Genomic DNA, 141,894 nt, shown 5'->3' on the forward strand with positions numbered 1-141,894 from the left:
CTTAATCCCTCCCAAAGAGTTCTGCTACCTGGGGACTGAGAGGTCCCTGCAGGTATCCAACAGAGAAGCAAACCCCCAGAAGAGATAAGAATGAAAACCCTGTGCAGACTGACTTCATCGACCTGGATCAGATGCAGGGAGTCTATTGCCAGGCAATTCCCTGTCAGCAGATCAAGACACAGTACAATCTGGGGAAAGGTTTCCAGGCAACAATCAGTCCAATCGGTCCACTCCCAGGTGCACAATGAAGAGTAAGTGTCGCTACACCATGAGGATGGGTTCTAGCTAAAAGGCCTGGAATCTAGTGTGGTCTCTAACCTATTTGGGTGAGGTCTGTCTCTTCAGATAGCAAAAATGTCACCAGAACATTAATAACCTCCATTCTCAACTTTCTGGATGGAATGCAGGTGTTGTTTGATTTTTATCTCCTCCACTGAGGAGACGCCCCTGCATGATTAACATTCTTGGTTAATTAGTGCTCCTCTGTGAGCACAAGGACCTTTGCGCTCCCAACATGGGGACCGAGCATTCAAGCATAAGAGCTTATGGGGCCCATTCGCATCGAAACCACCACAATTGCCAAACCCAAATGGCCAAGTCATTCTACTGTAGCTCCTCCATTTTTTCTCTCCTGGCGGTACAACGTGTCATTGGCTGCCCTTGGCATTCTTCAGTTTTCTAGCTCAGGGAAGTAAATAGAGCTGGGATTCAATGGCAGATCAGACTGATTCCAAATCATATTTTATATGTATATATATATTTATAAAAAGAAAACAAACTATAATTTTTCATTATACATACCAATTATCTACACCCCACCCCCTTCCAAATCACATTCTATAACTAATACTCCACTCTACTTCCCAATGTAGATAAAAAGTCTAAATGTGTGCTCTCTACAATGTACTGATCTGCCATATGTAGCAATGGAAGTTTTTAAGAATCTTGCTGGGTACCACTCTACTTTTTTTTTTTTTTAATAAGGCCTTATGTAGTTCAGGCTGCCCTTAAACTCATTGTCTTCCTGCCTTCAGCTCTGGCATGCTGGGATTGCAGTTGTGTACCACAGTCTGGGCTAAATTGAAATTTAATTAGGCTTGCCTGTCAACTTGACGACATTTGGAATTAAAGCCCCAGTAGCTGGGCACACCTGCAAGTGATTTGTTCTGGAATGGGTCATTTGAGGTTGGAAGACACACCCTAAATCTGGGCCACATTTGGTGGCAGCCTATATAAAAGATGTGGAAGAAGAGAGTGCTTGCTTGCTCTTTGCCTGCTTGCCCTCATTCATGCTGACAAGTTAATTTCCTCACTGGCATTAGAGCCTATTTCTTTGGGATTCCAGTGTATACCAAAGACCAGCTGAGACATCCAGCCTCATGGACTGAACAGCTACTAGATTCTTGGACTTTCCGAGGGAGAAAGCTATTGTTGGACAGGCTGTAAGCCGTTCTAATAAACCATCTTTCTCTATATATCTATATATGTATGTAATATAGATGTGCATATAATGTATATATCTAACTCCAAAACCAATATTTACATTATGATTCATAACAATAGAGAAATTAGTTATGCAGTAGCAATGATAATTTTATGGTTGGGGTCACCACGACATGATGTGTTAAAGGATTATAGCATTAGGAAGGTTGAGAACCACTGATCTAGAGAACCCTGACTAAAAGATGGTCTTGAACTCATGGCAATCCTTCCGCCCTAGCCTTTTGAACATTGAGATTACATGTACAGCCACCATAATTGACTCTGTCGGTATGTTTTTATTTGCATGCTTTTGCTTGGTAGTATTGATGATCAAATCTAGGACCTCATATACACGCTGAGCAAATGCTTTATCACTGATCTATAGACCTGGCCTGAAGTTCAATTTTCTGAACTTGTAGCAGGCGTTCTCCCGAATCATGACACAGAGACTTCTTATTGGTTATGAATGTTCGGCTTTGTCATATCCTTGTCCCACTAGCTCATAACTTAAATATACCTGTTTCTTTCCATCCACTTTTTTTTTTTTTTTTTTTTTTTTTTTGGTTTTTCGAGACAGGGTTTCCCTGTAGTTTCTAAAGCCTGTCCTGGAACTAGCTCTTGTAGACCAGGCTGGCCTCGAACTCAGAGATCCGCCTGCCTCTGCCTCCCAAGTGCTGGGATTAAAGGCGTGCGCCACCACCGCCTGGCTTCCATCCACTTTTTGCCTCGGGGTTTTTTAACCTTTCTTTTGTTCGGTATGTCCTACTCCATGTCTGGCTGGCTGGCAGCTGCCTGGCTGGCTAGCCACGGATGTCTGTCTCCCTCTCTTTCTCCCTCATTCTCTTCTTCCTTCTCTATTTATTCTCTGCCCTTCAGCCCTGCCTATCCCTCCTCTGCCTAGCTATTGGCTGTTTTATCTTTTTATTAGACTACTCAGGTGCCTTAGGCAAGCAAGGTGAGACAGAACATGTCTTTACATAATTAAACAAATGCAGCATAAACAAAAACAACACCCTTTATACAGTTAAAGTAATATTCCTCAACATGAGCTCTTTGCAAGCTCTCTGCTATTTACTGTCAGGAAGTGGACAGCTGGGGTCTGATCTCTTCGACTCCCACTTTTCTGAGAAGTGTCCCTCTATCTCTGACTCTCTGGAGTGGCACACTGCCTTCTCTTTTCACACAATATTGACTAATTAGTGGGTGGGCACTTTGCCAAAGCTAGCCCATGCAGGATCTCTACCTCCCAGGAATTGGAGGTTGGTCCTAAGAATCCAGTCACCTGTACAGTTTGTTGTTGTTGTTTTTGGTTCAAGTTCTAACTATAAGCCCATGATAACAACAACCACAAAAATAACTCAAAAAAAAAAAAAACTGTAGAAGGGACCTCTAGTACTGGAATTATAGGCATACATTACTACTCCAAGATCCTGGATGATGATGATGATGATGATGATGATGATGTTTACTCTGTTTTTTTTCGAGACAGGATTTCTCTGTGAAACAGTAAACAGTCCTGGCCGTCCTAGAACTTGCTTTGTAGATCAGGCATAGGCAGGAGGATGGAGAGGTTCAAGACCAGCCTGGACCACATAACAAACCCCAGCCTGCCTTGTATGCTAGGAGAGAGAGAGAGAGAGAGAGAGAGAGAGAGAGAGAGAGGAGAGGGAGGGAGGGAGGGAGGGAGGGAGGGAGGGAGGGAGGGAGGGAGGGAGGGAGGGAGGGGGGGAGGGAGAGAGGGAGGGAGGGAGGGAGGGAGGGAGGGGAGGGGAGGAGGAGGGAGAGAGAGGGAGAGAGAGAGGGAGAGTCAGGGGTTTGTCTCACCCTCTTTTTCAGATGCCTTCATGTTCTGGAGGCTCCGAGGCAGGAATGACTGTAGTCCAAGGCCTCTAGAAGAGAAATCCTCTCTACTACATTTTATTTCAAATCTTTGGGAAGGCTTTGCTTTTCTTAACCTTTGGGTCACGTGCTCATTCATCTGTTAAAGAATGGTGACCTGTTTTATCAAAATTTTCTTGAAGAAAAGATTATGTACTAAAGTTCCATGTATGGGGCACAGTACTGGATCTCAAGACAACAGAAGGGACAGCAAGAGATGAAACAGCAGGAGAGGGAGGGCACGCAAGAAAATGTTTGCACTGAAGAAACAGCCATTCTCCTGGCATGTGCCTACAGGGACCATAATTAAAAGTCTCTAAGCAGGTTGGAAGAGATAGTCCATCAGAGGCAGGAATGAAGAGTGGATTGGCCCAGCCTCTTCCTGCCTGGTTCATTTCCCATGGACCAGTTTGTCTCAAGGGTACCTGAGTCCCTTGTAGCAGGCAGCTTTCACTCGTTGGTCTTGCAGCTGCTCTGGAAGTCACATTCCATGTTCGGTGAGGTAATGTGCTACCAGGCTATAGAGGTTTCAGAAGGTATAGACTCTTATGTTTTTTCCAAGGTGACTTCAGGCAGCAAGCACTGGTAACTCTGCTCACTTTGTCAGCCATGCCTTCGGTGGATCAAGTAGCTAGTGGTTTGGAAACCAAATGATGCTGAGATTCTGAAGAAGCAGGGCACCAAGATGTAGGTCTCCATCCCTCTATCTGCCCAGGGTTATGACTTGGCCTGCCCCAACATTCACCTCATCTATGATTTGCTGGAGCACAGGACTGGACCTGACCCACAGACCCAAAGCGGCAAGCTCTCCACAACACAGGGCACAGTGGATGCCCAGAAAGAGTCCTAGTGGAGACCCAGCATTGAACTGTAATGAGGACCAGGAGCCTTGAACCAGACCAATGACTCTTTACAATGAACACTTATAAGTAGAGTTGTATGGACCAAGGACTATTTGGTGTGACTTGTTGGGTAGCATGGAAGCTTCCATGATGAGATTTTTAATTCCTCCCCACCCACACTTTTCAAAAATTTACCTCATTTTACTTTCTTTACTCTTCTTCCTTGAATTTTGTTTTATTTGGGGAAGGGGGGGTGCAGGGGTGGAGGGCAGAAGTGAAGGGATAGGGAATGAAAGTGATCAAGAAATATGATGTGAAAAACACATGGAATAAATGCATTTTGTTAATAAAATAGAATGTAGGTCTCAATCAATGATTGGTCAGATGAAGCCATGTGACTGCTCTTGTTTGGGAAAAGCCATAGGAGAATGAAGATGGACGCTTAAAAGAAATCCCACACTAGCTCAGAATTGAGTATAATAAAGGGTTATTTATTTAGGGGTAGATTCACAGATCACCTTCCTCTGCACGAATGGGGAATAGGAACCAAATCCAGCAGCCAGAAGAGAGAGAGGGAGTGTGCACTTTACCTCAGCATTTATAGTATAACACACAAAAGTGGGCTAATATCTTAAAGGCCATTGGCTGAAGAAGCTTGCATAGCACCTCCCCCTTTTGTTTATTTTTTTAAAGATTTATTTATTTATTAAGCATACAATGTACTGCTGGCAAGGAAGACACCAGGTCTCATTACAGATGGTTGTGAGCCACCATGTGGTTGCTGGGAATTGAACTTGGGACCTCTGGAAGAGCAGCCAGTGCTCTTACCCTCTGAGCCATCTCTCCAGCCCTCCCCCTTTTGTTTAAATAAGAGTTCCAAACCCAATACAAAACTATATACACTAGGAACAGATATCAAGTATAAAATTAGAATTACAACCAGCATAAACAATATTAAGCAAGGAACATATGCTAAATGTTATAATAAACATTCTATCCTAAGGAGTCTAAGTCTTGTATTGGAAATGGCTTGGCTAGATCATCAGAGGAAAGTATCTACGACTATCTAATTTTCAACCCAATTGAAGGCCCAAATATTACTTGAGTAGGCAGGAAGTGCAATCAAGCAGCTTTCAAAATGTGTAGTGGATGACAGAGACAACTGGCTACCTAAGCAGTCTCTACCAAAGTCTCATCCACAATGTTGAAGCAACCAACTTTGGATAAGGCCTCGAGTAGCTGACAGACCAGTTTTAGAGGCAGGAAAATTTTCAGAACCATCTTACTCTGTCTTGGCAAGGTTTGGCAGTCTTTTTTCTTGTATCCTGCTTGTCCAATCTGGACACCATGCACTTTGTCAGTGGTCAAGGCATGGGCAGTTCCTTGCCCAAAGACCAGTTGTGCCAAGAAAAAAATCCAAGCTCCCAGTGGAGTGTCTTCGGTGCCCAACATTCTCTTGGGAATAGATTGGTGCTGCCAGGAACAATTGTGTCTAAGTCAACATAACCCTAAGTTATTTAAATGCCATGTTCTACAGATCTTTTAAGTGGCTGAATATTACCTATCTATGCAGAATACAATCTCTACATATCTAATTAGTCTGACTATAACAAACATGACTATTGACCTATAATACTACCTATATAACTTAAAGACTAAGACTTGGCCTGGAGAGATGGCTCAGTGGTTAAGAGCACTGGCTGCTCTTCCAGAGGTCCAGAGTTCAATTCCCAGCAACCACATGGTGGCTCACAACCATCTGTAATGAGATCTGGCACCCTCCTCTGGCATGCAGGCATACATAGAGGTAGAATGTTATATATCTAATAAATAAATCTTAAAAAAACTAAGACTTTATATCAGAATATTAATGATCTTTAAACAACTGTACAGTAAACAAGGACAATGACCTCAAAATGCAAACAATGTATAAGTATCTTGATCAGAGGTAGAAATATATAATGCAATATGATGAATATATCCTAAGTTATATAAATATACAAAATGTCTTAAACAGAGGTAAAAACATGCATGAACACAATCTGACAAAATAACTTTGCATAGGTATGCAAATATTGTAAACAGGAATAATAGCATATTCAATATAATTTAAATTTGTATCAATATACAAAATTCTATACCAATGTAAATTGTCTATAAATAATAGCTTGCAAGTATTCACTCTATTACTCACTATACACTAATCTATCTATTATCCCATTCAATTTTACTTTTTTTTTTTTTTTTTTTTTGGAGATCACTGGGCCTACATAATTTCCACCCCAACCCTATGAGTAATAATCAACCCCTAAATGGTGTCCCTAACCCTGAGGACAAACTTTGTTGGGCGAGGGGACGCTGTCTTCTAGAACTGCTTCTAGCTGACATGAGAGTGATGTTCTTTCTATGGGATCCTGTAAAAGTAAAATGATGGTTAAGTTTCACAATTACTGTCTGGTATAATTGCAAATAGTCTCTGAGCAGTCGATAGGGTTTTTCTGAAGTTCTTATTTGGAGTTCTGGCCAAAACACTGTAAGAAGGTGTACCATTGCAGCAGCTGGTACCTAAACCCAGTCTCATAGCAGCGCTATCAGCATATCGTGACGTCATATTGACCATGTGGAGTGTGGAGTTGTTGCAGGGCCCCATCTTCTTCCTGGGAAGCTTCAAAGATTACTGCAGGAAAAGCTACTGTTCATTGTGGAAAAGTTAAACATTATTCATATGGACATATATTCAATGAAAGATATGATATAGATAAACTGGGCATGGAGAAACATAAAGTATTTCCTTACAATCTATCTTCTTTCTGTCACATACCAGATGACTCCTGACATGCAACAGAAACTCTGAATTTTTCTTTTAACAATATGCTTGGATTTAGAGGATAGCTCCAAAGCCAGATATATCTATATTAATGAAATTCTTTTTTTTTAACCCCTAGATGACCTGTCCTCATAAGCCATATTCCGTTTTGCTTGATGATCCTTTCTGGATAGTTATTTTTTCCTCTTAGGCATCCAAATATCCAGGATCTCTTGACTTTTTGAAGATCTGTTTTTTTCCTGTAAAGACAAGAACAAAACCCTGCCCCAACCTTTATGAGGTTTTCTTACCACCTGTATGGTTGTCACCACTATGGATGAGCTGTCATTTCTCTTTCTCAAGAGATTTTTCTTTTTCAAAACGAATCTTTATTAATTTTGATGGTATCCATAGCTTTTCTTCTGTGGAAACAAGAGCAAAACCCCTTCCCAACACAGCACACCTCCTGGTTTCCATTGTAAGGTCAACACATCCTTAAAATACACTAGCTGATTTAATTCAAAAGTTTTTTTTTTTCTATTATCCATTGTCTCCCTGCTGCTGTTGTTCCTTTCTCGTTAACATTAAGAAAATCCAAGTTTTCCGGGCGGTGGTGGTCTGTTAGTACTTCTGAAGGTTTGCTAGCTGCTTTGTGTTCTTGTACAGCTGAATGGCTGGGGTCCTTTGTCTATACCTTATATCCTTTCCAGAAAAATTAGTCTTTGGGACCGCAGGAATGTTAATATGGGCATTCCATTGCTGCAATAGGTCACGACCCCATAAATTCACTGCAATATTAGCCACAAATGGCCTCAGTCTTCCTCTCTGTCCTTCTGGCCCTATGCATTCAACCCATCTAGTGCTTTGTTTCACTTGAGAGAGGGTTCCAATTCCTAGAAATTGAACATTTGCCCTTTGAAGAGGCCAATTTGGATGCCAAGATTCTGGGGTAATGATACTCACATCTGCACCTGTGTCTATCATCCCCTCAATTACAATATCATTTATACACACTCTTAGATTTGGTCTTTGATCATTTATAGAAGTCTGCCAAAACATACGTTTCCTATTTCCTACTAGAGTTTTTGATTCATCCTCCATCTCTATTCCATCATCCAGAAGAGTATGATTTTTCACAGTAGGCACTGGATTTAATTTTCCTGGTGAGACATGTTTTTCACAGTGATCGGGAATGTGTACTGATGAGGCTAAATCCTGTCCTTGGACGTTCTGTCCCTGTTCATCAGTTTTGATAAATTCCTCAATCTTTTCTAATCGTTTTTCTACTGACTTTCGTAAAGTCTGAATCTCCTGTCCAGTTTTCTGTTCTAATGACCTCACTGAGGATTCCAAGGTATGAAGTTTGTCCAGTAAAGGTAACATCTTATCCGTGAACATAATTTTGATGCCATACATATTATCTTCCTGGAGAGATACCTTATCCATTAATCTATCATAAATTTTCAACACATTCCGATTATTAATTTCAGAAGCATGAATTCTTTCAGATAATGTCTCAATATCCTCTGGCATTGACTGAATTTTGTGTGTCAAGTTAATGGTATCTCTCTCCAAAGTGTTGATTTTTCCAACTAGCTGTTCATTACTAGTCTGTAAAGACTGTATCATTTCTAAAGATGTCTCATTCTTGGCTCTGTTATTAAACCATTTTCTTAATGAGATAATATGAAAAACAAGACTAATTCCTAGAATCAAATAGAGGGATGTATAAGGAAAATCACATAAGCCTTGCAGAATACCATACATGACATAAGCAAAATAATTATTGAACTCCTGGATAATTATGCTACTAGTCATTTTTGTAGTTTTTCAGATCTTACTTGTCATAAGGCAATTACAGTGAATTGGAGTAGGTGTAATATCGTTATCGGCCAGCAGGTGTCTCAGTTGCAGTCGAGTGGCCGAGAGATGCAAGCGGCGCTGGACAATCCCGGTTTGCTTTATGGCGTGTTAGATACTGAAAAATATGCTTTGTTTAACAAATTATGAGAAGCTATTAAAGACAATCAAAGCTATTCTGAGAATTGGTGGCCAGAAAAGCGGAAGCCCAAGGCTTTCCGTCAGTCGCTAGTTGCGAATGCACCACATGGATAGCAGACAGCGGTGTGTGGATCACGAGTAGGGGTGAGCAGCCACGCGCTATGTCTGAGTGCCAGCTGGAGCCAGGGCGGGAAGATTCCGCGCCCAATGAACCATGCAGCTGGTAAACCGGGCGCGCCGTGAGGGGGGGGGGTGTCTCAAAAAAAAAGGTGAACTGGTCCTCACAATGGGTCACCAGATGAAGATGGACACTAAAAAGAAATCCTACACTAGCTCAGATTTGAGGGTTATTTATTTAGGGGTAGACTCACAGATCGCAGTCCTCTGAACGAACGAGGAACAGGAACCAAATCCAGCAGCGGAAAGAAAGAGTGAGCTTTACCTCGGTGTTTATAGTATAAGAGACCACGCCCAAGTGGGTTGGTATCTTAAAGGTTATTGGCTGAAGGAGCTCCCGTAGCAGGAGAACAATTACAGAAGGAAGCTTCCCAGTCTGCCTCCCCTCAGGTCATTTACATTCTCAGAAAGCGGGAGACCAGACAACACAAGGAAAGAAACCCATCAAAACAAAACAAAACAAAAAACGCCTGTGGGAGGAAAGGGGGCGTGAACTGGGGAAGGCGAGGGAGCTGGGGTAGGTTGACTCTGAGTGAAGGACAGAGGGAAGGAAGATGTTTTGAGGGAACCGTGTAGATGGCAATGTGGTTGTTGAAAAAGGTTGGTGAGGGTACTGAGGAGTCCTTGAGTCAAAGTAATCCATCAGAAAAGCACTGCTTATTCTGAGAACAGCAGCCTGTGGGGAGGAAGGCCTCCGAGTAAGGGACAATGGATTTCAGGGCACTGTAGTTTCCTGTTGAAAATCACAATTCCCGCTGGGCTGTGGTGGAGGCAGAGGCAGGGGCAGGGGCAGGGGCAGGGGCAGAGGCAGGCAGATCTCTGTGAGTTCGAGGCCAGCCTGGTCTACAAGAGCTAGTTCCAGGACAGGCTCCAAAGCTACAGAGAAACCCTATCTCGAAAAACCAGAAAAAGAAAAAAAGAAATTTACAATTCCTGTCGCCAGAGATGTGAGAGTTACGTTCATGTGGCTTTATAACCTCAGAGACTGGGATTGACAGAGGTGCAGGATGACTCTACAACCTAAAAAGGGTGGACGTAGGGGCTTGAGTGTGTTAGCCATGTGAAGATGCTCATAGCAAGTTCTAGGTTAGCCTGGGCTACATGCGACCCTGTCCTTTTTTTTTTGTTTTGTTTTTTTTTTTTTTTTTGTTTTTTTTTTTTTTTTTTGTTTTTCGAGACAGGGTTTCTCTGTGGCTTTGGAGCCTGTCCTGGAACTAGCTCTGTAGACCAGGCTGGTCTTGAACTCACAGAGATCCGCCTGCCTCCGCCTCCTGAGTGCTGGGATTAAAGGCGTGCGCCACCATGGCCAGGCTATGCGACCCTGTCTTTAAAAAGAAAGAAAAAGCAAGCCGGTAGTGGTGCTGCGTGCACTCTGGAGACAGAGGAAGGTGGATTTCTGTGAGTTCAAGGCCAGCCTGGTCTGCAAGGACTAGTTCCAGGACAGGCTCCAATGCTACAGGGAAACCCTGTCTCGAAAAACCAAAAAAAAAGAAAGAAAGAAAGAAAGAAAGAAGGAAGGAAGGAAAGAAAGAAGGAAAGAGGAGAGAGAGGGGGGGAAGAAGGAAGGAAGGAAGGGGTTGTTATCAGTTTAAAGGGCAAAGGGATATCAGTTGTGTGTTGCAACAACAGGTGTCTGTTCCGCAGCTTACAATCTGCTTGTAATGAAATGCCACATGCCCAGGCTTAAACTTTACAGACTCATCCTTCATCTGGAGATTATCTACCATTGTTCCAGGTATGAAATATGAGAGTTGTACCAACACCCTGATTTATTTTCTGTCCCTTGTCCCCTCAATAGTCATCAATAGTCAATCCCTTTAATCCCACCGCAGTAATAGCCCCTTCTGCGTCCCCCTCTGCATCCATATGCTTTCCCTGTATTCTCAGTGCTATTAGTGGATTCGGATCCTCATCACATCTTGCCCCAACTGATCACGCTAGTCCATTGACTCTGGCTTCTGGATTGTCTTTAAACACAGTTTTGACTAGATTATATTCACCTTTAGAAAAGCTTATATTTGGAATGTTAAATGGTCTAGACACTGAAAAATAGTAAAATACTTATTCAAAACAATTAAACATGGGCTTGTCATATAATTCAGTAAGATCACTTGTAGATATACACCCCAAAAGAGATTAAAGGACTCCAGCACTCACTATAATACGTTTTGTGGTGGTTGTCTTGAAACAGGGTCTCAATCTGTAGCCCAAACTGGACTTGAAGTCGCAGAAATCCTCCAGTCTCAGCTTCCCCAGTGTGAGCTACCATACAGCGTGTACACTGGTATTCAAAGCAGTATTATTCATAACATCCCAACAGTGGAAATAAATAACTGGATGAACTAAAAAACAAAGTGTACTATATTCACACATTAAATAAAATGTTTAATATAAAAGAGAAACATGGTCACCAAGAGTGGTGGCACACACTTTTAATGCCAAGATTCTGGAAGTAGAGAGGATCTCTGTGAATGAGACCAGCCTGGTCTACATGTGAAGTTCCAGTCCAGTCAGAGTTACATGGTGAGAGTCTGAGAAGAATTAGAAGAAGGAGGAGGAGGAGGAGGGGAAGGGGGAGGGAAAGGGGAGGGGAAGGGAGGGGGAGGGGAGGGGAAGGGGAGGGGAGGGGGAGGAGGAGAAGGAGAAGAAGACAACCAGAGATGGTGACACAATCCTGTAATCCCAGGCAGAGGGACTGAGAGCTTGAAGTGAGCCTAAATCACAATCACATAGTGGGCTGGGAGACAAATCAGTGGATAAAACCCTGGCTAACACACTGTGCAAACATAGGGACCAGAGTTCAAACCCCAGTACCTTTATAGCTATGGAAGCATACCTCTAATTCCAACACTTGGAATGCAGAGAGGGAATCCCTGAAACAAGCTGGCTAGACTTAATAGTAGTTTTTCTTTTGAGACAGGATTTCTCTGTGTGGCTCTGGATGTCATGGAACTCACTCTGACTTCAGACTCACAGAAATCCATCTGCCTCTGCCTTCCGAGTGCTGGGATTAAAGGTGTGTTAAAGGCACGTGCCACCACTGCCGGGAGATTTACAAGTCTTATCAGTGAGCTCTGGGTCCAAGTGAGGGGCCCTAGATCAACGAACAATATGGAAAGTGAATGAAGACCTTGCCTAGTGTCAGTCTTAGGCCTCCACATGCATACACAGCCAAATACACACACACACGCACGCACGCACGCACGCACACGTTCAAACATATATTTCACATATAGACACACCAGAAAAACAGAAGAAGAAATCCCTACATCAAAACAAAACCAACCAACCAAATAATAGAATTTGTCAAAAACAAGGAAAAAAACCTCAAAATAACTTACAACAAAAACCCAACCAACAAAAATCCACGACTAAGTCTCCCTGGCAGGGAATTAAACCTCAGTTTGACTATAATATATCTTTACATGTGATTACTTCCCTCAGTGGAGCCCTCAGTTCCTATAATTTATAATTGCTTATAGCCAGCCAGATATACATGGTGGGCTGTCCAGCAATTCTTTTCATTTTTCAAGACCTAGTTCAGTCACAGCCTTGCTAGTCTTACGTGAGTTCCCTCCACTATTTCATATCAAGTGACTGTAATTTCTCTCTCTTTTTAAAACCCCAACAGCCCATCACTTTATCCCTCTGTTTTCCTCTCAGATCAAAGGCAGCGCACCATGAGAGGCAGCGGTTTTAGAGTCCATCTGGCCGTCTTCCAGACAGGCCTCTCTGGAGTGCTTAGAACCTTAAGGAAGTTTCCAGGGACCCAGAGTTGATCTTTAACTTTTTCAGACTCAAAAGCCTGGTGTTTACACTGATCAGAGAGTGGAACAGTCTCCATATTGGGTAACTTTGGTAGTCACACACTCACAGAAACTGTTATTTATATAAATCAGAATCTGATTTGTAAAGCAAAATACAAGGTATTTTTGTTTGTTTTGGTTTTGGTGGCACACACCTGTAGTTTTAGCTACTCGGGAGGCAGAGGTGGAGGATGGCCTTGAGCCCAGGCATTTGAAGACCGTCTTGCTAGGCCAGCATGCAATCACATCAGGAAAGCATGTATGATGACTGTTCTTGGTTGTCAACGTGACTACATCTGGAATTAACTAAAACCCAAGTGGCTCGGTGTAACATACCTGGAAAGGGTTTTTACTGATTGAATCTTTTGAGGTGGGAAGATCCACCTTAAATCTGGGCTACACTTTCTGGTGGCAGCCTATGTAAGGGAAGCTTTTGCTCTCTGCCTGATTGCCCTCTTGTTGGCCCTTTACTTGAAGCCTACCTATTTGGGATTCAGATATATACTGAAAACCAGCTGAGACAACCAGTTTTTTTTTTTTTTTTTTGAGATAGGGTTTCTCTGTAGCTGTTCTGGAACTAGCTCTTGTAGACCAGGCTGGCCTCAAACTCACAGAGTTCTGCCTGCCTCTGCCTCCCGAGTGCTGGGATTAAAGGTGTGCATCACCACCGCCTGGCTGACAACCATTTTTTTTTTTGTTTTTTCGAGACAGGGTTTCTCTGCAGCTTTAGAGCCTGTCCTGGAGCTAGCTCTTGTAGACCAGGCTAGTCTCGAACTCACAGAGATCTGCCTGCTTCTGCCTCCCAAGTGCTGGGATTAAAGGCGTGCACCACCACCGCCCGGCTCCACAGCAACTCTTATAAAGAAAACATTTAATTGTGGTGGTTTGCTTACAGTTTCAGAGGTTTAGTCCATTATCATAATGGCAGGGAGCATGGCTACATCCAGGCAAACATGGTGCTGGAGGAGTAGCTGAGAGTCCTACATCTTGTAGGCAACAGGATATTAACTTATTGGGCAATATCCTGAGCAAGGAAACCTCAAAGTCTGCCCCCACAGTGATACCTTTCTCTAACAAGGCCATATAAATTCCAATGAAGCCACACCTCCTAATAATGCCATTCCCTGTGAGATTATGGGGCTCAATTACATTCAAACCACCACAGTTACCTTCTGGGACTACTTTGGTTTGGGATACCACTGTTGATCAAGTCCTTTGGCTCAAAAAAAAATCTCTCCAAATGGTATAATCGGATCACTGGACAAAACCGATTAAGCCTCCGTTTCTTAAATTGTATTATTCACACTCGCCTTCCTTGAAAATCTTCCCACATGACTTGATCAGAGTTTGTTTTGTTTTATGATCATATCTGCAGATGAGCTCTTGGCTTACTCCCAGAGAGAGCTGTGGCAGCAATGAAAGGAATCACAGTGGCTTATAAGAAGGAAGATTTATTTCTTGTTCAAATGACGTTATATATCATATACATTAGCTGTGACTCTACTCATTTTCATTCTTGGAGAAGCAGGTTTATTTGTGATGTGCTTCAGGGGAAAACTAATAAGACAGGAGCATGTACACTTCATAAATTTCCGCTTGGAAGGGTTTCATGCCAGCACTTGGGAGGTAGAAGTAGGAAGGTCAGAAGTTCAAGATTATCTTTGACAATATTGCAAGTTGAAGGCTAATCTGTGTTACGTGAAGCCCTATCTCCCCTCACACTTCCAGTATTGGGCCAAAGGCCCTGTGCAGACTAGGTAAGAACTAGGCAAAAACTCTGCTACTTAGTTACATCTCCAACCTTCTGTTCATATTTCCTTGATCAAAACAAGGCTAAGTTGGTGTCATATGCCTGGTACTAGAGAGGTGGAGACGAAAGAGTTCTGGCCTCGTGTCAAACAAAACCAAGCTGGGCTTCATAGTTCAGGCACATAATCTAAGCACTTGGGAGGTAAAAACAGGATGATCAGCAGCTTAAGGTTATCCTCAACCAGACAGCAAGTTATATAGTAGCCTGGGATACTTGAGACCCTATCTAAAACCAAGCAAATAAAAACCAAGACAAAAATCCAGGCTGGGTAGATGGTTCCGTGGGTAAAGTACTTGCCTTGCGATCATGAAGACATGAGCTTGAATTCTCAGCACCCGTGTAAAAGCCAGATGTCATGGTGCACATCTGTAATCCAGCATAGGTGGAACAGAAATAGATCTTCTGTGCTTTCTAACCAGTCACTCTAGCTCAATTGATGGACCTCAGGACCAAGGAGAGAACCAAGGTGGAAAGCCATGGAGGAAGGCACACTCTGACTTCTGCATGCATGTGAGTATGCATGTTTACATGAACACGGATGTACATGTCACAAATATACAAATTAAAAATTTTTAAATTAAAAACAAACAACAAACACATCTAACAATCTAGCCATCCAAACTTCGAAACAAAGTCATACTTACTGATTAAGGTTTGAAGTGCAGTTCCCTAGGAACTTGCCACACTAGAAGGACTTTAGAAAGGGAGGCACAAAGACTGTGGATAACAACCCAATCCAGAGCAAGGACTCATATTCATTCTGTGTTCCTACTGTATTGTTATCAGTTATACTACTGACCATGAAAATACCGAAATACTTTAGTGCTGGCAAATACCTTCTGTTCCCTGCTAACTCCCCTTCCCTGTAATCCCCTGCAACATAATCTTCAAAAACCAGCAAGTGAAGTAGCACAGGATATCTTTAGGATCCTAAATGGACTCTTCCTTTTCCTCTCTTCTACCATTTATGTGCTATTGCTCTAACCCCGGGCGCTGTGCACAGTGAATACATGCTCTATCATGGAACAACAAGCTCACTTTAAGTGGACTTCTTTTTATTGTTGTTGTTATTGTTGTTATTATTATTCTTGGTTTTTTGAGACAGGATTTCTCTGTAGCTTTGGTGCCTGTCCTGGAACTAGCTCTTGTAGACCAGGCTGGCCTAGCACTCACAGAGATCTGCCTGCCTCTGTCTCCCAAGTGCTGGGAATAAAGGCGTGTGCCACCACCGCCTGGATACTTTTATTTTTAATTAATTTTTATGTGTCTATGTGTGGGTATGTGCAGGCTACCCAAGAAGTCCAGAGGAAGGCATTGGATCCCCTGGAGCTGGAGTTACAGGTGGTTGTGAACTCCCCCATGGAAGCTGGGAACTGAACTCAAGCCCTCTACAAGAGACCAGTTTACAGTCTTTTTTTTCTTTTTTCCAAGACAGGGTTTCTCTGTGTATCTCTGGTTGTCCTGGAACTTGCTTTTGTAGACCAGGCCTGCCTCTGCCTCCCAAATGCTGGGGTTAAAGGTGTGCTCCACCACAGGCCCGGCCAGTACACAGTCTTAACCACCGAACCAGCTCATCAGCCCCTGTAAGTGGACTTTGCTGTTTGGCCAGTGCTCCAGCATTATTTCTTTTTTTTTTTCCTTTCCTTTCCTTTTCCTTTCCTTCTTTTCCTTTCCTTTTCTTTCTTTTCTTTTTGCCTTTCTTTCTTTGCTCTTTTCTTCTTTCTTTTTCTTTTCTTATCCTTTCTTTCCTTCCTTTCTTTCTTTCTTTCTTTAAGAGACAAGGTTTTTCTATGTAATAACCCTAGCTGCCTTGGAACTCCTCTGTAGACCAGGCTGGCTATGAACTCACAAGAGATCCACCTGCTTCTGCCTCCTGAGTGCTGGGATTAGAGGTGTGCACCAGCACCGCCCTGCTGTATTATTTCTTAAGGAGGTAGGAGAAGTAGCTAACTTCCTCTCCTACATAGACTTGGATTTACTGTAATTCTAGGAGCAATTGTCAGGCTCTGAAGGGACGCGATCTGCAGCCCTACACACTATCCATACTTGATTACAGTACAATAAATGTTCTCTAATTATTTGGACTATTTCATGCACAGTTTTCACAAACATAACTTTCTAATAAATACTGGCAAACCTATCAAGTTTTTCTTTGTTTAGCTAAGTTTATTTCTTTACATCTGCCTTCTCGCCCTTTAAACATAGCAGAGGATTACCTTGAACAACATATTTTTTTCTCGTGTGTGTGTGTGTGTGTGTGTGTGTGTGTGTGTGTTTGTGGGGGGTATGCCTGTAACACAGTACACTAATAGAGTTGATAGAAAAACTGCCAGAGTCTGTTCTCCCACCACATGGGCCTCAAGACACTGATTTCTGGTTATCTGGCTTGAAGGCAAAGTGCCTTTCTTTTTTTTTTTTTTTGTTTTGTTTTGTTTTGTTTTTCGAGACAGGGTTTCCCTGTAGTTTCTAGAGCCTGTCCTGGAACTAGCTCTTGTAGACCAGGCTGGCCTCGAACTCAGAGATCCGCCTGCCTCTGCCTCCCGAGTGCTGGGATTAAAGGCGTGTGCCACCACTGACCGGCGCAAAGTGCCTTTCTTGGCTGAACCATTTAGTTTACTTGATTTTGAACTTCTGATTGAATAAAAAAAAAAGAAACAGAAAGGAAAGGAAGGGTCACAACTGCTTCTAGGCTTGGTGGAGGAGAAAGGTTATTGTAGATGAAAGGAAGAGGGTAGGTAGAAGCAGGGGCATCTGGGAGAGTCCCAGAGTGGACAGACGTGCTGAGGCTGATCTGGGCCCTGTGTGTGTGTGTGTGTGTTTGCATGGGTACGAATGTGCCACAGAAGGCAACATCTGGACATCTTCAATGGCAACTGCACCGTATTTTTTAAAATAGGGTGTCCCAGTGTAGATCTGGCAGGCCTGGAACTCGGTTTCTAGGCAAGGCTGGCCTCAAACTCAAGAGATCCTCTTGCTTCTGCCTCCCAGGTGCTGGGATTAAAGGTATGTACCACCATGCCTGACTCTAACCCATTTTTTTTTAAAAGATTTATTTATTTATTATGTATACAACATTCTGCCTCTATGTATGCCCGCACGCCAGAGGAGAGCACCAGATCTCAGTACAGATGGTTGTGAGCCTCCATGTGGTTGCTGGGAATTGAACTCAGGACCTCCGGAAGAGCAGCCAGTGCTCTTAACCTCTGAGCCATCTCTCCAGCCCTCTAACCCATTTTTATAGAAAGGGCCTCTCACTGAATTTGGAGCTTGCTGATTCAGCTAGGCAGGCTGATTTTCTTTCTAGCCCTGCAATTATGGGAGGACCCCTTTGCTAGCTTTTTACATGGGTGTTGGGGATCTAACTCTGGTCTTCATGAGTGTGGCAAGCACTAATTGAACCACCTCCCAACCATCTTTATTCTTTTATGCCAATTCCTAACACTCGGATTTGAAAATATATCTTCAATCCCAGGACTCGGGAGACAGAGGCAGGTGGATCTTTGTGAGTTCGAGGCCAGCCTGGTCTACAAGAGCTAGTTCCAGGACAGGCTCCAAAGCTACAGAGAAACCCTGTCAACAAAATGAAAAATAAGATAAATTAAAAAAAAAAATCTTTAAGTTACATTCATTAGTGTGTGTGTGTGTGAGCGCCTCTGCGGGCGCACATAAGATCAGAGAACAGTTTTCAGGAGTCTACTTTCTGGCCCATCCCGCATTCTTCGGATCGAATTCAGCTCGTCAGGTTTGCGGAGCCATCTCACCGGCCCGGCGACTTTTTAAACTTGGAATACTGGCGAAGTCCTTCTACCCCCCCCCCCCCCACCATTCATTTCCTTTCAAAACAAAACACGGAAAACTATTTGCTAAAATTCAGAAGCAGGCACATCAAAGCTGAGATCTTCAGAAAAACAAAGTCCTTGGAGGTCACCAGGAAACGCCTCCAGAGCCCCGCTGAGAGGGCGGGGTCAGAAAAGTCTTAGATCTCACTATTCCGTTTTGCCCGGCAGTCGGACCTTCTCAATTCTCGCGAGACCTCAGGCGACTCAGCCGCTGCGCACTACGCAGTGCTAGGAGTCAAGGCGCGGAGGGGGAGGGGCGGGGGGGGGAGAGAGACGGTACAACGGCGCGGCCGCCATCTTGTTTGCGCCCCCGTTCCGCGCGCGCTCCGTTTTCCGTGACGCACGCTTCCCCCTCCCCTCCACCGCGCCCGGGCCTCTGCATTGCCCGACGGCGCAGCGGCGCGGGGGCGGCTGCTTTCTTTGCTGGACTCCGGAGCAGAGGCCTGTGAGTGTATGGGAGCTGGGACGAGGAGGGTGGAGAGGGCGGCGGCGGCCGGCAGTGGGGGCGGCGCTTCCCGCCTGTGGCGGAGAGCTCACTTTCCTCTGCGGCCGCCGCAGCACTTCGGTCGGGCCTGCCGCCGCCATGTTGTGTCTTCGCCGGGCCCGCCGCTCTCGCCGCGGCTGCGCTCGCGGGGTCCGTGCGCCTGGGCCCGCGGGCTTTCTCCCATTGGCGGAAGGCGACTGCGGGGGGGGCTCGCTCGTGATTGGTCGGCGGCGGGGCGGCCGCGGACCTGGCACCTTATTGGTCACACCGGCTCCGGCCTGGGGGGTGATGAAGGAATTGGCGGCTGTCGGGATGCCAGCTAACTGCTCAGGCTCGGGCGGTCGGGGCGACCATCCCTCTAATGCCAGCGTGGCGATGAGACTCCGGGGCGAAGCCGAAGGGCCTTAAGGAGAGAGAAAGAATGGTAGCCTGGCTAAGGGCTGCAAAAGGGGGCACTCCTAATTCCAGAGGCACTCAGCTAGCTACGCAATGGGGGCGTGTAGGTCCTTGGTTTGTAAACACCGGAACGGGAGTTACCGAAGAAAGGTCTTCGAGATCTAGGGGTGCTAGACGTGGAGCGTGAACCAGCTTGGGAATGACCCTGCCTAGAAGTCTGAGTGCATGGTATGGGAGTAGAGAGCCCGAGAACCAAAAACACAGAGTCAGACTAAGGATTCTGTAGAATTCAGGTTGTGAAACTCGGAGGATATGAGTGGAGCCCCAGAGTCCATTCTGGGTCCTTGGCATGGGGGTGTGAGAAACAGGTAAACGGAAAGGGATTCCATTGGGCAGTTGTGTCATGTTTTAAGGCACTGAATGCCAAGTTTAGCATCGCATTAAGTAAGCTCTAGAAGGTCTTTGCATAATTGGGAAGTTAGGAGTTACAGGGGCTGGGATCATGCTAGTTTTGAGATGTTTCATATGAAAGTTTCCTGCTCTTAGAAGAAAGGGTCAGGGCTCTGTGCATGATAGGCAAACACTACCGGCAGAGCCACACCCCCATCCCTAAAATTGGTCTTTTTACTTTCAGTTCAGAGGTACTGAATCACTAATGGTCCGTGGATCAAACTCAGGAATAATAGAGCTATTGCTACTTTGTATTGAATGCTTGCTTTCTACTAGTTGGGGTACATGTGCGTTTTATGTCACACACATGATGGCAGTGCTATTCATTCTCTGAGGAAACAGTTAAGTCTTTTGCTGTAGCCAGGTGCCCTGCGCCTGGTGCAGTGTTGCTGAGTAAGGTGGGGCGCTTGCTTGAGCCCAGGAACTTGAGGTCAACCTATACCATGTGAGACTCTCTAAAAGCAAAACAAAACCACTAGGAATTAAGTTCACAGCTAGTAAGTGCCTGAGTCCAGTTCTAGACCCAGGTCTGTAATTCTCAATTCCTACACTATTTACAGAGTTCCTCTTCTTACAGCTTTATATCTTCTCCCTTCCCCTCCTACATTTTCTTATGTCTCCCCCCCCTTTTTTTTTTTGAGATAAGGTTTCATGTAGTCCAGGCTACTCTTGAACTCACTGTGTAACTGATTCTCTACCCTTCTTCTGACTCTGCCTTCTAACTGATGAGATTACCCAGAGAGCCCTGCAATGCTTGTATCTTGGAGCTCTTATTTTTTTTATTTTGAAATTTTTAATTTATTGTGTATATTTGTCTGTGTGAGCCATAGCATGCTTCAGGTCAGAGATCAGCTTGTAGGTGCATTTTCTCTCCTTCCAGCGTGTGAAATCCATGTGTTGCATTCCAGTCTTCAGGCTTTGTGGTAAGAGCCCTTATTCGGTTAGCGATTTTGCCAACCTTGAGCTTTTTATATTTAATTTTTGAGATAGGGTTTCACTATGCAGATCAGGCTGGCCTAGAACTCATAGAGATCCATCTCTTTCTCCCAAATGCTGGGATTAAAGGTGGGTGCCACCATGACCAGCTGGAGCCCTTATTTATTTATTTATTTATTTATTTATTTATTTATTATCTATCCATCCATCTATCTATCATCTATCTATCTATCTATCTATCTATCTATCTATCTATCTATCTATCTGTCTATCTCTATCTATCATCTATCTATCTATCTATCTATCTATCTATCTATCTATCTATCTATCTATCTATCTATCTATCTATTTGAGGGTTTATGTAACCCTGGCAGTCCTGGAACTCAGAGATCCACCTGCTCATGCCTCCCAAGTGTTGGGATTAAAGGTATGTGCTGTGCCACCACCACCTGGCCATTCTTTATTTTTAAAGTCTATATTACCTTGGTACCATAGATACCTTGTTGTGGAAAAGAAAAACATTAGCATTTTAGTTCAGAAAGCTATCTGCAGCTGTTTTAAAGCATATTCTTGTGTGTTGAGGTTCTAAAACGTGAGAGAAACTTGTCAAGGTCACTTAGCTTTGCAAAAACAAGCCATAAGCTACGTCTATCCTCAGTTATTGGATAGGTGACTTCATTCCACTGGACAGCATTGCCTCACTTGTGGAAGAGATGACCCTTTAAAGCCAGCTGTTGGGCTGGGGATGCAACTCAAGATGGTAGCGCATGAGCCTAGCGTGTAATGAGCTAGTGGATTTGACCACTAGCATCAAATAAACTGGACCTGGTAATGCATAGTTGTAATCCTAGCACCCAGGAGGTAGAGAAGGAAGGCTCAGGAGTTTGAGGCCAGACTTTGATATATGAGACTTTAATTAAAATGAAATAAAAATTGCTGAACATTAGTGGCACATGCCTTTAATCCCATCTCATGGGAGGCAGAGACAGGCAGATCTCTGAGTTTGAGACCAGCCTGGTCTACAAGAGCTAGTTGTAGGACAGCAGCGCGGACTTTTGCACAGAGAAACCAAACCCTGTCTTGAAAAACAAAACAAAGAAGCAAACAAAAAATGAGATGAAATAAAGGCAGGATTTTCCTATGCAGCTCAAGCTAGCCTCTAACTTGGGATCCTCTTGTCCCAGCCTCTTGAATATTTAGTCTACAGGGTATATTTTGACTTTTTATTTAGCCCCTTTGATATAATGCCCAGAGTTACATGCAGGGAAAGTGCACTACCACATGATTCCAGTGATGACTTCAAGTCATAAGTTCAAGCTCACCTCATTCATTGGAAGGAAAATGGCAGAGGACATGCTTAGGGTCACAAATAACTTTGAATTTTATTCCAGATATTGCAATTTGAGAACACTACTGCTGGGTAGTGGTGGTGTACACCTTTAATCCCAGCACTTAGGAGGCAGAGGCAGGCGGATCTTGCCTTTGAGTTTGAGGCCAGCCTGGTCTACAGAGCGAGTTCCAGGACAGGCTCCAAAGCTGCAGAGAAACCCTGTCTTGAAAAACCAAAAATTCCAAACCCGCCCCCCACACCCAAAAGGACTTTCCTTAACTTGCAAGTTGTTTTTTCCTTTCTACGTGTTTTAGAGGGAACTGATTGTGAGTTACCTAATGTCTTATAGCGTTTTTGCTTACTCAGTTTCTCATGCATGGACTGGGACAAGTTAGGAAGGTTAGCATACAGCTCATTTCAGACTGAAAGCACCCTCTTATTTTCAGTGGATTATCTGCAGGAGGAAATGGATTCCATCTTTGATCACAAAGTGCCTGTGGAAAAGGTTGGGATAGCAGCTGATTTGTGTCCCTGCTATTTCTGCAGTCTCAACTCTGTGTGCTGTGGTATTGTCTGAGTTTTAGTAGTAATTACAAAAAATGAGTATAATAGCATATGAGAAGATAACATTGTGGACCTTAATAAGTGAGAGAACTCATTATTTTCTTTTTAGAACAGCATAGAATGTGCCATTCTAACTGACACCCAGTTAGAGCTTTCTTGACAAGAAGGTCTTTTGTAGTTCTCTCCTCCTTTGTGTGCACCAGGATTCCACATGGGGGAGCAACCACTGATAGAAAGGAGAGACCTCAATCATTTGGGCTGTTGTGGTCTAGAGGCTGATTTTCCATGGGCCAATGTGAGGTCACTTTTAAACTTCTACATGCTCAAAGTGGTTGGGTAATTTGTTTCAGGGAAAAGTTGTTTTATGATAGCCTCTGTTAGCTCCCAGTTGCAGCCAGGTATAGATGGTAGTGGAATGAAAAGCTTTTCACATTTGCTAGAAGCAATTATTAAAGTTAGACCAACCAGTATTATTCTGTTCAGAGAATTTAGATTCTCTAATGCAGAAAATTTTACTGGAAGTTGGATTTTGGTTTGTGTGTTTTATAGTCACTGGTTGAACTTTTTTTTTTTTTTAAGTAAGCAGAAGATAACTTTCTGTTTAAAAAAAAATCTGCCTGCCTGCAAAACCTTTTGTCAGGTTGCAAGATTTGTTTACACCCTTCCACCTTTTATTTTTCTCAGCAGTGATGTGTGGTCTTTGAGAAGCACTTGTGGTCACCTACATTATTATTATTATTATTATTGACAGGGTTTCTCTGTAGCTTTGGAGCCTGTCCTGGCACTCGCTCTGTAGACCAGGCTGGCCATGAACTCACAGAGATCCACCTGCCTCTGCCTCCCGAGTGCTGGGATTAAAGGTGTGCGCCACCACCACCAGCCTCAGTATTGGGTTTATGCTCCCAGTCTGCAGAGAGAACTTTCTAATGGATAACCTTCAGGTGTAGTTTAGAGAGATGAACTACAGTCTGCCTTTTCTGCACTTTAAGACTTCTAGAATAGCTTTAAACTAAAGGTTTAAATTTTCAATGTCTAAGGTACATAAAGGTGTCTTACTTAAGCTATCCTGCCCATTTAAGCTATCCTGCCCATTTAAAGTCAGTAGTGTGTAAGATTCAAGGGTTGCTCTGAGATTAGAACCAGAAATAGTGATCTTGAGCAGTGTTTCAATAAGAGAAGAAATGAGATAGATGACTCAGGAAATGATACTACAAATGGAGTGGTTTTGTTTGTTTGTTTTGGTTTTTCAGACATGGTTTCTCTGTGAAACAGTCCTGGCAGTCCTGGAACTTGCTCTGAAGATCAGGCTGGCCTTGTAATCAGAGATCCACCTGCCTCTGCCTCCCAGGTGCTGGGATTAAAGGCATGTGCCACCACTGCCCGGTGGTTTTTGGTATTTGAAGACAGGATTTCTTAGTGTAACAGCTCTGACTGTCCTGGAACTCACTGTGTACACCGAACTGGCCTTGAACTCAGAGACCCGCCTGCCTGTGCCTCCTGAGTGCTGGAATTAAAGATGAGCACCACCATCAGCTGGCTATATAGAGTGTTTCCTATCATGTCACTGGTGGAAAGCTATAAGTTTCTAAAGCTGTTCATGGTACTTAATTGCCCCAATTCCTAGACTCAGAAGCTGCAAAGTGTCAGGTAACTGTATGAAATGAGATTCTTTGCTTATTTGCTTGCTTATTTATTTATTTATTTATTTATTTATTTAGTTTTTGTTTTTGAGACAGGGGTTCTCTGTAGCCTTAGAGCCTGTCCTAGAACCAGCTCTTGTAGACCAGGCTGGCCTTGAACTCACAGAGATCTACCTGCCTCTGCCTCCCAAATGCTGGGATTAACGGGATGCTTCACCACAGCCCAGCAAAGTGAGATTCTTTGCTCAGTGTTAAGAATGTGTATGATGTCCATTTTTAAAGAATGAGGGCTTAAGAGGTATATACTATCTTCACAGTTGAATGCTTTGTCACTTCTGTCTTAAAAAGTACTACTCTCCCAAGGGGGCTCACTACCATAGAACTTATTCCTTATGAAATGGACAGTTTAGGAAACTGTGTGCTTGGTTGGCAGTAATCTGGAAGGCAGAATATTTTGTTAATGATGATATTTAATGTTTTCAGTAATACTAAATTTAGAAAGGAAAATGTGCAGCAAACTTTCTCTTTCCCTGTCTCTTTCTTCCTTCCTTTCTTTCTTTAAGGTAGGATCTCTCTGCATAGCCCTGGCTGTCCTGGAACTCATTATGTAGATCAGGCTGGCCTCTTACAGAGATCCTGCCTCCGCCTCTCTAGTGCTGGGACTAAAGTAATGAACTACCACACCCAGCTAGTGTATTAAACTCTTTAACTGTTTTGGAAGGCTAGCCCAAAAGAGCTGCCTGGAATCTTTCCTTCTACAAAAATGTGTTACTGAATAGTAAACAAGTGAAATCTAGTTCCTTATTTTACAGTTATCAGTCAAGCCTATGTACGTGTGTTATGACCATTGTATAGTGGAGCTCGGGTGAGAGCTCTAGAGCAGTCTATGCAGGACAGCTGGGCCTATACTGGGAAAGGACTTTTCTGAGAGTGAGATATATCTCAAAAGTGACACAGTTAGAGATTATTATTTTAAAGGTTATCCAATTAATAATAAATTATAATTAATAGTATCTCTTTTTGAGCATGTAACAGGCATATTATTATTATACATGTGTCATTAACTACTGAGTTCTGTGCCATCAAAATGACTCAGTGGGTAAAAGTGTTAACCTTGCAAGCCTAATGACCTAAGTTTGATCCTTAGACCCTCAGGCGGAAAGAGCCCTACTTTCAGAAGTCGTCCTCTGAGCTCTGCAGCCCATACATGGAGTAGTAATAAAATAACATCATAACCACTGAGTCTTACTGGTTCAAAAAAAAGAGTTCCCTTTTCTTCCATCGTCCTCCATTCCCTCTCCTCTCCTTACTGTTTCCCCTTTTCTCACCCCCCCCCCTTTTTTTAAAAACAGGCTTTTCCTATTTAGTCCTAACTATCCTGGAACTCAATGTATGGATCAGGTCTGGCACAGAACATACAGAGATCCTCCTGTCTCTGCCTACCAAATGCTGGCATTAAAGGTTTGTATCACCATACCTGACCCCTTCTTTCTTTTGAGGCAGGGTCTAGTACACTAACCCAGGCTGACCTCAGCCTTGTGAGTGAAGAGGTCACTCATGTATACACCAGCATGCTTGGCTTTCCATTTGTATTTTTCACCGCTGCCTGCTGTCATACCAAAGGCTCTTATTCTATGAGATCTTAACTCCCCCAGGAAGCTCTCTGAGCAGCCTGGCATTTAATAGGCCCACGGTGAGGTTCTCTGCGTATCCTCCTGTAGCACTGTGTGTATGTCCTTGTAACTAACATGGCATCATGATCCCTGGGTTAAATTTCTTACAATAGAGTTTAACCCCATTGAGGACAGACATTGTGTCTGGTTTAAGACTCAGGGCTTAGTACTGTCTGTGCCTGTAAGTATTTGTTGAAGAAACAAAATGATTTTAATCTTCCAACTGTGTGAGCTGTTGCAGTACAGGAGCCTGCTGCAGTGGAGCTTTAGTAACTAGCTTGAGGCATCAGCTACACAGTCGTGATGATGAGGAATTGGAGTCTAAATCTGCTAGGTGCAAAGTCTGGGCTTTTTTGTGTGCTGCTCTACATTGCTGTTCTTTTTCTTTTCCTGTCTTTACATATCCTTGTCAAGTGTAGGGACAGCCTGTGACTAACAGTCCCATTCATTTCCAGGCAGCTTGTCCCCATGTTTGGACAGCTGAGAGCTGAAGTAAGTTCCTCCAGAGTAATTTTTCATCCATTGGTCTCAATTTATGCTTTGGTTTATCTGTACTGCACCTCTCCCTTGTGTGTTTTAATTTTAGCAGAGTCTCCCTATGTATCCTGGCTGGCCTCCTGCAGTTTAGACTGGGCTTGAAGACTGTGGGTTTTTTTTTAATAGAATAATTTAGAATTTATCATCTATCACAGGTCCTTCCCTCCCATTCATTCATTGAATAACCATTTTCTTTCTTTTTTTTTCCCAAACAGATTTTCTTTGTGTAGCCCAAGTAACCATTTCCTAAGCACCAGTGCTACATGTTTTTATGAAGATAATTCATTGCTCTGACTGTTCCTGGGCTGCCTTTAGGGAGTATCTTGTTAGGGTGGTTGTTACTGTTTTGTAGTTAGGACTGTGTGTGTTTGTAGTAAGTGCCGTACCACTGAACTACTGGTCAGCTCTTTTTTTTTTTTTTTTTTTTAATTTTTTTATTTCTGGTTTTTCAAGATAGGGTTTCTCTGTAGCTTTGGAGTCTGTCCTGGAACTCAGACCAGACTGGCCTCAAATTCACAGAGATCCACCTACCTCTGCCTCCCGAGTGCTGGGAATAAAGGCGTGTGCCACCACCGCCTGGCTTCTCTTACTTTTTTAGGAGTATCCTATCATACTCCTGCCTTAGCCTGTAGCTAGGATTACAGGCTTTTTTTTTTTTATTATTAAAAATTTCTGCCTCCTCCAATTACCCTCCCCTTCCCCCTTCCCTTCCCCCTCCCTCTCCAGTCCAAAGAGCAGTAAGGGTTCCCTGCCCTGTGGGAAGTCCAAGGTCCTTGACCCTCCATCCAGGTCTAGGAAGGTGAACATCCAAACAGTACATGCTGTAGGATCAAAACCCAAGGATTACAGGCTTATATCATCAGGTTTAACTATTTCTGTTCTCTTCTGGAAATATGTTGACACTTAAAAAAACAAAACACAAACAAGCCTTGAGATGGTGTTTTTTTTTGGGGGGGAAGTAGTTAATAGTTTAGAACTAAGTCGGGAGAGATTTGTGTCAGAAGCTGTAACGTAGTAAAAAGCTTCAGGTTTTCTTTCCTTTGCTTATTTTTTTTTTTTTTTTTTTTTTTTTTTTTTTGAGATTGGCTATCTGTGTAGTCTTGGCTGTCCTGGAACTCACTGTGGAGACCAAACTGGCCTTGAATTTGAAGAGATCTGCCTGCCTCTGCCTCCTAGGGCTGAGATTAAAGGTGTGGGCCATCATGCCCGACTGATTTGCTTATAACTTTTTTAAAAAATTTTTGCTTATAACTTTTTAAACGATATGAAACACACACCAAAATCCAAAGGTTTGACATTAAAATAATCTGACTTTTGTGTCTTTAAAAAATCTGGAGCTCACTTTGCACTAGACCAGTATTCCTACATGACCATTGTTATTAGAGCTGATAGCATTTGCCCCTTTAGATAGGACATTCACTCTGCAGTTTTCCCCAGTTCTCACTATCCCGTTATTGCTATTGTGGCTAAAGTCAAGACTGGTTTTCAGGAGGTAGGAGGGACTTGATTTTTTGAAGACAGGATTTTGTTGTGTAGCTGTGGTTGGCCTGGTAGCTACTATGTGCAGCCAGGATGTCCTTTAACTCATGGAAATCTTCCTGTTTCTGCCTCCAGAGTACTAGGATCACAAGTGCACTTGATTTATATATTAATGCTGAGCATCAGGAATACATGTAGAAAGACACAGTTGCTGTTTTGAAGAATCTTCTGTAATAATAAGATGTTTTTAAAAATAAATTATAGTATGTATAAAGCACTATAGTAAAATGTATGTTTAGATATTTATTGAGTACCAAATTCCAGATTTGCTTAGTGCTTGCGTTTATCTCAGCTCTCCTGGAAATAAATACTGTTTTATCACTTTCAGCATGAAGAAATGAGCTCAGGAATGACTAAGTAACTTGGCTAAGATCAAACAGCTATTAAGGAGGTAGCTACAATTCAGAAATTAGTGTTTTGGCCAAGAGCATGAGTTCTCACCCTTCTGTGAGAGCACTGAAGCTTGAACTGAGTAACCTGAGTTACTGGTCTTCTTAGTGATGAGAGTGTTTTTAGGGCGAATAGATGCAATTGTGTGGTGTAGAGGACTGCTAAGATGCGGGGTCAGGGAAGAATGGAGTCCCAGATATCCCATGAGGCACTTAGGCTGAGGTAGTATCAGCTAGGGAATCAGGCTAAGGTAGAATCAGCTAGAGAAAGTGAATGGGTCAGGTTGCCAAATGGAAATTCAAGGATAATTTCTGTTCTCTTCCCACTGTGGTTTGAATTCTACTGTGGTGACTGCTGATGAGAAATAGGAGTTGAAATGTTTTCTTGTAAACTGCCAAGAACTAATAAAAACTATGCCCAAGACCTTCACAGAGTAGCAAGGGACTTGATTGGTTTAATCTGGTACATCAAAAACAGAGTTGAAAGGCAGACTTTTAGAACAATAACCAGATCTCAGCTGTGACTGGTGGTGAAAGGCCTGAATTTCCGGCCTAAAAACCAAGGTCTTTTTTTTTTTTTTTTTTTTTTGACCAGCTGGGAGTCCTCTTACACAGTTCTTTACAGCTGAGGATTGCTTGCTGCAGGAATACAGGGCATAGAAGAGAAGTTACCACAGAATAGTTCTAGGGCCTTGACACAAGTCTTTTTTTTTTGTGCATGGTATCCTCTGTAAGAAACAAGAAGGTAGAGTTAGATGGCAGTTAGCACTAAATTTTTTCAATGGGTATTCAAGCACAGCATAGTGTACTTTATATATATTAACACATTTAGTCCCTACAGTGTATATAGAGTGTATTACAGATGACCAAACTGGGACTCAAGCTTAGTCTGTGTTGTAATTAAAAGCTAGGTTGTAAACTGGGCGGTGGTGGCGCACACCTTTAATCCCAGCACTTGGGAGGCAGAGGCAGGCGGATCTCTGTGAGTGCTAGGCTAGTCTGATCTACAAGAGCTAGTTCCAGGACAGGCTCCAAAACTACAGAGAAACCCTGTATCAAAAAACAAACAAACAAACAAAAACAAACAAAAAACCTCAAAACAACAACAAAAAATACAAAGAAATAAAAGCTAGGCTGTAGAACCCAAAATCTGTAGGTAACTCTGTGGTTACCCCTGGTGACCTTCAGTACCCTAGCATGTTTCCAGAAACAACAGTGAGCCAAGTAAAGCTATTAATCTCTCCTGAGATCACTCCTGCTGCTTATTTAAGAAACAAACAACCAGGGTCTTGTTATGTAGACCACACTGGAATTCAGAATTCTTTTGCACTATCCTCTCTGCTGGTTAACTGGGGTTACAGGTGTGTGCTTGCATGCCTGCTTTAGAGTTTTGATGTTATAGAAGGCAAATCCCCTCTCCATAACATTTTCAGTAAGTTGAAATGGAGCATTGTAGTGGGCTGTTTTGAAATGCTACTGTCTCTGCCACCAACTTCATACATTACCCCCAATCTTCCTGTTTTGATTTGTTAGTATTTTAAAATAAAATGCATCACCTTGGTAGTAATCTGTGCTTTTAAAATTACCATGAATACAAAGAAAGGCACCTTTTAGAAATCTGGAAGACTATTGGATGGGCACAGCTTCACTTTGATTTATTGAGAAGGCTGAGTTTTTTCTTGATTAACCCTGCCCGGTTTTATTCTTCTGATAATGATCAGTAGAAACCTGGAGGTAGATTGTCACAACTTTCCAACCTTGTGCCCATTGCTTCTCTGGTTTACTGCTATAGACTACTGTAGCAATATCTTACAGACACTATTCATGGCCAATCAGAAACAGTGAAATTACCTTCAGTTTTTTAAATGGAACTCTGTAGCCAATAGGAAATCCTTTGGGTGGGAAATGTGGCGACCTTTTCCTTTGGTTTTTAAGAACAATTCTAAATTTACCCTCCTCCGTTTTTGAAGCGCATAAGACCATATGTGTCTGCTGTGTACATTTGCTGAATATTTTCATTCCTTAAGTTCTTGGGTTTGAAGTGAAGAATCTGACCCCTGTTCTGCTTCTCAAGGTAACTTTAAAACAGGAAGTGTACAAAGGAGGTAACTGATGACGTGAACAGCCAATCACAGCTTTGTAGTCTTAGCTGATAAAACGGCTCAGCCAATGGGACTGCTTTGGAGGCAAGGTTTGGTGTCAAATAGCAGGCTAGATTGAATGCCTTTGACTGTTAAAGTGGAAGGAGGCTGCAGGCTTCATTGGAGCCTCAGAGTTTTTCACTGAGGCAGGGGTCAGCTGAAAGACAAAGAAAAATGGCGAATAGTTTGCTGGGGGGTGGGAGGACAGCTGTTCGGGTTTTCACTGGAGTGGACATTCCAGACTCAGGTTTCTGCATCTTCTGCTGCCTTTTGTCCTCCGTTCCTTTTTTAGGGGGAAGGATAGGAGTGACTTAAATTCCTCCTGTCCGAGGAGATATAAATAACTCCATGTAAAATTAATGCAGTTCTCGGTAAGTTTAATTCTTTGTTTTGTGTTGAGATGATAGAGACTGTTAGCTTCAGAGAGTATAGGCAAGTTGCACTGTTTCAGAAAATGGCCACTTTACATTCCATGCATACCTTCCCGGTGCACCTAGATTACCTTGCTCTGTTTAGATTTTGCATGTCCTTCAACTATGGTTTTCCTACTTTAATCGACAAGACAGATGCAGAAGGACTAATCATTTTTCATGGGCATACAGAAGCAAAGCACTGTCTTTGCATTGGATAAACTTAACTGTTTTCCAAATAATTTTCCTTTGTTCAAGTGCACTGAAGCTTTTCTCCAGAATAAGCTGAGTTGTTTTTAAGAGTTTTTCTATTTCCATGCACTTTGTTGACACACATGTTTTTAGATAGAAGCAACATTAATGCTCTTTCATTTGTTTGAAAATATGATTTGCAACTGATGCAGGTTCTAATGGGGAAGGCCCCCATGCCAGCCTGAAATTCTATAACTTTCTTGATCTACCTGCCTGCCTCTCTATTCTAATAGGAATCAATTGAGTAAGTCTTTGATGTAAAATGTTCATGCTAGTTTAATGTACTGATTAGTTTGGAGGCCAGTTAAAATTTGAAGTGACAAGCTTATCATATTTTTGTCAGCTGTTGCTTTGGTTCTTTAAAATGATTAAAGCAAAATGCTTTTGTTTTCAGTATTAGATATTTAAGGGACTTACCTACAGTTTGTGATTAGAAAAATGAAGAGTGTAGGTAGCCTTTTGCCCTTGATTATCCCCTTCTTTAATGATACGAAGCTAATGGAGGTTGCTAATCAGTAACAAGTCAGTTCTTGTGAATAGTGGAATCATTAGTTCTGTGTGCTAAGATTCGTTGTACGCCTGGTTTTTAAAAAGCAGTTCTTTGTTTTTCTCTTTATTTGAAAATACTGAATGAAGGTCATTGGAACATTCCTGCTGCAGATTGAGTGTAGAGCAGTTAGGCAGCAGCTGCTCTGGACAGGGAAGGGAGCAGGCCTGGCTAGAGGAGAAGTTTGGAAGGTGTTGATCTGCCTTCCCTTGCTTCCTCTTGAGGAAAGGATTTACCTGAGAGGATCCTTTGGGGTTTAGGTTTAGGCACTTCCAACTGGAGTGGGATAAACAGCCCAAGTTCCCAAATGCAGGCCTCTGTTGCTGCTCTGCAAAGTGACCTTGAAAAACTGCCGTGGAGTTGAAAGATTGAAGGACAAAGTTTGTTTATGCAGATTTGAACTGAAAAGCTCTCTTAAGATGAAAGACTGTACTTCTGGGTGTTCTAGTCCAGTGGGTCCTAGGAATCTGGTAGAGTTTAGAGTCAGAGTTCATAAGTAACAGGCCTGCATTCGTTCTCTTCTTCCCTTGCCATTTCTTTCTCACCCTCCACCCACAGGAAACATTTACTAAATCCTTCTAATAGGATGGTTGAGTGAATTACCTAACAGATTGAGAATTCCTCGCCTGCTCCTCTGTTCCCCGTGTGATCTAGAGAGTTCTCAGTGAGGAGAATGGTGTTCCGGGAGCTCAAGTGTGTAGTTGAAACTCCTGGAGGACTGGAATGCTGGTGCTAAGAAAATGCTCAGTTTGGGGGAATTTTAAGTCCTAAGAGAAAGGAGGGTGTGTTATATTTTAAGTGCTGTTTAAATATATTTCGTGTAGGATGTTGGTGTATATTAGCTGTTTCAAGTTGTATGTTGTTTTACAAAAACAGGTAAAGGTATCAATGACCTTATTGGCTCTGAGAGAGGCCTGGAGCAGAGGGATAAAACTGAAGGTGCGGGAATAGGAGGCTGAGACAAAACTCTATATGTTTGGAACTTCGTGGAGGAGTTAGTTGCTTAGAACATCTAGCCACGTTTTCCATCTTTTTGAGGTCACCCCGTACCTGTGAAAACACACAGGAACCTTTGTGAACCTTGAAGCAGCTGGGGTGTTTCCTGGATGTTGAATGACATTTTTGGACCCTTCATTTGGTACTTCGTTGAATGGCACTTAACAAATCTCATTTAACACATTAGACTTGAGAACATTTTTTAGACAAAGCAGGAAAACTTTATATCTAGAAAGAGCAAAAATCCTTTTGGAATTAACCCTAACTCAGACTGGAAGTGGCAGGAGGGATGAGGGCCAGGGAGGCTTGGATAGGGCTAGTTTGTTCACTCAGGTAGCAGACAATTTTTTGAGGCACTAGAATATAAACTATTTAAAATAAGACTCCTGTGTTCAGATCCCACAGGCAAGGCACCTGTTTAGAGTCAGCTTATTAAGAACATGGGACCTAACAGGCTGCAGCTATCACTCAATTGGTAGAGTGCTTGTCTAGCATACAGAACACCCAGGATTTCATGTCTAGTGCTTCAAAAACCAGGCGTGCTGATGCATCCCAGGCCTGCTGACGCACGCGTACCTGTACTCTCAGTATTTGGGTGTGGGGAACCAAGAGGATTCAGAAGTGCAAGGTTATTCAAGACCAGCCAATGTCTCAAAAAAGAGACCTAAAAGTAGCAGTTTGCAGGGTAGGACTGTAAATGTTTATGGGTTGTGTGCAGGTGCTTTCACGTGTATGGAACAGGACTTGACCTTGAGTGATTTCCATTATCATCCACTATTTTTCTTTTGAGACAGGATTTCTCAGTTTACCTGGAGCTTACATTGGCTAGAGTGGTTAGCCATTGAGCTCCCAGTATCCTTTTTTCTCTGCCTCCCAGTTACAGGGTTACAAACAGGCCTGTAACACCATGTCTGACATTTTGACAAGGATATTGGGTATCCAAACTCAGGTCTCTAGGCCTGTCGTACTTGCTCACTGAGCCATTTCCCCCCACTTTTTTTCCCTTTCTTGAAATTTTTTATTAGATTTCATTTATTTTGTGTGTGGGGTCATGATCATGCCATGGTGTGTATTAGAGGTTAGAAGACAGTTTCAGCAGTGGATTCTCTCATTTCACCTTGTGGTAATTTGTGGGCCCAACTTAGGTTAAAGTCTTGGAGGAGGGTCTTTTTATCTGCTGCCACCACCCCCACCCTCCCACCTTATTTTTATTTTGCGATAGAACCTTGTGTAGTCCAGCCAGGTCTAGGATTCTCTGTGGAGTCAAGGATGACTTTGAACTCTTGACCTTTCTTCACTTCCTGGGTGCTGAGATTACGGGTGTACACCACTTGGCCTCAGGACTGAGGATGGAAAGTAGGACTTTGTGTCTGCAAGGCAAATGCTCTACTGAGCTAACTCTCCTGCAGCATGTTACTCAGTGGTGAATCTTGAATGAGGTCCTGTATGTTAAATTCTCTGCACATTATGAATTAATGAATAAATATTGCCTGTTACTGATGAAGGCTAATTGAGGGACTTAAATGTTTATGGAGATTGGTATAACATCAAAGAAATAAATGTTGGTGTTGTGATAGATTTATAAAATAATGTTTGATTCCTTCACTTACATATTCCTGCTTGTGCTAACAGGATTCTATTTTTAATTTTTATTTTGCGTATGTGTGTTTAAGTGTGGGCATGCATATAAAATGGCATATGTATGGGAATTAGAAGACCACTTTCAGGAGTCAGTTCTTTACAACTGTCATGGTTTCAGAGATTAAACTCAGATCTCAACAAGTATCTCACCAAGACATCTCACCAGCTGTATCCTATTTATTTAATACATGTGTTAATCTCAATTATTGAGCCATCATAGATTTTCAAGATTTCTCATGAAGGAATTTAACCCCTTTGTCAAAAATTAAGGGTCTCATCCAGAGAATTCAGGAGGTCATTATCTTTGTCAAATAGGGAGTTCAAGGCTAACCTAAGCTACATGAGGGTAGCCTCAAAAAAAAAAAAAAACAAAACAAATTAAGGACTTCAGAATAGGACGAAGTGATAAGACTGCATTTTGTTTTGTTTTATTTTTAAAATGTGTGTGCATGTATGTAAGCACATGTGTATCTGCAAGCTACTGCATACATGAAAATCATAGATAGCCACTAATACATGGATTTCTGGATCACACTCAGGTCCTCAGGCTTTACCCACTGAGCCATCTGGCCTTTTAAAAAATTTGGATACTTTTAAAAACATCTTTAAACTTAGGAGATTCTCAGAATAAAGACTGAGAACCTATTCTGATTGGATACTGAGATGTACATTTTCTTTTAATATGGGTAAGTTGTAATTATTGCTGATTACTTAGCAGAGGTTACAGATTTTAGTTTGTGTGCCAAATATTTATAAAGTACACAAAGCCTTTTTGTTTTTTGCTGTGAAGTTATAGGATCTTTCTGTCTACGATTATTTGGGAGCTTGAGAAGTAGTTACAGCTTGTAGAATAGTAGTGAGCAAGTAAATGTTGAAATGAGGATTTTAAAAAGATAGGACCTGTTAGAATCTAAGCATGAATGTAAATTGACACAGTTGTTACTGTGTGAAGCTTCTCAGCATAAGTGATAGGTCTTTCACACCTATTTTATATGTCTAGTGTTACCTATTTTTAGGATTGTTCCTCCTTCTCCATTGATACTTGGTGATTTTTGATTTCTTGTTGTATTGTTACTTCTTCTCAGGCATGGTCAGTCAGTGTTGATGTTGGCCTCTTTTTGGTTTTTCGAGAAAGGTTTCCTGGCTGCCCTGGAACTTGCTCTGTAGATCAGGCTGGCGTCTGCCTCCTGAATGCTGGGTTTAAAGGTGTGTGCTGCCACCACCTGGCTGTTGGCTTCTTTTTTGTGTGTGCATTGGCAAACTTAATTCAGACAGTAAGATTTAGCTAAGTAATATCTCAGTTCCCTGGCAGTGTATGCTTGAAAGCAGCAGCTTTAGTGACTGGGCTTTTTGTTCCTAAAATATGATTATGCCACTGTTTCAGGAAGCTATACACTGGGGCTGGATGAGACATGGCTCAGTGGTTAAGAGCACTTGCTGTTATAGAGGACCTCGGTGCAGTTCCCAGCAATTACATGGTGGCTCAAAACCACCTGTATCCCCAGAATGGGCCTCTCTGGCCTCTACAGACACTTGCCATGTATGTGGTGTTTATTACTTAAGTGCAGGCAAAATATGCATACACACAAGATAAAAAATAAGTAAACCTAAAAAGGAGTAAAAACAAAGAAACCAAAAACCCAAGTTGTATTCTTTTGTGGGGGATTCAGGAATTTAAAAGGCATTATTTTTGCTTCATTCCCCCTCTCCCCCTTTTTTCTTTTCTTTTTTGCAGTACTAAGTATCAAACCCAGGGTCTTATTAGGCTAGGTTAGTCCTCTACTACTGAGCTACATTCTGAAGCCCCTAGAAAGCATTCTTAAAGCAGATCATGGTCATCTTTGTGAATCAGATTATTTTGCCCATACTTACTCCCAGAGTTTGATTAAAGCTAAATTAGGCTGATGGAATAATTTAGGCAAGCACTGTAGAACATCTGCTGCTCCCTGCAGTCATGGGATCTAAGTCTAGTTTTTCTTGGAACAACTGAGGACAGAGAGAGTTGGGGCTCTATTAAGAGCTCAGCTTTTTAGGGACTGGCCCGTGTAAGATCAAGAGCTTTTACTCCCACTCAATTCAGTGCTTTTTTTTTTTTTTTAATTTCTTTGGGTGGTTTTTCTCTTTCATGTTTCTTTATCTTTTGGTGCTCCTGTACAGAACACAGAACAGAGAAGTAGGCCATGGAGGAGGATCAGTAGTCTACACATGGAGTCTGTTGGTTAGAACATTTGCTGTGGCAGCAGGCTTGGTATCCCTCTTGGAATTGAAAACCTCTTGCCTCAGCCAGTTGCTTGTTCTGAAAACTGAGATTCAGCTAGGAAGCTAATGGTGCCCACCTGGCTGAGGTGACTTTTGTGCATTGCAAAGAAGTCAAACAAGGCAACAGCATAACACCTGCATGCCAGTGCAAGCTTTTCATTATTTGTTATTAATACATTTTAATTTTAAGAACAAGCTGTTGTCGCATATGTTTGGGCCTAGTTCATCAAATGAGTCCTTAATGTGACATTTTAATGAAGTAAAGATTTTAACATTTGACAAGATTAAAGTAGGAACCCTTGTCTGTGTCTGCCCAGAATAACATTTTAACTGTGCCAAATTCCTCCACCCCAGCAAAATGGTGTCGTTGTGTACTCATGGGTAGTTGTGAATTTTTCTTTATTCTTTGGTGGGCTGTTTCTTGAAATTTTTAGTTTTTCTAACCATTGCCATATATTTGAATAAAAATTAGTTTATTGAAAAAGAGTGATGAATTGAATTGTATAACTTACATAATATTAAGTCCTGAAGTGTACTGTGATTGGAATTGGTGGTAGACACAGCTGGATAGTATGTACTTCATGCTTGCATTATGCAGACTTTAGTTTTCTTTTCATCTGTTCTTGGTATTGGGCCAGCTCTTTAGACCTTGGTCAGTTTCATCTTGTTTATTACTCTCATCTCCTATCTCTCTATTCAGTGTTTGACACAAAGTTTTTCTCTACTCAAAGTATTATAAATTACAGTTCAACATCCTGTAGTATAAAAAGGGCACCTGAAAGATAAATAGCAGATAAATTGCTGTATAAAAGAACTAAAGGGAAAAGAAACCTGTATAAGTAACTTTAAAGTTGCATATAACATAGTTTGTGACCTTGTGTTCCTTTGTTCAAGGGAAGAAAGATGACATAAAGAACCACAGCAGCTACAGCCAGCTGCACAGTGCTAATTTACTTGGTGATCTTCATGTTGTTGTTGACAGTACTGTCATTTGACTCCATTTCCATGGTGTTAATTACATGGGAAACTAAATGGAAGACTGCATGACTAGAAATATTCAGATAAAACTAGGTTTTCCTTTCTCTACCTATACTTTGTAATTCTTCTCTCAGAGGAGATCCTGAAGTCAGATGGCTTTACACATTCCTTTTCACCAGTCATTGTGTCTGCATATGTTTTTGCGTATTTTTGCACAAGTTTTACTCCAGATCTAACAGTCTGGTAGGGAGACATGATGTTTATCAACTATTAGGAAGTGATGTGGAAAGTGCAAAGAATGTATCTCAGTTGGTAGAGTACCTGTCTGGCACTCATAAAACTTACCCCCAAAGGTATCATGACTCTGTAATCCTAGCTTGGGGGGCGGCGGGAAGGGCAGGTACTGGAGGATCAGAAGTGCAAGGTCATTTTCAGCTATATGGAGTATTCGAAGCTAGCCTAGGTTTAAAACAGTTCAAGAGAGGATTCCTCAGTTTAGGAAGGCAGGCAAGGCAAGCAGTTGAAGTGGCTCTATCAGACATCAGGAGGCATGAACATGACTGAGGCATAGGGAGCAGCAGGAACAAGATCAAGATTCACAGAGTGCAACTTTCGCACTGAGGAGAGCAATAAATAGGTCACTCTGCTCAGAGCATAATGAGATGAGTGAATGACAGGAAGGAGTGGTCAAAGAAAGACATCTAGGGAAATAGGGAACAGTTGTTGGAAAGGCCTTGACATTGAGATCAATTTCTGCTTGACGTTAGCAACTGTTGAAGATCCAGGACAGTAGATTGTTGTGGCTTTATCAGAAATGAGCTTTCACTAAATGTGTGCTTATCCTTTGTAAAATGAAGATGGTACTAGAAATTTTGTGATTTTTATTTTAACTTGATTTTTCCTTTCTTGAACATAAACTTTGTAGATGACAGTGTCACATGTCACAATCAATGTCAAATGGTTGGACATGTCTGACATGCTGGAGGTTTGTGAGGAGGTTAGAATCGTTCGCAATGTAAGTAGCTTACAGTTGTTCTTGGCTCACAGTGATAGCTAAATGGGTATTAGCTACTGTCATTGTAATCATCATTTTTATTATTGCATGGAGGTGATGGAGGCCCAAATAAAATGATGACAGCACGAAGAAAGGTCAGGTGAGGACACTATTGTTTTTTGTTTTTTTTTTTTTTTTTTCTTTTTTTTCTTTTTTTGGTTTTCCGAGACAGGGTTTCTCTGTAGCTTTTTAGAGCCTGTCCTGGAACTAGCTCTTGTAGACCAGGCTGGCCTCGAACTCACAGAGATCCGCCTGCCTCTGCCTCCTCAGTGCTGGGATTAAAGGCGTGCGCCACCACCGCCCGGCTAGGACACTATTGTTGAACACTGTCAGTACTTAGTTTATGGAACTTGAGGGATAGCCTGAATAACTAGCAGAAGAGAAGCTGAAGGGGGAATGGAGCAAGTATTGAGAAAAATAAACAAGTTTGGACATGGGGAGTTTCAGTTCTATTTAGCTTAGCATTCTGGTAGGAAATGTTCAGTAGGTAGATTGTAATTTAGGATAGGACATTGGGGGAAGTATCAGAATTGGTAGTATATTTGGATATCCTTATCGTCCTCTCCCTCCCTCTTTTGTGACAATACTGGGGCCTTGTGCCTGGTAGACAAGTACACCACTATTGAGCTATATCCCTAGCCAATAATTATTAGAGTTTAAACTCATAATAATTATGTCTAATCTGGGTGACAGATAAGAGAATCAAGAAAGAAAATGGTCAGAATTTGCCAAGTTTCATATCATAGATAGAAACAAAGTGTTGGACCCCTGGGATATGGTGGCACATGCTTTTTTAATCTTTCTCTCAGGAGCAAAAGGCAGGTGGATCTCTGAGTTCCAAGTCTTCTCTCAAGAAACAAACTAGAGAATGTCTGTAACTAGGCATCTATAACAAGATGTTACTTAGTGCTCGTCTTCTTCAGAATGTTTTGAGTACTATGTGTTCATGATACATGATCTTGAATGAGGGCATCTTATTCAGCTCATAGGTGAATATGCAGTAAGCTAGTATTGACATTTCTTTGGGTCTTGACTGACAGGAGAAATACAGCTCTAGAACCTGGTGGTCTTCACTTTCTCTAGAGACGTGTAGCTATTTTCTTGAGGTCTTACTAGGTAGTTCCTTGAGATGTGTGTACAGAAATGCCCGTCTCCATCCAGGGTAAATGTTAGATTTTGGGGTTGCACTTGATTTAGTGTTACTGGTATTAACTTTGAGAAGTCTGAAGTGGAAAGCCAATGAAAAATGCATATGTAGGAGTTTGACCGTGCTTCTTTAGCAAATAATTTACATTCCAAAGGGGTAGAGAACCATTGATCTATAGGCTCTAGCAGAATTTTCACTATAAACCACCTGTATTTAGTTTCTAGACTAAATATCTCATAATTATCTTCAATCAAAAAGACAGTAAGAAACTTGTTACTAGAGAAATAATTGTAAATTTCCAGCTGTCTTGGTTATTTTTATCCTGAACTCTTGTGAATTTTTTTTTCCTTCCTGGTAATTAACTGGCCAGATGCCCATGCAACTACTCCTCTCAGCAATAGCTAAACTTGTAACATTGTGCAGTATTTATGTGATTCAGTACTTCACAGTTAAGTAACTTTGTACTCTTATTTGATATTTACTAATGTGGGTAGGACAGAAAAAGATCTCCATTTTGAGAGTGAGGAAGCGGGAGGCAGAGCCTGATGAGCCCAGCGCTCTTTACACTGCACTTCCTTACTGTATATAGAAGACAATCTGTTCTGTGAGGTACAGTCTTGTTTCCCCTTTCCTGTGTTGGGTCTCCTTCCCAAAGACACAGGTTTTTTGTTTTTGTTTTTTTTAAAGCAGGCATGGCTCATGTCCACATGCTCCCACTTGGGAAGTTGATGTAGGAGAATTACCAGAATTTTAAGACCATCGTGTTCTTATAGAATGAGACCCTGTCTCAAAACAGTAGGGAGGGGTATGGATGGATGGACGGGACGGGACAAGACATGGTGGACGGGACAAAAAACTGGGTGGTGGTTGCACATGCCTTTAATCCCAGCACCGGGGATCTCTTGAGTTCAGGGCTAGCCTGTTCTACAGGGTGAGTTCCAAGGACATCCAGGGTTACATAGAGAAACCCTGTCTTCCATGGTGGGGGGTGAGGTGGGGAGAGAGAGAGGAAAAAAAACCCAACCAAATGAAAGGCACACAAGAAAATTTCTCAGAGTTCTCAGTCTTTTTTTTTTTTTTTTTTTTTTTTTTTTTTTCCGAGACAGGGTTTCCCTGTAGTTTCTAGAGCCTGTCCTGGAGCTAGCTCTTGTAGACCAGGCTGGCCTCGAACTCAACGATCCGCCTGCCTCTGCCTCCCGAGTGCTGGTATTAAAGGCGTGCGCCACCACCGCCCGGCCTTGTTCTCAGTCTTATATTATGTATATGATCACTTGAGTTGGTTTCAAATGGAATAAATGCTTAGTAAAATTGAATTACTTTGAAAGCTTTTATTGAAAAAGGTGGCCTTAGCCACTTTTCAGAACAAATTACAAGTAGATATTGTGGGCAGTAATAAATATTTGGAGAATTGTCTTCTGTGAATCTTAAGTTCACTACAGTTATACGAATAGATGCTTTTCAAAATAGATACTTGGTTAGATCAGAGTTAGGATTCTTGCGGTATTTTTCAGTCATGCAGGTGCACAATTTGTGCTATGTATTGGGTTTGTCACTTGAACTACAGAGGTCAGTATTTTTAGATGAGTCATGGCTGGATAGCCTGCTTTAGACATCCTAGCTGTGGTTTATAGTTCCTGCTTTACCCCAGTGAAGTAATTAAAACAAAGGGAATCTGTGTAGCTAGCTATTGGAGCTGCTGTGATGAAGGGCTGATGAAGGCTGGTGGGTACTATATATAGTAAAATCTCACCAGGCCCCAGAAAGTGAACTGAGTCTACAGTCTTTCCATTTCCACTACTGGCTGGTAACTTAGTAGTTTAGTCCCACTCCTTGAAGGATCCTGTTGCTTACCAAACTTGGAAACTTTAAACTTAAACTATCAGTTTCCGCTTTGAAGTGTGTAGCAATCTGGTGACTTTGCATTTTAGATCCCTGTTTTGCAGAACAATTAGGAACAATAAGGGCATAAACAAAAGTATAAAGGATAGGACTGGAGAAATGACTCAGTCATTAGTGTTTTTTTTTTTTGCACAAGCATTAAGATATGAGTATAGATCCCCAGCACTCATGTAAAAATCTAGTTGTGGCTTTTTGTACCTGTAAACCCAGCGGGGCCGCCGGGCGGGGGAGGCAGTGAGTAGGATTTATGAACTTGTTGTATATAGCCAGTTCAAACAAACAGGTCTTAAAAAGAGTGAGGAAGACACCCAGTGTCAACTTCTGGCCCTCATATACATGAGCACACCCATGGCACATGCTTAAACCGTGTAAAAGATGCACAGTTGTTGGAGATTAATGTAACCATTTATTGCTTTACACAGTAGTGGGAGATTTGGGCTTTGGTTGTCTTGGAGGATTAGTTCCTCCCACTCTCAATAATCATTGTAACCAACCCTGTATTGACACTCTTGTAAAACTTTCTAGGAAGGTCTGGACAGATGGCTTAGTGATTAAGAGCACTGGTTGCTCTTCTGGAACACCCAGGTTCAATTCCCTTCTCTTTTGAGGGGGTAGTTTTGAGACAGGGTTTCTTTATGTAGCCTTGGCTGTCCTGAAACTAGCAGCTCTGTAGACCACTTTGGCCTTGATTTCACAGAGTTCTGCCTTTCTTTGCCTTCCAAGTGCTGGAACTAAAGGAATGTGCCACCACCACCTGGCTTTAAAAAAAATTATTCTCAAAAAAGAAAGCCCTTCAGGTCTTTAATTGAGAATTGCTGTCTCCTTGCTGTTTTTAGACCTATTAATTTACCAACACAGTCTCCATTGTCCAAAGAAACGTGTGATTAGCTATTGTGCTGTATTTCTAAAGAGCAGTTTTCTCCATTTCTACCCTTTGCATCTTCCTGTCACTATTTTTATTCTTCTATTGGATTATTGCACAGAAGTTTCTATATAGATGAGTATTTAAGTACTTAAGAAGGAATCTCTCTATATGCAAATTTCAAAGACCCGAGGCCAAGGGTTCTTGAGATCTTAGAGTAGTTCTTGAGGAGCCTGTGTTTGATCATTAGGTTCATGGCTCCTTCCCTACGTGCAAGGTATGTTTGTCTTGGGTGTGTGCCAGAAACAGATGGTTATGTAAGAACCAAGAAGAAAATAGGAGTGTAGACATTTGGGGCTTAAAAATAATATGCTAAAATAATTATAAGCCTCATTAATAAGTCTGAAAATGCTACTTGTAGAAGTAGATTTGATTGTACACTAAGGATGTTTTGAGAGGAAGGAAAAAATATTGAGACTAATTAGTAAACATTGCATTTCCTTATAGTTATAAAGGGAAATAATTTTTTTTTTTTTTTTTTTTTTTTTACTGATGCTATACCCTAAATCTTTAAATAGTAGTTATTGGTCTTCAGAATTCTTGCTTTGTAGATTGCTTCTGTATCTGGGAGTTTAAATAGAGCTGGACCCAGAAGGAGCTTTCTTTACTTTCTCTTTAACTTTTATGGTTGGTTTGCCTGCTTGTGTGCATACTTGTGCATGCAATGCCAGAGGAGGGCTTATGGACCCCTTGGAGCTGGAGTTGCAGACAGTTATGAGCTGCCATGTGGGTGCTGGGAATTGAACCTGGGCCCTTTGGAAGAGTGGTCACTGTTCTTAACCATTGAGCTATCTCTCCAGGGCTCCCTCACTTTGTAGACCAGGATGGCCTCAAATTAAAAAATCTGCCTGCCTCTGGCTCCCATGTGCTGGAATGAAAGGTGTTTCCATCCAGAACTTGCTTCAGAGTTCAAAACAGACTTTTTTGTGATAGGGCTAAGTGGGGTCTGATAATGTGATAGTTGCCCTATACTCTATATTCTGATTGCTTCTACAAGGTGAAGTAGCCTTACCCTCCCAGTTTATACAATCTACTGTGTAGAAAGAGATGTTTCCTCAAGATTACATGTTTCTAGATTAGTCTGGGGGGAAAAGCCTGCGTCTATCCTGATCACTGGCATTCCCAGTTTTTAAGTTTGAAGCATCCCTCGTCACTTCCAGCTTTAATGTTTGCTTTTCTTCTTCTTTTTTTAAAAAGATTTATTTATTATGTATTCAGCATTCTGTCTGCATGTATGCCTGCACACTAGAAGAGGGCACCAGATTTCATCATAGATGGTTATGAGCCACCATGTGGTTGGTTGCTGGGAACTGAACTCAGGACCTCTGGAAGAGCAGCCAGTGCTCTTAACCTCTGAGCCATCTCTCCAGCCCCCTGCTTTTTTTTTTTAAAATAGAACATTTTGTTCTAAATTGAGTAGTTTAAAAGTGTCTTAACTATTTGATATTTATTTATTTATTTATTTATTTATTTATTTATTTATTTATTTTGGTTTTTTGAGACAGGGTTTCTCTGCAGCTTTTTTAGAGCCTGTCCTGGACCTAGCTCTTGTAGACCAGGCTGGCCTCGAACTCACAGAGATCCGCCTGCCTCTGCCTCCCGAGTGCTGGGATTCTATTTGATATTTATGAAAAGATGGAAGGTCTTTTTATTTTTATTTATATCTCCATGCATTTGAAACAGGGCTTTTTAAGAAAAAAGTGAAGCAAGTAAAGAGAGGGAAGAGCTCTAATGCCTGGTGGAGTTGTTGGTCTAGAACTGTTGGGGGCAGGAGGAGGTGTCGTCCTTGAGTCAACAATAGTGGCTCTAAGGAGTTGGGTGGTTTACCCAAGATCATAAACATACAGGACCCCCAGGTCCAATGTATTTTCTTTTTACTTGTACTTTACTGCCCCCCACTGTTCACAGCTGAGTACTTACAGATGTCGATAAATTTGGGAAGGGAAAGGATCAAAGAAAGGCAACCTGGAAAGAAGGCCAAGGGGAGCAGGTATGATGCGGCGTGTGTGTGTTCCAGCACTCAGGAAACAGATAGGAGAATGACTTGAGACTGGGTACTCAGTACTACCCTGGCCAACATAGCAAGACCCCATGGAGAGAGAGAGAGAGAGAGAGAGAGAGAGAGAGAGAGAGAGAGAGAGAGAAATGAAAGCTACAGGGATGTTGGCCAGAGCAAGTGGATGTTTGGTCTGAGGATTCAAGTCAATAATCCCTTGTTGAGACGATTCATCTTTGAATATTCTGAAAGTTCATTCACCTGAAGACAACAGAGGTGGGGGAGGGAGGAAGGGGGAGAGACTGAGAGACCAACAGGCTTAACATGTTATACTGTAACAGAGCCTTGGAGCTTTTACATTCTAGTGCTCCTATTCAGTGTATTGGGAACTTAACTTAAATTGCCTAGTTTTGTAAAATGGAAATGATACTGATAAGATTATCACCAAGTTAAATGAAGTTCAATTAAAGATAATGTTTATGGCAAGTCATTTGTAAATTCCAAATCTCCAAAGTTGTCATCTTTGAAATACTATTCAGAATTATACTTCTTATTTCTGAACACAGAAATCTTGCCAGAAATTGGGGAAAAGTTTGTAAATCTCAGATGGTCCATGAAGCAAAATGACCCAGCCTTACTGCACAGGCCTTTCTAGCTCTAGCTGATGTCAGAATTTCCTTTAGTTTCAGGGCCTGAAAAACCAGTTGCTCTCCGTTCTTTTGCAAGTATGTATTTCTCCCTTTAGGCTGGAGAGTCAAAGACAGTACAGTTATTATTTCTGTGGGGCTGAAGGAGCAGGCCCAGTCTACTTTTAACGGAGGCTGAATAGGTTAGGAGTCAGGGAAGCCACAGAAGAGCTGTGTGGTCCAGGAATGGTCAAACTTTCATCTGGTGTTCCTTGACAGAAAGAGGATGGGTAGAGCACCTGGCATGACTCTCTAGTACCCCTTTACTTTAAGGAGCCACATTTTATTTTAGGATTTGCAGGTTCTATGGTTTCTTTTGAAAGCATAGACAACATAAGTAAATAAGGATTGCTGTCTTCAAGGAAACTTCATTTACCAAACCAGACCACGTGTCATATTTGTTCGTGGGCAGTAGTTATTGGGCTCATGCTTAGCATTTTAAACACAATATTTGGTCCTTTTACACCATCCTACAAACAATTGATGATAGTATTTTATTACTGGTCACACATTTGGGTATGATTAAAGTGTGAGCACTCACATGGGTGAGGAAAGTTGGGAATTATCTATTCTGCAGCATCAAAGTTTAAAATATCCTCTCCAGGGCTGGAGAGATGGCTCAGAGGTTAAGAGCACTGTCTGATCTTCAGGAGGTCCTGAGTTCAATTCCCAGCAACCACATGGTGGCTCACAACCATCTGTAATGAGATCTGGTGCCCTCTTCTGGCCTGCAGACATACAAGGAGGCTGAACACTGTGTACACAATAAATAAATAAATCTTTTTTAAAAAGATCTTTAAAATACCCTCTCCATACCATGTTGCTTCTTTGTATGTGCCACTTATTTTTTGTTTTTGTTGTTTGTTTGTTTTGCTTTTTTCTCTTATATCTAAGCTCTATTATCTGGCCCTTGTTTCAGAGACCATATTGTAGCAGATAGTAAACAGAAACAGATTTTGAAGGAGAAAAAGAGACTCTGTTGTCAGTTTTAAAATATGTCCTTGCGAGCAGATCTTTAAGGAGAATGTGTATAGCTAGATCCAACCCTAGAGGTAGACAAAGCCTAGGCTATTGAACTCTACAGAATCAGTTGGGGAAAGTAAGGTTCCATTCATCTTTCTCTCTCCCCCCCAAAAAACTATTTATTTATTTATTTATTTATTTATTTATTTATTTATGCTGTATCCTCCCTGTAGGCCAGAAGAGGGCACCAGATCGCATTATAGGTGGTTGTGAGCCACCACGTGGTTGCTGGTTTTAACAGCTGAGCCATCTCTCCAGCCCCAAGGCTCCATTCATTTTTGTAGTAGTGACCATGTTATAGACTGCTAATAATTATGGCCTAATAGCATCAGCTATGTAAGAATTTAGAAAATAAGCAGCAAGACTTCTGACATTTTTGTCTAAGTAGAAGATTTACATTATGAGTGTAGATAAAGACTGTTGTCATCAGCCAGGTGGTGATGGCACACACCTTTAATCCTACCACTCAGGAGGCAGAGACAGGTGGATCTCTGAGTTCGAGGCCAGCCTGGTCTACAGAGCGAGATAGTTCTAGGACAGGCTCCAAAGCTCCAAAAATCCCTGTCTTGAAAAACAGATAGGCAAACAAGTCACATAGCTTCCTTTGGTTTCATTGAGGTATCACATCCTTAAGTCATGAGGTCTATAGGATTTTACCGCATAACCATCGGAGACCTCTCTGACAGGTGTTCAAGTTGGAGGAGATTACTGGAGTGACTGCCCTTGGACCCAAGGCCACAAGCTAGTTACCAGCATACTAACAAGTCTGTTTCTGCCCCCGTCAACTTCTTAGATTCTTAAATTGTATTTTGTGTATATGAGTGTTTGCCTGCTTGTATGCATGTGCACCGTGTGCTTACCTGAACATTGTTTTAGTTAAAACATGATGGCTATAGGGTTGGTCGTCTTTTAAGTAAACAACATTGGTCAAGATTGGCCTTTTTGTTTGTTCTTGTTTTTAGATAGGTTCTTACTGTACAGCCCAAGTTGATCTCAAGCTCTTGTTAGTTTTAATCTGAAACAATCCTTTGCCTCTGCCTCCCAAGTGGTGAGATTATGCCACTATGGCAGGTAATAATTAGTCTTGGAGGGAATTTCCTGTGTTTTATGTTTTCCTTGAACAGTTCTGTTGTGACATTAGAGATATTTTTTGTTTATTGAGACAGGGCCTGTGTGGTCCAGACTGGTATTGATATCTTAAATTCTTGCCTCCACCTCCCTGAGATAAAGTGGATAAAGAATGAAGTACATGCCAAGGAATAGAGAATTAAAACCTAAAAGGTACAGTTTTAGAAGAAGCTATATCAAATATTTCAATAAAGCTTACATTTCATTAATTTAATTTTACTTTATAATTTGGTTTCTTTTAGAGACAGGGTTTCTCTATGTAGTTCTGGCTGTCCTGAAACTCATTCTGTAGACCAGGCTGGCCTCCGATTCACAGAGATCTGCCTGCCTCTGCCTTTCAAGTGCTGGGATTAAATGTGCATTCCATCATGCCTAACTAAAATTTATTTGAAATTACATTTGCTTGTTTTTGTATATGTGGGGGGCTCATATGCCATAGCATGTGTGGTGGAGGTCAAGGAGTTGGTTGTCTCCTTTACTTATGTGGGCTCTGCTGATCAACTTCAGCCTCACAGCAAGCTCCTCAGTCTGTTGAACAGTCTTGTCACCCAAGCCTCAAGTTTCTTGGTATCTTTTCTTACTTATTGGAGCTCAGTATAGCCTCCAATTTGCAGTGATGCTCCTGCCAGTAGACTCTTGTGCTGGACAACACTTATTTTCCTTATTTTGATTTTGTTTTTTTGAGAGATGGTTTTTTTGTGTAGTCACTGTGTAGTCCAGGCTAGCCTCAAACTTGGAGATCTACCTGCCTCTCCCTTGCAACAAGTGCTGAGATTAAAAGGCTTATACCACCACCACCTGATTTATTTTGATTTTTGAGGCAGAGTCTTGCTCTGTAGCCAGGTGTCCTGGCTTTATTATGTTTTATGAGGCTGGTGTTTGGCTGCCTCTGCTTCCCACCACACCACCCAGACATTGAATTCAGGTTTTGCATCTTAAGGCAAACACTTTTCCCTGGTGAATCATCTTACCAGCCTGAGAAAACCCTTTTTTCTGAGATTCCTGTATAACCACTTCTTTGGTTGTGCAGGCGATCCTAGTAAGTCTCCTTCAGGCTGCTCTTTTCCTAGAGAGGCCATGCTGAGTGATTCTCTTGGCCATCATGGTAGTCACCATACCATGTGACTGTGAGAGAACCAGAGATGACTCAGACTTGGGTCAGATTCAAGGGAATACTAGGTGAGGCTAGTTAGAGAAGTCTTTGGGGAGATGTTGAGTTGAGCACTAGAGAAAAAACATTTTCATGATGGACTTTGAGTCTTCCCTCTTTAGCTTTGGAAAGGAAACCATTTATAAAATCAGTTAATTTAAAATCAGATAAATTAATAGATACTGGGAGTTAAAAAATACTTTCAGCAGCAGCATTGAATACTTCAGCTCATTAAACAGGAAGTTTTATTCAAGAACTTATAAAGTAATTAATGAACATGAATAATAAATTGAATATCAATAATGAATTCAATCTGAGAAATTCTATACTGCATTTTTGATAAGAGTGATGTAAGTTAATGTGCTTGGTCTAAAGACAGTTTTATCTTTGTCAGCGTTATATAAATGGCTTTATCCAGTGGTAGATAATGACTTAACATAGAAAAGAATCCTGAAGCTCCTGATTTCCTCAACCTCCTACATGGTCTCACTGTGTAGCCCAGGCTGTTCTCAAAATCGCCCATTCCCCTGCTTCTGCCTCCCAAGTGCTGCTATTAGGAATAATTCATCTAATTTAAATATGTGTTTCATCATTCAGATGACGATGCATGTTTTTCCATGGTATATAAAGATTATAAATGAGCTAATTCTGTAGCAAGATTAATTGTTGCCATTTATGTGTTAATTACTATAGTAGGTAACTCAGGTTGCTCTCCTTCCACCCCTTTTTTTGAGAATTTAGTCAGCAGAATTAGTTTGTATTTATACTTAGGCTGTGTTACTTTAATAATTTTGTTTTTTATGAACTATATTGCTTGAGATATAGTGTAAATTTGAAAGCCCGTCCAGGTGGCTCATACATATAGGTAGGTAAAGGAAGAATATGCACTGTTCAATTTAAGACAAACTGCACGATGATTGCAAAAGTGCTTCTTGAATTGTGTACCCTTATATTTGTGTGCTTAGACGGGAGATTAGAAAACAGTTAAAGCTTACCAAATGTTACATCTCACAGGTGCCCATGCTCCAACTAAACGTAGTCATCAGTGGGTGAAGGAAAGGTATCACTAACACTGGTGCAGATTTTCCCTTTTTGCATAGCAGAGTGCTAAGTTCACACCTGTCCATTGTTCCCTGCAACAAAGTTAGATTATTTCTGGACTTTGTTTTTGTTTTCAGATATGGTCTCACTAAGTAGCCTGGGCTGCCCTCCAACTAAAGATAATCTTTTCTCAGCCCCTGCCCCTAATGCTGAGATTAAATGTGTGAGCCACCATACTCATTATTAAATATATTATTTTTGTGTGTGATCCTAGGGAACTCAGGAGACTTTGTAAATACTAGGCAACTGCCCTCCCACTGAGCTACATGCCCATTTCCTCATCACTACTACTCTGTTTTGAGACAGGGTCCCACTGTGTAGCCTGAGCTAGCTTTGAACTCTCAGTCCTCTACCTCAGCCTCCTGAAGACTGCATTACAGGTGTGTACTACCACATCTGGCTAGAAAAGTTTTTATTAAAAAATTTGCCTACTTAGTAAAAGGTTAATTTTTCACTCTTGTCATGAATATTTCATAAGAAATTATTAATATGATTAAATTAAAATTTTCTTCAAGGAGCTGGAGATGTAGCTCAGTAGAATATTTGTTTAGTAAGCACCAAGCCTGAGTTTAGTCCCCAACACCACGTAAACTAGACGTGGTGACATATGTCTATAATGGAAGTAGAGGCAAGGGGATCAAAAATTCAAGGTCATCCTTGGATATGTAGAGAGTTCTTGGCTAGCCTGGACGTGTGCAATGCTGTCTTTTTCCTAATGATTTCTGTGTTCTGGGTACATCTGAAGTACAATATAGGCACTGTGGTATTAAGGACTATGGAGGGAGCTGTGTTTTGAAATCTCTGTGGGTATTTAGGATGAGATTTTTATCTGGTCACTTCCTGCTGTGACTCAACACTTCTCTTTAACTCTTTCCAAACAGTTAAGATCACATTGCTTCCCAGGCACTTACAGGGTTCCTATTGATGTATAGAGCTGTTTATAGCCTCCCCCCCCCCATCAGAAAATCACTTTTCCCATTAAATCTGCTTTGAAGTTTTAACTGTTGTGTCCCCACAACACACACTCATTTATTTAAAAGGAAAATGAGAAAAGTAAAAAAAACCAGACTGGTCAGGCATGTTTTAAACAAACATTTAGCAGTAACTTGAACATCCTAGGTTTACCAGCCATCCCACTGTGCTAGTGGAGAAGACCTGCCCAGGTGTGAACACATGAAGCCTAGAAAGTTACACATTTGAAGCCAGGTACTGTGTCACATGTCTTTAATCCTAACACACTTTTAATTCTAGGTGCAGGTGGGTCTGAGGACAACCTAGTCTGCACAGAGTGTCAGGACAGCCAAAACTATATAGTAATACCCTCCTGGAAACAAAAATAAAACAAAAAGCTAACAAAAAGCTACATGTTTGGTTATGTGATCCCTGGCTCTGGTACTTTTATTTTAGCCCTGCAGAATTAGTTCTAAATAGTTTACATAGTGGAACTGGAGAGATGACTCAGTGGTTAAGAGCTCTTTCTTCCAAAGGACCTGGATTCAACTCGCAGCACCCACATGGCAGCTCACAGCTGTCTGTAACTCCAGTTCCAGGGGACCTGACACCTATGACAAAACACCAGTGCACATGAAATAAAACTAAATAAGCTTGCATAGCTTTTTACCAGTGACCTATCTGTGGCATGTTAGACTTCTTCAAGTAATTCTTTCTCTTCAGTAGAAATTCCCTTTAAAAAATATTTTATTGTTGTTTTAGCGTTTATGTATATCTGTGTGAGGGTGCTGGATCCTGGAGTTATAGACAGTTGTAAACTGCCATGTGGGTGCTGGGAATTGAACCTGAGTCCTCTAGAAAAGCCAGTCAGTGCTCTTAACCACTGAGCCATTTCTCCAGTCCCTAGAAATTCTTTAGGAGATGAAAAATATCTTGTTCTTAAGTTGTTGAACTGTTTCTGGTGTTAAGCACTTACCAGGTAAACATTTGAATTTGATTTTAAAAACACATTGTTTCTGTTAGTCTTTCAAGGCAGTATAGTATTACAGTGATGACTTCTGCGGGAATGTTTCATTTTCCCTACTGTATCATAAAGCAGTTGGACAAGTGGAGGTCCTAACCTTCCTCTCTTCATTCTGATTTTAACCTTCCACTTCTTTTACCAATCTTTTTTTTATACTCCCAACATTTTGTGTGTGTGTGTGTGTGTGTGTGTGCGCGCGCGCGCGCGCGCGCGCGTGAGCGGTAGCACCCCTTGTGGACGTCAAAGGACAACTGGAAGGTGGTCCTTTTCCCATGTGGGTACCCACTGAGCCATCTCTCCCCCTCCCCCTTTTTCTTTCTTGCTTGCAGTAAACGTATACCTTAACACATAGAAACAGTTAAACCAGTGAGAACACCCAAAGAAAGATAACAAACTAACCTGGGGAGCAAGTATAACTTTATTAGTTCTAATCTGTTTCTTGTCTGTGTGTGTTTTCAGTTTTGAAAATGTCCACAGAAGGAGGGTTTGGCGGTACCAGCAGCAGTGATGCCCAGCAAAGCCTCCAGTCCTTCTGGCCCAGAGTCATGGAAGAAATCCGGAACTTAACAGTGGTAAGGAAGAGCAGTGAGCTCCAAAGCAGACAGCAGAAACAAGTCACAAACACTTTCGTTTTCAAGTGTGCTCACAAAGGCACAGGGCTTTTCTGACCTATATGTTGGGAAAGGAAAGTAAACGAGGCAATGCCAGGGTGTTGTTTGTGACTAAGTGACTCTACTTTGATACTCGGAGGCAGGCTGCTGAAACTGGTGCTTTAGGAAGTACAGAGAAGCAAAGGTTGCTCTTCCTGTAGTAGTTAGCCTGTTTCTTTAGCTTAATTCATTGGCTGTACCATCTTTCTGTAATTGTATGAGAACTGTTGGTTCCTTATTCAGGAGATGTGCTTGTAAGCCAGCACTCTTTCCAGGTGTTAAAAGATACACTTAAGCCAGGTGGTGGTGGCGCACACCTTTAATCCCAACACTCCAGAGGCAGAGGCAGATGGATTTCTCTGAGTTTGAGGCCAGTGTGGTCTACAGAGTGAGTTCCAGGACTGGCTCCATAGCTACTGAGAAACCCTGTCTCAAAAATCCAAAAGAAAAAAGAAAGAAAGGGGAAAACAGATCAATTTAGTTCGGGCTTTCTCAATGGCAGCATTATCACATCTCTGTTCTTGGGCTGTCCAATGGATTGCAGGTTGTTTAGCAGCATCCTGGCCTCTACCCACTGTCAGTAACACTCTTGTTCCCCTACTTGTGACAATAACAACAACAACAACAACAAAAAAACCTTCATAGACTGGCAGATGTCCCTTTGAACTAAAATCATCTCCTGTTGATACTGTGGACTTAGAAAAGTCACAGTGCAACCCCAACTTTGAGAAGCTTACAGTCTTTTAATTACAACTAGAGTAATTAGTCAGTAGATACTTAATATTTATGGATACAATCACAGTGGTGAGTCCAGAAGCAGTAAATAAAAATGTGCTGAGAGAGCCCCGAAGGCACATTTTTCTGTCTGGTTGCGCTAGAGAAGACTTTAAATGACAGCATATAGAGGTGCTGAGATGGCTCAGGCTATCCTGAGCTCACGCTGTAGACCCGGCTAGCTTCGAACTCACAGAGATCCGCCTGCCTCTGTCTCCTGAATGCTGGGGTTAAAGACGTGCGCCACCACCGCCCAGCTAGTCAGGGTTTTCTGAAAGAACACGCACTCCAACACAGTTGGCTCACCAACAATGAGTGTCTTATGCTGGAGAAGCCAAGAATTTGGCAGATGCTTAGCTGGGCCCAATCTGGTGCTGAAGGCCAAGAGGATTCTTAAAGGGCTCCTGGTCTCCAGTCTTTGTTGGAATCCTCAAGAAATTGGTTCTGATACCAGCAAGGAATGCTATAGCAAGACATGTGAACCTGCCATTGACAGTGAGGGCAAACAGACAAAAAGCAAAGGACTCTTTTCTCCTTATCGTTTTGTGTAGGCTGTCACCAGGTGCTACCCAGATTTAGGGTGGGTCTTCCTTCACAGGAGTGCCCCAGCAGTTTGTGTTTTAGTTGATTTCAGCTACAGTAAAGTTGGCTTTTTGTTTGTTTTGTTTTTCGAGACAGGGTTTCTTTGTAGCTTTGGAGCCTGTCCTGGAACTAGCTCTTATAGCCCAGGCTGGCCTCAAACTCACAGAGATCCGCCTGCCTCTGCCTCCTGAGTGCTGGGATTAAAGGCGTGCGCCACCACCGCCCGGCTCTCTTTAAATTTTTTTAAGATTTGTTTTTTTATGTATATGAGTGTTTTTATTTTGCCTGTGTGTATGTATGTGTACTATATATGTGTCTGGTACCTACGGGTGTCAGAAGAAGGTTTCAGGTCTCCTGGAACTGGAGTTACAAGTGCTTGTGAGCTGTCATGTGGTCCTGGGAGCCAAACCTGAATATTCTGCAAGAGCAGCAAGTGCTCTTAACCACTGAGCCATCTTTCCAGCCCCCACATACTGCCTCTTAGAGAGTTCAAGGCTTGGGGATCATGAAATCTTCCAAAATAAAAAGGTTGGATAGGTTAGCTTTAGGGAATTTGATACCCTCTTCTATCCTCTATAGACATTTATACACACATGATGTAACACATATACAGATACACGAGTACATACAAAAGAAATCTTACATTCTTTTACAGCCCGGTGGTGCTGGTGGCACACGCCTTTAATCCCAGCACTCGGGAGGTAGAGGCAGGCGTGTCTCTGAGTTGGAGGCCAGCTTGGTCTACAGAGAGAGTTCCAGGACAGACTCTAAAGCTATAGAGAAATCCTGTCTCGAAAAACCAAACCAAATAAACAAATAAAAAAAAAAAAACCAAAAAACATTTCATACATGTTTACAGTGCATCTTGATCATATCCACCTTAGATCCCCCCCTCCAGGCCTTAAATGTTACCCTGCCACCTTCATTCCCTTTTTAAAAAGAAATTAACTCACTGTTTCCAGTTAGTTCTATTTGCATGGGCATGTATATGGAGTCATTCTTGGAAACTTGGGAAATGACTCTTCTTCCTGCACCAGCCCTCAGTTAGGGGTACATCCTCATGAGCCCCTCTCATCCTTGGTGGAATATTGACTGGCTTGATCTTAAAGGTTTGTACAGTAACCATAGTTGCTGTGAGTTCATGAGTTTAACAGCCATGGCTTATCTAGAAGGCTTCACAGTATTCCTCCCAGTCTCCCAACTCTTAAATTCTTCTTACCCTTTTACCACAATTTCCCCTGAGTCTTTGAGGTATTGATATAAATGTTTCATTGAGGGCTAAGTGCTTGACAGTCAATGTTAAGAATTACCCACTGTCAAAAGACGTTTCTATGACCAAGGTTGAAAACAGCATTAATCTATGGGTATAAACATAGTTATTTAGAAAGTAGTTTTACATTTAGAAAAAAAAAACCAACAGCAATACGGTCCTTTTCTAGGTGTCTCCCCACTTCCCCAGATCTAGAGTACTGGGCATGAATTCTTTTCAATGGAGCAGGCCTCAAATTCAGTCAGAAAGCTGTTGGTTACTACTACATAGTCATGCCATTATTGTACCTGTAGGCACATTCTGTCTTTGTGTGTACCAGAATGGCCTTGAACTCATAGATAGACTTCCCTCTTGAATTCTGGGATTAAAGGTGTCTTTTACCACACCTCCAGTTTTGGATAGCTCATCACTCTTTCATTCCCTTTGTCTCTTCTTTAACCCTTGTATTCCTACTTTCTATTTTTTTAGTATCTGTGTTCTGTTATTTCCCTTCTTGTTGCTTTTCTTTACAAATTGGAAAAAGTTTTATGTATATGCGTGTGGGGGTAATTGTTGTTTGTTTTGAGACAGTCCTCTGTAACCCCATCTGACCTTGCACTAATCACCCTACCTCCACATCCCAGTATGGGGTGTGTGCTCTTGTGCTTGGTTTTGCTTGTTTGTTCTGAGATAGTATCTTGCTATATAGCCCTGGCTGGTCTGGATCTTGAAGCAGTCCTCCTGCTGCTTTTCCATCTGAATGCTGGAATTACAAGCATGTGCTGCCATACTGGCCTAAGGAGGACTTTTTGATTTTGGGGTGTGTGTGTGTGTGTGTGAGAGAGAGAGAGAGAGGGAGAGAGAGAGAGAGAGAGAGAGAGAGAGAGAGAGAGAGAGAGAGAGAGAGAGAGAGATCAACTCTGTGCTTTGGTTAAGTAATCCTGGAAAAATCTTGTGGAAATGGCATTAATGACAAATGACAGCACATTTGCAAGAGAGCTAACTTTTGTGGTCATGTGCTGAGTGTATCCAGGGAGGACTTTGAGAGTTATAACCCTTACTTTCTCTCTGACATTTCTAAGCAACATTATCGTCTTGTGTGATGCACCATGTTACTAAGAAAGCAAGGGATAGATTGCTGTAATTAAACACTTTTTAAAAATACCTTCAAGTGTATGGCCCTAATCCAGCTCCTTCTTTCTCCTGCTCTCCTTTGCTCCCAGGTCATACTTTTGACACTGCAAGTGGTATTTGGTGCTTCCTATTCTCTCTGTGAGAATACAAGTCTTAGTATCATGTGGACATAATTCCTGTCACCTTTCCCAACTCTTTTTTCCCTCTAGCCCCAATTTGCCAGCTGGTTGTTCCCTTCCTTGTGTCCTAATGGGATGTCACATGCCTTCTCTCCAGTGTAAGAGGCTATATAATGTTTTTGATGTGACTATATTTGGCAAATGAAAGTTTCTTAAAAATAGGGATAGGATTGTACTTTCATAAAGTCATAGGTGTCACAGATTAGGTTGGGCTACGGGGATGCACTGAATGAAAGAGGAGCAGAAACAAGGTTAGAATGTGCTCTACTGTCTTCTGGTAATATTGTAGTAACTGAACCTCTCAGCCTCTGCCACTCCAGGGTTAGTTATAGTAGAGGCATTGAGGAGAATGCTACCTAATTTGGAAGAGAAAAATATGAAAAAATGGTATTTGAATTTGTAGAGCTGAGTAGCTTGTTATAGAGACATTGGGTATCCTTTTTTAAGTTTCTGCTTGGAAGGTATTCCTCTATGCTGCCCATTCTTTTCTGTTTGTTTTTGAGAAACGGTCTCACTATGTATCACTGGTTGTCCAGGAACTCATTCTGTAGACCAGGCTGGTCTCAGACTCACAGAGATCACCTTCTTCTGCCTCTCTAGTGCTGGAGCTCAAGTTGTGCACTCCAGTGCCCAGCCCCATTAGCTGTCTTAGGTATTTTATTCTAATAGTTTATCCTCTCAATATATATATTGGTTTCAGAGGAGAAGTTAGGAAGCCTAGTGATATTTTTCTAGAATGCCTTCTTTGACATGCTTGTTAGTTTTCTGCTAGTTTTGGAAAAGAAAGTTCCCTATGCTTGTTAATTTTTATCAAATCTCAAATAATAGTTCTTCCATAATATAACAGTGTGTATACCCAGGTGATCATTGTGGGTTTAGAGAGTCACACTATAGGCCCTTACAGAGCAGTCATTTAATGCCTAGCTTCAGCACCTGCTAGTCTCTCATTATAGCTTTCTGTTCACTACTGCTCCAAAATTCAAGTTAGTTTTTATTTCTAGAATTATATCCACCCTTGCGCATGTGGTTAAATAGTAGTTTCAAAATAAAGCCAGGGCGGGGGCTTAAATTCCACATAATTAGAGTGGTACTACTCAAAAAAGGTTTTTTTTTTTTTTTTTTTTTTTTTTTTTTTTTTTTTTTTTTTTTTTTTTTTGGTCTTTTGAGACAAGGATTTTCTCTGTAGCTCTGGCTGTTTTGGAACTTGTTTTGTAGACCAGGTTGACCTCAGATTCAGAGATCTGCTTGCCTCTGCCACTCAAGAGCTGGAATTAAAGGCATGCGCCACCACTACCACCCGGCGCAAAAAAAAAAAAAAAAGTTTTTCTTAAATCTCAGCCAATATTAGTGTATTTTCCCCATCCCATTTTTGTTTGTTAAAGAAAATGTAGCAGACTATCTCTAGAGGCAGCTGCTAAATTTACTTATACCCTTAGGGTCCTCACAGAGTAAAGAACTGGCAGGAAGGTACTCTGGAGTTTTAGGCCAACCAATAATCAGGTCCTGTCTCAAACAAACAGAAGAACTGATAGGATAGGGAAAGCATTGGAGGCAGAGATTTCATCTTAATCTTCATATTGTAGATTAGTAAAGTTGGTTATCCAGCGCATGGGAGGCAGAGGCAGGCAGATCTCTGAGTTCCAGGTCAATCTGGTCTACAAAGTTAGTTCCAGGAAAGTCAGAGCTGTTATAGAAAAAAACAAAATAACCACAAAACAAAAAACAAACAAACAAACAAAAAAAGGGAAAGAAGAGGAGATACTTGAAATGAATGACTCTCTCCTGAGCAGAAACAAAGGGCTTTTTACTGGCTGTCTTTCCTGAGGGCCCTGTGAGAACTTGGAGCTCCACAAGGGCTAAGTGAAGAATTTTGTCTGGAGCTTGTATTTTGTTAATTTATCTGTACTTCCTCCCCTGCCGTATTTCCTGAGTGGAGGGTTCTATGCCAGTCTGTCTGCTCTGCCTGTGCTCTGCTGCTCTGCTGGCCATCCCCCTAATCATGTGCCTCTTGTTGCTCATTTCAGAAAGATTTCCGAGTACAGGAACTCCCACTGGCTCGTATTAAGAAGATTATGAAACTGGACGAAGATGTGAAGGTGAATTCTCCTTATCTTTAAGGTTCATATTAGAGCTGAAACTATGGGTACTGCTCTCGGGCATACAGTTTAACAGAAAGGAAAATATTAGGATATGTTACCTATGATTTTATTTGGCTTTCATCTAATTTTTAGTTATTGTATCATTTTTTTTTTTTTTTTTTTGAAAATCAGGGATATTGTGGGAGTTTTTTTTTCCCCAGATATTGTTTGCTTCGGAGATCAGGGGCTGTCCCCTAATTTTTTTTTTAATTAATTTTTTTAAACTATCTTTTCCCATTTTACATACCTATCCCGGTTCCCACTCCCTACCTTCCTCCCAATCCTTTTACCTTCCCTCCTACTCCACCCCCAATCCTTATTCTCAGAGAGGATAAGGCCTCCCATGGGAGGTCACCAAAATCTTGCACATTGCTTTGAGGCAGGACCAAGGCTCTCTCCACTATATTTAGGCTGAGCAAGGTTTCCCTCCAAAGAGAATGGGTTCTAAAAATTTTACAGTACAAGTAGTAGGGATAAATCCTGGTCTCACTGCCAGTGGCCCCACAATCTGCCCCAGCCATACAACTGTCACACATTCAGAGGGCCTAGTTTGGTTCTGTGTTTGTTCCCCTGCTGTTAGACCAGAGTCATTGAGCTCCCCTTAGCTCAGGTAAGCTGTTCAGTGGGTATCCCCATCATGGTCTTGACCCCTTTGCTCGTGTTATTTCTCCTCCCTCTCTTTGACTGGACTTTGGGAGTTTGGCCTAGTGCTTTACTGTGCATCTATGCATCTGCTTCCATCAGTTGCTGGGTGAAGGTTCTATGATGACATTTAAGATAGTCATCAATCTGACTACAGGGCAAGGCCAGTTCAGGCATCCTCTCCACTATTGCTTAGGGCCTTAACTGGGGTCCTCCTTGTGGATTCCTGGGAATTTCTCTAGTGCCAGGTTTCTTGTAACCTCATAATGTCTCCCTCAGTCAAGATACTGCTATTTTTGCTCTCACTCTCTGTCCTTTCCCCATCTCGACCATCCCATTCCCTCAAGTTCTTCCCACTACCCTTCTCCTTTTCTACCCTCCCTTTCTCCCTCCTCCCAGTTTTCTCAGGACATCCTGTCTATTTCCCCTTCTCAGGGGATCCATGTATGTTTCTCTTAGGGTTCTCCTTGTTACCTAGCTTCTGGCATGGACTATAGGCTGGTCATCCTTTGCTTTTTGTCTAATATCATATCCACTTATGAGTGAGTACATACCGTACTTGTTGCTTCCCCTAATTCTTTTGTTTTTATATTTTGAACGGTTGTTTGTATCAGTTCAACAGAACATTGTTACTCTCAGCGTCTTGCTGCAGTCTCTGTCTTTTTCTGAGCTGTGAGAAAGTTCTACTGATGATATTGTGCTGCCTTAGTCACTTTCTCTTGTTGTGCTAGGACACCATGACTAAAGGGGGTTAGAGTCCATGACCATTATGTCAGGGAGCATGCAGCAGGCAGCAGGTATAGTACAAGCAGTAGCTGGGAGCTGACATCTTAAGATACAATAACAAGGCAGGGGACTGTAATGGTATGGGTTTTGGAACCTTAAAGCGTGCGCCCAGTGACATACCTCCTCCAATAAAGATACACTTCCTAATCCTTCCCAAACAGTTCCACCAACTGGGGACCAAGTATTCAAATATATTAGCCTGTGGGGCCATTCTCATTTAAACCAATGTATCTTTCTGATATTTTGAGCTTAAAAACAGTCAGTCCTTTAATCCCAGCACTTGGGAGGCAGAGCTGTTGCCGGCAGATCTCTGAGTTCCAGGCCAGCCTGGTCTATAGAGCAAGTTCCAGGATAGCCAGGGCTACACAGAGAAACCCTGCCCCCCCCCCCCCCCAACAAAACTAAATAAATAACAAAACAAGCCATGAATGAATTACACTTGTGAGAGGATAAATCCTTGTAGGCCCTTTTTCCCTATGAGTTCACCTCTGATTATGATTCTTAGGGATGAATAACTTAGTCACTTCTCTATAAATGTGAATGAACTGTCTTTGAATTTTTAATGACGACTAACAGTTCATATAGCATTCATATTCCCCTTTTAATAGTTTCGTTCCTTGAATAACTCTATGGGGATAAGTAATCTGTTTGTTGGTTGAGACAGGTGTCACCTCATTATGTAGCCTAGCTTTGCCTGGAACTTTTGGTTATCCTGTCTCTCCCTCCTGAGCGCTAGGACACTCTAGGCATGTGCCATCGTGCCTGCCAATTTTACAGCTGTGGAAGTATGCACAAGAATGAAATGACCACCTGTGTTGGTAGAACCGAGATCCCAGTTCTCGCCTTATATGTCTTTAACTATATATATATAAAGACTATACATACATACATACACACACACACACACACACACATACATATAGTTACAGACACACACACACACACACACACACACACACACACACTCCATCTGTATAATTCTACAACTTTGGTTGAATTTGGAAGTCAGACATACATACTAAGGCAGCTTTGTATTTTTAGACACTGTGCTGGGTACACAGGTGACCGCTTCTTACTTCCCCTAGTAACACCAGAAGTTTATCTTTGCTTTTTGTTTGTTTGTTTGTTCATTTTGTTTTTCTAGTTTAAGAAAAATAAAGGCCAGAAAGGTGAAAATTGTGAGATTTTATCCTAGTCCATTGGCACCCAAACTTTCCTCAAATAATTTATAGAATTAGAATCTAAACTCTGCCACCTACTCGTTCTGTAGCTGCGGCCACATCACTTTACTTTTTTTAAGCCCTTTTTTTTTTTACGCCTATAATCCCAGCATTGGGAGGTGAGAACCAAGCATCTAAGGAGTCTGGCCTATATTACAAGAGACACTAACAAGGCAAAAAGTGAACGCTATGGATGGCGCCTCACAATGGCAGGCACTAGATAAGTAAGCATCTTTCCCTTCCTTTCTTCCTGTTACCTGTTTTACCCCTACCCAGGGATTTGTTTTGCTTTGGACTTTCCAGAGGCCATTACCTTATTTTTTTTAGCTCTTGTCCCAAGGTAGCGTTGACACAAGAGACTGACTGGCTTGAATATTCTTTATGGTGGTTGACAGTGTGGGCCGACAATCTCTTCCAGATGATCAGTGCAGAAGCCCCTGTGCTCTTCGCCAAGGCAGCCCAGATCTTTATCACTGAGCTGACTCTTCGAGCCTGGATCCACACAGAAGACAACAAACGCCGTACCCTTCAGGTAATGCAGACTCACACTGGGAAGACTAGGGCAAACACTGCTTTTGCCTGCCTTTTCCTCTCCTGGGCTTTGGACCAATGCCTCTGCCATATGTAATTGTGATCTTCCTCTGTTGGAATACAGGTATACTTTGTAGACACAATGATGGTATTTCCTTTCTAAGAATGTTAGTTTCCAGGTCTCACATGGTTTTCACAACTCATTGATGGAACATTCTTTTTATTTGATTCATCTATATAGAAGCAAAGGCTCAAGTGATCCAGTATTTGTCTGTTTGTAGATGTAACTTCTGGTTGGAAGCCTGGAGCTGTCAGAAAAAGACAATCCCAGAAAGAATTCAAGGCTTTACTAATTGTTATTTACTAGATGATGATGATGATGATGATGATGATGATGATGATGATGATGATGATGATGATGATGATGATTATTATTACTATTCCTTGTCTGCCTTCCTTGAGATTGTTTCCTTTTGTTCTCCTTTTATTTTGTTATTTTTTTGTTTGTTTGATTTGGGGCCTCACTAAGTAACTGATTAGTGGAGAACTCATAATGTAGATCAGACTGACCTTGAACTCACAGAGATCCCCGTCTTTGTGTTTTCTTTATTTTAACTTAGCACGTCAACATTTATATTGTATGTAGAGCCCTTGCTGATATTAATACCCAAAACCCTTTCCATCAGCTAGCACTAGCCCTGAGAGCAGCAGTTCTCAACCTGTGGATCATGGCCCCTTTGGGAGTCACATATCAGATATCCTGCATATGAGATATTTACATTATGATTCCTAACAGTAACAAAATTACAGTTATGAAGTAGCAACGAAATAGGTTTATGGTTGGGGATCACCACAACATGAGAAACTTTACTGCCTTAGAGAAATGGTTTTTCAGATACAACAGAAAGGATGTGATCGTTAACCTTGGAAGTATTTTAATAAAGCCAGTGGGTTCTTTTCGTTTTCCTTTATTTACAAAATTGGGAGTCTATCTGAACACCTACAATGTGGCAGGCGCTGCTGGAGGCCCTACAGATTAACAGTGTACAAAACAGGCATAGATCATATCCTTGTGAATCTGCATTCTAGTGCAGGTAGACATTGCATGTAGAGATTTGTATCTGGCATGATAGTGCAAGCCTGTAATTCCAGCCTCAGTAGACAGAGCAGGATGATCACTGGGAGTCTGCAGCTAGTCTGATCTACACAGTAAATTTCAGGCAAGTTAGAGTTATCCAGTAAGACCTCATCTCAAAAAATCAGTAAATAAAAAGGATTGGGGAGATGTCTCAATAGGTGAAGTGATTGTCATGTAAGCGAGAACTTGTGTTCAGCTCTGCAGAACCCATGTAAAAAGCCACACATGGTAGAAACAGGTGGATCCCTAAAGCTTATTTTTCAGCCAGTTTAGCCAAATCAGTGAGTTCCAGGTTCTGTGAAAGACCCTGTCTCCAAAGATCAAGGTGGAGAGGGACTGACCTAGACACTGATATTGATCCCTGGCCTGTGCATGCATGTACACATACGCATACCATGTTTATACTCTGCTGCTTATTTATTTTTGAGACAGGGTCTCTATGTATTCAGACTGCTCTGGAACTATCTCCTCTACCCCCACTTATTAAAAAAGGTGTATGTGTTTGTGTTCACATGTATGTACATGTTGTCTGTCTGTATAGAGGGCACTGGATCCCTTGGAGCTGGAGTTACATGTGGGTGCTAGAAACCAAACTTGGATTCTCTGAAAGAACAGAATGTATTCCTTTTTTTCTTCTTCTTTTCTTTTCTTTTTCTTCAAGACATGGTTTCTCTGTGTACCCTTGGCTGTCCTGGCACTTGCTCTATAGATCAGGCTGATCTTGAACTCACAGAGATCCTCCTGTCTCTGTCTTCTGAGTGCTGGAATTAAAGGCGTGCACTACTATACCTGGCCAGAATGTTGTTTTGTTTTGTTTTGTTGTTGTTTGTTTGGGGGGGGGGTTCAAGACAGGTTTTCTCTGTGTAGCCCTGGCTATACTGGAACTCACTTTGTAGACCAGGCTGGCATCGAACTCACAGAGATCTGCCTGCCTCTGCCTCTCAAGTGCTGGGATTAAAACTGTGCACCACCATAACCTGGCCAGAATGTATTCTTAACCACTGAGCCACCTCTCCAACTCTTGGCCTGGAGTTCTTAAATCTCCCAAGTGCCAGAATCATAGGCTTGTGCCAACATGCCCAGCCACGGTTCAAAAATGTTAAGTTTTTAAAAATTGTATGTGGTACCTGCACATTGTCTCTCACTCTCTTTGATGTATGTATGTGTTGTATGCACGTATCTCTATAGAATAATATGAATATAGGAATTACATAATTATATACTGGTTAAAGTAATTCTATATGTCTAGGAAGATCTTGTAAAAGCTACTGTCTAGATCAGTTCAGATTGAAAAGTAAAATGAGGAAAGGCTCTTGAACAGCCTCCTTATAGAAGATGCTGACTGGACCTGGCAAGATGACTTAGTGTGGGTGCATGTTCCCTCCCTCCCTCCCTCCCTCCCTCCCTCCCTCCCTCCCTCCCTCCCTCCCTCCCTCCCTCCCTCCCTCCGCAACCTGAGTTCAATCCATGGTAGAAGAGAACAAACTCCAACAGGCTGTCCATTGATCTCTACACTCATACCATAGCCTGCTCCATCTTGCAGTGTCCCCTCTACAAGTAAAAAAGTTTATGAAGCTGATGGTCAGTAAGCCTGTCACTAGTCATCTGTGAATATCAGCTTAAAGCCACAATGAGATACTGATCTGATTCACTAAAATAACTTAAAACCAAGGAGAAACAATTTTTTTTTTTTTCTTTCTTTTTTTTTTTTTTCTTTTTTTTTCTTTTTTTTTTTTTTTTGGTTTTTCGAGACAGGGTTTCTCTATGGCTTTGGAGCCTGTCCTGGAACTAGCTCTTGTAGACCAGGCCGGTCTCGAACTCACAGAGATCCGCCTGCCTCTGCCTCCCGAGTGCTGGGATTAAAGGCGTGCGCCACCACCGCCAGGCAAGGAGAAACAATTCTAAGTGTTGGTGTAGAAGTTAGATAACTAAAAATCATTCCTGGTCAGAATGTAGAGTGGTGTAATTACTCTGGAAAACCTACTTGGCTATTTGGAATAGAAGTAAACACATGGCCACACTAACATGGCCATTCGCTCCTAGATTTGCATCCAGAAGAAATGTGGACATTCTTACATAAGAGTAGTCATAACAATCTTATTTGTAATAAGTCCAAATTGGGAATGGCTCACGAGCCTGTCAGAAATACATAAATGAATTCTAATAAATCACTAAATGGATCACTATTCAGGATAAAACAATTACTGCTCCATATAACACAGTAAAGCTTAAAACTTTATGAAACTAAAGAACCTAGAGAAAAGTGTCAAGTGTCTGGTGTTAAAGTAGTACCACCTCCCGTGATAACCATTTGTGCGGCTTCTGCTGGAGGGGTTGCTAGGGGTGGAGATTTATCTGGTGCCAACTTCCTAGGTGTATACGTTTATTAGAATCCAAACTGTTTAGATTTCTGTATTTCACTGAAATGAGTAGTTCCTCAGTAAAATATTAAGAAAGACACAGTAAGCCAGGAGCGTTGACACATGTCTTTAATCCCACCACTTGGAAGCAGAAGCAGGTGGATCTCTGAGTTTTAGGCCATCTTGGTCTACAGAGTGAGTTCCAGGTCAACTAGGGCTACACAGAGAAACCCTGTGAAACAATGAAATGAAACACCAAACAGGTTTTTATTTTTTAAGGAAAGGCACAGTTAAGATACAGGTGTGGTGGTATATACCTTTAATCCCAACACTACATAGAGTAACCCTGTCTTAGTTTAGGTTTTTATTGGTGTGAAAAGATACTACGGCCATGGCAGCTCTTATAAAGAGAAACATTTAACTGAGGTTCATCACTATCATCATGGTGCCATGCTGGAGCTGAGAGTCCTACATCTTGACTCAGAGGCATCAGGAAGTCGCCTGACTGTCATACTCAGGGAAGCTTGAGAAAAAGAAACTCAAAAGCCCGTCCCCACAGTGACACCCTTCTTCAACAAGGCCACACCTCCTAATAGTGCCCCTCCCTTTCAAACCACCACAAACTCTTTGAAAAACAAAATGAAACACAAAACATTTTATTTTTTAAAAGAAAACACAGTAAGATGGGGTAGTAATACCGATAATCCCAGGACTCGGGATGTGGAGGCAGAAGGTTCTAGAGTACAAGGTCATCCTTGGCTAGAAAGCAAGTTCAAGGCTGACCTAGGCTATGAGAAGGGCAGAAAAGATCAGTTTAAAATATATCTATATTAAGATTCCAGAAAATATTGGAGTTCTGTGTGTGTTTGAAGGTTCTTACCGTTTCTTTTTCTCCTTCATTCCGTCCATAGATGAGCTGTATACTTAGCTTGAACAGGTAACATCAAGAGTGTCACACTCTTAACACTCAGATGAGGTCTGGCAGATTTTTTTTTTTTTTTTTGTTTTTTTTTTTTTTTTTTTTTTTTTTTTGGTTTTTCGAAACAGGGTTTCCCTGTAGTTTCTAGAGCCTGTCCTGGAACTAGCTCTTGTAGACCAGGCTGGCCTCGAACTCAGAGATCCGCCTGCCTCTGCCTCCTGAGTGTTGGAACTAAAGGCGTGTGCCACCACCGCCCGGCCCTGAGGTCTGGCAGATTTTAAGATATGCACTACTTCATTTAGGAGGGTTTATTATCAAGCTGGTGGTTGGCAAGAAGAGTAGATTAGAGGCTTACATTTCAGTGGCTTGGGGCCATGACAGATATAAAATTTCTACCCTCCTATTCAATCTGATAGCTCCCCTTTGCTTAAGAAGTGGAGTATAGAGGTTGCTGAGGATTACTCTAGTCTACCACTATAACTCCCTGAACACGCCCAGTCGTTTCTGATCTGGGAAGCTAAGCAGGGTTGGGCCTAGTTAATACTTTGAAAGGAAGCTGTCTGGGAATACTGGGTGCTGTGTACTAAAAAGAAAACAAAAAAAATTTTTATTCTGTCTGATTTATCGAACCTCATACATCATCCAGCCATAAAGTGGTCTGTTAGTTTGTTTTGTTTTTTTGGTTTTCGAGACAGGGTTTCTCTGTGTAGCTCTGGCTGTCCTGGAACTTGCTCTGTAGACCAGGCTGGCCTTGAACTCAGAGATCCACCTGACTCTGCCTCCCAGTGCTGGGATTAAAGATGTGTGCACCACCACCTGTCAAAGTGATCTATTTAAAAATACATTTTAAAGTTTACTTTCCCCTACATACTTGAATATACATACACTTGAGTTAGTGTTTTCTACTTTTCCCTTAAAACTTTCAATGAACTACACATATTAAATTACATATATTAAACTCATAGGAAAGGGGAATGTCAGGCTTGAAGAGAAAGCCCACCTGAGCATGTTATGACATTCTTGTCAGCTACCTAGTAAATAAGGCTTGAGCACTCAGGCTTAAATTCAGATTTTAAACTCTGCATTGAACTAAGCAATGCAATCTTGAATTCCAAACTAAAAACCATAGCTAACATACAAAGATCAATTAATTCAATTATAAATGCCTGTAAAAGAAAGAAAAGGGCTGGAGAGATGGTTCAGTGGTTAAGATCATTGCCTGCTCTTCCAAAGGTCCTGAGTTCAAATCCCAGGAACCACATGGTGGCTCACAACCATCTGTAATGAGGTCTGGTGCCCTCTTCTGGCCTGCAGACATACATGCAGGCCTGATATTGTATACAAAATAAATAAATAAATATAAAAAAGAAAGAAAAAGAAATAGTGGATAGACTTTGAAAAGGGACATATGAATGAATGTTGGGCTAACCTTCCCAACCACAGAATGCCAGTTGAGAGTACTGGCTTTGTTTCCTGAAGCAGCTGGAGGATGGTACTTTGACAACTTTATAGAAGGCCTTGAAACCAGAGCAAGCAGAAACAGTAGTGAGTAGGGCTCAGGTGTCCTGTCCCAGAGCATGAGATTTGCGTATCTCTTTCTTTGACTTTTGTCAGACAAGTCTGATACAAGTTTGGCTGTTCTTATTTAGCTCTAGACACACCTCGGATATTTAGTGCAACCTAAAAGTCATCTCCTTGGGCTGAGGTATATAGCTCAGTGGTAGAACACGTGCCCAACATGGGCAAGGCCCTAGGTTTAATCCCATATTTCGGGAGTGGGGCATGGAGGGGAGTCATGTCTTCTTACTTGAAAGATAATAAAGCCAAAAGAACTATATTCTCCTATGCCTGTTTTTTGTTTTTGTTTTTAAACTCTGTTTTTCTTTGTTGCAGAGGAATGATATTGCTATGGCAATTACAAAATTTGATCAGTTCGACTTTCTCATCGACATTGTTCCAAGAGATGAACTGAAGCCTCCAAAGCGTCAGGTGAGCAGGGAGGGCATACCCAGGTGCTGGCTTCAGGGCCTGGGCACGCTGTTGTTGAGGGTTCCTCCCACCCTCCCAAGGCATTTGCTATTTTTGTTTCTCCTCTCTAGCCCAGATCATCCTTAACATTTCCTTCTCCTCATTTATGGGTGCTTTTAACTCAGTGCCTCGGGGTGCTGTTGCAGTGAAGTTAAAGACTTCAGTCATAAACAGTGGAATGAACTCATTTTCAAGATCTCTTGATCCAAAATTAAAGTTTTCTCAGCTGGGCAGATTTCAGGTTCTAAGAATCAGCTTCTCTGTAAATAATGGCATTGGAGTGAGAGACCTTTTTCCTTAGTCTGTTGTGTCTTACATAGTGCCCCGGCTCTACCCTCTAGTCACTGATTCAGTCTTAAAGTTCCCAGATGCTTTAGTGTCCAACCAAGTTTAGAACCACCATTTACATTTTTCTTTTCGATCACAAGAACTAAGTGTCTGCCCTCTCTTTTGCCTGCTCACCCCGAGCTCACACCAACTGTTTTGTTGAGATCTGAGTGCATATAACTTCCCATTGTGACTGTAATAGACCCATCCAACAGAGCTCATTGTTTCAGGCACACAGTTCACATGATTCACTAGGTTTAGTGGAACATTTGGGAAATAGTGGCAGAGCCTCACAGAAGCAAAGCCATACAGTGTTCTGCTTGATTTTTGTTCATAAAATTTAAGTGTTTTTAACAAATAATTTTGTAGTATACTGTCCATAGTCATTTAATGACAACCATTCTCCCATGCTGACCTGTACTAATAACCAGACAGAAAATGTGTTGGAGAAGTGGGTACCTAATTAACCTTAATTCTGACCCTTCATGAGGGTTTGAGTTAGCAAGCCCTGGGTCACCTCCTTTATGGGAGCAGGGTGTGCCTCACTGAAGCTCCTTTTTTTCGGGGCAGTCTTTGCTACTGTAAACATCCTTGACTGGAAGCTGTAAGGTGTTGAGAAGAGCTTTCAGTCGGATGTTTACAGCGGCAGGCTGCCACAGTCATCCCCAGCTGCGTCTATCGACTTTGAGACATTACAGGTTTGTGCCCTGGACTTGATTCCTCTTCTTGGGGTGCTTCCTTTCTCTCTGAGAAGTCACAAGACTCAAACTGCCTCTCTTCTTTTGGAGCCTGCTTTTCTTGTTGGATTTTTGCTCCTATGTGTCCACCCGGAGTTCCCTTTAAAAACAAGGCGGTAAGATCTGTGCTGCAGTCAGGCATTGCTCTTACTGCACTGACTCCTCGATCACTGTGGGCTGCCTGCCGAATGGAGGACTAAAGAGAAGGGTGGTTTTCTACCGCTACGGTTCTCAGCCTTCCTAATGCCACAGCCCTTTGATACAGCTCCTCGTGTTATGCTGACCCCCAACCATAAATTATTTGTTGCTGCTTCATAACTCTGATTTTACTACTGTTATGAGTCATAATGTAAATATCTATGTTTTCCAATGGTCTTAGGTGATCCCTGTGAAAGGGTTGTTTGTCCTCCCACTGCAAAAGGGTTCACAACCCACAGGTTGAGAATCACTGTCTTCTCCCTTCCTCCAGAGTTCTTTGCCCTCTGGGTCTCAGAGTGTTTGTCCTTTAGGATGTTAGACTTGAAGTGCTCTGGGTTTAGGTTTTTGATACAGGGTCTCACTGTGTATCCCTGGCTAGACTGAAACTCTCTGTGTAGACTAGGCTGTCCTGGAACTCAGAGATCCACCTGCCTCTGCCTTTTGAGAGCTGGGATTTAAAGCATCTCCCTTTAAAGAGTATCCAGCAGGAACATTCCTTATGCTGCCAGGTTTTAGTTCTTTGTAGGTGTTTGAGCTATTGATTGGCATCCTATTCAGGACAGCTTCTGCCTGGCGTTTAAAAGGTTGAGACTGCTGAAAGCTGGCCTGAAATTCTAAGATAGCAGTTTTTAATTCTCTGTAGACAAGTTTTCCCAAGCTCCAAATTGGCTGGCACCTCCTAAAGTCCTTTTAAAAGTGCCTACTCTCCAAAACACACCTCTGAAGGAGGGGTTTGCTCTGCTACTAAAGCAAATGCATTTTTCCCCAATCTGGAGCTGGCTGCTCATCAGTGTAGTGATGGCCCTGTGGAATGATGCTAGTTGTTCACTGGCAATGGTTTTCAGTCTTAGCATTGGAAACACCACTGCTAATATTAAACAAGTATTCCCTTCTGTATTGACCCAGTCATTCAGGGATTATAGAGCTCAGGGTGCTGTTACATCTGGAAAAGGGAAATACTGAATTGTGATCTAACTAAGGTCCTGACTTCTCAGAGATGATTTGGAATCTCTCTCTTTCCGTGGAAATGACTGGGCTGTTTGCAGTAAAAGGTAGTCGAGGGCTGACTTCTCCCCCCACTAAGCTATGAGTTGAAAGTTCCTGCTCATTGAAATGTCATTGTCTTCCCACTCATTTCTTTATATCAAGCATAATCATTCCCTTGCTGGCTTGACCTCCATTTGCAGAATGAGTCTTCATAAAACAGAAGAAACCATACTTGTTCCTCCTCTGTCACAGTGATTTGAAAACAACTGTGCTTTGTCCTGACAACAGTGTCCTAGAAACTGTCTAGTTCATTATTGCCTGAGAGGATACAGTAGGAAGCATAGAAGCTACCTACGTGCTTGATAGCTTTCGGTATTTTGGGTTCCTACAGAGGTATTAAATAGTTTGCTATTTGTCTTGTTAAAACAAAAACACATTCAGTGCTTGATAACTGTAATCATGGACACCTAGAGCCAGCCACAGATCAAAGGCAGGAAGTACTAGTGTCCCCCACTGCCTGACTGCCATCAGCTGGTCTGCCTTCTCAGTTCTTAATATTCTCATTGCCAAGAGCTTAACCTGTCAAGTCTGGTCTTCCTGTTTATAAAATAAAAAGGGAATCTTCAGTGGGGAGGGAGGAGTTACACATCAAGCTTATTTCTGCAGCTTTAGAAAGAGCAGTTAGTCTCAGTTTTATGGTTCAAAAGGGTATCAGTATGTTATTCCTGCCAAGATATGGTTGCCGGCTGACATTTGTTTAAAATGGAAAAGAAGCTGGAGTTGAAATGGACCTGGCTTTGTCATTGTTAGGGTATTCTAGAGTTTGAGGCATAGGTGAAAATAAAGGGGGCATTCCTGCTTCTTCTGCCTCTGCATAATCATGTTGAGGATTGAAACTGGGTTTGAAGCCCAGAATACATTATTAGCCCAGAAGGTCAGCTTATGTTTAAAGACTTGCTTAGCTATCAAGAATGTTAGTTGTTTCCTGGTCTGGGATGACATTATATAAGATTCAGGTTTCTTAGAGGCCAGCTGTCCGTGATCCCAGTTACAGTATCCACAGGCAAATACAGAAGCACTCAGAAGAATTTGACTGTAGTCAGGATGCATTCAGAAAAGTCTCGTCATTCAGGCAGCACTTACCAGTGCCTGTATGGGAGTACCAGGAACAGTAGCGAGCAGGAGAGGCAGTATTTGCCCTCATGGGACTTACATTTGAGCAGATCTGGCAGTTAGTTTGCTATGCAGGTATAAAATCTTGTAGTGAGGACAGTGCCATGGAAGCACACGTTGGGGAGCATTGAGCAGTTCAGAAGGTCTCAGTACCTTGATGAATTATCTCTTCTGAAACTTGATAGACTTAGCTCTAAATAAGGATGTGAATAAAATTAGCTGATATTTTTACTCAGCCCATATGGTTGAATGTTTTTGTTGTCCTAGACAGGGACACCATGTGTCACAGGTCACTCGGAATGAGATGCTGATCTCTGTGGGTGGTCAGGGGCCCACCAACCCCTGGGCTGTAACCATGTTGTAGTGTGTGTAAACATCCTACACTCTCAGCTGTGAGCTCAAGGTGGCTGGGAGAGGGTTGTTTACTCCTTCTGCCATGGAAAACGTCAGCTGAAGAACAATCTCTTCACCCACCAGATCGGACAGAATGCTGCCTCTTTAGTCAGCCACGGCAGCACTCCAGCGGAGAGCTATCATCAGGCCCCCTGGGTTGTACTTCTGTGGCTAAGTACGAGTAGACTCAGGTGTGACGCTGTGGTAGACGTCTGTGGTAAACACGGAGCTTTCTGGTGCTATGAAAAGCTGGCTCTGGTTGGAGCCCAGGAAAAGCCATTTCTACTTTTCTTCATATGTCCCTCCTGGAAAGGGGGATGCTGTCCTTTATGGGACTTGGAGACAGTAAATCTGGGTAGTACCTTCCTATTGCTGGCAGGGAGCACTGTTCTTCGATCACAGGCCTTGACAGAATCTACTGATAAGCTCTGTTGGTACGTGGTTGTTGCTTACGGTAATTATTTGCCTGTTTGCAGCTCATCACACAATGGATGATTATTCGGTGCTTCAGAAAATTGGCTGTATATTCTGTGAAGCCTATAGAAGCTGTTATTTTTAGTTTGATTTAGCACAACTGGTCTCTTCACATTCCCCTTTTCCTTTGACTGCAAATGTGGAGAGCTCAGCATTCGGCAGGCAACTGCACATAGCCTGTTTGGGGGAAGAGTGGAAATTCACTGTGGCAGTTGCTGAGTTGGTTTTTTTCCCCTTACCTGAATCTCCTTCCATTCCACAGGAGGAGGTGCGCCAGTCTGTGACTCCTGCGGAGCCTGTCCAGTATTACTTCACGCTGGCTCAGCAGCCCACTGCTGTCCAGGTCCAGGGACAGCAGCAAGGCCAGCAGACCACCAGTTCCACAACTACAATCCAGCCTGGGCAAATCATCATTGCACAACCTCAGCAGGGCCAGGTCTGTGAGCTGCAGAGGGTACCAGCCTAACACAACAGTGCCTCTTAGGTTTGGGTGGTGGGGAAAGTGTGCTGTGCAGAGAGAGGCCATCACATCCTTACAGAGTGCTGCATTTGATGTCTGGAAACCTGAGCTTTCCTCTGATTGAGTCACCGAAGCCAAGTGTCACCCTAATCTCTCTGGACCCTGTTTTCCTTATAGGTCAGATGAGGAAAATGCAGTGGACAAGATGTTCTCCAGGATCCCTGTGAGCTTAGATATTTTAGATGGAAAAAAATACTTCCCTAATGCACCCATGAACAGTAGTGGGATGTCTGTAAAAGGTCTTTTCAGTGGACTCCACACCTGCTATTTGTCCGTACCAGGATGGAATTTGTACCCTTAAAGGGGAGAGTAATATTATTGCCAGCTTGTAGAGCTTTCCTTTCTGGCAGTTCTCTGTCCTACTGTATTTGTGTCAGGTGACCTTCCCTTTTGACAATAGTAATCAGAGGATTTTTTTTTCTCCCCCATAGTACTGTTGAGAGCAGTACCATCCGTTGGGAGTCATGAGAGGCTGCAGAGGACTCAGTTCTGTGAGCTCTGAATCCAAATTCTGTCAGTCATTTCTTTATTTATTCATCAAACAGTGAGCATCCTCTGTGAGTAAAGTCTTATGCTAGGTATTGGGGACATAAGCATGAATAAAACAATCCTGATTTCCAAGGAATTCACAATAGTATTAATTGGGAATACAAATATTTTAAAAGTTGTATCACCACATGGGATTAGTGAGACAAGACAACCTTAGAATTATATACAGAGTGTTATCAACAGAGTCCCTAACAAAGATGTGAGGAACTGGTGGAAAAGGAGGTTATTAGAGGCCCCTGAATGGAGTAATGTGACTCGTAGAGGCATCACTAGAAGTGTTAATACACTGGGAAAGCTTGGTATTGCTGCTTGAAGGCTTACAATGAGAAGCAGCTAGACATGGTGGCACATGCGTATAATCCCAGCACTCTGGAGATGGGGGTAGGAGAATCGGGAGTTTGAGACTAGCTACAACTACATGAGACCCTGTCTCAGAACAAGCAAGCAAAGCAAGCAAACAGACAGAAAAGTGAGAAACAGCAAAGGAAGTGGTGGGAGAATATAATTAGCTTGGAGATAGCTAGGCAAGTCCAGAAAACATTCTGAAGATCCTTGTATATTCTGGTAAAGAGCTAAGTTTGCCTAGAAGAAAAACATTGGGGTGGGATGGATTTAAATATTAATTTTGACTTTATTTATTCCTTGTTCATTTATTCATAAAATAGAAATATATTGAGTGCTCTCTCTACACACGACACTGCTAGGCAGGCAAGGTTCAAAGCTGATTATAGCCAGTTCTCGCCTCAGGCATTCACTGCACCCTGAAGCCTCAGGCAACTTCTTTGGCTTGTGCTTATGCCTCTTTAGCAAGAGAGTTTTACTTGCCAAAGGCCTTGTCCCTTTACTGGGTGAACTTAAAGAGAGACTGCCAAGGGCTGGCCCTGATTGGCTGATTATCCCAAGAAGCCCAGGGCTGTTGTGCTTACAGCAGGACACCGTAGGTGATTTGACAGCTGCCATGCTAACTTGAGCCCTCATTTTCCTGTAATGAATTAGAAATACCTTGGAAATCCTCTCCAAAATTGGGTTGATGAGTTGGCAGCATGCTTTTTTTGTTGGGTGGGGTCAGCAAAAATTTCATCTGTCTTCCTTGCCAACTAAGACCTGCTGGACTTGGAGCTGAGAAAGCTTGTGAGGTTGGTGAAGTTGGTCCCTTCAAGCTGTTTCCTGTCTTGCTGCTTCAGGGGGACTGGGTTACACCTCCCTGGGCCCATGATGAATGAGTAGTAAAGACTGTTTCAATTTGAGTGCAAGTATCTTCCCTAAAATAAAATATACATTATGACAAAGTTGGAGGGAACTGTGGTGAAGTGAATTCTGTGTTTTCTGTTTTTATTTGGGAACTTCTTTTGCTGTGGGATAGGCAGGTGGAGTATCATGATCATGATAGACAAATAAAAGAGATGTTTGATGTTGTACTAGCCCACCAAGGATACTTTCATTGAGAATACTGTCTCTCCTTTCCTCTTCCAGTTTTCAGTAATTTTTCCTTACTTAGTAATCTCTTCTATAGTTGGCATCAGAAAAATGATATTATTTAAAGCCCATGATTCTTTTGAGATTCCCAGTATCATCTGATTGACAAAGTTCTTGATTCAGAGGTAGGAAGATGATGTCTGAAGGGATGAGGATACAGGCGCAGTTGTTCCACCTGTCTGCTGTCACTCCCACTACCAGACAAGTCAGACATACAAGGTTCATTTCTTTCAGTTCTTCTGTCACATTAAGGGCTAAGGTCTTGAGATTCAAAGTCTGCCTCATAGTGACAAGCTGCTAAATGCAAGTCATGGACATAAGGCAGAAATTTCTTAACCCTAGATCAACATTTCTAGACCATTGCAGCTCTTGCTCTGCTGAGTTTTGTTGAATGGGGTAGACTTTATGAGTTGTCTTCACTCTCTCCTGTGGGAAGCTGTGCTCTGTGGTCTGTAGCAACTGTCTAACTAAGGTGGGCAAGAGTCACTCTGCTGTTTAAGTGGGTGAAAGCTTGCATGCACTAGCCCTAGTCTTAGAAGTGAGCCTGTGTGCTTTTTCTCTTAGTGTCTTTCATGCCTATGACATAGTCTAGGACCCTAAATAAAATTATTGTGTAGGTTCCACTTCCTCACCTGCTCTAAATTTGTCATGGGTCTGTTTGTGTGAGTTATAATAATTGCTTTGAATTTTCCCCCTTATATTGTATGCACTTTGCCATCACCAGAGGACTATAGAGTTACAGCATTTGAAGCCCAGGCATTTAAACTTAGACTAAGGCAGATATTCTTCACTATGAACCTAAAACATGATTTGGCGTTCTCATTTCTTGTTTGACTTAACTCTAGCTATGGTGTAGACCCATTGGTCTGCATGTTAAGAGGGTGACAAATCTAGGCATTAATAGAGTTTGTGTGTTCCCAGTTCACTTCTTTAGGCGCTCAGCCAGAACTCAAGCAGCTCTCTCTTGACTCTTCCCTCTAGAGCACACCCGTGACAATGCAGGTCGGAGAAGGTCAGCAGGTACAGATTGTGCAGGCCCAGCCTCAGGGTCAAACACAACAGGCCCAGAGTGGCACTGGACAGACCATGCAGGTGATGCAGCAGATCATCACCAACACTGGAGAGATCCAGCAGATCCCGGTAAGCCTGCTCTGTCCCCCACCTGAACTCTTCTCTCCCATCACACACCCAGCTTTGTCCATTGTTTCCTTTCCACTCTGCTTCAGTTCAGGTTCTACCTCACCTGTGGTAGCTCTTCTCTCTCCCTCCTACGACCACACAGAGAAATCATGGTAGCTCCGTCTCACACCTGTCTTCATTGTTGTTGTTGTTGTTATGTTTATTTATTTGTGCATGGGTGGGTATGCTTCTTTGTATTCATGTGGAAATCAGGCCGACTTTGTGGGATGAGATTTTCTAGTGTTGGTCTGGTAGGGAATTTGGGCACCAGAACCTCTTCCACCAAGTGGGTCCTGGGGATTGAACTTGTGTTATCAGGCTTGTCGGCAGGTGCCATTTCACCATCCCCAGACCTATCTTTTAATTAGCAGAGAATATGAAGGAGGTATGTAGGAAAGCCATAAATATACTTGCTGTATATTCATGAGCTGATTCCCAGGGGAGCGTGCAGCAAAGTATATTTTTGGTATTCATTGAACTTACCCATTCCTTTACTGTAAACTGTTGCTTCTTGCATGCCTAGAGGGATTTCATTTCTTAGTTGTTTTTATTTATTTTTAATTTGTACATATGGGTATTCTCATTGCATGTATTATCTGTGCACCATGTTCAAGCAGTGTGTACTTGGTACCTGTAGAAGCCAGAAGAGGGCATAGAATCCCTTGGAACTAGAATTAGAGATGGTTGGATCAGTATTGTGGGTGTAGAAATTGAACCCATGTCATGGAAGAGCAGCTGAGCTATCTCTCCAGTCCCATGTTCTTTTATTTAAAAAACAGAAAACAAAAACTAAAATGAACAAGCAAACAAAAAACTGTCTTAACACTTGCAAAAACTCTACATTGATCATTTTGCAACCAAAATTGGAAAGCGTAGAACAGTCCTCCATGAAACAGAGTCTGATAGGAATCCACTTGGACTTGCTTTGCTACTTCCTCTCTGAAGCAAAGCCCAAAGAGCACCTTTTACTCAGTCTGGGAACTTTTCTTAAGTTATGAGGTAACAGACTCAAGCAAAAGTAAGTGTAGGAAGGTGGAGTTTGTAAGTATGTCTCACTCCGCTTCTTTGTATGAGCCAAAACAAGGCCATTTAACCATAGCCCCCATCTTGGAGTAGTAACTCCCTCCCTCTGTGGAACAAACCATTGGTCCAGAAGATTTGTTACAGAATCTTCCTATAAGTAGTTATCTTGACTGTTCTCAGACACCCTCTCAGAAGTTGACATTTCTAGACTCTTGAGGCTGCTCAGCAGGGTGTGTAATAGGGGTGACTTCAAAGCAGAGACTTTACTTCCCTCACAAAAGCTAAAGGGAGAGGCTTGTTTGCTGAGGAACTTGGGCCAGGCAAAGCCACAAGGGAGCAATAGGCCTGTTGTTGAAGGGCTAAAGATCAGGGCAACTCTGGGTTTCTCAAGCCTAGCAAGCAAAGCCTCTTCTGTCACAACCGTTTGGAACCACTTGGCTGCCCTGGGAGTTTCTGCAGGTGTCACCTCCCACTAGAAAATCTTAAATATTTGTGACTGTTAGGAGCCTTACCTAGACCTGGGACAAGGCTTTAGTTTTTCACCACAGGATTTTTGGCGCCTTTGGTGACTTCTAATTAGACCACTGTCAGTCTGAGCAGGTGAAATTTCCAAATACTTTGATCCACAGAAGTGGCTTGATGCCAACTGGAATCTGCAGTATAGATTTGGTAAAAAGGAATCCGGTTACAGTTTCCCAACAGCTCCTCTCAGCTCAGAAGTGGTTCAGGTCATGGTACACTCGCTGCATTTCCATTGAGCCAGATCTTTAACATCTGTGTCTCAGAATTTTGACCATGACCTAAGTTAAAGGCTAGGGGTAGAGTGCTTGCCTAGCTTCTATGAAGCTCCCGTTTGATCCCCACCGCTGTTTAAACTGCATGCTTGTAATCCCAGAACTTCGGAGGTAGAGGCAGGAGGATTAGTTCAATGTCAGCCTTGCTTATATAGTGATTTCAAAGCCAGCCTGGGATGCCTGAGACCCCTGTGTCTTTAAAAAAACAAACAAACAAAAAAACAAAACAAAAACAACCCCCTAAAAAACTTCCATTTTTCTTGATGGTTCAAATCCTTTGAGGTCAGCATCACAGAAAAACATTTGGTGTAGCAATGCATGTAGGGCGCAGCTTTAGCCTGTCAGCACTTTCCTCATGGAAGTAGGGTTCTGCAATGGAGTTAGCTTTTTTTTTTTTTTTTTTTGGAGTTAGCTTTTAAAAGCCAGGAAGACGCATGTGCAGGCATAGCAATATGATACTATGTGTCTGAGGAAATCTTCCTTGTGACAGAAGCAAACTGAACAGCCAGGAGATTGCTTTCTGGGCCCCTAGATAGAGACAGATCAAGTTACCTTGTGCTCCCAGGAACTTTCAGCCCCTAAGTTGTGGGTGTGCGCAGCCACCATCCTCATTTCCCTTTGTATCTGCTTAGCCACAGACCTCAGTAACTGTCTCCTTCCTCCCTTCATCCCCTGCTCACAGAGGAATTCTAAGAGCACACAGTTCAGTGTAGGCTGTAGTGTTACTGTGTCATTTGAGGCTCCATTGTAAGCACAAAGAGCTCTGGGGACAGTTTTGTAGTTTTGGTTTCCCTTAGTGAGGGTTTTTTGTGAGAGTTTACTGACTCGGCTTCCCTTGGGGAGCATTTGGCCAGAAGCTAGAGCTGAACATCAGAGATCTTCATGGTCCACAGACACTCCCCTCCCCACGCCCCACTCCCTCCACACTGGTCCTGAACCTTGGGGACAGAGAAAGTAAAGTGGGGCCAGGCTTTTCCTCCAAGATGAGTTGAATGACTTGAATTGACAGCCATCTGTTTTGGGCACCTGGCAAACCTGGAACTGTTGACAGTGGATGGATGGCAAGAAAGATCCGCACTTGAAGCCCAGTCATTCTGAAGTGTTAGGTAGTCTCAGAAAAGCCTCAGGTCAGCTCTGATCAAATAGCCAGCTGCTAACAGATGAGCATGTTGCCATATTAGGGCATGCTCTTTTGTGTGGGGGTGGGGTGCTCTTCTTGTTCTGACCTCTGTTTAAAAGGGCTTTTGTTCAGGGTAGGCTTCTTTGAGGGACTTGCAGGGCATGGGCAATCCCTAAATCTGGTCATGGAAAATGTGTCTATACGAGACTGTGCTCAGACTGCTATGGTCTCTGTCTCTGCCTTGTCCTAGGTACAGCTGAATGCCGGCCAGCTGCAATATATCCGCTTAGCCCAGCCTGTGTCAGGTACCCAAGTTGTGCAGGGACAGATCCAGACACTTGCTACCAATGCCCAACAGGTATGTACACTGGAGAGGGACAAGAATCTGCTGGCCAACTTTTAGCAAAGAGACTGCTGAGAACACAGTTCTCGTTACCTTGTCCTTCGGCAAGAACCAGTCACCCCAAACCTTTATGTGGTACCCAGGAACAGATGGGATTGACCGGACAATTGGATTCACACTGTGTTTCTTAACATCTTGCTATTGAGGGGCAAAGGCACAGACAGTGTATATCAAAAAGAGGCTGGGTATGGGTCCTTTCATGTCAGGCTGGAGGAAGCATAATTACCAGGCTGTGTTCCACCCTAAGCCCCAATGGCAGTTGTGTTTTGGTATTTCTTGTGCCCTTGGGAAAGCATGCTTAGTTTAATTTACTCTATAGGCAGACTCAGCCAGAGAAATCACCCCTTTTCTCCTCCCTGTCTTACAGTCTTGAAGACTCTGAGTCATAGGTACCAAAGGAACTACCTACTCCAGGCCTTGGGAGCCTAAGGGCCATGGTCGTCATTTGCAGATGATGGGGACAGTGGTAAAGGGGATGTATTGTTAATGGATCCTTTTGCCTCAGACCCAAAAAAAGCAGCAATCGTTTAAGAGCTGGACCCGTCTGGCCTAGTTGCATTTCTGGTGATGTATCTATTGACAGTGGTGACAGAGCTCAGTTAGAGCAGGTCTCCAAAGATCTCATTTGGGAAAATGTGAGGAATGAGCCAAAAGTAAGCTTCTGAGCTCCATGTCACCTCTGGGGTCGTTAAAGGGTTCTTTCCATCCCTGCGATCTGCTTGTCTATGGACCCCGACTTTCCATTAGTTTCTTGGGTCTCAGCGACACTTCTCTGAAACTGGTAATGCAGCTGGGCGGTGGTGGCGCACGCCTTTAATCCCAGCACTAGGGAGGCAGGGGCAGGTGGATCTCTGTGAGTACGAGGCCAGCTTGAAAAAAAAAAAAAAAAAAAAAGACTGGTTATGCCATGAGCCCATTTCCTTTTACATTTTCTTTAAAAGCATGTAAGATTTTTTTTTTTTTTTTTTTTTTTTTTGTCATTTTCTTGAGATCCAAGAAGCCTTTTTGTGGCATGGAAACAGAAGGAAGTGAGAAGGGTTTGTGGTTCCTCCACTGCCAGTTTGGGCAGTAGAAGCCAGAAAGTGGAGAGAAGGGCAGAGTCAAGAAGTGGATTCTTTGAGGGCATTTAAAATCTCTATGATGTAAATTTACAGCTTGGTACCTAGTAGGTGCTCAATAAATGTTTGTTGAATGAATGCTGGATAAAATACATGTGATTTAAAGGTAAATAGCTACTGTAAATAGCAGTGTTGCTGGCTTCAAGGCACAGTTGACTTTAATCTGTGAAAACTGTCAGTATGTCTCAGGTTTATTCGTTTATCCTAAAGGCATTTCTGCAAGACTGACTGTTTTAGGGTAGTATGTAGATTAATCATAGCTGCTATTATCAAACAGCTTATAGACCTACAGTAGGAGACAGACGTAGAATAAGCAAACCCTTCTTATCTGCCCCGTTTTTGGTCCTGGTAGCCTCCTTGGTTGGCTAGCAGGAGCTGTTTTGAGCCATTGTAAGGACACACGAGAGGGCAAGCTTTACCTGAGAGATTGGCTCTGATGATTCCAAAAGCTGGTACAGAGGCTGTTGCAGGTTGTGCGTTCCCCAGAGATGTAGGTGCACACACCCAGTTTACCCAGCTCTCCCAGCAGTTGTCATCATATTATACAGCTCCGCTTGTCAGGATGAAGTCCTTGAATAAGATGGGAAGTTTGTGGGTTAAATGTTTTTCTTGCTGTACACTGAGTGTCGGGGAAAAAGTGCTTCGTGACTTGTTACTGTGAGGACTGCAAAGGCCAAGGCTGCTGCTCACTAGGGTATTTCATATTGCAGTCACATAATCTGATACGAGTTTGCTTTGGAGCCCACCTTCCAAGGACGAAATGGAGCTCTCACTGCTTTGCCTTTCATTTTGCAGTTTGCCTTAACTGACTGAAAAATAAACTCTTACGGCTTCTGTTCAAAGCCATAGTATTAAGTTAAAGCTGAGGAGCTGTGTGGCCTTATTGAACCTCAGACCTGAGGGGAGAGGGTGGTTATGGTGTGCCTGTGTGAGACCAGATCTCTGCAAGCCCTCAGTGTAAGGCAACTGGGCGAAACTCTTGCTTACAGTTCTTTGTGAAGCACCTGCTCAGTGGCAGGCTTCATTCTGAGCACTTTGTAGACCTTGTGTCATTTGGTTTTCATGTGGTGGGTGATAGACAGACCCTGCAGCTAACATGCCTGCTCTGTCCTCTTGCTTCCCACAGATCACACAGACAGAGGTCCAGCAAGGACAGCAGCAGTTCAGCCAGTTCACAGATGGACAGGTAGGGACCCAGCCTGAGTTGGAGTCTAGGGATGCAGATGGCATGTGGGTTTGAATGGTAGGTCTATTGTCTGACTCCCTGATAGTGGACAGAACATTCTTAATACAAGTAGTGGTCCTTTAGATCTACAGACAGTGTGAGCCAAGAAACAAAAAGAACAAAATATGTTAAATGTTAAATAGGCCAAACTGCCACCCTTCAGATGTGCCTCTTTTGGGCTTACTCAGTTGTTGGTACAGAGCCAGCACTAGAATGCAGATTTTCTGTTTCTTCCTCTGGGGCTGTTTTTTCCTAAACCAAGATACTTACATGTGTGGATTAGTTCAAATAAAAGAACATGTGACCTTTTGAGCATTCTTGTATCCCTAAGAGGGGCCTTTTCTGTTGACCTGCTTTTCCCTCACAGCATGGTCCCAGGGTCCACTGAGGATGAGATAGGCATGTTCTGACTTATGTTCTCTGCTGCTCAAAGGGAGAAAAGTCAGACTCTGGCTCTTTGGTTTCTTCCAGGACCAGGGCTAGACTCTTGGCCCAGGGCTCCAGTGGGTGGTTTCTTTTGGGGACCCTGAGAAATCAGGCTGGGCAGGCCTAACATCTTCTCTCTGATGGGCTTGGTTGGCGTATAATTTTAATACCAGGCTATATCCTTGAGTAGAGCCCTTGGAGGAAAGGAGGAGGGTGGCCCCTGGTTTGCCAGGTGCTAGTACCATGGCTAAGTGCTTGTGCTTGTCAGAGCAAAAAGTGATGCAGCAGGTGTGGCTCTGCACTAATTGGAGAGCACAGAGAAGTGACAGACACCGGAAGTGCAACTCCCCTATCTACTAAACTACCTCCCATGGTAGCTGGTGCCTCCTGTGTCTGCTGCTTCTTCTTCCTCTTCCCTCTACTAGTTAAGGTGTCTGGGACCCATTCCAGTAGGAAGACTACAGAGAACTGCTTGCTTCTATCCCAGGAATGACCTCACTCTCCTCTCTACCCCTTGCAGCAGCTGTACCAGATCCAGCAAGTCACCATGCCTGCAGGCCAAGACCTGGCCCAGCCCATGTTCATTCAGTCAGCCAACCAGCCCTCCGATGGGCAGACCCCTCAGGTGACTGGAGACTGAGGGCCTAAGCTGGCAAGGCCAAGGACACCCAACACAATATTTGCCATAGAGCCCCAGGTGATGGGGACATAACCTCCCTCATCAGAGGACCCGGGACTTCAATGCCTCCTGCAGGCTATGATACTGGTGCACTACTTTCCACGCCTGGGGACTAAGATTCTACAACAGAAAGATGCAATATTTTTTATTTTCTTTTTCTTTTTTCCATTTTTGTCTCCAAGGAATCAATATTTCAATATATTGAGCTGTGTGTCCAATGCTATAAAATGAGAATATTAAATAACATATTTATGGCATTTTCATGAAGTGTGTGGTTGAGGAAATAATTCTCTTTGTTTCCTGGCTTGGGCTCACACTGCCACTGCTAAGGGGCAGCCCGTGCTCGTCCTTCCCAGAGGTGCACAGGGTTTCCACTCTGCCAGTTCTGCCCTGAACAGGTCAGACCTTTTCCACCAGCGTTGCTGTCTGCCCCTTACCCAGATCCCTCTGCATCCAGAAGCCATGGAAACATTCCTTGCCTGTGGGCCATGAACTGATTCTCCACAGAAAGCTGGTTTCCTCCCCAGCCCGTCTGTCCAGACCCAAGGAGACCAGGACATTGTGCTCTGCTCTGCCCACTGTTTTATTTTTTGAATACATTAAAGATTGTGCTCATCTCCGTTGCTGCATGGACTTCAAACTGCATGAAATGCAATAAATCTCCTTTTAGGTACTTGAGAGTCTGTTTCTGTGTCTGGGGACATTCATGGGGCCGACCACTCACTTGGAAGAGGCCTGGAAAGGCTGGTTTGTTTTCAGGTTGGCTGTCAGGGAAAGTGTACCACTTGTGAGGGGCAGGTGTTCAGAGTCAAAGGAACTCAGTGCAACACACGTGGGTTCAAACTGTCTTACTATGACTTCATCAGAACAAGGCTCCTGCTCACCCAAGTGGACCCCTTTGTGATGTCGTGAGGACATTTCCTGGAAAGCACTAACTCCTCCAGCAATAAGGACCCCAGGACATCTCTGCAATCTTCATGGCACACAGTGGCTCCTGCCATTGCCTGCTGTAGTTCCAATTACCAAAGACCTGGATCTGCCATAGCCTTTTGTCATCCATCCGATGAGGGCTTCTGTGGCCAAAACCTGCTTCCTGTCCACTGAACGGGGGCAACAGGAAGGGCCAGCAGTGAGCCATCTTTCTGATGTCTTTGTCTTTTTATTTACAACCAGCGTTGGGCTTGCTGTCACGGGGAAGATAGTGAGCCGAATGCCAGGAGAAACAGAGATCAGTTTGCCAGTAACTCCCTGGGGTTTGAGCTCAAAGGATAAAGTGCAGGGAAGAGGCTGATTCTAGACCTTTCCAGCTCAGGCCTGGTATCCTTAGGATTCCCTGGCCACAGACAGTTCACTGCAAACCTGCACGGGAGGGTGGGCATTGGCACAGGAAAATCAGGAAAGTTTCATGGTTCACACCTCCTGCATTCCAGGTTCCGGGGCTTATGTTACATTCAGGTCTGGTCACACTGCCCTTTACTTCCTGGACAGGGAAGACTGTTAGTGATACGTTAATGTGTCATTCAGTTTTCATTTCTTTAAGTGTACTCATCTGATTAAATGAACTAGAATTCGGAAAAAAAAAACAATCGAATAGGAGATTGGGACGATAAAAATAGAAACAAATGTGCTAGCTATCAAGACCTACATAATTTTGAAATGATTTGGTGCCGAGCTTCCTCACGACCAGAGCCAAAAGCTAGGACCACGAAAGGGATTCTTTCACACTATGAGCAAGAGACTAACAGTTTTACAAAACTGTTTTCCTAGTTTGAAGGTGTTGGGTAGAGGTCCCTTACCAGAGGAGATAAACTGGTCACTCCATTGTCACTGAGTAGGCTTGGGGAAGACTCCATGTGCTTCTAACTCCCAAACATCACCCCCCCTACACACACCCCACAGTTCAGCTGTGTCTCTATAAAGGGAGCATCTTCTGGCCTTTCTGCCTGCCCCATGCTCAGCTACTTCGAGTGGGATGTCCCATCAGTGAAAAGGTAGAGGGGCCTGGCCACAGTAAAGGAGCTGTGTGAGTCCTGTCTCCTGGTGCCCTATCTCCCAACCACCTTCTTTTCCAATCATTCTTGAATGTCCAAGTACCAGCCATTACAGCCTGCAAATTTTACTCAGACTTCTTGTTTTCTAAGTATTCAATTTGTGTGATTGGCAAACAGCTAGCTAGCATGCACTGCACATCCCCTTTAAAGGGTTCTGTTCAGATGTAAACCCTTTGGTGCAGCCCCAGAGAGCTCTTATCAGAGGCCCAGTGCCCAAGGTCATTCTGAATTAGGGGTGGGGTTAGAGCCAGGACCTGCTGTCCAGACCCTGCTCATCTCCAGTTGCTTGTCTGAAGGTGGGATGTGTGAGAGAAGAACGCTTTACATAATGCCTCACATTGGCTTTTACTCAGCTCCCAGGACCCCTGGCCACCCCTGGGTGTATGGAGTAAAACAGTTGTTGGTGCTGCTCTTGGGTGCTTGGGTAGAGAGAGATTGGAGACCTGTGATTGTGAGACCCAGAGGATGCCTTGCTGCCGAGGTTAGCCAAGGCCACGGGGGGGCAGCATACCGCTCTTACGGAGTCCATGGTCACCTAGTCCCATCCACTTAGTTTGAGTTCTAGGAACTCAAGGTGGTGTGACTGTCCCGTTTCTACTAAAACTCCAGCCAACTCCTTGAAGAGAGGGGCCTCTGGAATAACAGTAGGACTGGAAGCTACCCTTTTTGGGGTTTTGTATGACGGTAAGTAGTTAGGTTTAAATACTTTCTGACAGAGCTCCATACAAGGAACTCCATAGCTCCTCTCGTTTCTTCGCACCCGCCTCACCCTGACTGCTTACTGCACTCAGTGTTCTTGTACTAACCGTTCCGGTTCCTGAACTTGCAGCCATATTTTCAAAATATGCTGGCCCCAGTGCCTGGAAAGCCCTTCTCATATATTGATCTCCTCTACATCCATCAAAGCCCAATTGAAATGGCTCTCACTCAGAAACTTCTAATTCCTTGGGCAGAGTCAGCGAGGACTCTTTCGATGCTCCTTTATCAACGTCTACAAACTATTCTTAGAGCTCACATAGCTGTCAGGAGAGTCTTCTTTGGCACCCTGTGCCTATGTCAGATATTCTTTGGGACATTCTGAATCCAGCTGAAAACAAGCCAGGTGAGGTCCCTGCTGTTGTGGACTGTGGCACCCGCACGCATTCACCCTCCCTCAGCTGCTCACTATAGCATTTTGTTACTTTTTTTTTTTTCCTGAGCACTGATGGTCTGCAAGGCAGGGCCCTCTGAGATGGACCTTCTAAGACATTATTTTGTGGGCAAACAGAGCTGGGCTGGTGGATAGAGGGCTTGCCTAACATGTATAAAGCCTTGGGTTTTATCACAGCTCATAAACTGGGCACAGATAGTGCACACCTGTAATTTCAGCAGCTGGAAGGTGAAGATGGGTATGGGAAGTGCACACAGCAAATTTGAGGCCAGTCTGGGCTACATGAGACCCGTCTGGGCTACATGAGACCCTGAGACCCTGAGTCAAAAGAAAAAAAAAAAAGGCAGGAAAGTTGAGTACCATATTGATTCTTATTTCATCATCATCATGGTGGGGGAGAGCAATATCTACCATTTTATAAGGAAGAAACTGAGGCACAAAGAGGTTCAGAAATTGCTCAAGGGAACCAGCTGGCTGTCAGCCTCATGACCTGGCTTCCATTGGTCCCTTTCCACAACACCTTTAGGGCTTTCTAAGGTGACATCCAAGCTGTCTAGAGAGGAGACCCTACGGTGGTCAAGTGCCCAGTCATCTGAGTAGCTTGAACATGGCCTCTTCAAGGCTCCAGAGCCAGGTCAGAGCTATCACCCCTAGCTTGGGTATCATGCTATTACCACAGCCCAGAAAGAGGGGACAAGAAAACAGCAGGGCTGGCATTCAAGAGGGGAAAATCTGAGCTGAGCCAGACTGGCCTGGGTTCCTGTCTGGCCAGTGCTGAGGCAAGATCTAAAACAGTCCTAGCTGCCCTGCATATCAGAGTCTCCTACCCGTCCTGGGAGACCTGGGCTCCATTGAGCCTCTTGGCACCTGTGTGAACTAGCCCCTCCCCTTAGGCCCTGTACCTTTTGCTCAGGGGAGGTTGTGGGACAGAAGCTTTCTAAGATAATGTACATGTCCAAATGTCTCTATTTTGCCCTTTGATTTAAATGACAATATATGTTTGGCAATAGATGAAAATGAAGGTTCCCAAATCTTTGCCCTCAGCACTCTGAAAGACACTCTCTTTTGTCTTTTGGCATCTGTTGTTGCTGATGAGAAGTTTACTGTCAATTCAATTATTGGACCTTTGTAGATAAACGATCTTTTCTCTCTGGTGGCTTTTAGAATTTCCTCTTCTTGATATTCTACACTTTTGAATAAAAGGTGTCTAGATGTAGTTTTTTGTAATATCTTACTTAGGCAGTTCGTAGACCTTCTAACTGAAAATTCATGTTTCAGTTCTGGAAAGAGCTTGGTCACCCTTCAGTATCTTCTGAGTGATGAGCTGTATACTGAGATCCCCATTTGTTCTGAGATAGTTCTTCTTTCACGTGTTTAATTCCCTTATTTCTGCGTCATTCTGAAGGATTTCCCCAGTTCTAGCTTCTAATCAGTATTCTTTCTTCAGCTCTATTTACTAATTTATCTATTGAGTTTGTTATTTTTCAATGTCAGTGACTTTGATGCCTTAAAAATTCTAGATAGTTGTGCCTGCTTGGTGTCCTTCGGGTTTTGTTTTATAGATGCTGATTCTTTATCTTTTTGAAGACTTTTAACTGTATCAAGCTTCTTTTTAGACTTTCGTTTTCTCTAGGTCTTTCTTTAGGTATGAATTCTCCTATGGGGGGAAATGGTCCTCAAGTTATTACACTGCTCGTCTGTTATAGAGTTTGTTTTTGAGGTCATTTCCAACACATTTTCCTGATTGTGCCCTCGAGTGTAGCCGTCACCCTGAGGAGTGATTTCTTGCATGGATGTGCCCAAGCCATGGGGGAATAGCACCTACCTCAAGTGTCTTGGCTTGGCGTATTTGCATACCATGGATCTGAGTCTCCAGCACATATAGGCCAGCTGAGGTGTCACATTCACCTAGTACTCTTTCTACCTAAAGCTATGGCTGGCAGGAAGAGATGGTTAGTACCACCCCAGTTCCAGCATAGGAGTCTACCAAAGCCCCTCATTCCACTCATATGGGCCAGCGCTACTGCTCTTCTCCTTAGAACATGGAATAAATCCTCTAAGATACAGCTTCCACTATTGTTCATAGAAAGGGATACTCTCTTGCCTCACTGTTAAGGAGCTCTTGATCTTTAATATTTGGATAACTATTGTTAAAGAAAGATATCCCACAACTCTCTCTTTGAAAAGCCCACACCCATGCTCTGGGGTGTGCCTTTCTTCCAAACCATCTTCTTCCTCTTAACCTTTGTGCTGAAAATGTATATTTAAAACATCTTTTAATGCCCCCCCCAATTGATATACAAAGCTGGAGGTGATAGTTCATAACTGTAATTCCAGCCCTTAGGAGGCAGAGGCAGGAGAAGTGCAGCAAGTTGGAGCCCAGTTTATGGTGAATTTCAGACCAGCCATGGATACAAAGTAAGACCACGTCTAAAATAAATACATACATAAACAAAAATAGAAATCCAGCATTTGTCTTCCATACCTAAAATTTCAAGAAAAGGCTCCTATCGATATTTGATGAGGTTTGAGGTCAGAGACAAGGAAGGCTCCAGAAGCCTGATGTAGCTTAACCCCAAATTCGTCCTGGAAGTACTGTTCTCTATGCCTCTCAACATTGTCACTGAGCCTCTTGCTTCTTGTAAGACCCCCCTGAACTCCCACTTCCCTTACCAAGTATTAACCATCCCTCATCTAATCCCCTCCCCTGCCACTCACGGCCTTCAGTCCCTCCTACTCTCAAAATCTGTCTCCTAACATAGATTTATTTTGCCAGGAGAGCTAGCTAGCCTGCTTGCTTGCTTTATTTGTTAGTTTGTTCTGGGGACTGAACCCAGGTCCTTGTACATGCTAGGCAAGTAGTCTACCACTGAACACATCATCACACACCTGTTTTTGCATTTTATTTAGAGATAAGGTATCACAAAGTTGCCTAAGCTTTGTTGGTTTGAAAGAAAATAGCCCCCAAAGGGAGTGGCACTATTAGGAGGCATAGCTTTGTTGGAGTAGGTGGCCATGTTGGAGGAAGTGTGTTACCGGGGGGGGGGGGGCTTTGAGGTCTCATATATGCTCAAGTCATGCTCACTGTCTCAGACCACTGCCTGTTGCCTGCACATCAGGATGTAAAACTCTCAGCTCCTTCTTCAGCACCATGTCTGCCTGCACACCACCATGTCTTACCATGATGATAATGGACTGAACCTCTGAACTGTAAGTCACCCCATTAAATGTTTTCCTTTATAAGAGTTGCCATAGTCATGGCGTCTCTGCACAGCAATAGAAACTCTAAGAAATTGGTACTAGAGACTGGGGTATTGCTGTGATAGATCTGATCACCTTTCGACCTTGGGACTGTGGATTAGAAAAGCTGTCAATGGGCCATACTGGTAGGAGCATGGAAGACAGTGGTGCTGGGTGTGATTTGAACTGTGGGTGCCTGGCTCAAAAGGTTTCAGAGGAGAAGACTTTTAGGACGTTACCTAAAGATCATTCTTTTTATTCCATTTCTTGATCTGTTTATCTCCTTGAATATAGGACTTAACTCCATTCCACTTCCTGGCGCTTCTTTTCTCCTCAAATATCCCATTTTTTAATTTACTTTGCCCACTTTGCTCCTTTTTTATTATAAATCCTCATTAGAGTTACCACTAATAACCACACACTGGAGCGCCTATACTAGGCTGTTGTGAGATTTCCTCTGCCAATGGAATTAATATAAAACTCTTCACTTTAGCCTCAGGTCGACTCTTTAGACAGGGGCAAAAGGCAGAGCGGTGACCTCAGGGCAAGATTGCACCCAGTTAAGTTTCCAGCTTGTGAAATGGAATTAAAGGAAAGTTTAGAGCCAGGTGTGGTGGGCGTGACTTTAATTCCAGTACTCCAGAGGCAGAAGCTGGCTGATTTATTTCCGAGTTCAAGGCCAGCCTGGTCTACAGATCCAGTTTCAGGACAGCCAAGCTTAGGTAGTGGAGGAAGCCACTGAAAACAGGAAGCTGGCGAAGATGTAACTGAATGAGGAAGTCATGTTCTAGTCCTAGTAAGCACAGAACTTGGCAGTTTGGGCCACATGGTTCTGGTTTAGAGTCAAGGATAGGAGAAAGGCATTATGGGACCTTCCTCCAAGACTAAAGAAAGTTGCTTAGTCCAGGCATGTCTCAGAGGTGTCCCTGCATGGAGGCCGAGAGAATCTATTACGTGAAACTGTGAAGGAGAGAATTAGATTGCCTCAGAGACCCCCAAATGGTAGAGCTGCCAGAGTCATGGGATACCAGCCAAGGAGAGCAGAACCAGCCCAAGAGAGAGAAGTGGGTTGCAGTCAACAAAGCTGAAAGGAGTGGAGATCTGAAGAGCACTCTGACATCAGAGATGCAGAGTTTGGAGTTTGCCTTGGTTGGCTTTTGGTCTTACTTTGACTCAGTATTTCCTCACTGTGCTCCCTTTGCTACATTTTGGAGTGGTCATGTATATTCTGTGCCATTCTATGTTGGAAGTGTGTGATCTGTTTTTTTATTTTGATTTTACAGGGGATTACAGTTAAATGATCACATGAATCTCAGAAAAGACTTTGAACTTTAAGACTTTTAAATAAGTTTGTGACTGTTATAGACTATGGGGACTTTTGAACTTGGACTGAATGCATTTTTGCATTATGATATGTCAATAAGCCTTTGGGGGCCAGGGAGTGGAGCCTGGTGGTTTGAAAGCAAATGGCCCCCAAAGGGAGTGGCACTATTAGTAGGTGTAGCTTTGTTAGAGGAGGTGTGGCCTTGTCAGAGGAAGTGGAAGTGTCTCATATATGCTCAAGCCACACCCAGTGTCTCAGACCCCTTCCTGTTGCCTGAATATCAAGATGTAAAACTCTCAGCTTCTTCTCCAGCTCCGTATTTGCCTGCATGCTGCCCTGTCCCACTATGACGATAATGGACTGAGCCTTTGAAACTGTGAGCCTCACCATTAAATGTTTCCCTTCGTAAGAGTTCCTGTGGTGTCTCTTCACAGCAGTAGGAACTCTAACCAAGACACTTACTGGCCTTGAACCCAGTGTTTGTGATCTCCTGCATCAGCCTCCTGAGTAGCGGGGATATTAGATCTGAGCCCCAGAAAGTGGCTCAACACAGCCCTTCCTCCTTCTTCTGTATTCTCCAACAGTTCGACTGTCCTAACTACCTTGCTGAGACCAAGGACCTGGCAGGAGGCCCCAGGACTATGGTCATCTGCATGGCCATCCCTCCTGCACCTAGGGAAGGAGATAGAGTCTCAAGGACAGAAGAGTCCTGCAAGCTAGGAATGGCTCTTACCTTTGTTTCTGTACCCTCCTTCTCCCTCTTTCTCCCTCTTTGTCTGCTTCAGGTGCCCTACTCCAGGCTTAGGATCAATGAGGATTTGCTTTTGCTGAGCTCAGAGATACTCCTCCCTCCCCCATTTCTGTGGCTCTTAACTGTCTGGCCAAACAAGCTTGGTCTAGGGGAGGAGCAGGTGAGTAATATACCAGGTCTAGGAGAAATGGCTCACTAGCCCTCCCTAGTTCTTCTGATCCCTGGGTGACTTAATCCTTCTGTTCATTCTGGGCTGGGCAGGGAGAAGAGAGGAGGCCTCCACATCCCTCAGTGGCTTCCCAAAGGCAGTGATGTCATACTGCCGTCCTGTGAGCGCCCTCTGCCACTTCTCACCTGACCAGTAAGATACATTTCTCCTATTTGTACGACACCAGCTGACCTGTGGCTTCGTGCATTATTGTGTCTGGCCCTCCCGAGCCCTACTCTGCTCTGTGACTAGCTCAGGCCCCCTGTCTGCTATCTGGACTCTTCAGTCTGGTGTTCAAGGCCTCTGCCCTGCTAGCCACACTCCTCCCTCCCCTCCCCTGTGCCCCATCCCAGGCCCTACCTACTCACACACACTAATAGTAGCCTAATGCTCTACTGGGCAAGTCTTCAGCTGGCCTGAGGATGCCCCACAGGTATGAACCTCCTGAGAACCCAGCATGTTTGGGAGATGCTGAAAGAGGAGCGGCAGGAGCCTTGCTGAGACAGAGGTGATGAAGGCCATCCTTCTCCAAGCCCTCTCCATTCCTGTCCCCAATGAAGGCTCCCTTTGTCATTGCTAGTGGCAGCTTCTCTCTCCTTGGCCTCTAGCAATCCAGCAGCCATAAGAAAACCCAGGGTATGTCGGACAGTGGTGGCACACACTTGGGAGATAGAGACAGAAGGATTTCTGTGAGTTCAAGGCCAGCCTGGTCTCCAAAGCTACAGAGAAACTCTGTCTCGGAAAAAAAAAAAAAGAAAAAGAAAAAGAAAAAAAGAAAAGGAAAAAAAAAAAAAAGAAAGAAAACCGAGGGGAAAGTCAAGTGAGGTAGCACACACTAACCCAGCACCGGGCGATGGGCAGGTGAATTGCTATAGATTCAGGACTACTTGGACTGTGTAGCCAGCTGGGCAGGGAGACCATCAGAGATGGAGGAGAAATAAGTAGGTGGGTGGAGTCTGAAGTCCCTCGCCTGCACCATTCCTGACCACCTTATGATTCTGTCTGTTAAGAAAGGACTCCCTGGTGCTGACAGGGGCTGGAAACCGCTGAGTGAAGCCAGCCCTCCCATTCCAGCAAGGAATTCGAGCCGTGAAATGTCCTGAGGTCATGACAGGAGTCAATACCAGGCTTGAATCTAACCTCCAGAACCAAGGTGCCAGCTACTTGATCCTTTCAGATCTGGGCATCCTACCCCCTGGCAGGAGCCAGTGCTAGAGATCCAGAATCAACTCCTCCAATTCCTCCCCGACCCCAGCACTCGGGGCCCACACGCCAGTGCTGGGAAAGCACAGGGCACTGACAGTCCCAGGTCACCGCCTGGTTGTACATCCTTAGGTGCATCTCCCTATCTCTCAGCCCGTTTCCCACAAAGCACGGGACTGGATTCTTTGTACAGGATAGGACCTGGCCCACAGCTAGTGCTCAGCAAACGGGAACACTCAGCCTCCCCACCCTTCCTCTCAATCAATATCTGCTCCATTGATGGATGATGGAGACAGGGATGGATTACAGCAGATCAGGGAGTTGGCCTGTTCTTATACGGCCCTGGAAACTCAGAGCCAGGGAGAAACACGGGGCAGGGGATGAACTGGACAGAGCAGAGTGGCTGGGTTACCAGGGAACTGGGGCGGTGGTGAGAACGTTGCTGAGGGTGGAGTGGAGGGGATAGATGGGTGGGGTGTGGGAAGTCACAGCATCCATTACCCCATCTCCCTCCGTCAGGGAGGCCAGACCTGGGCAGCCAGAGACAGCTGTTTGCTCAGAAAAGTCTCTTAGTCACTCGAGGCTGCAGTGAGGAAAGTCCACTCTCTGTCATGTCCTGGGAATCCGGATGGGCACAGGAAGGCCACTGAGTGACTCTCAGAGTGGCCACCTGTCCTCTCTGGACTCTCTCCTGTGCCTCCTACACACACACACACACACACACACACACACCACAACATAACAGTTCAACTTTGCCAGGTTCTCCTATTACCGCCTCCCCACACCTCAGGGGGTACTCTGTCTCCCCACTTTCCATATCAGATCATGTGACCACCCCATGAAGGACCCTACCTGCAGAGATGGCCTCTGGAACCCCTGGGAGTGCTTCTGAAACCTAACTTCCACTTCTCCAACTGAAACCACAGCCCTTTACCTCCCTCCAACCTTTGATGGGGGGTACTCTAGAGCAGGAGCTGGAAAAGCCAATGAGCCGCCCCCCCCACCGCCGCCATCTGGAGAGAGCATTCTACTCAAAGAGGACAGGAAGCTCAGCAGTCCCCCACATGCAAAGAGAGGCATAGGTTCACAGGTGATGCGAACTAGAGAGTCAGATTTCCTGGAACAGACCCAATTTTAGATATTCTGAGTGCTGATAGGGGCAACCTGAATTCAAGTTCCGTGCCGTGGTGTCCAAGATCAAAACCTCAAACCACTCCCAGCGGCCACTTGCCATTGTGTGGCTTGAACCCTAGACTTGACTCCCACCCTGGGCCCCTCATGGAGTACTGCCGGTTACAGTCAGGGCAATGCCATATATGGGGAGGGGGATCTACTGGCTTCAGTTATAGGGAGAGGATGGCTCCATCTAGCCCTGATGGTCTAGAACCTTCCAGCCGTCAGTAGGTCAGACCATGACTTACATGGGGGCACCAAGTCCTGTGCTCTCCCAGCACCAGCAGCAGTGGGAGAGATCCAGGTCAGACCTCAGAACGCATCCCACCTGGGCAGGAGGGGGACAGGTCACTAGGGGTTGGGGGTACGGCTGGATGCCAAGCTTAGCTTGGGGATCTCTGATCCTGCACGCCCTCCCGGCCCACAGCCCTCCCTCCTGCTCTCCCCCACTGACGCTCAGCAGATCAATGCTGCCTTTGCTGACAGCTGAGAATCGAGCTTGCAGCCCGCCCCCTCCCCCGCCCCTCCGGCTAGCTATGTCCCCCGAGATCTCCCCGAGGAGGAGCAGGGAAGAGTTTGCTGTTGAAGCGCTTCACCCTGGGGCAGGGCCCGCGGAGGGAACGGCTGGTTTGGCCACTGCTTTAGGCTGGGGAAGAGGGAAGGAGGGTCAGCAAACCCGAATCACCACCTAGCACGGGGCGAAGGGAAGGGGCCAGCCAGCCCACACCTGGAAATGGAGATCAGGCACTGAGAACTTCTGCTGGAGCGGGTTGCTCTTAGAAAAAGTCCGGTGGGATACTATAAGCTTTTGGGAGGGCTCTGTCCAGTCCCCCAAACATTTGCTCAGTGCTTCCTATCTGCCCTAAACAAGGTTCCCTGGATAGAATGGGAGAGGGGGGGATTCCCACGGAGGCGGGGATGGAGTGGGGAGATGAGGGCAGGTCTGTGATCAGGGGAGCTCCCCCTCTGCTCAAGGTGGTCAACTAGGGTCTCCTCCTTTATCAACAAGAAGGGAAGCTGCGTGGAGAGACGCATCTGGGCCCAGCTGTGAGCTACACCGCCCCACACATCTTGGTAGCTGTTAGGGCACCAGGCCCTTCAGGTAGCAGCGGGAGAAGCGACAGCTGCTGTCCCAACCTCACTCAGCACTCTGCGAACTTTAAACACCCTGTACAAGAAACCAAGGGCACAACCCGACGGGGGCACACCTCGCTTACACCACCCGTCGCGCCGCACTGCCCGGCTCACTCATCTTCACATCCATCCATCCATCCATCCATCCATCCATCCATCCATCCATCCATCCACTCACACTGAACCCACACAGACCCACGGGTAGCCTGGTAGCGCACACAAGTAGGCACTTCTCTGGACACACATACACACACCTTCACTGTACAGTATGAGTGTCCCTCGCGAGACCGCGTCCACAACTCCACACTCCACGCCCCACTTTCCACAACCACGCACGAGGCGTCCCAATCTCTCTCCTCAGCGCCGACCCTCAGGGCCACCACTAGTATATGCCCGACCTCGATGCCGCACCTCGTGCTGCCAGCGCCACGCGCTCAGGGCCAGCACACACCGACCGAGCGGACCGCGCGCCCTGCCCGCCGCGTAGGGCGCAGGTCCCCTCCCTGAGCTCGCCTCTCTCGCTCCCTCCCGATTTGGGAAGGCGGGCCGCGGGGCGGGCGGGGGAGGGGCGGGGCGGGGCGGGGGAGGGTGACATGTGAGCGGCGCGCCGGCGGCAGGTGGAAAGGCGAGCGGCATGGAGCGCGTAATAAGAGAGTTGGAGTCGGGAAAGAGCCGCCCAGTCGCCGGGGAAGCGGGCGGTCAGTACGGGCTCCCGCGGCCCCGAGGCTCCGAGCGACCGCCCCCGATCCCCGCACGGCCCCTGGCCCGGCCCCTATCCCCCGCCGCCCGCGTGCGCGACCCAGGGTCGCCTCGCCGGCTCCGGGTTCGAGCCATGCGCCTCTGAGCAGCTCGAGTGCGCCCCGCCCCGCAAACGCCCCGGCCCCCTGCCCGGCGCCGCCCATGGCCGAGGCCCCCCCGCGCCGCCTCGGCCTGGGCCCCCCGCCTGGGGACGCCCCCCCGCGCCGAGCTGGTGGCGCTCACCGCGGTGCAGAGCGAACAGGGCGAGGCGGGCTGGGGCGGCTCTCCGCGTCGCCTGGGCCTTCTGGGCAGCCCCCTGCCGCCGGGCGCGCCCCTCCCTGGCCGGGCTCGGGCTCGGGCTCCGCCTGCGGCCAGCGCTCCTCCGCCGCGCACAAGCGCTACCGCCGGCCTGCAGAACGGGTCTACAACGTGCTGAGCGCGGCCCCGCGGCTGGGCTTCGTCTACCACGTTCTTCATGTAATTTGGGAACCCCGCGCCCCTTCGCGTGCCCCGCATGAGCCGGGCTCCTTGGGGGACCGCCGCCCCCGCTGGCTCCACCTCCTGTTCCTGCCCCCCGGCAGTCCCTCAGGCCTCCCTCTCGGACCTGAGCCCCCTTTTTGGTCCCCCAGCTTGGTTCCTAACCCTTGATCTCTCAGCGCTGACCCCTGCTACCCCTCGCGTCTGACCTCTTTTCCCTCCTCTCCTTACTTCATCCCGATCACAGAACCACCATTGCTCTGTCCCAGCTAATCTGGGCTTTCAGCTTCTTGCACTACTAAGTCTGCGAAGCCACTAAAGTGGGGCTCTTCTGTTCTTCACATCCCTCCAACTGTGTCCCCTAGCCCCCACATTTTCCTGTCGTCTCTTAGGCTCAATAGCTATGTTGGGCTCCCACCTTGGAGATTGTCCCTCTTCAGAACAGGCTGTGTCCAGCTTAGGACTGGCCTCTGATTGTAGGTGTCTAGGGTCCTATGGCCCTGACAGGCCTGTGTGCTGTTCCAACTTTAACTGTGTCTTCATTAGCCTTGCCCTGCACCCTCAACTTCGAAACAAAGCGGTGCCCCGACTGCCCTGGCTGCCCTGCCCTGTCTTGTCCTGCCTTGCCCTGCAGCTGGCCAGCCTCTCCTGCTTTGCTGGCCCGCTGTACTAGGCCTGGCTCTGGGCATGGTGGAAAAAAGAAAGAAGAGAGGGGTAGGTTTGGAAACAGTGACGCTATGGGGCCCCTCCTTCCCTCAGCAGGCTCCTACAACTTCAAAACACTGACCCCTCTTGGATGTAAAGAGTGAATTTGGCAGCTCGTTAGGCGGTCTTGGGGAAGGCCTGGCCCAGCCAGGAACATGAGAGGCCCAGGCCATATCGGTTAATGGGCTGGGCTTGGCGCTGGGATGCTTAGGAGTGCCGGGAGAGGGACAGTGTGCTGCTCTTAAGTCCCCTTACTACTGCCATTCTTAGGGTCTCCTGGGCAGCCCACTTTGTCCACCTACTTGCCACTTCACAATCTGTCTGTGTGTCCCTCCGCTAGGCTTAAGGTTTCCCCTTGTGTGTGTATTAGCCTGTCTGTCTGTCCCACAGCCTTTCTGTCGGTCTGTGCCCATGCTATGTGGGCCTATCCAGTTATTGATTTCGATGCCTCTGTGTCTGTCATCTGTCTATCTACCTGGCCACCTGCCTGGCCACCCTTTTGCCTGGCTTTTCTGCCCGTGTCTTTCTACTTGCCCCACTGGGTTATGCCTCACCTGCCTCTGCCTCCACGAGAATGGGGACCACAGAACCTCGGGGAGCAGAAAGTGGCACAAGGAAGAATAGAGGAAGGGGACTTTCTATTGAGGTGGCAACTCTGAATTTCTGCAGAATGTAAGGTCAGGTTTTGGGTCCAGGTGAATGATCAGGAGCAGCCCACATCTCACAACACCGGATGAGTGTCTGTTGGATGTAGAGACTCAGTGGAGTAGTATAGTTCAGTGCTGGTGGGTTAGAGGTTCTGGTGCCCACTGAATATGATGCACCGGAACTAGAGGTACAGCTTACGGGTAGAGTCCTGGTGGTGGTGGTGGTGGTGGTGGTGGTGGTGGTGGTGGTGGTGTGTGTGTGTAAAGGATAAGACACAGGCCTCAGATGTGCCTTCCAAAGTTTCCTCCCTGGAGGTGACTTTTTCAAGCCAGCGCTAAGCCTGGAGACGTCAGTTGGCTCTGAGCTTGGTTCTTCAGCCTGCATGCCTGTCCCCAGAACAGTCACTGGAGATGAAAGCAACCTCACACAGACCAGCCACTACCATGACTCCTTGGAGGGGCCTTCTCTTCCTCCCAGGAGCTAAATCTGACGACACCTTTGCCCCACATCCGGCCCTTTCCGGATGCCAGGAATGCCCTGGCTAGAAGCACCTATGTCCTGATCACTTGTGTCTAGGAGCTCAGGGTGGAGGCATTCCTTGGAGCTCTAGAGGGAGAAACATGGTGTGACAGTGTCTGGATATTTAGGGATCTCAGGGAATTGGCTGTGGATCATGGAGGTCAGGGAGACCAAGATACCAGGAGCCCCTGCCTATCAAGTGCTGTGTGATAGTGTGTTAGCTTTAGAGTCTCTCTGAGCTTTAGATCGTAGGTCATCAGAGCGAGCGGAAGCCCCACAGTTTGGGCTTTCTTCATGGATGGGCTAATGGGTGGGAAAGAACCAAGTGAACTGCTAGGGGCTGAGTGGGAGGAATGGGTGCTGGGGTCGGGGGTCGGGAAGGAGCTGACACAGAAGTATCTCCTGTTTTTCTATGGGGTCCAGACATGGAGTTTCTCAGCCTCTCCACAGTAAGGGTCTTGTGTTCTTGTCAAGATTGCTTTTCTAGCTTAACTCCCCCGTCTCCAAGTTGGGGCGGGGGGAGTTCCATGCATAGCATCATGTTTTCAGAGACCTGAGCCAGTGTGATGGGGTTCCTACAGAAGAGCTAGGAGAGAGGACTTGGGAAGGAGGGGGCTGAGACACCTTCCTCGCCAGCCAGCTGGGCCTCCCCAGGACCTGCACCATCCCTGCACGTAGGAATGAAGTCGGCTTCTCTTGCTCTCAGCTGTGCCCCTGGGAGATGACGGTGCCTGTCCTGTTTCCTCCTTGTAAGGATCACTGGGACCTTCTCCACTCTTTCTGTCCTGCCACTCTGCCTCTCACCCCAGTGCCCTGCGCAATGGTGTGCATCTCCACCCTCCTTGTTCTCTGCACTCTGTGAAGTCCCTCTTCACTGAGCTCCTAGTCCTAGGCAGACTCATTCCCTGTGGTTACCGTCTAGACCATATGAGCACCTGCGGAAGCCCCAGCCTACTAGGGGCTACAACAGAGCCCTCCTTCCCCCAATCTCACTGCGCCTCCCCAGCCACTGTGACATTCTCACCACTCAAACCCTTGCTCCCAGCCCCCAGCAAACTCTCTAAGTGAAGGTTAAGACTCTGTAAACATCCTCCCTCAGCCTTGTCCCTGGGGTCAGAAGCTGTGGGAATGGGGAGGGGAGGAGGTGGCCACGGCTTCTGGGCCTGTTCATTCCTAACCCTGGAGTACCCCCACCCCAACCTTCTACCCCGAGCCTGTGAGACAGGCCTGGACTAAATGTTGTCCCCACACAGGACACCCGACCGGGTCAGTTCTCACCCCGCCGTCCCACTGCGCTCCATTCTGCCTCTGAGAAAACTAAGGCTCTGGAGACCAAAATCACGTGGCAAATTAGTAGCAGATGCAGGGAGGCCAGAACCTTCCGTCCACACTCCCTGTCCAGAACCCCTCTGCTCTCCGAGGTCACCTAATGTGACCCTTGGAGTTCAAACTGAGATTTCTGACTCTGTGTGGACGCTCACCCTTCCCAGCCTGATGAAGTGGGCCCCGTTATCCTCCCCAGCTGACAGACCAGGAAAGCGAAGGCCATATAGTTCACAAGGAAAAGCCTCAACCCAGAGCTGTTATCCCCAGCTGCGTCAGGCTCCTCCAGAGCAGCGCACGGCCAGCAGCCAGGGACAGTGACACAGATTTTATAGACTAGAGTGGAAAGAATCAACCTCACCACAGATGTCACAGGTGGCCCATGCAGCATCATCCAGAAGGAGCTAATGCCCCACCTTCTCGCCAGCTTCAGAGAAGGACATCTGGGCCAGGACAGATCAGGGCCAGGGCGACTTCCTTCATGCAGTTTTCTGCCTTTGCTTTCCTAGGGCTTCAGGCTACCCCTGGTCAGCCTGGGGGACTATGTAATTCAGTGGAACTGGCTTGGGCTCCTCCCATAAGGCCCCTGAGCCGCTTTGCCCAACGCTTGCATGTGTGACTGTGTATATAACCAGGCATAGAACGGGACAACACTCCCCTCCAAGGTCACACTTAGCCTCCCCAGACAGCACTGCAGAAACCTGATGCTCCAACACCTTCACGCCGTGACTTGGAATGACTTAGAGTGTGTGACCCGTGGCAATTTTGTGCTTCTGTTTTTCCTTTGCAAGCAGGGTGTGTGTGGGGGGGTGACCATCGCTTTCCCTGGCACCTGCTGCTCCCCACTTCTGGAGTTCTGAGTTAGGCCACTGCCTATCTCTAGCACATTTCTTTCTTCCATTGAGGAAGTCCTACTGGATGTCCTGACTGCAGACCCCACTGCTGAAAAGCCCATAGCCTTACAATCTTGGAGTCAGACATGCTGAGGAGGTGGTTATTCTTTGGCTGTTGGCAGCACTTTGAGTGGGTTATTAATTTAAAGTTCCCTGAGCCATGCTGAGTCACTGAAAATTGCCCTGGGAACAGGGGGAGGAGGCTCTGGGCCTGCCCCGAAGGATCCCTGGGAGGAACTTTCCCTACTCCGGTTGTCCTCAGTGCCAGACCTGGACAGCTCTGCTGTGTAGATTGAGAGGTGGAGGAAAGAGGGGGTGGTTTCAGTTCCCAGAGCTAGTCCCACATAAGAGTGGGGACATAGGACTGTTGGCTCCGTCTGATAGACGGGGTTTGTTTCTGCTGCTGCCCTTAACTGTCCTGAAAGTTGCTTGAGTCTCTGAGCTCCGTCAGGCATTCCAGTCGGGACAGTGGGAATCACAGCTGCTCCTGGGTGGTCAGGGCTGAGGAAGGAGAGAAGCTAGTGCTGTGCTAGGCATGAGTTAGCCATTGTTGTCCTGTCTGTGCTTCTGATGGCAGGCCTGACAGGGGTCCTGGGCTCGTGGGGGGGGGGGTGCGGGCTGAGGAGGAGTAGGTAGTGGTGTCCATTGCCTTGCACTGGTGTGTTCTGCTGGGAGCCTGGAACTTTGTCTTTGGACTTCTGGGAAGCATCCTCCAGGTCTATCTGAGCTCTTTCTTTTCTAGGATGAATCTCCCTCTGTAGCCTAGGCTAGCCTCGAATCCTAGACTCATGTTCTCCTGCTTCAGGTGGTGTCAGTGCCTCTCCCTCCAAGCTTCTTCCTGCATCCCCAGGCCTCACAGCCACAGTGTCAGGGGACAGTCATCTTCACTTCCCACTGAGTAGGGGACGTCACCCAGCTAGTGACTGCGGTCACTAACCTGAGTCTCTGGGCTGCTTATGGGATCTTCCCTTGGTGTCACAGATTGGCATCAGCCAGCTTTGCCAAGCTTGGGGAACCAGAGCCTTGCCTGCAGGGAGCAGATAGGAAGATGGGGGCATAGGCTATGGAAAGCTGCCTGGAACATTCCCTAAGAACACTGGTCTCTAAGCCCCCCTGGGGCCTGGGGTTTTGGCTCTGTGGTGTGTGAGTGTGTCTGTCTCACCTCAAGAGTGCCAATGTGTAGCCAAGGTTTGGGCTTCATGGTTCTTGCCTCTCCCACCCCACCCCCCATTAGTGGACACATTCAGAGAAGGAACCCAGTACCAGTGGCCCTGGAACCCAGGGACCCATCATGGGAAGATGCCCATCCCCAGTCCACTCTAATCCTCAGCCTCATGCCCTCTTCTGCCAGATGGGCCTCGCAGGAAAGAGGACCCACTTACCTCAGAATCGCATTCACAGAACTGTGCCCACGGAGAGGGGCTACTGACTCAAGAGCTGGGATGGGAGAGAGGGGCATCTCAGTGCCTTCTGCTAGGGCCCTTGAGAAGACGGGTACATCTAGAGGATACCCAGGAGGAACCTAATGGAACCCCCCCAGACTCCAGGCAGACTGGGCAACTCTGTCCCCAAGGCAGGATCTGTGTGCCCTGGAGGTGGCACCTGGGGGGTGGAAGAAGAGCAGGGGCGGAGCCCCAGGCAGCAGACTAATTGGGCTAAGAACCCGTGGGCAGCACCTGAGGGAGGCAGGCAAAGAGAGCAGAGAGCACAGTCATTCCTCCCTTTCCCTCCGTGGATAATAGGAATGGTTGGTGGTCTGAGGTCTCTAGCCTAAGGGCTGGAGGGAAGCCATCTGGCTCCTCAGACCCCTGGGTCCAGGATGCTGGTACAGGAACAAAACTTACTGGAGATGATAGATCTTGGTTCTCACAGAAACCAAAGGGATGGAAGGCAGATAGCAGAAGGACTGCCAAATGAGATTCTGTGGAATAACACTTTCCAAAATGTGGGAACCCTGTCCAGCCGAGTTGAAACATGATTTATTCTAATCATCCTCATCAGGCAAAGGAACAACACCCCCTTCCACAGCATGGAGGACAGAGGCTAGATCCTGCTTCCTGTGAGCCCAGCATTGGAAAGAAACATAAGACCAGCACCTGAAGGCTACGGAGTGAGCGAGGGGGTTTCCACTGCATTTCTTGACCCTTCCTTTCTTACAGCCCCTCCTTGGAGTGTCCAGATCTCTGCTTTTGGGTTTATTTTTGCTGGGCTTGGCTGTCTCTGGGGATTGGGTGGAGGCCGGCAGGGAGAGAAGAAGGGCAAGAAAGAGTGGCTTTGTCAGCACAAATCCAGATGCTTCTGCTCTGGCCCATCTGGGCCAATTGCCACCCTCTGCAGGAGGGGCAGCCCCCACCCAGGTGCAGTCTGGAGCCCCCAGGGAGCATCCTCCTTGAGGAGGGAGGACGCTGAAGAGCTTCTTCTTTGTCTAGTCCATCCTTGCTCCAGAGCATGGGAGCGGAGACCCAGCTCCAGAGGCCTCAAATCTTTGGCAGATACATAGCTTCATTTCTCAGGTGAGGAAATTGGAATTAGGAGACAGATCTGATGGCCGAGCACACAGCTCAATTGATTTTGTCATGGTATGTGCCATATATCCCCAGGGAAGGGGGCACCCCCTCAGTACATTCACTCATCTCTTCTGCCAGCCGGTTTGGAGGCCACTTAGCGGAGAAGTGGGATGGGAAGGAAAAGGGGACCCTTGGTCCAGCAGAGAAGGAGGAGGAAGGGTGTGTAACCTAGAAATGGAGGAAGACTGAGTAAACGTGTCAGCAACTCCTTCAGGCTCTCTTATTTTTGGTGTGTGTGTGTGTGTGTGGTGTGTGTGTGTGTGTGTGTGACTCATGCACACTCGTGCATACAGGGTCTTGTGTAAACTGACCTAGGCTGACCCTACACTCCACCTTCTCCTCAAGTGCTGCGATCACATCTGGCACTGTTTTTTTTGTGGTGGGGCTGGAGATCTAACCCAGGACCTTGTGCATGCTAGGCAGCCCTCTGTCACAGAACTATATTCCCAGCCCCCTCTGCACAGGACCTTTGCACACACAAGCACACATAGAGATTGAGCATAATAAGACGTTCAATGACAGCCAGTCCTGGGGCTCACACCTTTGATCCCAGCACTTGGGAGGCAGAGGCAGGCAGATCTCTCTGAGTTTGAGGCCAGCCTGGTCTAAGAGTGAGTTCTAGGACAGCCAGAGCTACATAGTGAGACCTGGTCTGAAAACAAAACAGCAGATAAATACTTGTCCATCAACAGCATGGCTAACAAATGGTAGATGCAGCATTTGAATCCAGAACAAGACTCCTGGGATCATGTAGCTGTTTCTTGCCTTAGGAAGGGTCTGAGTTTAGGGGCCCCCTCTTACCTATTTCCTGCCCCCCACCCCAGGATGCAGGCCATTGAACTTAGAACCTTGTGCAGCTACACAAGCTACCCCTAGCCCCCACCTCCTTGGTGGGAAGGAGGATGGCTCATGCCTCCTGCCTCTTCCCTCTGCCCCCCTTCCTGTCCTTGAATTCTGGACTTTTGTCTTGGGCACTTTCTTCTCCGTTTCATGGTGGGTTCCGAATCTGCGACTTTATGTTGCCTTTTAGAGGGCAGTTTCGCCTTCAGGGTTTTATCCCTGAACTCGCAGACAATACCCAGATACACCTTAAAATGGTCCTCCTTCCTGGGTCCAGTGGCTTGCACACTCCAAACCCCAGGAAGTTCTTCCCACAGACGCTTTCCATGCCTTCTCTTGGAAGTGACCCACAAGGTGCTGTTATATGCTCCGTGTACTTTTCCTGAGGTGGGTCCCTTACTCCTCTCTCACACCCAGTGCTGTGTCGCTAACTCCTATGCATCCCTCAAAGCCCAGTTTGAACATCGTCCCTTCTTGGAAACACTCTCTGCCCACTCTACTTCAGGTTCCACTGCAGACCCTGTGGTGGCCCCAGAGTTGAATTCCCTGCCCCATGTGTTCTTGGTTCTTCCTTGATGGGCTGTCAGACGTGGGTAGGGAGGGCTGAGCACAGTCTGTGGCTCCTATTTGGGAATGAGTTCCTGTCCATGCACAAGAGAATGACGTCAGCCAGGTTTTAAAGAGGAGAAGGACTTTGCCCACTAGAGAGAAGTGGAGAAAGGACCTCTTAGCCCTTTCTCTCTAGAAGCTCAGTCCCGCCTTTATCCTGAGCGCAGGCCTCCGACAGATAGGAATAGCTAGGTTGAAGGTTTTGGGGCAGGATTACTGGGTCTCTTTGCCACAGGTCCTCCAGGGCCCTTGGTCACTAAGCTATGAAGGGGGCCCATGGGAGCTATAGGCAGGGCAGATGGGGGCAGGGACCCTCAATGCTTCCCGAGCTGCTGCTCTGCAGGCACAGGCTGCCAACCCCAGTGCCCGGCACAGCTGCTGACAGGACCTGGAGGCACACCAAATCGTACAGCTTGGCCGTGGCAGAGCCAGAATTCAAAACCATCCATGTGAGACCCTCAAGCACCAAGCAGTTCTCCGATGCAAAAGCAGACCTCAGGGTGGTTTTCAGTGGCCAAGGGAAAAACTGGGGAAAATAAGGACAGTGTGGTGGTTTTTTTTTTTTTTCCGTTAAGCTAAAAGCAACCCATTTCAAAGACTGTCGTAAAGTCTGAGGCTATATGCTTTCTTCTGTGAAGTAATAGGGCAGGGTTTTAAAAATTGTCCTTACTTGGCAAAATAAAAAGTTGACAGCCTTACACAGTCCCTAAAGTGTTTTTAGAAATCTGGCCAAAACATGAATCCACAAGAGTTGGAGCCCTGTCCTGGCTCCTGAGCAATGGAGGTCAGAGGAGCTGGAAGATACCTGGTAGCTGGAAGGATTAGGGAACAGAGGAGCCCCAGGTCTGCCTCAGGCTTCTGCCCAGGACTCTTTTCCCAAGACTGGCCTTAAACATTGGACCAGTAGTTTCTAGTCTGCGATTGGCCCTGCCCCTGCCATCCTGTGTAGCAGCAGGCAGGTCCAGCCTCACGGAAGCACCAACCTCTTTCCACCCCAGGATGCAGCCACTTCTCAGGGCTGTCTGAAGTTTTGGTGAATCATGAAGTGTTCTGAAGAGCAGGGGCCATACGCTGGCTTTCTTTTTTTCTATTTATTTTCTTATAGGGTTTCTCTATTAGCTTTGGAGCCTGTCCTAGAATTTCACTTTGTAGACCGGCTGGTCTCGAACTCACAGAGAGCACCTCCCCTGACACCTCCCAAATGCTGGGATTAAAGGCTGTGCACCACACCGCCTAGCTGGTTTTCTTATTTTTATCTTTCCATCACAGGCTCCTACTTCCCTGGAAGCTTGAAGTTCCTCATCTCTCTCTTACTGACTCGAGTTGGACCCTGAGAAACAGCCATGGAGGACCAGATTGGCCTTGTAAGAAACAGGTTAATCGGGCTGGTAGTTCCTTTCTTGGGAAGCCCAGGGACCACAGCTCAGAGATGCACACCAGGCTGAGGTTCTCAGAGTCCATATTAGTAATAAGATCTTCGCCTGACTGTAACTGGAATTGTGTTAATAGGTTTCCACTAGTAAATTCATGAACACCCAAGATCACTATACGGTAGGTAAGTCATTGTGCACCTTGTTTTAGAAAGGGAAGCGCAGCTTGTGGGTTAAGCACTAGCCCTTGTCACGATAAGAGGAAGTGGCAGGAAGAGGTGAGTGTCTGAAGGATGAGAATTTTCTAGATTCAGTCCACACTGAGTGTGTCTAGTGAGTCTAAGTGTGCAAGGACCCTGCGCTGTGTCTGGGTAGGAGCCTTGTGCATGCTGCTGCAGGTCCGTGTCTGGGGTAGGAGCCTTGTGCATGGCTGCAGCCTTGTGCATGACTGCTGCAGGTCCGTGTCTGGGTAGGAGCCATGTGCATGCTGCTGCAGGTCCGTGACTGGGTAGGAGCCTTGTGCATGGCTGCCAGCCTTGTGCATGCTGCTGCAGGTCCGTGACTAGGTTGGAGCCTTGTGCATGGATGCTGTAGGTCAGGCTTGCAGTGGGAAGGCAAAGCGGACGGCAACCAGCAACACCACCCTTCCTGAAGCTCCTCCCCCTGCCCCAGCTCTCAGTAAACAGTAAGATAATAATAGCGGGTGTGTATTGAGGTGCTTACCAAAGGCCAGACAGACGCTGCTCTGGGAACTTGCCTCTCAAAAGCCCTGTGAAGTGAGTCCTGCCACTGGGCCCATTTTTCAGATGAGGGCTGAGACCCAAGATGTTAGTGTAAGTCACCTGCCTGGGTGTTGTAGCAGGGCCAGGACGCACACCCTGAAGTCCAGCTTTGGAGGCTGTGACCTTGTGAACCTTCCTCATCCCCACAGCACCTGTTTTTCAGGGAGACTGTCCTCAATAATACTTCAGTCATCAAGGACACTGCTCCCCTCCCCTTTACAAGGGACTCATTCCTTCCCTTTGTTTCCTGTTCTCATTCGGAACTTCACTGGCAGTTTCCAGGGGTCTGTGTGGGTTGGGGTGGGGTGGGGGTGGGTGGGGGACCTCAGCAGGAAGCTGAGGACAGAGCAGTGAATCGGTACCCATGCCCTGCTCCCTGGGGGTCCATGGATATGGATGGGTCTCTACACGGGTGGTGATAAGTGCCACTGTCCCTAGGTACTGCAGATCCTGAGTGATTCCAGTGTAGCCTCAGACCAAGCCTGGCAGGTAAGCCCTCCTGGAGGAGGCAGCTCACACTGAAACAGAAAAGACCAGTGAGCGCAGAAGCCAGGAGGCAGAGGGCCTAGTGCAGGCCAGGGGCCAGAGGTGAGGCCGTTGCATAAGAGAGCAAGACGTCAGAACACAAGGATCTTAGCATGGTGTCCAAGAGAATAGTCTAGGACTAAACTGTGCCTGGTTTGGTGGGGACAGTGCTGGTGGGTGGCGGCAGCTCCTGGAGAGGTTGAAAGGCACCAAGTGTGGGCGTGACAAGCAGAATTCTGTTTAGAATGCATTTCTGGCGACTGACTAGGACCCCAGTGGAAAAGGACTCTGAAAGGGACCCAGGATGCCATCACAATTGCTCACCCATATCTCAGCAGAACCCTTCCACAGCTGCCAATAACTCTGTCTTGGGCCTGGCTGTCCCAGCCTGGCCTGCAGCCCTGGGAACTTTGCCTGTAGGGAAAGCTCTAGGCATGTATGCAAACCCGGCCCTGGGAGAGGCAGCAAAGCTGGGGTGTACTTGGAAGCAGGAAGAGTGAGAGCAGGTCAGAGACTGGTTAGAAAGGGCCAGAGGATTGGGATGGGGTCTGTGAGTTGTCCCCAGAGGAGTGGTCTAGAAGGGCCCTGTTGAGAACCTGCCAGGATGACTGAGACAACTGATGGTATAGTCTGGAGAAAGAGGCAGGGGCTAGCTCCCTTTACCCTCCTGTCCTACAGCTTAAAGGGCAGTCTCTCCAGTTGTCCACCCTCCCTCCAACACCTCCCTCTGACATTCTACTAAAGGAGGAACATGGCTCCAAACTGGACAAAGACTAAATGTAAATCAGCAGTTGGGCCCAGACCAGGACTGAGGCTCAGTGTGAGAGTCTAAGTTATCTCTAACAGCGGTAAGAAGCACAGCCTTCCTACAGCGCCTCCCAGGACTAGAGGCCCCCTCTGGTTAGTTCTGGGTAGATTTCCCAGTGTACTGAAAAGGAGGTCCCCTCTCCCACATGTTGGTCCACAAGACACACCTAGCCTGTTGTTGAACTTTAATTATTGTGTGTTCAACTAATCTCCCTGAATCCTCATGACAGAAATTCTCATGGTAGTATCTCCTGGAAGGAATGTTACTACATACTCAGGCTGGGAAAGGAGTCTGGGGAATGTAGCTCAATGGTAGAACATTTGTCTAGCATGCACAGGGTCCTGTGTTTGATTCCCAGCACTGAAAAAAATGTGTGTGTGTGTGTGCGCGCGCACATGCGCACACATGCCTGTCTGATCTGCCTGTCTAGGAGATAGCCTGGTCAGTAAGGTGAGTACCACCCAATCATGAAGATCCAAGTTTGATCAACAAAACATGTGTTTAAAAACAGTGTAATGGTAAATTTGTAATCTCAGTGTCTGAGAGGTAGAACCCCGAGGCTGGCCCACAGGCCGTGCCCAGTCAGCAGTCCCTTGTCTAAAGGGACCTTGTCTAAAAAATTAACTGGATGGCTCCTTAGACTGTAGCCCTTCTGTATCTGGCCTCACCCCAAATGCTGCAGTCTGACCTCTGTCTACCCCAGGTATCCAGCATTCTGCCCCCAAGACCTACTTCTGCTCACAGACTAGAAGGGTGGGGAGCATGAGGAGGGTGGGAGGGCCTTGAACAGCGAGGTGGTGGGACTCTGAGGCTGACCCTCCGCACAAAAAGCACATATGTGTGTGTGTGTGAATGAGCACACATAACAAGTATATCTGCTCACACATGCACACTTTTTTTAAAAAACAGAGTGACTTACACAAAGTGGCTCATTGAGACAGCCCAGGTGTCTGAGTGTGCTGTGATGGACACACTGCCCCAGTTTTGACTGTAAATTAGCGGTTGTCCTGGGCAAGACCCACCAGACAGCTGAGCTCTGTGAGTGTGTGTGTGTGGGGGGGGGGGGGGGTTTACACTGGGCTGACCTGCTGACTGGAACTCAGCTCATCAACCCTATCCCCAGCCCAGCTGCTGCCCACGGGAAGGACTGTCCCCCTTGCCCTGCTGCATCAATGGTCTTCCCCTTGGTCTGCGTGACTGCCAGTGCATGATCGAGAGGGCACCTGCCAGCCCTCCCCATGATGGGTTTGGCCATCTAATGCTCTCACATGACAGGCATGGGATGAACTGTGGGCTGGAGAAAGGGATTTGCACTCTCCTAATCTGGGGGCTGCAGGCCTCCCCCTGTCTTGGCCAGGGCCGTGGGAGATGTTTGTCTCTGCTCTATACCCAGTGGCCCCAGCTAGATGCTGGCACACGCCCAGCTCTCTGCTCAAGGCCCTCCCTGCCCTCCTCATGCTCCCCCAGCCTTCCAAACTTTGAGCAGAAGTAGGTCTTTGGTGGCAGAATGCTGGCGTGCCTTGGGGTGGATCAGGTACAGTCTGCAGCATTTGGGGCCAGAGGAGGCCAGAAATGGCAGGGAGGCTTAGGGCCTCTGTCAGGCCGATGATCCATTGGTTGGGGTGTAAAGTTGGAGTGTTTGGGGCTAATCCTGGGCCACCCCTTCCTGGAGAAATTTGGCTACAACTCAGGGAGGCAAATGTGTGGGTTGCCCCCCCTCGCTGGGCAGTAAACACAGCCGTCGCCTGGGAGATGGGCCCAAACATTCCGGCCCCCCCACTGTTATTTATACCAGGGCTCCCATCCTTCTCTGGAGCCTGGTCCTGGCTCTTCGATCTGTCCCCGAGCTGGGCAATCAGAGTTGAAGTCTGTGTCAAGGTCCCAGATGAACGCTCTCTTATGCCTGTAGACACTGTTGATGGCTTGTCAATCTGGGAGGGCCCCAGGTCCTTAACAAACAGAAAAGGCCTCCCAGGGCAAAGTCTAGGTGGGAGGCAGGAATGCTGGGATTGTGCTCTGGGTTTGTGCTCTCCTGTTTGCTGCATTACTGTGGTCACCCAGACCTTACTTCCTGCCTTTCAACTGGCCAGAGGCTAGATTAGAACATTTCAGCCTGTTTTGAAGCAGTAGGACCTGATTCTCTGATAGGACCCTGAATGGTGCACACGCACACAACCACACACACACACCACACACACACACACACACACACACACACCATCAGAGTAGGTCTGTATTGAGGTAAATTCCAGGCCTAGGAACTAGGAAGCTGTCTGCCTATGTAGCTCCTGCATATAGACTTGGAACTTGCATGTGCTTCTCTCTCAGATAATCCAGGGTGGGAGACCAGGGTCTGCTGATTCATAGTGAGCACGGGCAGAGCCTGGTGAGATATATAGACTCAGTGGGGAAGAGAACGTGGCTACACAACGGGCTGCCTGACCCTGCCGTATTTCCAGCACCGGCCTGAAAGAATCCCAGAATTGAAATTTCAGACTTGCTCGTCCAGATCACTATGGAGGCAGACATGCCCAGGGAGAAACAAGCACATTTTATTTAACAGCTTGTTAACTTGATTTAAACTTTCAAATATTTAGACTTGCCATATGTGGGTCTCCACTTGAACTCTTTCCCCACCCTGCCAGCAGCAGAGGTGTGCTTGCGCCCGGTCTCCCTCTGCCCAGACCTCTCTGCAACAACTCCAAGACAGCTTTCCTCAGGCTTCGTAAGGCTGGCAAAGACCCAAGTCGCTAAGGTTCATGCCCTTGGCGTCCCCCTGGGCCAGCCTGGTGGACACAAGACGACAGAACTGGGCTGCTTTAGGAAATCGGCGTCAGTGGGGTGGACATAGGGAGGAACAGCTAGCTAGGCACAGCACAGACCCGACAGAAGACCAGAGAAGACAGTGACAAGGGTCCTGAGGTTGCCCAGCTGAGACGTGAAATCCTAAGTGTCTTGGGGTAATTCTTCCCAAGGTTTGAACAGGGATGCTTGGGGGTGGAGAGGGGTTCCAAGGATGGCAGAGGGCGTAGAAGCCACCAAGGCGGAAGTGTGGGAGTAGACAGAGGCCGTGGGGCCCACATGGGACAGGAGCACTCGCACTGGGCTCCACACAGGCTGAATGTGGGGATGGGCCTGACTCCTAGGAGGGATCAGACCGAGTCCTAGGCTGGCCAGGAGTGGGTAGAGGGGAGCCAGGAGATAGATCATCATAATTCCGCCTCCTGAGAATGCCATCTCTCCTCCCCGTCTCCCTGTCTGTCTCTCTCTCCTGTCGTGCCAGTTGTCCTGGGTGTCTGGTGGGAGGGAACTCATCCTAACTCCCTGCTCCCTTAGCACAGGGGCCGCAGTTGTACGAGAGGCTTTCCCAGGTGCATGGGCCTGCTCAATCATTCACTGATTCATCCAGTCATTCAATAATTGTTCACTGGGAACCTCCAGCGCACCAAGCTCGTTCTAGGTGCTGAAGAGAGACGGTGAGCAAGATGAAATTTCTGCTTTCTCAGAGCTTGCTCTACAGGGGCAAGAGGACTAAAAACTGTCTCTGGAGTGTTTATCCCCTGTGTCTGGGCACCAGGGGACAGGAAGTCTCTATTACCACCCATACACTGAGCAACTAGGAGAGGCCTAATGCCCATGATGCAGGCCCAGCCCCACTCCTCTCTGTAGGAGGAGCCCAGGTCTTCTCATTCAGCCTGTCTTTGAGCCCCTTACCAGGACCTTTCTGGTCTCCAAGGAGGCCCTGAGAGCGGGGCAGCACACTTAGCTACAGTGAGAGGAAGAGGGGTACTCGCTACTACCTCATCATTGTCAACACAGATAATAGTTGCTACCAAGAGGTTTCTCTGTGAGCCAGCCTCCTTTATCCGTTCCGCATATACTGCATCTTTCCTCTCCATTTTCCAGATGAGGAAATTGAGTCTGGGCACGGTGAAATGACTTGGTTGAGGTCACACGTGAAACTCCCTGACACTAGGAGCCTTTAAGGACGGTGCTATGAGGTGCTGCCTGGCACCTGCTGCCCGGGCTGGGCACTCAGCCTGTGAGTGGAAACCTAGCCCTAGCGCGCTCTCCCCTGGCCCCGCTTCGTCCTTGCAGGGGCTGGCATTGTCCCGAGCCTGAGCGCTGCGTGCTGCGACCTTGTTCAGAGCAGCACCGGGAGGACTGCATCAAGCCATGACTCCCCCTGGGTTGCGGCCCTCCGGCCTACATGGGTGGGCTATTGGTGGCGGGTCGGGGTGTCGAATGCCCTCTCTCGGCCCCCGGCCTCGGTAACGCGGCAGCACCTTCACACTTTCCGCTTGGCCCGCTGCTCGCCTTTCAGGCCGCCCGCGTTTTCAATTGTTAATTTGGAAACGGAAAATAAGCCGGTTGGGCGGGGAGGCAGCGGAGAGGTAACCAGAGCCGCAGCGCGCTTGGAGCTTGCAGCGGCAAAGCCCCGCCTCCACAAGCCCCGCCCACCAAGGACCCCGCCCCCTTCCACTATGTCCCGCCCAGGCCGAGATCTGGGTCCTTTGGCTCTTACCCTAGAGCGGGTGGAGTTCCCTATGGCAGAAGCCCTTCTGGGCCAAGACTGAGCCGGGGAGGGGTCCCAGGACATATTCCTCTCCCGAGGAGCTCCGCCCAGTGTCAGCCTCTTGTGTCCCCAGGTGAACCTGAACCTTGCTCCGGCTTCATCCCAGGAGACCCCTACCTCCAGGCTCAGCATCTGGGATCATTGGTTCCGTTTGACAGAGGGAGAAAACTGAGTCCTAGAGAGGGACACATCACGTGCTTTAGGTCCACCAGCCAACGCAGAGCTGAATTCAGGCTCATCCTGTTGGTGATAATAGCAGGGTCTATCAGCAGAGGACAGGGCATCAGAACCAGAGACAGTTGTCCCCTGATCTGCACAGCCCTGAGGCTAATAAAGTCCTGCTTTGGTCTACCCCACTCCTTGATGCCATTATTCAGGTAATGGGAGAATTCTTGAAGGTTCCATCTAGGTTCTGCAAGCAAATGAAGTATAAAAGACCCTCTTCTGGGTGACCCCGGAACACTCACTGACTTCCTAGAGAACAAGGAACAGGCAGCTTCAGAAGCTAACCAGGGCCTCACTTCCTGTCCAGGAAGCCAGAGTAGCCAGCTGGACCAGCCAAAAATAAGGCTCTTGATATCTTCCCTCCTGCCGCGGATTGCTTAGCTGAGTTAGGGGTAGAGAATCTGCCCGCCTAGGTTCCCAGCACCGCTTATGCCTCTGTGCTATGCCCTCTGGTGCCCCCAATCCTGACTCTTCTCAGAGCCACCAAGCAGGCTTCTTCCCTTTAGAGGACTCTGGCCTGCTGGAATTGTAGGCTGGGTAGCCCTCTGTTGACAAGAAGCTGAAGAAGAACCAGTCTGCAGATAAACTCCTAGCCCCCATCTCAGCTATGGGACAGCTCACATGGCAAGTCTTGTCCAGCTCACAGGGCTCATTAGTTTTGGTCAGGCTGGGTTCTGGGTTTGGGGTTCTAGGGGGGCACTCAGCTGCCCTGGGTGTGGCCTGTGAGTTTGCATGCTGCTTTGCTTATTCATACCCACAAACCTCGGTCTGGGTGGGGTCCTCAATGGCTGAGTCTGCAGAACCACCAGGCTGGGTTCTGTCTTGGCACCTGAGCTCCCCAGGGGGCCCTGCCCTCCCCCAGAGCTCCTGTTCCATCCTGTCAGCTCTTGCCAGCGCGCTCTCAGCTTTGGGAGTACTGAGAACCAAGTGGCTGGGACTGAAATCCCTCCTCCCCCTCAGCACAAACCTGCTGACTTGGAGAACAGAAGACTCCTTAGAGGTGACCCTGACCCCTGTCAGACTCAAGTAGTTGGGGAAATGGGAAATCCTCAAACAAAGTGCTGCAGGAAGGGCCCAGACAGGTTCTGTCCTGGCCCCTTGTTTTTTGAAGGGTGGATGGTGGTGGGGCAGGTGACAAACAAAAGAACTTTACACTCAGGCAGTTCAGGGCTAGGCCCAGTGCTGTGTAGACAGGCCTCCTTGTGAGACTCAGTTTCCCCATCTAGAAGTGAGAGAATTGGTGGCTTTCTAAGGATCTTCAGTGCCAAGATTTAGCCCAGATCTAATCACATCTTGCCGTCTCCACTTCTTGAGCAAGTCACCAGAGGCTCCTGCTAGGATAGCACCACCAGCCTCCCAGCTCAAGGCGGGAGGGGGGGGCGAGGAGCAGGCTAGTTCCTCTTCTTTCAGTGACCCCTCCCCCCACTTCCCTGGTCCACGCGGCTCCTGCTCACATTCCTGCGTCTCTCCTGGGAGTGGGGAACCATATCTTCAGCTACCCAGAGACTGGCATCGGCTTCCACCTCTCGCCCTCCCTTGCTTCTCCCACTTCTTCCCTGATGGCCCAGAACACACCAGGCATTCTCTGGCTCAGGCCTTTTGCAATGGCTCTGCCCTCTGCTCTGATGCCTGCATGGCTCCCTACTTCCTCCACTGTATTCAAAGGCCGTCTTTCCCAAGGCTGCTTTCTCTGCCCATTCTGTACAATGGTTTCCCCACTCCCACACCGGGGCTCTGTGTCCTTTTTGTCCCTTAATTTTTCTCCATCGTCATCTGATGACTTGAACCTTAACTTTTTATTATCTCCTACCAAGAATGTAAGCTTGCTGAAGGCAGGGCCTGTGTAACTGTGCTTGTCTTGTGAAGAATCTTTAGTAAATGGTCACTGAATGCATAGTAAATGGTTACTGAATGAATGAATGAATGGATGAATGAGAGAGTGAATGAATGAATAAATACTTTGTGGTTCTGGGCTGTGTCATTCCCCCACAATTCCTCCTGCTTCAGGGAGTGTTGAGGTGTGGAGTCAGGAGGGGCCAGTGTGCTGGGGAGGAGGGACACACCTTTTCTCAGGGAACTTACCAAGCATCTATTTGAGTCGGACACAGGACATGCCTGGTAGAAAGGACGGACCTCTGGGGCTGTGGTGGCAGCTATTTCAACAGAGGTTTTCACTCCACCATGGAAATTCACAAAGAGATGGGAATAGGGGTCACAGGAGTATGAGGTGTCTTCCACCTAGCCAGCCTGGTTCTAGGTACATACACATGGGAGATGGGGAGGAGGAGCAAAATGGTGGGGAGGGCTAGCAAAGCCCTGTGTGTTATGCTGGAGGAACAGAGCATGCTTAGGGGATGGTCTGTGCCAGCCTGGAAGCCGGGGTTTGGAATAAAGCAGCTTGGTGGGCAGGATCTTTAAAGAAAGAAAAAGTAAAACCAAAACAGCAGAGATCTTTGTGCAAGTAAAATCTTGTGTCAAACACAGCTGTGAAGCTGGGCCACAGAATACTCTTGGAACTATTTAATGGAGCCATGGGAGAGTTTCTGATGGCCACCTTGCATACGTCCCTCAAATCTGGGCAGCTTGTATTCCAGCCCATAGCTCCCCTTCACCTAAGGCCTTAGCAGCTAACCGTTGGAGAAGTTGGGGCTGCCTTGCTAGCCCCCGTTTCTCCCTTGAACCCTCATTGGCCTGTGTTGACATTTTGTGCAGCTCCTATGCCTGCTGCAGAAGGCAGTCTGACAGGTCCAGCAGAAGGAAGCAGAGAAAACAAGTGGAAGTTTGGTGACTGGCCCAGCTGGGGAGAGATGAGGTTATGCATTAAATTATTAGCCCATTTTCTGTTACTATAACAATAGACTCAAAGCTAGGTTCTTCATATAGAAAAGAGCTCTATTTAGCTCCTAATTCTGGAAGTTCAAGGGGGTGCCAATTGGTTCAGATCTAGTGAAGACCTCATAGTTGATCATATCACAATCTTGGGAGTGAATGTGAGATTGAGTGATCACATGGTAGGAAAGGAAGCCAAGGACTGGGGTTCAAGGAGGACAATGCTATGCCTTTGAGGTCACATAGAGCCTGATAGGAGGTTGTTAGATCCCTCCATGCTCACTCACTATTGCCACACGGGGGACCAAGCTCCAGACCCCTAAATCCCTAGGAAATAACCACATTCAAAGCATGGCGCTCAAGCGCTTTCCCATAAGCCACCATTCTCCATGCCCTGTGCGGCAAAGGAACTAGCTCCTGAGGGATTGGCCTAGGAGGTGGAGGGTGGTAAGAAAAGGGGATGTTGCAGATCCCTTGAAGCCAGAAGTACATCCGGGATTCTGGGACTGGAGGATGGGAGATGAGCTTCAGGGCTGTCCCTGCTGCTCTCCCTACCTCTCTGCTGCTTCCCTCCATGGCTCCTAGCTCCCTCTAGAGAGAGAGGCGGATCCACGGAGGGGCTGATGAGATGGTTCAGGGTGTAGGAGTACTTGATGCACAAACATGAGACTCTGAGTCTGGACCATGCCCATGAAAACACTGGGCAAGGCCACATGTGCCCGTTGACCCAGATGCTGGGCATGGGGGCAGAGATAGGAGGGTCTCTAGGGGTCTGCTAGCAGCCAGCCTACCTGAAAATGGTGAACTCTAGGTTCAGAGAGAGACGCTGTGACAGAGAGTGACAGAGCAGGACATTTGCCTGGTCCTTTGATCTGTGCACATGTGGACCCGTGTGGGCACATGTACACATGCACATACCCTCCCACGCGAACACACTAAAAAATCCTGTTGGTTCAGCCCAACCTCTGTGGTAAGTACACACACACACACACACACACACACACACACACACACACACCACCCTGGTTTTAGTCTTTGGAGCCAAGGTCTCATATACTTCAAACTGGCTTTGAACCAGCTATGTAGCTGACACTGGCCCTGAGCCCCTGATGCCTTTCTTCACCTCGTGTTAGGGTTTCAAACATGTGTGCCACCATGCGCAGCTGGTGGAGCCTTCTTGGTTCAAATTCCAGCCAGGAGAGGCTGTGGAGTCATCCCTGGGTCTTCCATGAGGTGCCAGGTTGAGAGGATTCCAGTGGCTGGGGTGGGTCAGCCCACAGCAAGCAATTACAATTTCTAATGGAGCCAGCTCAAGGGGTCAAGTTTTTGCAACTTGTCCAGCTGAAGGGAATGCATTTTCTAATTGGTCCTCCAATAGGAGACATTTTAATTTTTTTATTTTTCATAGTTTGCACTATGTGCTGGCACAGCTGTTGTCCCTCCAGGGACATCCTTGGAGAAAGTAGAACTTAAGCTGAGGGCTGTCTCTATCTCCTACTGCCCTGCTGGACAGTCAGTCATAAGGCTGAAGTAACTTTAGCCACTATTGGATTGCCTGTCTCCCTCATGTTACAGTCAGGGAAACTAAGGCTCCTTTAAGACCTCATCCCATCCCTGAGCCCCGTTCTGGACCTCTGGCCCAGAGATACAGCCATGCCAGAAGCAGCCTTGTTTGGGGCCCTGGGTCACGTGTTCTTATTCCCTCTGCCGTATTTAGAATCGCTGGATCAGGGGAAACTCTCCTCCCAGCCCTTGAGGATTCTTGGAAAGAGCCACGCTCTGAGGCCCGAGGCCCGCTTAACGCCCCTCTCAGCAACACCCCAACCCACAAGATAAAGCAAGTGTTCCCCCTGCTTAGAGGCCGTGGGACCGTTCAGGCTTATCTGCAGCCCCCTTGTCGGGATATGATTGTCAAGTCTATTGAAGTCCCTTCTTAGCCTCAGTTCTGGTTTGAGGCTCAAGAAATACCTTTCGGTAGGCAGGTGGACTGGGGGTCATGGCTTCTGCCCTCCAGGAATCTTGCCTGAGTGGCGACAGCCTGCCACCAGGCTTCCCCTGCTGAGGGGAACAGAGCAGCCCTGCTCAGGGGGCCCCAGTCTGGAAAGCAAAGGAGTCACGTACTGCCCGGTCAGAGACAAATATCAGGGAGCCAGCTGGTTGCTAGGTAGGTTCCAGGCACTGACAGGCAAGGCTCAGGCTGGGGGCGGGACCTTGGAGGGAGGGAAAAGTGAAGGGAGGTCCGGCAGGAAAGATGGCAAACAGCGGGCGTCTGGCTTGGTGAGGAAAGCATCCCCCAATTCTATTCACATGGGCTGCTTCCTCACCCCATATTCAAACCTGAAAAAAAAAAAAAAAAGAAAGAAAGAAAAACCAGACCCAGTTGGTGCAGGTTTTGCTACCCATCAGCCCTCTCAGGCACCGCCCTTCAGCCCCTTTCAGAAGCCCACCCCCTCTCTTAGGTCCTGGGTACCCACGCTTAGCTCCCTCCCCGATCCAGCCTGGTCTCCCTCTGAACGGTCGCCTGCCTCTCCTCCCCTCACCCTTCCAGCCTGGGAATCCATCCTGTGCATAGTCCACTCTGTCCCAGGCTTCAGCTTCCGGTTCTGGCTCCGCCCACTCCCCTCTCCTGAGAAAGAGTCCTATGTCCATCTTTCTCCAGCTGCCTTGGCCTTTCTCCTTGGCGATCCTGGCACTCCCACCCCTACGTGCTTTTGCTCCATCTGGGCCTGTTCAGGTTTTTCTCTGCCCGTAAGGCTGCCCAGACCAAGGGACCTAGTGATCAACATGTCACCAAATCCGATAGACATTTTTCAGGGCTTGGACACTGCCGTCCCCTCTTCCTCTCTTGCTGTCGACTATACTTGCTTCTCTTGACGTCTGTGCCTCTCTTCTGGTTTCCTTCCCATATCCTTGGGTCAACTCTTAGGGACCGAGAGCTCCTCCCTTCACACTGCTAGGGTGTCACTGGGTCCTCCTTTAGATTCACCACATGCTTTCGGGATTGTCGCAGCTGTCCCTATGTCTACCCCAATATCTCCATCATTCTTCTACCCAGTTCTGTCTTCTTACCCAGCATGTCTTGCCCCCAATACCTGCCTCTCCTCTTGGGGCTCTCAGTTCCCATGCCTTACTCAGCACTTCTAGCCGCCCCAGTGCCCTTGTCAAAAATAGAGGGAAAGTTCTTCCTCATTGTCCCCGAGTCCCCCTTCCTCCAGTGCCACCAGCCCATTCAGTCCTCTCTATTTTCTGTTCCACTTTGCCAGTCCAGACGGCCATCATTTCCCAGATGAGTTATCCTGGAACCTCCTGGCTCGCATTCCTTGCCTGCATCTCCATCCCACTCCATGGTCTACACTACGCAGGGGGTGGACCTGAAACACAGCGGGAGTTGTCACTTTCTAAACTCCCCAGTAGCTCCCCATTCCTTTAGTGCTCCAATACCAGAGCATGCTCTCCTGAATCCGCCTCTCTTGGTGTTCCCTACTGGGTCACGAACTGCTGGCCTTCTGGGCTGGCTTCCACAGACTCCCCCATCTTTGCCACTGGCATACCTTGCTTCTTGGGTCTGACTCACCCCTGTCCCTGTCTGGTTACTTCCGCTTCAGCTGAACCGACATCTTGGAGCAGCCTCAGTCTCTTTAGGACAGTCACCAGCTCTTCCAGTGTGTCCGTCCCCCTTGTGATGCTTGCCAGTGTCTTGGGATCTGGATTATTTATACCTGCCTTGACCATAAACCAACTGAGTATAGATGCGATTAGTGTTTCGGAAGCGAGTATTGCTCAGATAACTTAGGGGGCAACCTCTCTCCTTCATGCTGTGAGAATCCCTACCATCCTCCTTCCCACCTGCCATATGTCCGTTTCTCTAGCTTTTGAGCATCTGTCCTTCCAGGGATGTTTCTAGGGATTCTGAGACGGAGCCGATGACCTTCCCATCCCTTCCCACCCCACTGCTGAAGAGTCAGCAGGCTGATGAGAATCTACTCATCATTCGGTGTCCCCTGCCTTTGTGTAGTTGGCTGGGAACTTGAAGCTCAGAGAAACAGTTTGACCTTGTGGTGGTCCTGGATTCAGGTCTTGCATTATGACTTTGGGGAAGTTAATACTCTTCTCTGTCTGTCTGTCTGTCTGTCTGTCTGTCTGTCTGTCTGTCTCTGTCTGTCTCTGTCTCTCTCTCGTAACAGCTTTGTTGAGAAGTAATTCCTATTCTCTAACATAGCTCCCCTTAAAGTGTATATTCCAGGATCTGTGTACACTCCCAGACTGGCATAGCGTCCCCAGATACCTCCTTATGTGCCTGGAGAGTCATGGTAGAGACAGGAAGGACTTGATGGAGAACATATGTGTGGTGGGTTTGGAATGGTGCTGGGCCAATGGTTATCATTTGGGATGGCACGGTAGATCAGTGGTGAAGCTGAAGCTGGCATGACACCTGCCTCCCTGACAGCCCCCAGTCCTGGCCACTTCCGGTAGTGACTTGAAGAGGTGTGGACGGGGAGACAGTAAGACTGTCATTGTTTTAAAGGTGCTGACATGGTGCCAAATATGGAGGCTCATGCCTGTAATCCCAGCATTTAGGACATCAAGGGAGAGGGATCTTGAGTTCAAGTTAGCCTGGATACATATTGAGACCTTGTCAAAAGAAGAACAGGCTAAACCCTAAGTTGGTTAGTGATGGAGCCCCATTTCCACCTTGAACCTTCTGATTCAGACATTGCCAAGGAAGTGCCCAGAAATCAGCATTTTTCTTTCTTTTTTTAAAAAATATTTATTTATTTATTATGTATACATGTATGCCTGCAGGCCAGAAGAGGGACCAGACCTCATTATAGATGGTTGTGAGCCACCATGTGGTTGCTGGGATTTGAATTCAGGACCTTTGGAAGAGCAGGCAATGCTCTTAACCATTGAGCCATCTCTCCAGCCCTAGCATTTTTCTTTTTAAGACAAGGTCTCAATATAGTCAAGGATGACCTTGAGTTTCTGATCTTGCTTCCACCATGTGAGTGCTGGGATTACAGGCATGTTGCCACTTTTAACAAGCCTCCAGGGAATTCTGATGTTCTCTGTAGTTTGAGAACTGTGGGTCTAAGGAAATATCTAGCTTTCCTTCTCTAATTTTCCTGAATGAGTAGAGGGAGTAGTTGCAGAATTGGGTATGGTGGACAGAAAAGACTGTGATAGGCTTCCTAACAAGCTTACAATCTATCCCTGGTCAGCTACGTCTCTAACTCCAGGTTGGCAAGGGGTTACCCTGACCCCAGGTGAGATCCATAAAGATGTAGTGGAAAGGGGCCTCCAGTCTGGCCAGCCACCTGTATACCATCTCTACTCTTGTAGTCGGAGAAACTGAGGCCTAGAGCAGCCGGGAACAGTCCTGAAGCAGGCCTATTTGTTATATGATGAAGTCAAACACCAGCGTGGCCAGACTTCCTCCATCTCCTAAGCTCTAGCCATTTAAGCTGTGTTTCCCCAAGAGTATCTGGCATCCTTATGTGATGGCTAAGGCCAAGGTGGCATTGAGGCCAGAAGCGAGAGGTTTCTAGCCTCAGATCTACCACCGAGTCACTGTGGGGTCTGTCAGTCCTTAGTCTCATGTCTTCATCTTGAAGAGAGGAATAATTATTCAGGTGACAGAAAAAGTGTTGTTCATCTTCAGCTCCAACACATCCTTTCTAATGAATTGGGGGCCTAAGGTAAAAAGTTCTCATCCCTGCCAGTGATTAAGGGAAGAGAAGGGAAGGGAAGGGAAGGTGAAATTCAGGGTTTTGCTGTTGCTTTAGAGAGAGTCTTGCTATGTCCCAGGCTAGCATGGAACTTATATATAGATCAAGCTGGCCCCTAAATTGTGATCTTCCTGCCTTCAAGAGTGCTGGAGTTAAAGGTGTACACTGCCACTCCCAGCTAGGTTAAGGGATCTGTGAGCAGTGTTTGCCCTGTGGAGCTGGTCTAGATTAGGGACATCTTAGGAGAGATGCTGGGGAGTCTCTTCAGTCAGGATGGGTTTGCTGAGTTTAGGAGACTCCTCCCTTGGTTTAGTGACAGGGTGTTTGGCTGAGTGTGAATTCCTGCTGTTTGTCTTCTCAGTGCTGTCAGGGAAAGGAAGAGGGACAGCAAACGAGGCCACTGTTGTAGAAAGGATGCTGGGGAAGGCCTCAGCAAGGAAGTGGCCTTGGAGCAGGCACCCGGGTGAGTAAGAGAGCAGCCAACAGAACAGACCAGCAAAGCCTGGGAGGTGGACATACTTAGATGAGCTCCTGGCAGGCCCAGGGAGCTAGGATGTTGCAGCTAGTGAGTAAGAGAGCAGCGGGGATTTGGTGCAGAGGTGGGTGGACAGGGCTGGGGTGGGGTAGACCTCTGAGAGTACGCTGGCAAGGCTGAAGAGTTTGACCTTTGCTCTTCAAGCGTGACCCGAGAGTTTCTGGGCAGTGATGGTTTCCAGCTTTGAATTGCGGGGAGCTTGAAGGAGTGGGTGATGTGTGGAGGTGAGAGTGGAGGCAGGGAGCTCCGCGGGGGCCCGATTGTGGGGGCTCGGTCAGGAGTTGGGAGCTGGTCTGATGGAAGCTGAAGGTTGAGCCAACTGAACTTGCTACAGAGCAGGAGGTGGGGAGTATAAGACAAAAGAATCACAGCTGACTTAGATAGCTGGCCTCAGTACCCAGGAACCATCACTGAACGACTAGGGTGGAAGAAAGGAGATCTTACAGGGTGTTGAGATTCTAGTTTAGGGCATGTGTGGTTCCAGGGGCCACTAGATACCCAACTGGTAGGTGGGCATGATGAGCTGGGCTCTCAGGAAAGCCTGCCACAATCTCACAGCTGCTAGGTACAGAGCTGTGAATATAGTAAGGGCTGGAGGCAGGACTGAAAGGGATTTCTTTTCTGGTTTGTATTTCTTTTTTGAAAAATGCATTTAAAAAATGTATTAGTGGTGCTGGACACAGTAGCCCACACCTGTAATCCTTGTTAGTCCAAAGGCAGAAGAATCACAAGTTTGAGTCTAGGCAGTATAGAGAAACCCTGTTTAACTAACTAAGTAAGTAAGTAAATAAATATTAATCGCTGGTGGCAATGGGAGTTTTAGTGAGATGGCTCCCTGGGTAAGAGTAGTTGCTGGCAAGCCTGCCAGCCTGAGTTTGATGCTCGAATAATGAAGAAAAGAGAGCCAACTCTTTCAGGTTGTCCTCTGACCACACACCTACTGTGGCATACACACACATACACGGTGTGTGCACGTGGTACACGGACATACTCGCAGGCAAGACACGTATACACATACCACTCTAGTAGAGGACCCAAATTCAATTTCCAGCGCCCATATCAGGCACTCAAAAGGATTTGTAAGGGACCTGGAACCCTTATATGACCTCCACTCATGACCTCCACTCATGTGTGCCTGCTCCCTCACACCACGCACACAAACACACGATAACAAGTAAAATCAGTCTTTAAAAGTGTTAGAGGCTTATCTTAGTCAGTGTTCTATTTCTGTGAAGAGACGCCATGACCAAGGCAACTACTATAAAAGAAAGAATTTAACTGGTGCTTGCTTACAGTTTCAGAGAATTAGTTCATTTTCATCATGGCGAGAGGCATGGCAACATGCAAGCAGATGGACAGGCATGGTGCTGGAAAACTAGCTGGGAGCTAAATCCTGATCTACAGGCAGTAGGGAGGGGGAGCTGGGACTGATAGTGTCCTGAACTTTTGAAATTCAAAGTCCACCTCCAGGGGCACAACTGCTTCACCAAGGCCACACCTCCTGGTCCCTCCCAATGGTCCACCAACTGAGAACCAAGAATCCAAATATATGAGCCTATGGGGTAGTCTCATTTGAACCAGCACAGGACCACAGGGTCTGAGAATAGAGCTGAATAGCTGAGCCCTTGATTAGAAAGCCCTGGGTTTGCTTCCCAGCACTTCAAAACAAATAAATGGGGGGCACATCAGTTTGCTATTATTTAAGCAGTCCATATTAATTAATTCTTTTTTTAAAAAAATCTTAGGAAGCACAGGTAAGCAAAAAAAAGCAAAAATTACTTCATTTTTGCCATCATTGGCGCACATTGGCGCATATGTAAAAGGTGTCTCGTTTTAAAACATCAGGACCACATAACCCTTGAGGTTTTGTAATCTGCTTTTTTGGCATAGACTATTGTGGATAATTGATGCCTGGATATGTGGATAATTGTTGAAGTGTCAAGGAAAAAAAAAAGAGGAAAGGAATTCTGGAGATGCTCAACAGAGAACTGCAGACACCCACGCCTGCTGAGGTCTTAGGGACGCCGAGAAAGGCAGTGGAGGAACTGGGCTAGAGTGAGGCCCGTGGTGTTCCCACTGCAGCCCTGCCCGTACCACTCTGTGTCAGCTGCAGCTCCCGTTACAGAGCCTGGCTGCTGCTGGACCTGTGGTTAGTGACTGAATCTGAGCAGTGGAGGATATACTTCCTTCTCCACTTGCCCTGTGTCTTTGCTGACTCAGCTCTGGGCTGGAACTGGCCGCAGAGACCTCCGTCTCATTCATCTGAAGCCCTCACCGACAGCTGCTTCTTGCCTCCCTGATCCGGGGGCATTTCCTGTGGGCACCAGATCCTGCCCTTCAGGGAGTGGTAAGTGGGCCAGACCCTACTCTCAATTGCCTGTCAGCCTATATTAGAGAAGGAGGCTGACTAGAAGAGGCCAATGGTTTTCTTAGGAGTACACACATTTCCTCTCTGTCTCACTCTCTCTCACACACATATATGCACATGCACATGTGTGCACGCAAGCGCACACACAAAGTTTGCATGCATGCTGGAACAGAAATAAAGATAAACGGAAAGAGATTTGGGCTGGGCATGGTGTTGCACACTGGTAATCCTAGAACTAGGAAGACTGAGACAGGAGAGAGAGAGAGAGAGAGAGAGAGAGAGAGAGAGAGAGAGAGAGTGAGCGAGAGAGGGAGAGAGAGTTGCGCGAGGGAGAGAGAGAGAGAGAGAGAGAGAGAGAGAGAGAGAGTTCAAAGCTAGCATGGACTACATAGCAAGACTCTGTAAGAACAAGCAGCCCCTGGGGCATAGACAGGAAGACAGGCTCTGGAAGGGGAGCAGCAGATGTTCTGGGGAACAAATGAGTGTACGTATAGGGCTGAGGTGTGCAGAGGCTCCGATGGTGAAGATAGAGCTCTGAGGACGCGTGCATGGGGAGGCTGTCTGGTCAGCACACTGCGCTGTGTTTCCAGGGAACAAGCGCATCCCTTCTGGTGTTTGCTAGGGCAGGGGCATGCTTAGCACACCTCCTTCCAAAGAGCCCACACTCCCCTCCCTATACCTGCAGCACTCCTGTGCGTGTCCATGCCTCAAGGCACCTGATTATGGACTCTCCCCACTTCCTCTCTTCTGGGGGACTCCCTGCTCCAATCTCAGGTCAGCCCTGGAAATACTCAGCAACCTTGGTGAACCCCTTTCCTGGTGTAAGCCACTGTTCCTTCATGTGCAACCGACAACAAGGAAAGTGTTGGATGAGTTACATTCTAGAATGTTCCTTTATAGCAGGGCCACTTGGGAGCTTCACGCTGCCCTCTGGGTAGTTCCAGGCCTTTGGCTCCTCACTACCAGATCCCCTTTTTCCTTTCCTTCATCCCTGTGTTGCTGCTTCCATGTTGTCTCTGTCCCCTTTTTATTTTTGTGGTGTGTGCGCCTGGTTGCGGGTGTGAGTGTCTGTGGAGGCCAAAGGAGGACATCGTGGGCCCTATGATATCATTCTCTGCCTTGTTCCCTTGAGACGGGGTCCTTCAGTGACCCTGAGCCTCACTGTTTCCATGGAACTGACTGGCCCGTGAGCTGCTGCGATCTGCCTGTCTCTGATCCCAGCACTAGGGTTATAGACACATGTGGTCATGCCCAGCCTTTTCATGTGTGTATTTGGGATTCAGACAGGACTTATGCTCACATAGCAAGCGCTCTCACTGCTGAGCCACCTCCTCAGCCCCTTGCTTCTCCTGCTGACTCACTATGAATTCCATAAAAACATGGAGGCAGAGCAGCTGTCCCTATTCTTCAGTTGAGGCCACAGCTTCTGAGCTCTGGTGACCTCTGGAACACTTTACTTGGGCCTTAAAACGGAGCCAAGGCCAGTGGGTGGCTGAGGCCGGGAAACGCTGAGCCTCTGTGTTCTCTTGCTAGCCCAGACAAAACTGGGAGGGCCTCCTCTCTGAGTCCCAGTCACACCAGGGTCCTCTAGAGAGGCCTTGGGAGATGTCTGTGCTTAACGACTCTGCTTTGGATTCTGTTTTCTGAAGAATTCTATCCAAATAGTGAGTCTCCTGACTCTGCAGCCCCTGCCTGGGGACCCTCAGTCATCCTGTTCCCCAGCCATCTAACCTTCCTCGCCACGCTCCAATTACAGATTTTTGCTAGTCTTCAGCTGTCTGGTGCTGTCCGTGCTGTCCACTATCCAGGAGCACCAGGAACTTGCCAACGAGTGTCTCCTCATCTTGGTGAGTGCTGGGAGTCCCCTGTGGCGTCCCCTCCAGGGCAGAGCAAGACCTGGCCCGAGGAGAGAGGCTTCCTAGACTGGTCAGAGAGCAGACTGCTGCTCCTCTCTGGCTCATTCCTGGCTGGGGCAGGGAGACGGCCTTTGTTGTGTGAAGTCTGAGGATGAGCCCAGGATAGACTAGGTGAGTAGACTCCACTCTGTACCAGAACAGAAGCAAGCCTTACCCTGTTAAACAAAAGTACACCAATAGAAGGAAGGGCTTCCGGCAGACAGAGAGCCACTCTTGATGGCCCTCAACCAGGGCTGAGAGTCTAGAATGGCCGGAAGACTCAGGGCAGGGAGAAGAAAAAACCCAGGCTTCTTAGAGAGCTAGACACTTGTGTATGAGGGCCGACTTGGGCTTCTGTTCTCCCTGGAGGACAAAGAGGAGGTCACCTCCCTTCTGGAATTCTCTCAAATCTTTCCAGGTATAAGAGGTGCCGATGTTCCTAACCCAGGGTTGGGCTTTGATCTGGGTCCTGGTCCCCCACAGGAATTCGTGATGATTGTGGTCTTTGGCTTGGAATATATAATCCGCGTCTGGTCGGCTGGCTGCTGTTGCCGCTACAGAGGATGGCAGGGCCGCTTCCGTTTCGCCAGGAAACCTTTCTGTGTCATCGGTACAAGCCTTTCCTATCCTGCCCCACCCCAAGCCTCAGGAAGGCATTTTGATCCCATCCTTGACCCCATCCTGGCTCCTCGTGAATTTAGTAGACCCTCCCAATCTGCAACCTCACCCATAATAACCCAAGAGTCCAAGACCCCCAGGTCTTGACCCGAGGTGGGCTGGTGACTTCGACACCTCTGCCCTGCAGACTTCATCGTGTTTGTGGCCTCGGTGGCGGTGATCGCTGCAGGCACACAGGGCAACATCTTTGCCACGTCGGCGTTGCGCAGTATGCGCTTCCTGCAGATCCTGCGCATGGTGCGTATGGACCGCCGCGGCGGCACCTGGAAGCTGCTGGGCTCGGTGGTCTACGCGCATAGTAAGGTGAGGCTGGGGAAAGATAGGGGAAAACGGAAGCTCCTGGAAACTACCCGAGGTGCAAGCAAGAGGCGGAGCTGGGGCGGGGCCAACGCTGGGCAAATGGGGACTGGAGCCAGGCCCAGGCGGCCTAGGCAAGGACTGCTGGGAGCTAGGCCTACACTGCGGCAAGAACTATTAGGACTTGGAATATGCGTGGTCTATCTGAGGGAAGAGGCTGGAGCTGAGCAGGGGTGGGACTTAATTGTAAGTGACCCGAGGAGGGGGCGGGGCCTACATTGAGGGGCGGGCTCAAGGCGGCTGGAGCCAGCGGGGCAGCGCTTAAGACCTGGCCTCAGAGGTAGGGCTTAAGGGTTACATCTGCAAGCCCCTTGGTTTGGAGAGGTCTGCCCCGATGGAATGGGGAACTGGGTAGGCCCTAAGGGTGAGGCTGGGAAGGGATCCGAAGGGTTGAAGCCTGAAAAGATTAAGGACAGGCCTGAGGTCTGGCTCTGGGGGTTTCTGAGAAGGCCAGGCAGGGGCTCCTTTCTTGAAGAAAGGGGCTTCTGGAGAAGTGTGTGTATCCTTATCCCCTGACTGGCAGGCACCTCTCCTCCTTCCCTCAGGAGTTGATCACCGCCTGGTACATCGGGTTCCTGGTGCTCATCTTCGCCTCTTTCCTCGTCTACCTGGCTGAGAAGGACGCCAACTCCGACTTCTCCTCCTATGCTGACTCGCTCTGGTGGGGGACGGTGCGTGAGGGTCTGTGCAGGTCCGCCCTTCCCCCTAGGAACTTCCCAGGTCGCTTCCTAGGTTCTTACCACGGAGCCCCAACCCAAGCTTAGGTTGGGGCTCCTGAGACCAGTCCCTATGCTAGCCCCTACTACTCTCCCGGACCTGTTTGCGCCCCCACAAGCCCTTCACTCAGTCCTCGTGACCTGTTCTGCTCTTCCTTCACTAGCCTGAGAACCTGTCTGTACCCCTTCAGTCTCCCTGAGAAGTCCTTGAGATCAGTCCCCAGGGGCCACTAGAGGAGTTTGTTGGGGGAAGTCCTTGTCATGTCATCTGCTTTCTTCTTGTACTTGCTGTGCCTTCAAGTCCTTGTGGCTGACCCCCATGCCCAGTCCTATGGGTAACCTGTTTGTATCTCCAGATTACACTGACGACCATTGGCTATGGGGACAAGACGCCACATACATGGCTGGGCAGGGTTCTGGCTGCCGGCTTCGCCTTACTGGGCATCTCCTTCTTTGCCCTGCCTGCCGTGAGTTCCTGCTGGTGTGTGAGGGAGGCTGGGGCCAAGACCTGACAAGCCTATCCTAAGTTTGTCTTAGGACAAACCCGGGGTGCCTCAGATGGGCAGGTATGGGAACGTTCTAGTATGCTCTTGTCGTCTCCCTACACTGCCTGCAACCATATCCTATCTCCGTAGGGCATCCTGGGCTCTGGCTTTGCCCTGAAGGTCCAGGAGCAGCATAGGCAGAAGCACTTTGAGAAGCGGAGGATGCCAGCAGCCAACCTCATCCAGGTACATGATGCTTAGGAGGCCCCATGCTTGTCAGCCCTATGCACTGACCCATGTGTCCCAACTTAAAAACTACAGCTCTACTTCAAAACTCAGAAAGGGACATGACTTGGGGGGGTGCTTTAGTCAGGGTTTTTATTGCTGTAAAGAGACACCAAGATTACTGCAACTCTTATAAAGGAAAAACGTTTCATTGGGGGTGGCTCCCTTACAGTTTCAGAGGTTCAGTCCATTATCATCTTGACAGGAGCATGGTGGCATGCAGGCGGACAGTAGCTCAGAGTCTTGCAGGCAACAGGAAGGACTCACTGGGTGGTACCCTGAGCATAGGAAACTTCAAACCCCTCCTCACAGCCATACACTTCCTCCAACAAGGCTATACCCAGTTCAACAAAGCCACACCTCCTACTAGTGCCACTCCCTGTGAGATTATGGGGGCCAATTATATTCAAACTACCACAGGAGGGTGTCACATGCCACATTGTGGACAGAGCTGGGATGCTATGTTGTCAGTAATGCTCCCCTGCAGCAAATAGCGGGTTTCAGACTGCCTAAAGCCATCCTGTTGCCCACTGCAGCCACGACCAGGGATGGGGAGAGCCTGGACCAGAGACTCCATTTCCTAGTGCAGAGCTAACTTTGGCATCTTGAAACTGGGTAGTCGTCTGTCAGCCTGCTCCACTCCTGGCACCGTGATACACTCACTGTGCCCTCAGGAAGTCATACAATAAGGAGATGGTCCAAAGTTGGACTTTCAGAATTGCCAGCATTTAATGGGCAGGTGAGAGGGGAGCCAGTCAAGGAAGTAGAGGAGGAGTGGCTAGAGACCGGAGCAGGTATAGGAAGCCAGGGCATGTGGTCTCAGCTTCCCTCAGTATGATGGATGTGATCGGAGTGGGCTCTGATCTGTAAGCCTTTCGCTACCTTGGCCTCTCTCCAGCATAGGGGCGTGCAGGAGAACTCCTGTAGGAAGTAGTTGAAGAGTCCTGACACAGCACGCCACTGCCTGCTTCCCAGCACACCATCCTCTGACCCCCAAACCCCAGCCTGACTCCACCCCTCCTTATCTCTCCTTCCCAGGGTAGAGAGAGCCCCTTCTCTCCCTCCCTGCTATCTCCAACAACCAGCCCAGCCTTTTCTTCTTAGCATCCCTTGGGACACAATGGCCACTGTCCTCTCAGGGCTGGCCTCCCGAGGGGCATTGTAGGGGCAGGCGATTGGCACGGTCCCTGCTGAGAGACAGCTGGTATTGTGGTACCCATAATTAATGAGAGCTCTGGCAGCTGCTCCCCAGCCCATGCCAGGGACCCAGGCAAGCAGGAAGTAAAAATATTTCTGTCTTCGGAAGGCGCCAGGCTGGTGAGGTCACTTGTGGCAACCCCTTAAGGACAAGAGGCACCCAGAGGAGGGGAGGCATCTGGGGCTGCCCCAATTCTGCTTTGTCCTGTCTAACAGTCTCTGTATCTTCCTATCCTGGTGGATCAATCCATCCACAGTCCTTCCCAGACCCTTTTTTACCTGGATGGAGAGAGACAGTTTTTCCTCTCGCCGTAGAAAACTACCTCTGACCATAGTTCCTTCTGCTGCAGAGTCCATGACTGCTGCAGAGTTTGTGGGCAGTAATCTTTTCTGTTCTCCCTCAGGCCCTAGTAGTCCCATGGTAGCAGTAGGCGGCTGATGAAAATACAGCGTAGTCGCTATTGGTAAAGCCATTCACTTAGTCAACATTCCCTCCCCAGACATTTGCAGAACCACCTGCGTGTGCCAGATACTGTACTTGGCACTGAGGATGCAGTGGGGCCCAAGACGCAGCTTATGAAGAAAGACACTAACCAGACTCCGCGAATGTGTACTTAGCTAAGGGAGCTAGCAGGAGGGCTTCACGGACCCTGGCCTTAAGTGTGCCAGGCGCTGAGCTTGGCATTGGCTATGCATCTGTCCCTTCAGCCTCACAACACTGTTAGGGCAGCAATGGTCAGTCTGTTCTGTGTGGAAGAATAGATTAGAAGTCCATGCCTGCCTGACCACAGACCCCAGCTCTGTCCCAGTGTTTGTAGGCCCCTGGCTCTGGTGCCGATTTACTGGGTCACCTTGAGGAAGTCATGGTTTCTTGGCTGGTGGCTACGGAATTAGACTTGGCCTCTGGTCCCGGTATCACTCTCAGCTAGCTTGGGACCGGGTTCCCTTGGGGGCAGAGGGTTGGTGGGTGGCTAAGGACTTTTATGACACGCCATTCTCCCTGCGCCTCCAGGCTGCTTGGCGCCTGTACTCCACGGACACAAGCAGGGCCTACTTGACAGCCACCTGGTACTACTATGACAGTATCCTCCCATCCTTCAGGTAGGTGCTACTGGAGTGGGAGTGGGTAGGGGCTAGCATTAATGCCCCTTGAGAAGATGCCCTCAGGGTTGAGAGAGGAGACTGCTCCAACAGAGCCCTTGGGGCTGGCGCTTCAGGTCCTGCATAACTTGGAGCCTGGTTGGTCCGTTCCCCAGCTCTTCTGTGTCCACTGGGCTCAGGGTTTGGGTGCAGCTTTGCCTCTGAAGCTGAGCCCCACACACGGAGTGCTGGCAGTCTACATGCTCACCAATAGGTGATGCCACCTAGGGAAGCGGCAGCCAGCCCATCTCTCCTCAGTCCTGAGTGGGCACACAGTAGCTTGTACCAACCAATGTATCGTTGGTTAGAGACGGTGCTATGGAAGAAACATGTGCCCGCCCCAGAGCCCCTGTGTGTGACTGTGTGATCCCTTTTACTGTTAAGGGCAGCAACCTCTGAGGCCAGCAATGGGTCTGTTCTGCTGGTCCCGGCTGGGCTCATACTGAACGGGGGTGGCTCCATGCCGGAGGTTATTAATAGCATCATCAAGGTGCGTGGTGCCAGGTGCCTGGCCAGGCCCCGGGGCAGGAATGAAGACTGCAGAGCCGGCTTGGTTGGCTCAGTCCCACGGGCAGGGTGGCATGGACTGCGTGCTAGTCTGGGCTGCTGTGCTCAGCGCTTCTCCACCGTCTTTGCCTCATTAGTTATCCTCCAGCAGCTGTTGCGTGATCCACTCGCCCGCACCCGCACCTGGCCCCCTCTTGCTCCCTCCCTGTCCCACAGGCTTCCCAGGGGAGGAGTAGGAGGTAGGGGCGGGGAATGGGGCTCCCCATGTCACTCCTCCCTCTCCCCATCTCCATACCTGGCAGAGGCAGAGCTAGAGGCTGGGTTTGAAGCAGCCTCTTTGGGGAGGAGGAAGATGTTCTAGGGGATCAAGGCCAAACGAGAGCGGGAGCTTAGAAATTGCCGTGGAAGTGTGGGAACACTCTGGATGGGGTAGCCTGGGAACTCTGGGTGGGGTAGCCTGGGTTTCCTGGTAAGAGGAACAGCCTGGTTTGGAGATTTGGGCTCCGTTGGAAAGGCAGGTGAGGGTTGAGGGGTGGCTACCTTCCTGGATATGGCAATAGGAAACAGCCTGGAGAGTGAGTGGATACCCAGCCCCATCCCATCTCCAGAAACTTCGTGGTAGGAGGAACGGCACAGGGCAGAGAAGAGAGGCTGGCCACCCTATGAAATCTGTCTTCAGCTCCAGTCTCCTCCTAAAACCCAAGTCAGGCTGGGAGACTAAGGATTCAGAGCTGCCGATGGCCCCTTGCACAGCTCCGCGAAGAGGAGCAGAGTCAGCTGGACTCAACTCCCTCTTCGTGTGGGTGCTTTGGAGTTGTGCCCAACCCACATAACCATGCCTAGATTCCTTCCCAGAAACTTCTGCAGAGGGGAAGAGGGCTAGCTTCCTCACCCCGCCTGTTCTGGCCTGGGGTATTTGTGAGCACCCTTAGAGGGTGGCTCAAGACTTGGCAGGATCAGTAGCCCTGTGCCCATTGGGTGAGGTGGGTGGTGTCCCCAAAGCCCTGCCTGTAGCTGATGGCGCCCTCTCCTGCAGAGAGCTGGCCCTCTTGTTTGAGCACGTACAACGGGCCCGCAATGGGGGCCTACGGCCCCTGGAGGTGAGGCGGGCGCCAGTACCCGGTGGAGCGCCCTCTCGCCACCCGCCCGTTGCCACCTGCCACCGGCCGGGCAGCACCTCCTTCTGCCCTGGGGAAAGGTAGGGGCCCCTAGAGGCCGCCACCTCCTCTTGCTTCTTCTCTTCCTTTTCCATTTTCTGTCTCACCCTCTCTCAGACCTCCTCCAGCCAGCACATGGGTGTATGGACCTGTTTGGGGGAAATCTCTGGCATTGTTGTGAGACGTGGTCGTTGTCGTCAGATGGCCACAGGTACAGACTGAGGGTCCTCTCTAGAGAGGCCACACTGGACTTACCTTTCCGCTCTCTGGGTCTCCCAGGGTCTGAGAGGGAGAGCTGTCCGCACCATTCTCTCCTGTCACCTCCACTGTTCATACCATTGTCCTCTCTCTCTCTCTGTTTCCACATCCCACTCCACCCTCCACCACTCTTCCACCCCTGCACCCCCATCCCTCCCGGGAAGCTGGAGAGAGGAGGAGGCCGCTGGCCCCAAGTGCTTACGGCTCAGGTAATGGAGGGCGCTTTTCTGTTCTGGGGTGTGAGGGCAGGGCTCCCCTCCCCCGGCATGCGGGAAGCAGACGCCTGCTGGAAGAGAACTCTGTGACTAAGACTGCCACAGGACCTGCATAAACCTCCACCAGTGACTAACACGCTTATCTCTGCAGCTCTTGTCTGCAGCTTTGCTAGAGCAGGGGGTCCCCCCCCCCCGCCGGGGCTCTCTCCTTCTGTTCTGAGATGCTCTTTGCTGCTCCCAACCTCTCTCCCAACTTGACCTGGAGCTTTTGCCTGTCGAAAGAAGAATCAAGACAGAATGACACTTGCTTCATCTACACGTTCCCAGCTGGAGGAATCCCAGGCACATTAGGATAATGGAAGCCCCTCCTTATGTCTTGGGGAAAAAGTGATTGCTTCTGTGAGGGTTTAGCTTTGAGGTCAAGGGTCAGTTCGGTTCCGTCATGCTCTCCCTTGCTTTGCCCATCCTTTTCCTTTGCCTCATCCTTGAACTAGCCAGGTGGACTTCTGTTCCTTGAGTCTGGGGTATCATTAAGCTCAAGTCCAACATTAGCAGCCAGGGAAGAGGCGAGCCCCTCCACATTCAGAGAGCTCACCTCTGTTGTGTGCCCGGAGAAAGGCATTGAGTAACTCTCTGCTCGTGGCAGTCGGGGTCAGAGTTGTGCCCAACCTGCATATAGTTACAGGCTGCTCAGGGGTTCTGTTCTCTGTTTGGGGCTGAAGGGGGTTAGGGAATGGATTGATGGGGATGGGAGAGCAGGGTCTTTTCCCTGCTTCCAGTGAGGGCTCTTACTGGTCGAGTGCTAAGCAGGTCTGGAACTTCAGGGAGAGGAACGATTGGCCAAGCTAGACTGGGAGCTCCCTCTAAGAGAAGCCCATGGCACAACCTGACTTGGGTTCTCTTTCACTGCCTGCAGGTCCTGTGCCTGCCAAGCCACAACTTATAGCCAGAAACTCATAAGGTTTGGAGGTCTGGCAACCCAGAGTGGGGCCAAATATGGACTCTGAGCTTCCAGTTCATCCTTGTCTCCCTTCGCCTGAAGCCACTAGGAATGGATGGGAGCTTGGACCCTGTGCCCCTTTGTGATTCTGGATCCTTGAGTCCTCAGAGGCCTGGGGACAGATGAATGCTGAAAGCCTGGCATTATTAACACTGTGTCTGTCTGCTCTGGAGTATCCGTGTCTGTGTGTCTGACGGTGGAATGATTCAGGAACCTGGGGCAGGGGCATTGAGCTGTGGCTTTTGTACCAGACTCAAGCCAAGTGGCCATGTCCTTAATCTTGGCTATCTTCACCCTAGGAAATGGGGTGTAACTCTTGCTAGGATATTCCCAAACATATATGTATACATACATATGTGTATACACACATGTGTATACTGCTACCTCCCACTCCCACCCTGGTTTGGACACATGGAGCTTGGGGATTGCCCACACTGAGCATGTTTTCAGGAAGTGGAGCTCCGAGGAGCAGGACTTCCTGGGAATGGCATTCCCAAGGCCAGGCCCTCCCTTTGAGGGTTATGGGATGCGTTCTAAAAGCCTGACTGCCTGTGTCCACATCCCATGGAGCATGTATTCAAAATGCAAAGGACAGGACTTCTCCATCTCGGGGACACAGTCACTGAGAAGGGGCCCTGTGGGCTCGACATCCCAGCAAGAGCTCGTATGCAGAGCCCGAGACCTCTGCATCCTGGGGCTGGGCCTGGAGGGTGACTTGAGTGGGGATCCTTCTCTCCCTCCAGCCACAAGAGACCAGCCCCGTCCTGGCAGCAACTCCACGCTCAGTCCACCTGTCTCTGTCACTAACCTCTGTTCGTGTCTTGTTCTCAACTTTTCAGCCAGATGTTTAGTAATAAGCGGAGTTTCTTTCGGATCCACGCCAGCTGGAGACCGAGGTACCCCCTCATCTGCTCCTCCTGTCCCCTTTCCTCCTTGCTCCCCCCACTTTAGGGGTTGGAGAGGAGGACAGGATGGGCCAAGGACAAGGTGCATGTGCCTGCCGCCTGCAATCTGCCTTGGGGCCCTAAGTCCCCTTGCCTTCCTGGGGATGTTTAGGGCATGGGCCGGGTGTCAGAAGGACACTCTCAGGAGCTTTGAGGATATGCTGGCTGTGCTGCTGACTCCCATGTTATCTTGGCCAAATTGCTTTTCTTCTTTGGACCTGTTTCCCTTCCGTGGAATGGGCAGGTTGAACTAGAGGCTCTCTGAGGGTCCTTCCCACTCTGACCTGTGCCAACCTTGGGATTAGCTCCCTGGCTCTCCACCACCTACCTGGGAAGCCCACCGGTACCTGAAGGGACTGTGCCCAGCGCCTCCGTCACCAATTGCACCCGGCTCTTTCAGCCACATCACAACCACATTTGTGGTACCTGCCCCATGCCAGGCCCTGCTCTGTGCATTGGGGAAATGGTGATGAATAGAACATGGTCCCCAGAGAACTGCAAAGAGTAATCGTGGTTCAGTGCATCGAGTACAGTACAGGAGGGAAGCAGAGGGGCTGAGAAGCTGAGGTCAGACATTTAGCCCAGAAGCAGCCCTGAAAGAGTGGCTGGACGGGGAGGGTACTCAGGCCAGGGAGCTGCGGAGATCAAGCTTGGAGGTGAAAGAGAAAGCGTAGCAGTGGGAGATGAGCCTGCTGCCCAGTATGGCCTGATCTGAGAGTGGCCACTGGAGCCACTCTGGGGCAGGACAGGATCATAAAGAACCCAAAGCCCAGTATGACTCGCATTCTGTTGGCATTCAGGTGGCCAAGGTTTGTGGAGCCTTGTGGTTGGAGACAGGGACAGGGCCCCTACTGAGCTTCTGCTGAGGGGCAGCCATTCTTAAGAGTAGTCATTTCGGGCCACCCTCTAGCTCCAGTTTGCTAGCTGTGTGCCCTTGTGCACAACACCTAGCTTTTTATGCCTCCGTTTCCTTCTGTGTAAAATACAGGTGCTGACTGGCTCCTGTAAGTATAAGGTGGCCTCATTCACGTTAGTGCATTTGCCACTTAAGAGGGCCTTCAGGGGGTGGCTCAGTTGGTAGAGTGCTTGCCTAGTATGCATGAGTTTGCTTCCTAGCGCTGCATTGACTGGATGCAGTAGTGCATGCTATAGTTACAGCACACAGGAGGTAGAGGCAGGAGGATCAGAAGTTCAAGGTTATTCTTGGCTACATATCAAGTTTCAGGCCAGACTGGGCTACATGAGAGCCCATCTCCTAAATAAATAAATAAATAAATAAATAAATAAATAAATAAATAAGGCCATACTTTTGAAAAGTGATTTGGAAGCTAAGAAGGATGTAACTTTATGGCAGACCTCTCGAGTTCTCTCCCCAAGCTTGACTAAAGAAAACTCAAAAGCTTGGGAATATGTCTGTAGGAAATAGGGACTCCCTGAGGGTGGCACTGAGGAGGCTGGGTTAGATCTGCCCCTCCACAAGTGTAGGTCGGAGGTCAGGAAGAACCAGCGGTGGAGAAGCCAGTGATAAGGCCGCTGCCCCATAGTCCCTGAAGAGGGGCTGTGTGGGCGGCACGGGGATGGGTGTCTGCCTTTCTCAGCCTGGACCGTGATGGCAGAATTCCCTATGGCTGGGTTTTCAGGGCAGTTGGAGAACAGCCAATTCAAGTTTACCCCCTCTTTCCTCACCCCCACATCTTTCGACCTCCACGCACCAGTGCAGCCATCCCCCATCCTTCCAGGCACCAGCAGCCCCTCTCCCCTTTTCTCTACCTCAACACTGTTGACATTTTGAGTCTGATGATTCTTTTGCTGGGGCCTATGGTATGCGTCTCGGATGATGAACAGAATTTCTGGCTTCCGCTCAGGAGGTGCCAGGAGAGCACTTTTACAGAGTGGTAGCCCACTGTGTCTCCATTGTCAGGCACGAGATCACCCCCAGCTGAGGACCACTGCCATAGGAAAAAGGCAGTCTCTAAAGTCAGAGAAAATGGATCCTGACCTTGCTCTTATTTTAGGCAATTCATTTCTCTCTTTCTGCACCTATAAAATAGGGATGGCAAATTCAGGGACCCTACGAGGGGAGGCTTAGAGGCCTGAAAGCACCAAAGCCTGGACCCTGTGTGTTCTAAGGAGCCCAGGAAGAAAAGAGCTATTGGTGCCTACCGTGTGCCAGGTTTCTTTCCATTTTCTCTAAGCTTTCAGGCTCCAGAGAGGCTGACGTGAGCTTTTTTCTGGTCCCTGCCCAAGGAGTTGGAATCCAGGGCTGCTCCGGGGGAAAACAGTGTCTTCTTGCATTCAAGAAGAGCCAAGACCTTTGACTGGCTGGAAAGTTACAGAATCCCTAAATCAGGCCAGAAACTCCCTCCACCATCACGGAATCAGAGCCAGAAAGGGATTTTGTAAGGCTCATAGTGCAAGCCTCAGCCCCCTTCCTCTGAGAGTCCCGCCAGGTGCAAACATAGCCTTATTGTATACTTCAGTAACAGGAAGGCCAAACTTCGTCAGAACGGCAGGGAGCAATCTGGAGTTTCAGTCCTTGGATGGAAGCTCAAGGACTTCTCCAGTCTCTTCCCCTTCTCTCCCCTTCTGGAGGAACAGAGGACAGGGTGCTCTTGCATGGCCTGGGTGGGTGTAGGTGCTTGCCAGCATGAGGAGAGCCCACAGGAATGGGTGTGCAGAGGCAAGTTTGGGAAAGCCACACTCAAACTTCTCTTGGAATCTTTGGGGTATGTCAAAGAGATCCCAGGAATGTGAAGAACATGACTGGATCCCTTCTGATAGCTCCAGACTCCCAACTTGTGACGTATAACCTCTCCCCCAGGACAGGCACCACCCCACAGGCTGACCCCACATCCGGCCACCTTTCCCACGGTAGCCCTGGTTTGGCCCACTCCCCCACCTCACCACCCTGGCTCTGCTCTCTGCTCCATGCCCTCGGCATGGAGGCCCTGCCTCCCACCTAATACGGAAACCAGAGTCTGTTGTCTGCTCAGCCCTTGATCTGAAAGCCCTCAGGCAGGTGCTAGGACCACCTCGTCACCTCTGCCCCCTCTCAAGCTTTGTCTGAACCTGGCTGGTGTTTTTCTGCGCCAAGGCTCTAGACACTCGGAGTGGGGACCTCCGGACCTGTCAGCAAGGGTTCTCCAGCAGGGGAATGGCGATACTATTGCAGGGTGTGGGATGAAGGATGTTTGCTGAGGTCTTACCAACAGCATAGCATGGTTCTTGAACCTCTTGGACACAGAGTTACTCTACCAGGTATTGGTTAACTGGGGCCTGTCTGAGGGAAATGGAGGCCTCCTTCTGTTTGTCCTCCAAGGTTTGGGGACGCGATGGGAAGCTGGGTGCAGAAAGAGCAGGGAGAACACACATCCGTACACACACGTGTTCACAGGCACACAGGTACATAGGCAGAAAGGTGGGCCTTCCAGGTGTTCCAAGACCATGTGGATAGAACTTGAGGAACACAGGCAGGAGAAGCCACAGGAGAACAGGTTGCTACACACAAATCCTCACCAAGCAGACCAGCACCTGGCATGTCCTGGACAGTCACACCCTTAGCCGGCCATTGTATTATGCAGCCACCGCGCCCCCACCGCTACAAACACATGGAAACCTGGGATGGAGACCTGAGTTTGCAGGGTTTTATTTATGTGGCTGTGCCAGGTCCTAAAGCCGTGGCCTGGCCAGCATGGGATAAGATGATAGCTCCAGCAGTGCGAGGAGGGGGACGTGTAAGTGGACACATGTGTACATGCAGTATATACACACAGGTGGCTGTGCAGCCAGGTACACATGTTCACACACTTTCTCACTTCCACAAAGCCAACCTCTGTTTACAATGAGGCCCAGAGCCTCGCTCTGCGTGCCTGACCAGGTGAGCTCCTCCTATAGTGTCCGTGCCCATGGGGTTTGCTACCTTCACACCCTCCACCCACCTACCTGGGCTGGTCCTGGATCCTCTGTCCTCCTGTCTCTCACTTCCTTCCGGTTTCTCTCACTGCCTTCACTGTGACATCTGTCTCCTGTGTAACCCTTATCTGTCTGGGGGTGGGGATGGGAAAGAATGGGAGGCAGGGCTGGGGGAGGGATACGTCCCCATCGACCTATCTGGCTTCCTGTAGGCACCAGGGCCCCCTTACCACGCCCGCGGAAATAACTGGTGGGGAATTTAGACCCAATAGCCACCCTCTAGATCAGCTAGGTCAGCTTTGACCCCACCTATCTGCTTTGGCACCGGCTAACTTGACTCTTTCCCTGGCCTGCCCTGCTCCGCCAGCAGCCGGATGGGCATCAAAGACCGCATCCGAATGAGCAGCTCCCAGAAGCGGACAGGTCCCTCCAAACAGCACCTGGCACCTCCGCCGATACCCACCTCACCAAGCAGTGAGCAGGTGGGTGAGGCGTCCAGCCCCAGCAAGGTGCAGAAAAGCTGGAGCTTCAATGACCGCACCCGCTTCCGGGCTTCTCTAAGACTCAAGCCCCGCAGCTCTGCTGAGGGTAAGCCCTGGAGGTCAAGTGCACCTGCCGGAGGTGGCAGGGGCGGGGGAGACTGGCTCAGGTTGTCTGCTCTAGAAAACGGGCATCATAACTTCTTCTTCACCATAACACAGTCTCCCGACTGTAGGGTAATCGAATGCAAATCTAGAGGGGACATTTGGCAGTGATAAGAGCTCAGGATTGGAACCAGGCTTCCAAGAGTTGAATCCTGGCTCTGTCACTTATTTTTTTAATTAAATTATATTTTACTTATTTATTGTGTGTATGTGTCCGTGGCTGTGCAAGTGGAAATCAAAGGACAACCTGTGGGAGCTGATTCTCTCCCACATGGGTCCTGGGCATCAAACCTGGTCCTCAGTCTGCATGCTGTATCCACGGAGCCGTCTTCCTGGCCCTCCATCACTTATTTCGGATAAGTGACCTCATTGCTCTGGGTCCCATTTCCCTCATCTGTAAACAGAGGCAATAGTAGTATCCACTCCAGAGAAAGATTCTGAGGAGGGCGATCCTCGAAAGTGGAGCAGGAGAGTGGAATTCATAGAAGTGCCCCGCAGCCGCCAGCTCTCCAGGCTCTTTGGAAGGAGCCATAGCCCTGTGTGCAGCTGCCCACTGGACAGTCTCCATTGCTTCTCCTAGCTATGCCGGTTTCCTCCACTCTGTAGACATGGAAACGGAGACTCCCAGCCTATGAGTGGGAGAGCGCTTATCCTGAAGCAAGGCTGGCCAGCAATGCTCCCTGCTGTCACCTGTCCCCAGCCTGGCCTGCTGCCGCTGTGACTGAGGGTCTCTCATGGACCATTTATCCACTGTTAGAGGAAGATGGTCCCTTTGAGTTCTAGCTCTTCACTGGGACCTAGGCAAGAGGCTGCTCTGATCTATGACTCAGTGTCCTCATCTGGAAGATGGGAGGGCTCCTGACAGATCCCTTGCCCCTGCTGAATGTGCTGTAGGCTCTTAGTAGAGAAAGAAAGGGTAAATAGACCCAGAGGACAGGACGCTGAGGAGGATGAGGTGGGATGCTAGGAGGATGAGGATGGGATGTTACAGAGGATGAGGTGGGATGTCACAGAGGATGAGGATGGGATGTCACAGAGGATGAGGTGGGATGTCACAGAGGATGAGGTGGGATGTCACAGAGGATGAGGTGGGATGTCACAGAGGATGAGGTGGGATGTCACAGAGGATGAGGTGGGATGTCACAGAGGATGAGGTGGGATGCTAGGAGGATGGGGATGGGATGTCACAGAGGATGAGGTGGGATGTCACAGAGGATGAGGTGGGATGTTACAGAGGATGAGGTGGGATGTCACAGAGGATGAGGATGGGATGTCACAGAGGATGGGGATGGGATGTCACAGAGGATGGGGATGGGATGCTCCTGTTGTTCTTGGAGGGAGAGATCAGCTCAAAGCCTCTCCCTGTGCTGTGCCAAGATGCTGAGTATTGAGGACTCAGCCTTTTCCTGGACAGTTACAGCACACCACAAACCAGTGGTTCTTTGGGAGGCTGTGACCCATGGAAGCCTACACATGGAGGGGCCTGGGATCACCTTCCTCTTCCGTAGTGAAGAAAGTACACCTTCCTGAAGCACAGGGTAGTGGCCTCTGGGAAGCTGTTTCCCCTTCCTTGCTTTAAAGGCCTTCCTTGTAGTAGATGTGGGCAGGGGAACTAGCTTGAGTTCCCGTCCACCCAACCCCCTTGCTCCCACCTGGAAGAAAAGACCACACAAGCCTCAGTGAAGAGCATTAGATAAATGCCTTTCCTCTGGGGCTTCCTGCCTTGCAAGGAGTAACACATGGCATGTCCTCCAAGGCTGTGTGCATCACCTTTGTCCCAGGCTAGACCACATGTCCTCTAAAGCAGCTGCCACTCACCTGTCACCAGGCAGATGTCTGCCCTGCCCAGCCCTGGTGAGGCAAAAGGATGTGTAACACAGTCAGGGCAGTGAGAGGCAGTAGCCAGTGAGCAGGAGCCTGGTCTGCCTTGAGCCTCTGTCCTCTTACTACTGCTAGTGGAGATGAGGCCTGGAAGCACTTTCTTCTACCACCCCTCGGCCCTCATGTGCCGTTCCTGTCTTTCTAGAGGGCCCCTCCGAGGAAGTAGCTGAGGAGAAGAGCTACCAGTGTGAGCTCACGGTGGATGATGTCATGCCTGCTGTGAAGACAGTCATCCGTTCTGTCAGGTGAGGCTGAAGCCTAAGGTGAGCAGCTCTCCCACCTGCCACCCATCACTGCTCCCCATCTGGGCC

General features: G+C 46.8%; 3 protein-coding genes across 5 annotated transcripts in view; 2 read left to right on the forward strand and 1 right to left on the reverse strand.

The window, feature by feature from the left end:
• Positions 1–4,063: 4,063 nt before the first annotated feature.
• LOC121677222 lies at positions 4,064–9,410 on the reverse strand. The gene is made up of 3 exons (XM_042055293.1): positions 9,381–9,410; positions 7,972–8,986; positions 4,064–4,228 (listed from the first exon to the last, which is right to left on the reverse strand). Exons 2-3 carry the CDS (start codon positions 8,824–8,826, stop codon positions 4,064–4,066), a joined length of 1,020 nt encoding a protein of 339 aa, XP_041911227.1. The 5' UTR covers positions 8,827–8,986; positions 9,381–9,410.
• Positions 9,411–18,820: 9,410 nt separating this feature from the next.
• Positions 18,821–83,688, forward strand: Nfyc (nuclear transcription factor Y subunit gamma). 3 transcript variants are annotated; one of them, XM_038333507.1, is made up of 10 exons: positions 18,821–19,086; positions 52,344–52,456; positions 58,477–58,548; positions 61,657–61,770; positions 68,080–68,175; positions 72,766–72,939; positions 76,030–76,188; positions 79,415–79,522; positions 81,812–81,871; positions 82,857–83,688. In XM_038333507.1, the coding sequence occupies exons 2-10, from the start codon at positions 52,352–52,354 to the stop codon at positions 82,974–82,976; spliced, it is 1,008 nt and encodes a 335-aa protein (XP_038189435.1). In that variant the 5' UTR covers positions 18,821–19,086; positions 52,344–52,351; the 3' UTR covers positions 82,977–83,688. The 3 variants fall into 3 exon arrangements, with proteins under 3 accessions (XP_038189435.1, XP_038189437.1, XP_038189436.1); XM_038333509.1 differs by lacking the exon at positions 18,821–19,086 and adding an exon at positions 19,531–19,549; XM_038333508.1 differs by lacking the exon at positions 18,821–19,086 and adding an exon at positions 30,866–31,091.
• Positions 83,689–121,657: 37,969 nt separating this feature from the next.
• Kcnq4 (potassium voltage-gated channel subfamily Q member 4) overlaps positions 121,658–141,894 on the forward strand; it is a 26,357-nt gene continuing 6,120 nt past the window's right edge. Inside the window, exons 1-12 of the mRNA XM_042055294.1 lie at positions 121,658–121,686; positions 121,771–121,872; positions 126,069–126,159; positions 126,691–126,817; positions 127,013–127,188; positions 127,788–127,913; positions 128,315–128,425; positions 128,594–128,689; positions 130,938–131,026; positions 132,609–132,770; positions 139,426–139,646; positions 141,729–141,828. Coding sequence (XP_041911228.1) covers positions 121,658–121,686; positions 121,771–121,872; positions 126,069–126,159; positions 126,691–126,817; positions 127,013–127,188; positions 127,788–127,913; positions 128,315–128,425; positions 128,594–128,689; positions 130,938–131,026; positions 132,609–132,770; positions 139,426–139,646; positions 141,729–141,828 — 1,430 coding nt within the window. The remainder of the gene's footprint in view (positions 121,687–121,770; positions 121,873–126,068; positions 126,160–126,690; positions 126,818–127,012; positions 127,189–127,787; positions 127,914–128,314; positions 128,426–128,593; positions 128,690–130,937; positions 131,027–132,608; positions 132,771–139,425; positions 139,647–141,728; positions 141,829–141,894) is intronic.

The sequence above is a fragment of the Arvicola amphibius genome, chromosome 6 (assembly GCF_903992535.2).
Source record: "Arvicola amphibius chromosome 6, mArvAmp1.2, whole genome shotgun sequence".
Taxonomy (NCBI): Eukaryota; Metazoa; Chordata; class Mammalia; order Rodentia; family Cricetidae; genus Arvicola; species Arvicola amphibius.

Excerpts from the sequence above, each read along its gene's own strand:
- LOC121677222 (XM_042055293.1), bottom strand. The coding sequence starts at position 8,826 with ATGACTAGTAGCATAATTATCCAGGAGTTCAATAATTATTTTGCTTAT. Across the intron at positions 4,229-7,971 it reads TGATAGACACAGGTGCAGAT|TTCAATGCTGGGTCTCCACT; the intron begins GTGAGTATCATT and ends TCCTCATTACAG.
- Nfyc (XM_038333507.1), top strand. The coding sequence starts at position 52,352 with ATGTCCACAGAAGGAGGGTTTGGCGGTACCAGCAGCAGTGATGCCCAG. Across the intron at positions 76,189-79,414 it reads GAGAGATCCAGCAGATCCCG|GTACAGCTGAATGCCGGCCA; the intron begins GTAAGCCTGCTC and ends GCCTTGTCCTAG. Across the intron at positions 79,523-81,811 it reads TTGCTACCAATGCCCAACAG|ATCACACAGACAGAGGTCCA; the intron begins GTATGTACACTG and ends TGCTTCCCACAG.